We start from the raw sequence: 141728 nt of genomic DNA, 5'->3' as shown, positions 1-141728 counted from the left end.
TCCGGGAAACGTCTAAATGCCGAACAGTCTGATTAGGCAGCAAATTATCAAACTTCTTCTTCTGTCTATTAGACGTCATCAACATACGCTTCCCCATGGTATCATGCAGTAGTCTATCAATTTTATCCCAGTCACCGCTGCACAGTTTATTACTGATCGTAATATGGAGAGACATTAACTTACAGTTTGTGCTTGCCAAGTCCCGTCGGTCTGCTGATTGCGCTCTCGTAGTAAAAGGCCTCCTCAGTCCGTTTTAAAATGCGTTGTGCCTTTCCCGAATAGAACAGTCGCTTTATCTTCAGAAACTTCGGTATAACGCCGACGGCTCTGCAACGAGACAGGAATGTGAGGGAACACAAAAGCTGCACTCTCTCCTTCTGGAGTCCTTCCAGGCGTCGCACTTCTCTTGACATCTCCTCCCCGTAGAGGCGTCTGATACTAAAATGTAAACTTTCACGGCCGGAAATATCATGTCCATTATAATTATCCGGGCTGTTATGCCGTGGTCGGTTGATGAATTCTGTGGTGATTCCCAACGTTTCGTCTCCGACTGGGGGAGACATCTTCAAGGGGGTCCGTAGCTTGATGGAAGGTCAAACACACACACTGGCTCGCTACTGACTGCCGCTAAATTCCTTGTCCGCGCGCCCCCACGCCGCGGCGTGACGTCACGTATTTTGAAAACGTCAGTGCAATTGGCCGCTGTCCGTCGCCGTCGATCGCCGTTCCCATCACCCAGTAGTGGACGGGTGGTACACATCTGAGAACGTTGTTAGTGGGGTCCTTATTCAGCTTCCTATATGCTTGCGGATCCAGTAGATCCGTAATTTTTCTCTGATAGTCGGCCACATCCATAACCACCGTTGCGCTTCCTTTGTCAGCTGGGAGAACCAAAATACTATCGTCGTCATTCAGGAGTTTTAAAGCTCTTCTCTCACCCACAGTTATATTACTTTTCGGCGGTTTTGGATTGGCTGATACTAAGTGCCACATGTGGGCCGTTCGGGCTCGTATATAAAGAATTCGACACATTTCATCAGCAGATTGAATGGCATAGTGGTCCAGCCGGAGGACTGATTGGTCAGCTTCGATGTGGTATCGCTGTTTACCATGGTTCCACTTAATGATGTATTGGAACAGCTGGATCGAATTTTTCCTGCCGATATTTTTGAGCTGTTTAAGTGTTGTTTGACGACCACATACTTCAAGTGGAATCAACAGTTTTATGAGCAAACGGATGGCGTGGCTATGGGAAGCCCCCTAAGTCCCGCAATTGCTAACTTCTTTATGGAGAAATTCGAAGAACAGGCCTTAGGTACTGCCAGCAAGAAACCAAATATATGGTTCCGATACGTGGATGACACGTTTGTGTTGTGGAGACATGGTAGGGAGGAACTAAGCCGGTTCCACGAACATCTAAACAGTATAAACTCAAGAATTCAGTTTACAATGGAGGAGGAGGTAGACGGCAAACTACATTTCCTTGATGTGCTTGTGTTTAGAGACAAAAATGGTAGTTTGGGCCACTCAGTGTATCGCAACCCCACGCACACGGACCGTTATTTGCACCGGGATTCGAACCACCACCCACAACAGAAGCGGGGTGTTATCAAGACGTTAGCGGACAGAGCTAGAAATATTTGTGAACCTGAGTTGCTCGACGCTGAGATGGAACATCTTCACAATGCACTAACGAAGAACGGATATTCGTCCGCCGAAATAAAACGTGCGTTGAGGCAGCCACGCAGAAATCATACTGACGTACAGGCTACTGCAAAATCTAAGGTTTTCCTGCCGTTTGTTAAAAATGTAACGGAAAGAATAGGGAGGATCTTGACGAAGCAGAATATTACCGTAATTTACAAGCCCACCAGGAAGATACAGGAATACCTTAGGCCTGCCAAGGACGCTCGCAAACCATTGGAAAAATCTGGAGTGTATAGGATCCCATGCAGCTGTGGTGATGTTTATGTGGGTACCACCAAAAGAACTGTTTCTAAACGTTTGGAAGAGCACAAGGGAAATTGTAGAAGAGGAGAAACGGAACGATCAGCTGTTGCGGAGCATGCTTTCCAGCCAGGGAACCACAATATTCGTTTCGAGGAGACGCAAGTACTAGCGGCCACGAGCGGATACTACGAAAGGCTCTACAGGGAGGCAATCGAAATCGCTAAACACCCAAATAATTTCAACCGAAAAGAGGAGGGCGTCAAATTAAACGGTATATCGTCGCTATGCAATGAAAACCTCGTAACCCCATCTGACAATGAAATCCACGTAACTGCATTACCAAATGTAGAAAATTATGCCACATAGGCTGTTGAAACCTTCCATTTTCGAGTTGAACGGTGTTGCCATCTAGCGGCAATAATGAAAACCTCACATCTCCAGCGATATGTAGTTTGTGCTGTAAACCTCGTATCTCCGATAATCGCCATTGTTAGTGTGCAGGGCGAACACATACTCCGAGATTTAAACGTTTTTTGACGTGATAGTAACGTTTTTGACTGACAGACCCAACACTGCTTTATTGCTACAGGTACGTGTTAGTATTTCTAGGTATTTATGTATTGTATTTTAATATACAGAATTAATAATGACCTCGTTAAATACAATGTTGACTTACGAGTTTTTCATCGCGCTTAAAGCAGGATGCGCTCGGTACATAGGAGGTTCTAATTTTAGAACTGAACAGAATCCTATACATTCTACAGTAACTACTTTGTTTTCAGCTATGGGTAAAAAGAGTAAATTCACTCTTCACCTTGTGAAACAAGCCGACGGATTATATCGTATAAAATCACCGGAAGAAGATTCTAGTCGGGTTCCTCCTTGGCCTACACCAAAAGAAAGGGTAGACCTACAAAATGAAGGTAAACCGTAGTTTATATTGTTGTAACTGGAAGTAAGATCCTTGCTTGGAAGTTGGGGTGATGAAATTATTTAAATGTTATTGATGACGTTATGGTTTACACTACAGATAATGCGGAAAAAGAAGCCAATACCGAGGCGAATTCCACTTCTGAGTTTGAAAGTCTTTTCGAACACAGCAGCGAGGATGATATCTCCAGTGGCAGTAGTGATGCGTACGATCCAGATAAAAACGAAAATGACCATAGCAGTAACAAGAGCAAGGAAGACGATGATGACGAAGTTGATGTGGGAGTGAAGAGTACTAAGCAGCGCCGTAAAAGGAAAAGCAATCAATCACTTCAAAGTTTGCAGAAAGAAAAACGTATGAGGGGACAGGATTATTTAGGAATGCAAAAAGATGAGTTTGGCAAAAAGAGACCAACAATGAGCAGGAGCAGGAGGGAAATGAAACCACGATGTACTTGTAAACATTCTTCCTTGAATCGGAACAGGAATTGCAAGGATGTTACAGAAGAGCAGAGACAGCGAGTATTTAATCATTTCTGGCAGGATATGTCTTGGGGTGAAAGAAATTTTTTTATTAGAAACCATGTCTACTACGTTCCAGTTAAAAGACGCAGAAATAATTCAGAATCTAATAAATCTCACCGTTCTAACACACTATATTACAATTTTGTAGTAGAAGGACAGAGAAAAACTGTCTTCAAGACTATGTTTCTGAATACTTTGTGCTTAGGCGAATGGAGTGTCAGAACATGGGCATCTAGTGCATCAGGAAGAACGCTTGCAGAAGGGCCTCAAATGCAGGAGAGACCAACGAAAGTTTCAGGTGGACGACAATCAGCATCAGAATTTTTTGCAGAGTTGCCGAAACTGGAATCGCATTACTGCCGTCGTTCTTCCACAAAACTCTACTTGGAACCTAACTGGCAGAGTAAATCAGAACTACATAGGGAATATATACAATTTTGCAAGAAAAGAGGACAAATCCCAGCTGCTTACAACCAGTTCTGCGAGGTATTCGATGAAAATAATCTTAACTTATTTTCGCCTAAAAAGGACCAGTGCGATCTTTGTTGTTCTCACCAGACAGGCAATCTCTCAGACAATGAATACTCTTTGCATATGGCCCGAAAAACTGAGGCAAGGGAAGCGAAAAACAGTGATAAATTAGGATCAGCTAGAGTGTTTACAATGGACCTTCAAGCACTTCTCCTTTCTCCCAGACTAAAAGCATCTGCACTGTACTATAAAAGCAAACTGAAGGTCCACAACTTTACCACCTATGATTTAAAAAGTAACGATGGTTATTGTTACCTTTGGCACGAGAGTGAAGGTGGACTAGCAGCTTCGGAATTTGCTAGTATACTCGTGCATTTTATAGAAACGTACGTCCAAAATGATTCAGAAGCTATTTTCTATAGCGACAGATGCACGTACCAGAATCGAAACTCAGTCATGAGTAATGCACTGGCTTATCTCGCCAAACAGAAAGGCATTACAATAGTGCAAAAATTTCTGGAGAAAGGTCACACTCAAATGGAGTGTGATTCTATGCACTCCACCATAGAAAGGAAGTTAAAAGACAGACACATTTATACTCCTGCTGACTATGTAGAAGTTTATGCTACCGCAAGACAAAGTCCTAGACCTTATGTTGTCAATTATTTGGACCACACGTTTTTCAAGGCCTATGATAAACTCTCGTTGTATTCATATATTCAGCCAGGATCCAAAATTGGGGATCCAACAGTGACTGATATCCGGTGTCTCAAGTATGATCCCTCCGGAAAAATGGAATATAAATTGAAATTCAGCGATACATGGGAACCACTTCCAAGAAGGATGTCAAACATACCCAGCTCACTTACAGTGCCCCCTCTCTACAGTTCACCACTAAAGATCAGCGCAGAAAAGTTTACGCATTTGCAACAACTAAAGCTGGTCCTTCCTAAGGACGTGCATTCATTTTATGACACACTGCCTCACATTTGTAATGAGAGAACATGTCCGTGCATAAAAAAATGCAGCCGAAAATAAACTTGTTTACAGCCACCTATGACTGTCAGTGTAGCAGCAATAGTAACAATAATAAATTTTAATAAACTGCACAAATGTTTACAGTAAGAAAAGGTTAATTAAAGCTAACAACATTGTTTCTATGTTTTTTAAACACTGCAATTTATTAACATCCAGATTCCAATATTTTGATCAAAGTGAAATTATTCATTTCACTTTATATCTGTAACAATGTATCGTTACAGACGTTTCATAATACACAAATAATGTAAAATTTAAGAAAGTTTTTTTTAAAAAAAGGTCATTTCAATTCTTAACCGTGCACTCGTTACATGCCTCTTATCTCCATCACTACCAAAAAAATAACTGTGAAAACCTCGTAACTCCAAAAACCAGCAGACAATTTGAAGTGCATAATAAAGTCTTATGTACCAATGACTGGATCCATATGGTGTAGCAGAAACCACTACATTTAACTAATCAGGTCCTCATGTGATTTCTATAATTAGTTTTTTGTTTCTCCTGTAAAATTTGACCAATTTGAGTTACGAGGTTTTCATTGCCTAGCGACGATATGGTTGCCGGTGTTAAAAGAAGACGTGTACCACCCGTCCACTACTTGGTGATGGGAACGGCGATCGACGGCGACGGACAGCGGCCAATTGCACTGACGTTTTCAAAACACGTGACGTCACGCCGCGGCGCGGGGGCGCGCGGACACGGAATTTAGCGGCAGTCAGTAGCGAGCCAGTGTGTGTGTTGGACCTTCCATCAAGCTACGGACCCCCTTGAAGATGTCTCCCGCAGTCGGAGACGAAAAGTTGGGAATCACCACAGAATTCATCAACCGATCACGGCATAACAGCTCGGATAATTATAATGGACTCAAAACTAGAACACAGTGGCACATCGTTATTGTAAATAAGGAACAAAAAGGGACCAAGAACAGATTGCTGTAGGACTCCACAGCTCAAATGAAATCGATGTTTCGTTTGTAATATTTAACAAAACCTCCAGCTTTCAGTCATTCAGATATGATTTAGTCCACATTCTTCCTGGACCACTTAACTCGTTAATCTCTTCCTTTCTTAAAAGATCACAAAAAAGTAAAATATAGTAAAAAATAGTTGAAACTGAATGAAGACATATATGCTGTTGAAGGAAGAACATGAAACAGTTTTTGTAACATAGTTTATTTTCTGAAAATTGAAAGTACAGGGCTATTACAAATGATTGAAGCGATTTCATAAATTCACTGTAGCTCCATTCATTGACATATGGTCACGACACACTACAGATACGTAGAAAAACTCATAAAGTTTTGTTCGGCTGAAGCCGCACTTCAGGTTTCTGCCGCCAGAGCGCTCGATAGCGCAGTGAGACGAAATAGCGACAGGAGCCGAGAAAGCGTATGTCGTGCTTGAAATGCACTCACATCAGTCAGTCATAACAGTGCAACGACACTTCAGGACGAAGTTCAACAAAGATCCACCATCTGCTAACTTCATTCGGCGATGGTATGCGCAGTTTAAAGCTTCTGGATGCCTCTGTAAGCGGAAATCAACAGGTCGGCCTGCAGTGAGCGAAGAAACGGTTGAACGCGTGCGGGCAAGTTTCATGCGTAGCCGCAGAAGTCGACGAATAAAGCAAGCAGGGAGCCGACGGTTTGGAAAATCTTACGGAAAAGGCTAAAGCAGAAGCATTTCTTAAGCAGGAGATTGGAAAACCGATGGATCGGTCGTGGTGGAGATCATGATCAACAATTCTTGTCATGGCCTCCACACTCTCCCGACTTAACCCCATGCGATTTCTTTCTGTGGGGTTATGTGAAAGATTCTGTGCTTAAACCTCCTCTACCAAGAAACGTGTCAGAACTGCGAGCTCGCATCAACGATGCTTTCGAACTCATTGATGGGGACATGCTGCGCCGAGTGTGGGAGGAACTTGATTATCGGCTTGATGTCTGCCGAATCACTAAAGGGGCACATATCGAACACTTGTGAATGCCTAAAAAAACTTATTGAGTTTTTGTATGTGTGTGCAAAGCATTGTGAAAATATCTCAAATAATAAAGTTATTGTAGAGCTGTGAAATCGCTTCAATCATTTGTAATAGCCCTGTATATCTCTATGTTGGTGAAATTATATTAGATAAATTATTATGTACTCCTTTCCTACTCCCAGCGGAAAAGGAACCATTATCAATGAGGAATACATTTTACAAAAAGTGTTCTTGTGTGGTTGCAATTTACATTACTAGAATGTCAGAGGAATATTTCAAGTCCTTGTAGTAAAACACATTAATATCACAGAGAACATAAATATTTATACTTTAGGTAATGTAGCTTTCATAATTTTGTGAGCTCAGATAAAGGCATATTTTCACAAGTATTAAGTACAGTATTAAAGGGGATTTTGTTCTGTATTTATACATTCCATATAGTTAAATATTTACAGACTTATTTCATGATTTGTATTTTTTAAAATATAATTTGAATTCCATATTTTGTAAGCACATATCTAGATTTCCACAACAGAGAGAACGATAAATTTCCATACAGCTGCACTTCATTTCCATTTTATTTAATAACTTTTACCCCAACGTTCTATATAACTTAAGTACTGACCAGTTCCTTGGAGTCTTTCAAGGTTGCATGTTTGAATAAAATCTAACTGTAGTGTACAAGAATAGACTTAAATTAGTTGGTCCAGGTTGCTATACTGTTTGTAAACAAACATGAGTACAAAGTCATAGGAAATTTAGTTCTGAAACGTATTTCAACTGTTATGATAGATGACTTCATTTGGGAGGGGGTGATGTAAAGACATAGAAAATTGTATAAGCGAGACTCTTCAATTGTATTATAGTGTCTTTGCACGAAACATAATAAGAACTCGACAGGAGGGAAAAATAGTGGCCTTTAAAATGGAGCTAGAGGGTATTAGGAAAGAAGTAGAAAGGTTCACTTGGGAGCAGGGTAAATAGATGTCGGAAGGGACAGTAGGATAATTTTGTCATTAGCTGTCTATACCCTGCTACCTCACTCAGGAAGTGTTTCCAGTAGATGTACATGTAGCCAATAGGTTTTACTAGGAAGCCAACGGTTTTAAGAAAATAACAAAGAAGAAGAAATTTCTGATGCTGGGTAGTAGTCATGGAAGGTTAGTGGGTCAATTTTGTAGTTGAAAAAAAAATGGGACGCTTGGCTGTTAAAAATATATTCAGCAATAAACCACACGAAATTTGAGTTTGTTCATGTTCTTAGGTATTATGTTTGTCTATTGCTGAATAGCTATGTGAGCTAAGTGAACACTGCATCACATATTAGGGGAATAATATTAATGAGCTTCTGATTTGTTTAGATGAACTGCATTCAGCAATTCTCCAGCAAATCTCTAGCAGAGCTGATTGGAACTTCCATATGTGGTCTCCTTTGTAGATGAAACACACTTTGGCTGGCCATGGTGGCCGAGCGGTTATAGGCGTTTCAGTCTGGAACCATGCGACTGCTACAGTCGCAGGTTCGAATCCTGCCTCGGGCATGGATGTGTGTGATGTCCTTAGGTTAGTTAGGTTTAAGTAGTTCTCAGTTCTAGGGGACTGATGACCTCAGATGTTAAGTCCCATAGCGCTCAGAGCCATTTGAAACACACATGCTCGTCCATTTCAAATTGCTTTGCAACACTACGCACATATATTTAAATGACACAGCTGTGTCAAACAAGAAACGACTAATGCTGTAATCGTACATTATGGGTTTGTTTTTTCCTACTCATCTGCACTAACTTACATTTTTCCACATTAAGCGCTAGCTGCAATTCATCAAACAAACTAGAGCTTTTCTCTAAGCCTTCTTGCATCCTCCTACAGTCACTCAACTTCTACACGTTAATGCACACTACAGCATTATTAGCAAACAACTGCATATTGCTGCCCACCCTCTCTGCCAAATCATTTATGTATACATAGCATAATAATGGCCCTATCACTTCCCTAGTCTCTGATGAACAACTTCCGTCGAGGTGAAAATACTGGGTCACTGGGTCCTATAACTTAAGAAGATTTCAAGCTACTCATATATCTGGGAACCTATTCCATATGCTCATATCTTCTTTAACTGTCTGCAATGGAGCTCCGTGTCAAATGCTTTCTGGAAATCTAGAAATATGGAATCTGCCTGTTGCCCTCAGCCAGAGTTCGTAGTACATTATGTGAGAAAAGGAGATGCTGAATTTCGCACGAGAAATGCTTTCTAAAACCAAGCTGTTTCACGGACATAAGCTTCTTGGCCTCAAGAAAATTTAATATATTCGAACTGAGAATATGTTCAACAATGGTATAGCAAACCAATGATAGGGATTTTGGTCTGTAATTTTGTGGGTCCGTTCTTCTGCCCTTCTTATACACAGGGATCATCTGCGCTTTTTTGCAGTCGCTTGGTATTTTGAGTTGGGCGTGAGATTCGCGACAAATGGAAGCTAAGTAAGAGATCAGTACCGTAGAGTTCGAAAACCCAAATTCATATTCCATCTGGACCTAATGTCATTTGGTTTCAACTCCTTGTGCGCCAGGAATGCTTATTACCATGTCGTCCATATGGGAGTCTGTTCGGTCGTATGCTACAACCTCTCTATATTCTAAAACATTCAAAGAGAATTTATGGAATAATCATAAGGGATATTTGTATAACCTATAAAATGTACACTATATTTCAATATGACTTAAAATCTTTAATCTTTAAACTTCAATTTCTAACTTAATATATTTTAATATACTTTATTTTATATAATATTTTTGTACTTATTTTATATTTTTGTATACTATATGCTGTAAATATGACCAAATGCACTTCTGCAAGAAATAATTAAATAATAAATAAATGCATGTACTTGTACAGTAAAAGGCTGAAAAGGGCAATGCAAGCCCTCAAGCAGCCCGCCGACCCCCCCCCAGGGGTGGGAATCAAATGGAAAAAAAAGATGGTCAACCGACTATATGTTTGTACGATTCTCCTGCATGAAGATTTCTTGAATGTGAAATTTAAAACGTCGGCTTTTGTTTTGCTATCTTCAACTGCCACACCAGACTGGCGAACACGTGGCTGGATGGAAGCCTTATCTCCGGTTCACTGCCAGATCTTTTGCTAAGGTATGGAGGTTGTAGTAAGTGTATGTTTTGCGCATAGATCTTTTTACAGTCGCATGGATCTCTATTAACCTTGGCTTGTCGTCATTTCCGCGTTCTCTTTTGAACCGAGTGTGCAATAGGCTCTGCTCCCTCAGTAGTTTTCAAATCACGTTATTTATTGGGAAAATTCTAGGAAAAAGTTGTACGTCTCGAAAAGAAACCGCATATAGGACGTTAGTGTGACCTATTCTTGCCCACTGTTCGGGTGTTTGGGATCAGTACCAGGTCGAATTAATGGAAGACACCGAAGCAATTCAGAGGTGGGATGCTACGTTTGTTACTGGCAGGTTCAAACAACACACAAGTGCTTCAGGAATTCAAGTGGGAATCCCTGGAGGGAAGGCGACATTCTTTTCGAGAAACACTATTCAGAAAATTTAGAGAACCGGCATTTGAAGCTGACTGCAAAATGATTCTGTTGCCTCCAACATACATTGTGTGTACAGACTACGAAGATAAGATATGATAAATCAATTCTCATTTGGAGGCATACAAATAATCGTTTTTTCCTCGTTTTGTATGTGAGTGAGACAACAAAGGAATGACTATTAGTGGTATGGGGTAGCTTCTGCCACATGCCGTAAGGTGGGTTTACTCACACCCCTGTGGCCTGGGCTTTTTCCATTCCAGTATTTTGTTACCAGTCACGTTGCCACACTACCCTGACTAGATAAAGACAGTCGTTCCTGCTTCTTAGCGTCTCTGCTGATGTCAAGTTACACTTCCAGACACACACAGCAACACACACACATACACACACACACACATACACACACACACACACACTCACACACTGTGCAATGTTACAAGCCTTAATACCTCACAGTACTCATTCACGACAGCTGGACCACTGATTTAGAAATATTGAATATGGGTGGATGTAACTTAGCAATCAGTTACTGCAGATCTAGTATGGGCAAATATTTTTCCACTTACGTTTAGAAAGGATAATATTGAGCTGTCCACCGAACTACTTATTGTGTTCTACTCTACACTTTCATAGATACTTTAGAAGTCACTGCTTTATGTACATAGAAGAGCAGTTCGTGCCAATACTGCAGAATTTCTGGTCTAGTCTATTTGAGAATTGAGCAAGGGAGAATGATTGGCTATGTGCCTATGTACTCATCTTTACCTTTTTATTTTACTCCCATGATTTTTAACACAGGATGTATAAGAAGGTAGCATAACGGTCCCATAACCTTCTTCAAATACATGTTCTCTAAATACACCCAACAGGATTTGGGAGAACTCCTTTATCTTTCTTCCAAGGATTCCTATTTAAATTCTATGAACATTTTTGCTATTTTTGTATGGTCTGCACTAGCAGCACATCCCTTAATATTTCTATTTCTACTGCCATTGCTACTTGATGTCGACAACAAACTCTGGAACATCACTCCAGAATTGGTCACACAAATCTCTTGTACACACTGAGCAGCACTTTTCAATAATTGTCCCAACCCTATGTATGTTATTTGCCTTTTCTAAGGCTGATACATCATCATCCCATTTCATATTCTTAGTATTATGCTTAAATACTTTAACCATACAATGTGTTCCAGATATTCATTGCTCACCTTGTGTTGTAACTATCAGAGTCTCTCCCTATGATAACATTTACATGTTACCAGTTATCTCTGTACTGCCTGGAGGTAGGTCTCTGATCTTAGAACATGGACTCTCGGAGTGCCTGCAGATTCTTGTAATTTGCATAGTCCGCCATATTGTAATAAGGCAAAAAAATTCCATCCAGTCTCTAAGAGATAAAGAATTCTTTACTTATTTATGGCTTCGACTTTTTTATCAATATGCGATGTAATAGGCTGAGGTGTGTGCAGAACTGAAAAGTATTTCTGTTGTCCATTCTCATGATATTTCGTCGCAGCCATCTTTTAGTCAGGCAAAACTTCCAGAAAAGACTTAGATCTACACTCGATGTTTCTCTTCTTCAGAAACGCTTTTCTTACCATAGCCAATCTATAAATTATATATCCTCCCTACTTCGACCATCGTCAGTTATATTGCTGCCCAAATAGCAAAAATCATCTACTGCTTTAAGTGTCTCATTTTCTAATCTAATTCCCACAGCATCAGCTGATTTAATATGTCTACATTCCCATACCGTTGTTTTGCTTCTGTTGACATTCATATTATATCCTCCTTTCAAGACACTGTCCATTTCATTCAACTGCTCTTGTAAGTCGGTTGCTGTCTCTGACAGAATTACAATATCACTGACAAATCTGAAAGTTTTTATTTCTTCCCTATGGACTTTAATTTCATTTCCAATTTTTGCTGTGTTTCCTTTACTGCCTGATCAATATACACTCCTGGAAATTGAAATAAGAACACCGTGAATTCATTGTCCCAGGAAGGGGAAACTTTATTGACACATTCCTGGGGTCAGATACATCACATTATCACACTGACAGAACCACAGGCACATAGACACAGGCAACAGTGCATGCACAATGTCGGCACTAGTACAGTGTATATCCACCTTTCGCAGCAATGCAGGCTGCTATTCTCCCATGGAGACGATCGTAGAGATGCTGGATGTAGTCCTGTGGAACGGCTTGCCATGCCATTTCCACCTGGCGCCTCAGTTGGACCAGCGTTCGTGCTGGACGTGCAGACCGCGTGAGACGACGCTTCATCCAGTCCCAAACATGCTCAATGGGGGACAGATCCGGAGATCTTGCTGGCCAGGGTAGTTGACTTACACCTTCTAGAGCACATTGGGTGGCATGGGATACATGCGGACATGCATTGTCCTGTTGGAACAGCAAGTTCCCTTGCCGGTCTAGGAATGGTAGAACGATGGGTTCGATGACGGTTTGGATGTACCGTGCACTATTCAGTGTCCCCTCGTCGATCACCAGTGGTGTACGGCCAGTGTAGGAGATCGCTCCCCACACCATGATGCCGGTGTTGGCCCTGTGTGCCTCGGTCGTATGCAGTCCTGATTGTGGCGCTCACCTGCACGGCGCCAAACACGCATACGACCATCATTGGCACCAAGGCAGAAGCGACTCTCATCGCTGAAGACGACACGTCTCCATTCGTCCCTCCATTCACGCCTGTCGCGACACCACTGGAGGCGGGCTGCACGATGTTGGGGCGTGAGCGGAAGACGGCCTAACGGTGTGCAGGACCGTAGCCCAGCTTCATGGAGACGGTTGCGAATGGTCCTCGCCGATACCCCAGGAGCAACAGTGTCCCTAATTTGCTGGGAAGTGGCGGTGCGGTCCCCTACGGCACTGCGTAGGATCCTACGGTCTTGGCGTGCATCCGTGCGTCGCTGCGGTCCGGTCCCAGGTCGACGGGCACGTGCACCTTCCGCCGACCACTAGCGACAACATCTATGTACTGTGGAGACCTCACGCCCCACGTGTTGAGCAATTCGGCGGTACGTCCACCCGGCCTCCCGCATGCCCACTATACGCCCTCGCTCAAAGTCCGTCAACTGCACATACGGTTCACGTCCACGCTGTCGCGGCATGCTACCAGTGTCAAAGACTGCGATGGAGCTCCGTATGCCACGGCAAACTGGCTGACACTGACGGCGGCGGTGCACAAATGCTGCGCAGCTAGCGCCATTCGACGGCCAACACCGCGGTTCCTGGTGTGTCCGCTGTGCCGTGCGTGTGATCATTGCTTGTACAGCCCTCTCGCAGTGTCCGGAGCAAGTATGGTGGGTCGAACACACCGGTGTCAATGTGTTCTTTTTTCCATTTCCAGGAGTGTACATATTGAATAATATCAGGGATAGGCTACAACTCTGTCTCACTTCTTTCTCAACTAATGCTTCCCTTTCAGCTCCTAGGCTCTTTTAACTGCCATCTGGCTTCTGTACAAATTGCAACTAGCCCTTTGCTCTCTGTATTTTACCACTGCCACGGTGAGAATATGAAACGAATATTTCCGTCAACAGTGTCAAAAGTTTTCTCTAAGTCTACATATGTTATAAATGTAGGTTTGTGTGTCCTTAACCTATCCACTATGAAAATTCGTTGGCTCAGTATTGGCTTTCATGTTCTTACATTTCCCCAGAATCCAAACTCATCTTCCCTGAGGACAGTTTCTACCAGTTTTTCCATCATTGTGTAAATAATTCATGTTAGTATTTTGCAAGTGTGATTTATTAAACTGATTGTTTGGTAATTTTCACACATGTCAGCACCTGCTTTCTTTGAAACTGAAATTATTATATTCTTCTTGAAGTCTGTGGGTATTTCGCCTATCTGGTACATCTTGCTCACTAGATGGAATTGTTCTGTCATGGGTGGCTCTCCCAAAGCTAGCAGTAGTTCTAACTAAATATGGTATAGTCCCGCAGCCTTGTTTCAGCTTAGATCTTTCAGTACTCTGTCAAATTCTTCACGCAGTATCATACCTCCCATCTCACCTTCTTCAATGTTTTCTTCAATTTCCATAATATTGCTGTCAAGTACATCTCCCTTGTAGAGGCCCTCTATATACTCTTTCCATTTTTCTACTTTCCCTTCTTTCCGTATGACTGGTTTTCTGTCAGAGTTCTTGATGTACATACAGGTCGTTCTCTTTTCCACAAAGGTCTCTTTCATCTTCCTGTAGGCAGTATTTGTCTTTCCTCCAACTGAAATCTGCTTCTAAATCCTTACCTTTGTCCTCTGGTCCATCCCTGCTTCGTTATTTTGCATTTCCTGGCAATCTCATTTTTTAAACATTTCTATTCCCTTTTGCCCGCTTCATTTACTGAATTTTTTATATCTTCTATTTTCTTTGGCTAAATTCAATATCTCTTGTGCCACCAAAGGATTTCTACTAGCCCTCGTGTTTTTAACTACTTGATCCTTTGCTGCCTTCACTATTTCATCTCCCAAAGCTACCTGTTCTTCTTTTACCGTATTCCTTTCCCCTGTTCCTGTCAGTCGTTCCCTTATGCTCTCCGTGAAACTCTCTACAACCTCTGGTTCTGTCATTTTATTCAGGTTCCATCTCCTTAAATTCCTACCTTTTGCAGTTTCTCCAGCTTCAACCTACAGTTCATAGCTAATAAATTGTGGTCAGACTCCACATCTGCCCCTGGAAATGTCTTATAATTTAAAACCTGTCTTACCGTTATATAATCAACCCTAAACCTCTTGGAGTCTCCAGGTCGCTTCCATGTACACAACCTTCTTTCACGATTCTTAAATCAAGTGTTAGTTGTGATTAAATTATGCTCTGTGCGAATTCTACTGGGTGGTTTCCTCTTTCATTATTTCCTCCAGTTCATATGCTATTCCCTTCTCTTCGTTTTTCTACTATATAATTCCAGTCCCCCATAACGGTTACATCTTCGTCTCCCTTCACTATTGAATGATTTCTTTAATCCCACACATTTCTTCAATTGTGTCATCATCTACAGAGCTAGTTAGCAGATAAATTTCTACTACTGTGGTGGTGTGGGCTCTGTGTCTATATTGGCTACAATAAAGTGTTCACTATGCTGTTCATAGGAGCTTATCTTGTTCCTGTCTTTCTATTCATTACTAAGTCTACTGTTGCATTACTCCTATTTGATTTTGTATTTATAACCCTGTATTCACGTGATCAAAAGTCCTGTTCCTCCTGCCACCGAACTTCACTAATTCCCACTATATCTAAATTTAACCTAAACTTTAATCATCTCGCTTTTTAAATTTTCTAACCTACCTGCTCGATTAAGGGATCTGACAGTCCATACTCTGATCTGTAGAACGCGAGTTTTGTTTCTCCTAATAACGACGTCCTACTGAGTAGTCCTCGCCCAGAGATCCGAATGGGGGGACTATTTTACTTCTGGAATATTTCACCCAGGAAAACGCCATCATCATTTAATCTACAATGTATCCTTCTGCTATCAGTGGTATAGTTAATGTTCGACCTCTTAGGAAGATTACTCTCGCTTGTCATGTCCTACACTCCTGCAAGCTATTCTCTGTAGTAATGGTTTAACAGATTCATGTGGTCCCGCGAGTTACTGTTGGGGTATTACGAGGTGCATTCAAGTTCTAAGGCCTCCGATTTTTTTTCTCCGGAGTGGAAAGAGATAGAAACATGCGCATTGTTTTAAAATGAGGCCGCGTTCATTGTCAATACGTCCCAGAGATGGCAGCACCGTACGGCAGATGGAATTTTACCGCCAGCGGCGAGAATGTGAACTGTTTTAAATACTTAAAATGTCGACGTTTTCCTTACTTGAACAGCGTGCAATCATTCGTTTTCTGAATTTGCGTGGTGTGAAACCAATTGAAATTCATCGTCAGTTGAAGGAGACATGTGGTGATGGAGTTATGGATGTATCGAAAGTGCGTTCGTGGGTGCGACAGTTTAATGCAGGCAGAACATTGTGTGACAACAAACCGAAACAACCTCGGGCTCACACAAGCCGGTCAGATGACATAATCGAGAAAAGTGGAGAGAATTGTTTTGGGGGATCGCCGAATGACTGTTGAACAGATCGCCTCCAGAGTTGGCATTTCTGTGGGTTCTGTGCACACAGTCCTGCATGACGACCTGAAAATGCGAAAAGTGTCATCCAGGTGGGTGCCACGAATGCTGACGGACGACCACATGGCTGCCCGTGTGGCATGTTGCCAAGCAATGTTGACGCACAACGACAGCATGAATGGGACTTTCTTTTTATCGGTTGTGACAATGGATGAGACGTGGATGCCATTTTCAATCCAGAAACAAAGCGCCAGTCAGCTCAATGGAAGCACACAGATTCACTGCCTCCAAAAAAATTTCGGGTAACCGCCAGTGCTGAAAAAATGATGGTGTCCATGTTCTGGGACAGCGAGGGCGTAATCCTTACCCATTGCGTTCCAAAGGGCACTACGGTAACAGGTGCATCCTACAAAAATGTTTTGAAGAACAAATTCCTTCCTGCACTGCAACAAAAACGTCCGGGAAGGTCTGCGCTTGTGCTGTTTCACCAAGACAACGCACCCGCACATCGAGCTAACGTTACGCAACAGTTTCTTCGTGACAACAACTTTGAAGTGATTCCTCATGCTCCCTACTCACCTGACCTGGCTCCTAGTGACTTTTGGCTTTTTCCAACAATGAAAGACACTCTCCATGGCCGCACATTCACCAGCCGTGCTGCTATTGCCTCAGCGATTTTCCAGTGGTCAAAACAGACTCCTAAAGAAGCCTTCGCCGCTGCCATGGAATGATGGCGTCAGCGTTGTGAAAAATGTGTACGTCTGCAGGGCGATTACGTCGAGAAGTAACGCCAGTTTCATCGATTTCGGGTGAGTAGTTAATTAGAAAAAAAATCGGAGGCCTTGGAACTTGAATGCACCTCGTAATAATTTCTAGCAGGTGGGTTTAACCTACTGATAAAAATCTACGCAATGGATAACGCAATATTTTTAGAACCACTACAGAAGGGCTTAACAGGCAGCATTGAGCTTTTATTTACTTTCATGGCCCAGCATTCGACTGTGGTAGTGACTTTCACCTATTCTTTATGATGAAGGGAGGAAATAGGCAGTTGAGGGGATAGATTAAGTGATATTTATTCTCTAGCGATGGCATTTCAACAACTAGCCATGTATCTGTTGGAATATACATCATCACAACTGGTCTCTCTAGTTAACATGGTTTGCTTTCGCCACATAATTATGGAAAAGGAGAGGGGAACGCAGACCTGGCTTCAATGGAATTTTATGCAGGCACACAATTATAACTGAACCCATGATTATTACATTTAATTGTTATAGGTCAAGCAGGACAAGTTCAGCAGAGACACTACAAGTGAACTCGCTCAGGGCGGAAGAGTATCTGCCTAAATGTTTCAATTTTGATTAAAACGTAAGCTGAAGAGGGGGCAGCGAGTGGTGCACTTGACTGTGACTGCAAATTTTGGTTTAATGTTGCGTTCAGAAACAGCACCACATCACTGAGCTGTGGGGAAGAACATTTTGGCGGGAAAATTTTGCAAGTTTTTACTCCATCATTGGGCATTAAAATATGATCTTTCCTAGATACAAGAGCTTAACCGTATATTTTATGTAACGTGCTACATTGTCAGCAAATCAAATAGTTATGGGGGGAACAAGAAACATTAACTAATTACCACAATAATGCTATTCCGCACACGTGGCCAAGTTGCGGTAGGCAACACAAATGCAAAAAATACTGACATACAAGATTATTCTTTCCCTATTTTACGCTCACCCAGCACCGTATGGTTTTTCATTCGTCTACTACACATTTTCAGACCGAAACTGCACTTTAGCAATGTGGTGGTTGCTCCAACCAACCACGTGGTGGGAAATCAAGTACACAAAGAAAACATTCGAAAAATAAAAAAAGATCCCCCAAAATATTTCTGTAAAAGAAAGACCACATTAAAATACATTAAATGAGTTAACTTCCGTTAAGTACACAGCAATAACACGACTGTGAGCTTAAGGCCCATGGTGCTTGGTCTGACCAAGACACAAACGCAAAGTTCTTACCGAAATTTGACTAAAATACGACAATAAACACCCTTATGGAGGTTTAGTGATAATCTCACACCTGATTTCAACATCTGGACCTTTTTAACGAGCGGATTTGAAACATTGTAACACCTTTGTTAACATTACCAAAATCGAGAGCTGCGTCTCCACGACTGTCCAGCACCGCTACCCAGGAACAAGTGCCGGCCGTTGAGGCCGTGCAGTTCTAGGCGCTACAGTCTGGAACCGAGCGACCGCTACGGTCGCAGGTTCGAATCCTGCCTCGGGCATAGATGTGTGTGATGTCCTTAGGTTAGTTAGGTTTAATTAGTTCTAAGTTCTAGGCGACTGATGACCTCAGAAGTTACGTCGCATAGTGCTCAGAGCCTTTTGAACCAGGAACAAGGTGACCTGCGGCCGCATCGCCTAACTACTGCTCGTTAAAAAGGTGATGGAAGGTGTGTTTCGCCAACCTAACAGAGCCAATACTCGTGCATTCGCGACCTCTCTGGCTTGACTTGCTCACCTTCTTTGCCAAACTTGTTCGCGTTTAGGGGGTTGGTACTATCCTACCACAGAACCACTCTACTCTTGCAATGCTACGACCTCTGACCAAAGCTTTCAGCTACTTCAGAAAATTTCTCATTCATACCGTCCAGATCACATAAGGGGGAGGATGCAGGGGAACGTGGCACGCTCGAAATAAAATCAATCCATAAATGAATAAACATTGTTTGGTCCATTCTCTCCTGCTCGTTAACCACTGATTTATTTCTGCAAAGTAAAATTACTCTCGCTATAATTCTGCTGTACGGGAATTTATAGAGAAAAATATGGAACAAGTTCCGCTTCAAACGATACAGTAAAGCTGCATGCTCTCGGTAAAAGTAACAGCTGTAGTTTTCCCTTGCTTTCAGCCATTTGCAGTACCAGCACAGCAATGCTGATTTGGTTGATGTTACACAGCCAGTTTAGTCAATCATCCAGACTGTTGCCCCTGCAACTACTGAAAAGGCTGCTGCCCCTCTTCAGGAACCACACATTTGTCTGGACTTTCAATAGGTAACTCTTTGTTACTACTACTGTACGCTGAGGCATGCAAGCCTCCCCACCAATGGCAAGGTCCATGGCTCATCTACTAGCTGATGTATGTAATGATACCTTGTCTCCATGTGTTTTGACCATAAAATCCTGCTCTGTTAATAAATTTTATAGCATTTAGGCTATCTATTTGCAAAATAGGAGTAGACATCAACAGCTGCAATTTCTTTCAGAAGCTGATCTAACCACAGAAATGATTTACAAGCTTCACTTGCAGTCACATACGAGGTCAGTTCAAAAAATTTCGGAACTCTGTCCACGAAATTGTTCTACCCTTACCTTATTTATTGTGCATGGTCTCCTTCGAAATACTCTCTTGCTAGACCGCGCGAAACGCCGTCTGAGGGTTTTCTTTTATCTCGTCTATTGTTGAAAATCTTCGTCCTTTCAACGGGGTTTTCAACTTTGGAAATAAAAAAGTCAGCAGGAGCCAAGTCTGGGGAGTACGGAGGGTGAGGTAGTGCAGTGATATCGTTTTTAGTGCAACAGTCACGCACCAACAGGTATGAATGTGCGGGTGCATTATCGTAGTGCAAGAGCCATGAATTATCTCGCCACATTTCAGGCCGTTTCGTTCTGACATTTTCTCGCAGGCGTCGTAACATGTACCATAGATTAACAGTTTGTCCTTGAGCCACAATTTGTTAATGAGTTACTGCTTCAAAGTCAAAGAAAACTATCAGCATGGCTTTGAAATTTGACCTGACCTTTTTTTAGGTCTTGGAGAAGCTTACCCAATCCATTGTGAAGATTGAAACTTGGTCTCAACATCACAATCATAGATCTACGTCTCATCACCAGTTATGATTCTCTTTAGGAACATCTTGTTCTCATTGCGCAATCCAAAAGCTCTTCACAGATTGCGAGGCGAAGGTCTTTCTGGTCTTGAACCATGAGCCGTGGAACGAACCTGGCTACAACAAGATGCATTTCAAGATGCTGTGCCAGGATTTCGTGACATGATCCAACTGAAATGCTACATTCTTCTGCAATCTCTTGGAAAGTCAGTCTTCGATTGGCACGCATAATTTCGTTGACGTTCCTGACATGAGCGTCGTCAATAGACGCCAAATGGCGTCCTGAACGACGGTCATCTTCAACTGCCATCTGGCCATTTTTAAACCTTGTAAACCATACGTAAAACCGAGTATTACTTAAGCGCTCATCACCGTAGGCTTCCTGCAGCATTTTGCGTATCTATGTAAAGGTTTTCGTGAGTCTCACGCAATATGTAATGCAGACGCGATGCCCCTCTAAAGCTTCCATGTCGAAATTCGCACACTGTGCGATACAACGTTTACTCAATCCACCAGTGAACAATAACTAACAGACACACAACAATAAAACTTCCAGAAGTTACATATTGAATACAGGCCTGTGTAGGCATCCGAACTGCATTTCGCGCCAACACACAATTAGCGCGAAGTTACGAATGTTCCGGAAATTTTTGAACTGGTCTTGTATTCTGCCTCCACTGAAGAAAGAGCAATACACTAACTTACCACACTTTTCCACAAAATTCGCGTCCATGGAACTCGAGTAGGGTGCCACTTGTTGGTCGTCTTCTTCTTATGTCCTCACCATGATCAGCGTCACTATAAGCTTCAACATTACGATTTTCTTCTTCGCACCGTTAATCTCGTCTGTGGTTGTTGGGTTTAAAATACCTGAATATTCTTTGAGCAATGAAAAGTGTGCCTGTGTTCATTACGCTCAAACCTCAATTTAAACATCTTTTTTGTAATTTTTTTTCCATGCCTTTTGTTCAGTAGGTAAATCATGGAATGTAATCTAGTTGAAGTTGTAGTGCTCGAAATTTTAAAGCCGTTACGATATACATAAAATTGCCCTTCATTGTGGTATTTGTATATTAAGTAGTAATGAAGCAAATATCTTAAACTGTAACTGAGTGCGGCATTTGCATAGTAAGTAAAAAGATCGGTAATGCCAGTTGGGATTATTGAATATTTATTTCTTGAAGCAATACGCCAATGTGTCAAATAAAATTACAGATTACATTTATATACAAGAAAAGAGAATAATAATTCGCCCAACATCAATCACGAAAACATCAGAGTCGTTACCTGTGTGTTCAAAACGTGGTTGCTATGACACAAACAGAACTGACTGACAGACTTACACGGCAGATGAAGTGCATTTTTACAAGGCGGTGATCATGATGATACTGGCACAGACGAATATGCAGTACAGGCAGCTTGAGAAGGATTAATTGTGGCATGTAGCCGGCAGGTGGGAAAAAAGTGAGCGTGCGCAGAGCTGGGTATCTCATATTGGTGACGTGATGGAATGCATTCAGCAACCTAGCATCATATCTCGCTCAACGACTGGAGGTCTTCCCCTTTCTCTTTGCATAACAAGTATCTCAAAGACGACCCCTTGGCGTCCTCCAGAGCTGTGTCCCAGGGCATGTCCACACATCGGCAGGTGGTTCACATTCTTCTCCACTCAATTAAATCATTGTTCATCATCTTTGTGAAATGTTTTGTACACCCACAGTTCCCACGGCTCAACGACTACATTCACACTCCACTGTGTGTGGAATTCCTGTACTGGGCAAGCTCCATAGCGCTACTTAAGAACAGGTATCCCGTGTCCCTTCCATTTGTCACCATCTCTTCCTCCTTTGATATAATCTTACAATTTTGTACGCTTTTACCCATACTCCGCTGAGCAGGAGAGAAGTTGCACCTGCTAAAAGGCATTTGCAGCAAGCATTCTTTTCCTTAGCAAATTTCACAGAAATAAATTAAAACCATAGAAAGAATATACACATACTCAGTTGGACATCAAGAATCTGTCCTATTTCCGTGACCCTAAGTCGACGTGAGGTTTACATCTGAATCAAAATACGAGGGTACGTCAATTATTATCCGCAGTTTAGTTATATTTTAGTTTACTCTGGTAGTACTGTCGTTGGCAACGGTCTTGCTGCCGTGGTAATACTGGTCCCCGTCAGATCACCGAAGTTAAGCCTGTCGGGCTGGGCCAGCACTTGGATGGGTGACCAGGTGCACTCAGCCCTTCTGAGGCAAACTGAAGAGCTACTTGGTTGAGAAGTAGTGGCTCCAGTCTCGGAAACTTGCATACGGACTGGAGAGCGGTGTGCTGACCACATGCCCCTCCATATCTGCTTCCAGTGACACCTGTGGGCTGAGGATGAAACGGTACCTTTGGGCCTTCATGGCCTGTTCTGGAGGAATTTAGTTTTTAGTACTGTCGTTTTACGTTGATGACGCATGCTTTGTTTATTTGTTGTTATATCTTCGCAATTTTCAAGCTGCTAGGATAGTTTCGTTATCAAATGGCTCTGACCACTATGGGACTTAAATTCTAAGGTAATCAGTGCACTAGAACTAAGAACTATTTAAACCTAACTAACCTAAGGACATCACACACATCCATGCCCGAGGCAGGATTCCAACCTGCGACCATAGCGGTCGCGCGGTTCCAGGCTGTAGCGCCTAGAACCGCTCGGCCACAGCGGCCGGCAGTCTCGTTATCGCTGCCATGCTGTTAATCATGCCTGCTCCGGTGTCTATTTGCACCATAGAAGAGCAACGTCCAATGAGCTGTTTCTTGTGGTCGGAAGGCGTATCAGGGGCCGAAATTCATCGAAGACTTTCGGTACAGTATGGGAAAAGGGTTTTGTCACAACGGAGTGTCTATGAATGGATTGAAAAATTCCAAAATGATCGCACAAGTGTTACACATGATGAAGGAGCCGGACGACCGTTTACCGCCACAAATGAAGAAACCATTGAGCGTTCACGTGAAATCTTTCTCTTAGACAGACGATTAACAACTGACGAAGAGGCACATCATTAACTACTGGCGAAGTGGCACGTCGTCTACAAATTAGTCACGGTTCTGCCTACAAAATCATCCACAACAGGCTTGGGTTTCATAAAGTTTGAGCAAGATGGATCCCAAAACAACTCACACAGTTGCATAAACAAATGCGCTTGGGCATATGCAAAAAAACGTTTGGATCGATATGGTAACGAAGGGGACAACTTATTAGACAGAATCATTACTGGTGACGAAATATGGATTCATCATTACGAGGCAGAGAATAAACGGCAGAGTATGGAATGGAAACATCCAAACTCGCTGTGCAAGAAAAACTTCAAGACCCAATCGCCCGCTGGAAAACCGATGCTTACGGTTTTTTGGGATGCAAAAGGTCCAGTACTGGAACATTATGGGGAAAGGGGCACAACAATAAACAGTGTACATTACAGTGAGATGCTTACTGCCAGGCTAAAGCCTGCAATTCGAAGCAAACGCCGAGGATTGCTGTCAAAAGGCGTTGTGTTGCTGCACGACAATGCCTGTCCGCATACTGCTGCCCGCACTGCTGAAACGCTCCAGAAACTCAAATTTGAAGTACTGGATCATCCTCCAATAGTCCCGATCTTGCCCCATCTATCATTTGTTTGGTCCACTCAAACAGGCATTAAGGGGCCGTCGATTTGCCTTTGACGAAACAGCGAAAGAAGCGGTGTACGAGGTGCGACAATAAAGTAATGAGACTGATGTGAAAAAAAATGTTGCTTACCCTTTAGTCAAGTTCAGTGGTGTCTCCTTCAAAGTAGTTCCCTTCTGACTGCACACACTTTTTCCAGCACTTCTGCCATTGATGGTAGCATTTCTGGAACTCATCTTCTGTAATATCGTCCAAGACCCTTGTCACAGCTTTTTGGACATCTTGTGTTGTTTGAAAATGATGTCCCTTGACCGCCGTTTTGACTCTTGGAAACAGAAAAAAGTCGCATGGAGCGATATCCGGTGAATAAGGTGGCTGTGATAGTACTGAAATTTGTTTTGAGGTTAAAAATTGCTGTACTGACAGAGCAGTATGGGATGGCGCATTATCGTGATGCAGAATCCAATTATCAGCAATGTTGGCACGGACATGAAGAACTATTTTACGAAGTCTTTCTAAAATATCTTTGTAGTAATATTGGTTAGTTGTTTGTCCAGGAGCCACCCAATCTCTATGAACAATTCCCTTGGAATCAAAGAAGCACACAAGCATGCATTTCACTTTTGACTTTGACATACGAGCTTTTTTTTGGTCTGGGTGATCCCTTTGAGCACCATTGCGAACTTTGGCGTTTTGTCTCTGGATCGCACTGGTAAACCCAACTTTCATCACCAATGGTAACACGGCTCAACAATTCTGGATTGATTTCCGTTTGCTCTACCAGATCGGCTATCACATTTTTCTGTGTTTCTCGCTATTGTGGTGTGAGATTTTTAGGGACCACTTTTGCACAAAGCTTTCTCATACAAAGATCTTCAGTTAATATTAGACGAACCGTTTCTCAATTGATGTTCAGTTCTTCAGCAATCATTTTCACAGATAATCTTTGATCAGATCATACGAGTTCATGCACCCTGGCCAAGTTGACATCCGTCCATGATGTTGATGATCGTCTATTGAGGTTTTCACCTTCAACATTCGTTCTGCCTTCACTAAACACTTTATGCCAACAAAAAAATTGAGCTCTTGACATAACCTCCTCTCCAAAAGCCTTCTGAAGATTGCTGTAAGTTGTCGCGTTTTCACCCAATTTAACGCAAAAAGAAATTGTATACCGTTGTGCATTATTATGCGGTTCCATTTCCGTGACGAGAGACACAACTCATGACCGACAGTTGCATCAATGCGCTGCTTGGACTAGAAGCAGCTTATAGACTGAGGTCAAAGATATTGTGCCTACGTGAGCCTGCAGAGTTGCCACATCTTGCAAAGAAAATCAATCTCATTACTTTATTGTCGCAACTCGTATGCGCTTGCAGCTCAACCGAGAACCTTCTTCTATGAGAGTATCAGGAAGCTTGTACAATGATGAACCAAGTGCATTGAAATGCACAGAGACTATGTCAAAAAATGATGTTCGTGTAAGTTTTCTATTTGATTACAATAAAATTTTATAACTGCCTATAATAATTGACTTACCCTTGTATTATGCATGTGTCTCAGGTACTTATATATAGACAAGGAACCGAAACATATCGATTAGCACTGGAAATGAAGAAATTCATTCATGTAAAGACACTTTAAGGAAAATAAATACAATAATGCGCATGCCGCGTTAGATGATGGATATTCTGCTACTGGGAAGCTTCTCTAACCAGCATCTGATATGAGGAAACCTATTACAACTTTACCTGATTTTGCTCGCAGCTTAAGTAATTGGACTATGCACAGCTCCAACAAGAACAGTTTGGCACTTTCCAAGTGATGAGGCATACACGTCTGCTTTCATGCCTGAATGCTAACTTGCTTAAAATAACAACGTGATGATGTAACCCTGCAGCGGTAAGAACAGCAAATTAATAAAATAAACAGAAATATTATATCAAAGATAAATGAATAATTAAGAAGGTTCTATTCTAACATCTGTAACTGATGTGGATTTGTTGCATAATGCTCATTCAAGAATGTAAATCTTAAACAAATAGTAAGTGGTCCAGCAATAATCAGTTACTGTGCAGACAGCAAGTAACCTCAGAAAATGCAATGAAATTGCGTTAAGTGCTTTGTAAGAACGGTAGCAGAATCTAGAAACTAAATAGTCATTCAAATCACCTGAAAATCTAAGTCCAATTCATGAACAAATTACACGAATTATTCGCCAGCTCAAATAATCCACAGCTCAATATCACAATTTACTCAACAACACAGGAAGATAAAGAGTAGAAATACATAGTCTGTCTATTGTCAGGTCTGGAATGCAAGCAGAAAATTAAAGTCCTTCACATTCAGATTTTGCAAAAGTCTGAATCCCTTTAAAAGTTAAAATATTGCAACAGCTATTCACTGTCCACAGTCAATCAACGGCATGACTGAATAATACATGTTACCACAGAGAGGTCTGTTTTCCACCATCTCCAACGTAGAAGTATCCTGAATTGCTCCTTTGAGTGTGCAACTCAAAAAGTGTCTGTCTCCGCTTGATTCCAGTAGTGTTTAATCTCTTCTAACTTTCACTGGCAGAAGGCCATCCCCACCAAAGCATATTTTTCTTATGTTCTACAGACATGATTTGACCACAATGTGATCACTTTATACATTAAACAAATATATTACAACAATATTTAAATAAAGAATTGTTATAAACATTCAGCCACACTCAGATAATCCACAATAAATGTAAATAAAGGGTTGTTCATAAATAAATAAACTAGCATTCTTTCGCCTGTGCACTCACATTAAAAGACAACAAAATGGCGTTAAATATTATTTAAACAATTATTTATGTTTGCTTGGCAGAAGCAACACAGGGGATCGACCACTTCTTAAATTACCATGGTTTTTAGTATCGACTGTAATTATATTTGAATAAACTTATTGGTAAAAATAAAAACTTATTATTTAGCTACAGGAGTATGAGAAGATATGACGTATTCATGCTGCCTTCAGTTGCTGTGTTTCTGAGGAGGATACGCTGTTCTGACAAACATACGTGTAATGAAAAAGAAGCAACTGAGATATCATTTGCGGAAATTGCAGAAGCATTTTAAAATTGTTAATTCTAAGATTCATTATGAAAATGTTTAATTACTGTAAAATATTAACTTCTCTACTTTTTGAGTTATTGATATTATTGTTTCATTGGATGTGCCTCATTTTGCTGAGCTCGCTGATGCATTCAGATTTGCTTTATTATTGAACTGTGATTTATTACGGAATTTCTAAGAGTTGTAAGTAGTTGTGTTTCAGACTGTCTTACACTACGCCATTTCTGTGCTTTGCCTGTCCTTCTTCTAAATGAACAGCTGTCATCCACATGTTCTGGGGTTTAGCCATTTCTGACTATGCCAACACCTTTGCACTGGGCAGGGTAGTAGTGTTTGCCTCAGCTGGAATGACCACAGTGTGCTATTGACCAGCTGGTTAGTGTTCAGCCACACAGACAAATATTCCTTATCTCCTACGAATTCGAGGTGGCCAAATAATTCGCCTATATACTTCAATCGCTATACATAGAAATTCAGTCATTGTTAACACTTTTAGCTAAGCACAAGAACAGTCACCATGTGAAAGTATGTAAAAAAGCTCCTTTTGCATTCAATGACCTTTGCATTGTATTTTCACTTTTAAACTTTGTTGTTCATACTGTCTGTCACAATGACTTGGGCTATATACTAATAGCAAATGTCCTGCACTCTCCTTTTATGCAGCAGTCATCGAGCTATGAACCTCATTGGTCCACCACTTTCATACACAATCATACAGCACTCCCACCATGAACTTACAAATTATCTTCAACTACAACGCTGCCTCATTGCTACATGAAATTAAATTTCATTTCATAGATATGCTATCCCATTTCTTCAGTTGCATATTCAAACTTCTCTCACTCCCTCTAACCATAGCTAAAAATCTTTGAACTTATGAACCTTCTGCCTTGTACCATGTACCTTCATTAAATATTGACAATGATGATGCCCTTTGAAAGCTATATTCCTCTTACATTGCTTATTTCACCAACATTCCACGAAAAAAATTATAGTAATAGACCACTTCCATATTTACAGATAGATTATGTCAAATCTGGTACTATCTTTCCTGGTCTATCATTCCTACATTCTATCACATGTGCTCTAATGCTACACAACTCTTTCACATTTCTCACATTTGGACATAGACTATAGATATTATTATCTTAATAAATTATCATGCCATTTACTTATCAAACACCAACACTAAACGTCATCATACATAACTTAAATTAATTACAACAAACCTAGCTCAATTACATATATTTGCTGCTGTCCTGTCTGAATAAATATTTGCTCTTAAAGTTATTCCCGCCTTGTTGCTTGAATTGATCCTCAGTTTGAAGTCCAGTCAACAAACTCATGTCATAACTTTTTCTCTTGCATTTTTCACACTTCTCAAAAGCTTCAGTTAGCGCAAAACTACAAAAAAACTCTCCTACATCACACCCCCATCCGACTCCGTTTTCCAGTTCATTCTTAACAAATTTCATTATCCGGTGGTCAATGTCTTATTCATGCTCTCTATATCTGATTTTTTACTTGATGTCAAATCGCTCCTTCTTGTATTCAGAAATGAATCTACAGTTGTGTTTCCTGAAGTGAGTGCGTCCCTACCGTTAACATCTTTTCCCTGACCTCGTATTTCTCACGTCCCCTGCATCACTTAAAAATCTAAAATCTATGAGCAGTACTTCTCTGACACTGCATCAAAATAATGCTTTTGGTAATTGTATCGAAACCTGCGACACTACGACCTCACCCTCTCCCAATCGAGGTGTCTGACTTCTAAAAATTCCTGGCAAGCCAACACTGATGCGTATTGTAGCAGGGTTGCTTCTCTCTCTTTCTACAACTTCTTATTGCTGCACAACTGCTTCCTGCAATGACAGAGCAGTCTCCTGATGTAACGCAACATTAGCATAATTATAGGCCTCTTCAAATACAGCTACACTATAAGTGATAACTTCACATACGTCGCTCATTATGTGCTCATCTGCATCTTATCTCAATACTATTCACATGTTTTCTGATTGTTCAAATGGTTCAAATGGCTGTGAGCACTATGGGACTTAACATCTGTGGTCATCAGTCCCCTAGAACTTAGAACTTCTTAAACCTAACTAACCTAAGGACATCACACACATCCATGCCCGAGGCAGGATTCGAACCTGTGACCGTAGCAGTCGCGCGGTTCCGGACTGAGCGCCTAGAATCGCTAGACCACCGCGGCCGGCTTTCTGATTGTTGCTCATTCTTTGCATCACTAGTTACATGTGAGGAACGGTGGTGCACATCATCCATTGCATCTTCTGTGACAGCATTTTCTTCCACAAATTTGCGATTAGATTCTTTCGACATTGGTCTGAAGTCATTAGACAAAGCTTTCCAAACCTCTGCAAGTTCTGTATTTATGTGCTCTATTAGTTGTGCCTGTGTGCAGTGTACATTGTCCTTCAACACTGAATACAACAGCATTAACATTTCGTTTTCTAATAGATTTTTCGACTGCCTTGTTTCCTCGCTATCACCTCCCTTCTCTCACTATGATCTATTTCAGTTGTGTCAGAACTCTCCATAGTACGATTAGTTTCCAATCTTGCTCCTCTGAACTCTTCTTTGTTTACCACTGCCTTCATAAAATCAACTAAATTCATTCATCACTTTCACTGCTTTGTCGTATTAAACAACATACTTAACACTAATATCACCCAAAATAGGGCAACAATAAGATCAACACAATGTAGGTAGGAAATGCTGAGACAACATGAATGACACAGAGAATGGGACACAAACACTCACAATTTAAATAGTACTTGAAATGATAACCACATTCACATAACATACAGCACACACTAATCACTAATGCGTTCTGCTGGTATGTCTATTGCTAGCTGCTTGTGATGCCATTCTACAACTTTAAACGTAATACTAAACAAAGGTTTCTTTAATTTAGAAAAGCAGTGCCTCAAAGCAGCAAGATAATGAATAATGGGCAGTTAATGACAAAACTTTCCTCTTGTTGGAAGCCAGTTTATGTAGTGGTCGAAGTTTTAGTGCCATTACAATATACCTAAATTTACATTTTGTAACGTTATTTTTTAATTTTTTTAGTGTAAATCTCCAACTATGATTACATGATATAGTTCCATTCTGTCATCATGCTACATCAAAAAGTAAAAGCACCTACAATAGAAGATACTAAGAGGTTTAAGAACAATGATTTTCTATCTTGTAAGAAAGAAAGTACATCCTTGACTTTTTGGCAAAAATGTTTCCTGTCTTTTTTACTGTATCCAATTGATTCATTGGAAGTCCAAGATTAAACGTGAGCTGTATTTAACATTCTCTTAAATGAATTGTGTGGAATCCGCCAACACGATGCCACGGCATATAAGCTTTGTATGTGGCATCGCGGCTCAATGACAACGGGGTACCCACCAAGTGGGTGCCACACGTGCACTCAGTATTTTGCTATGTTAGTTATGTTTCCCACACAGTGGTCTTCTCACATGCGCATCAAAGGAACGAGGAACAACCTGATTGGTTGACAGTGGACGACGCTTGCTGACATAACAAGGCGTCGCTAGCTTTTGGCGGTATGTCTCTCAGTTTGAGTAGGATTTTTCATAATGTTCCTCAAGGGATTGTGTGCAGTGATTTGTACAGTTGTAATTGTCACTAAGACTCACAACCACCCAGTGTTGGCAACTGTGCGTCTTGGTGGGATTAGTGCATTCTAATGTTTTCGGAAACACAGAAAAACTTTTTTTTACAGCACCTCTATTGCAGACTGCCAGAGAGAGAAGACGTGAAGCAGAGACCAGAGATCAGTAGGCTTAAGCGTATTTACGGTCTTGCTGGCCAGCACAAAGTTTTTTTGTAAATGCTAGTCGGGATTGCTGGTCAGCTTAACTCGGGTTCGATATCATATCTTATCAGAATATTGCCCTCGGGACTAGTCAACATCTCTGACTGCAATCAGTAGCGCAGCCCATCGCTGACAGCTGACTCCGCATGAATCATCACGTTTGGTAAAATATTTAACAGCTCCAACAAAGTAGGGACTCAGTTAATTTGACACCCCTAGAGTCATGCCAGCCCCCATACTGCCCACAGCAGATTTGCATTTGAGATTTTACAGTTGAGTCCTGTTACTCGATCACTGTACCACAAGTTAGGGAATTAGCAACCTGTTAGGATAATCAGCCCACTCCCAGTAGAGGAAAGGGGACTGCAGTCATTTGTTGCCAACTAATTATTCATGGAAATATGCAGTAGTTGTAATCTATTGGAATAGTCATGTATTGTCATAATACTGAAGACTGGATTCATTTGTGTATTAAATCATCTTATTGTGATGCTTATCTCATTGCTATTTCAGTAATTTATAGAACCACATTAAGATATCCTGTACTTTACCGCATTTTGGGAGAGATTATACAATATAGCATATTGTAAATTAGTTAAAGGGGTCAGCCCATGAATTGTTATTAAAGACAGGGCCAAACAGATTCTTATGCATTCTGCCATGCTTGAATCTGATAGGAAGCGTGACAATTCCTGGGGGTGGTGTGTATATTCACAACACTGAGATACAGGTTTTATTCAAATCAGGGGAGTAGTTTCATTTTGCCATGAGCCAACCTTTCATAGTATGGCGACCATACCATTGATAACAACTCTTATAAAGACGCCAAGAAGCAGTAGTAATTAATTGAAATATCAATTTTTTTTCCTTTTTCTTAATTCTGCAATGGAATAGCCTGCAAGCGCGAATTTCTTAATAGATATGTTTCTTTCATTCTGATTTAGCTAATTCTTTTATCTATTTATTATTTTGTGTACTGTAGACGTAACTGTGTTGTGGTTTCTGCACCACATACCATCTTGTGGCTGATGGACTGATGGCTGTGGGTGGGTTTCAATTGTGCAGATATTGTGCTGTGTTAGTTTTGTGTGTGATATGAAACGTAGTTTTCGGATTATTTCTTTGGTGTCATGTGCAAATTTTATGTGAATGCTAACCAGTAAGGCTAAATTAGCAAAAATCGAGAGTTGGTTAATATACAATAAGACAGAGGAGAATGCACATGACAGGGACGAAAATTTATCTGTGGTTGAGATGACACACTAACCCACAGAGCAGAAAGCAGCGAGTGCAAACGAGAGCAGGACTGTAGGAAATGTGCATGAGGCTTTGAAGGAAATTAACGACCTGACTGGGGAAGAACAAGTGGTTGCGTTTAACAGACAAGTTGACGCTATCATGCATTTGCAGAATGAGAATCCCATGTTGCGTCACCTGTAGGATCAACAAGTAAAGGACGTGAGAACAAGGAGCGAAACAAGATTTAAAGAATTAGCACAGAACACGGTCAAGTTCCACGTTTGTGCAACAGAAGTAGGCAAGATTGACATAAAATCTAACCAGACTGCATGAAGGGTGAAGACGGAGAACGGATTTACCAGAATAGAAGCGACAGGAGCTAAGAAATTAGCTAACTAACAAATAATTGTGCCAGACTAGCTAGCCACACTGCAAATGCTAACTGTATGACGTTGTCATCACTTCCAATACAGGGTCTCAGTGCAGTTGCCAGATCCCAACAAAGGATCGAACAGCTGAAGGACCTCGTAGGCACACATTGGTCAGCAATTGTGAAGGGGTACACGAAATCACGTCTCTGGCGGCAACCTCGCCGCACGCGTCGCTAAAAGGGTGCACGACACAGGCCACTTACCATGGAACGGAGAGTAAAGTTCCACACAATAGCACACCGATGAGGAGATGCAATGCGGAGTGCGATTACCGCGAAAGTGTAGGACAGATTGGTATGAATATAAGATATGAACTTTCGGAACATGGGGAGCAGCCTAGAGTGTCTGAGTCCAGAACAACTACAAGCACGAATGCGGAATCGACATTCGATTACAAGCAGTTTCTGTCGGTGCTGAAAATTCAAAATTACAGAGACAGTTCCAGCCCTCTCCACCCAAAGATATGGCTGTCCCAATACAGTAATACATTGCTCATGCCATAACCATTAGAGGCAAAATTAGTACTCATCTGCAGTCACTTAGAAGGACCGGAAGCAGAGAAAATGCGCAGAATAGCGACCCTTGCCGTACATACCAAAGATTTAAGGACCCCTTTCTGGGAATCTATTGGTCCTGAGAAATTCGAGAGAGGGTGACGCGAGAAATCATTTTGTGGCGGGATTTTGAGTCGTGTGGTTATAAGATTCCAACGAAAAAGTTGTAGGGCTAGCTGAAGAAAACTCATTTTCTGTACACACCCTGGAGTGAGAGCGAAATAATTAAATTCTATTTTTCCAAACCGCCAGGGACGACTTGCAGGCTCTGGTGGGTGAAAGAAGAGACAGCATCTAAACATTTAATAGCTTCTTATCCCAACTTCAGCTAATATTTGAATCAAAGAACGTGATAGGAAGAGAAAGGAACCAGAAGAGCAACACAGAAATAATGAGAGGAGGAACGAGTGAGAAGCACTGTACAGAAGGCAAGAGAATAGAAGACCCAAAATGGCTCTGAGCACTATGGGACTTAACATCTGAGGTCATCAGTCCCCTAAAACGTAGAACTACTTAAACCTAACTAACCTAAGGACATCACACACATCCATGGCCGAGGCAGGATTCGAACCTGCGACCGTAGTAGAAGACCCAACTCTGACCGACAGGGAAATTGGAATCAACTCAGTGGCGGCAAAACGAACGGCAATAGGATCGCAACTGGCGCGAGAGCGACAGAAACTACCAAGGAGGCGAGAGAGTTAAGGTTCATGGGCCACATCTGACCCGTGAACAATACACTCAAAGTCCTTCAAGGGATTGATACCTAGCACGCACGGAAAGGCCTCAGACGAATTTCGCAACGATAATTGGAGTGAGGAGCTTTCAAATGTTGGATCATGAGCATGTGTTAGATTAGATTAGATTAGATTTACTTTCATTCCAATTGATCCGTAGTGAGGAGGTCCTCCAGGATGTGGAACATGTCAGAAAAACAACAATACATGACAAATATTTAAACTAAAACAAATAAGCTAATGTACCATTCCACAGGTCCCAAGTGGAATGATCGTCATTTTTTAATGAACACTAAGAGTCATTTTACAAATACTATTGCACTGAATTTAAAATAAAAAAGTTTTATATTTATTTATAAGGTAAGAAACATGTAATACAACTACTGTAATACTTATTTACAATGAACACATTACTGCACTGAAATGGTGCAGAAGTTAGATTATACTTACACACACACACACACACACACACACACACACACACACAAATTTTCAGTGAACACATTACTGCACTGAAATTGTGCAGAAGTTATGTTGTACTTATATACAAATCAGTTGGTTTTCCTCAGAAATTCATCAATGGAGTAGAAGGAGTTGGCCACCAATAAATCCTTTAGGCTTCTCTTAAACTGAATTTCATTGGTTGTTAAGCTTTTTATGGCTGCTGGCAAGTTATTGAAAATGTGTGTTCCTGAATAATGCACACCTTTTTGTACAAGACTAAGTGACTTTAAATCCTTGTGAAGATTATTCTTATTTCTAGTATTGATTCCATGAATTGAGCTGTTGGTTTGAAAAAGTGATATATTTTTAATGACAAATTTCATTAAGGAATAAATATACTGGGAAGCTGTAGTTAGTATCCCTAGTTCCCTAAACAGGCTTCTGCAGGATGTTCTTGATTTCACACCACATATAATTCTTACTGCACGTTTTTGTGCCCGGAAAACTTTAGCTTGGCTTGATGAATTACTCCAAAAAATAATCCCATATGACATTATGGAATGAAAGTAAGCATAGTATGCCAGCTTTTTCATTTTTATATCCCCTACGTCTGACAAAATTCGCATTGCAAACAGAGATTTGTTAAGACGCTTCAGCAGTTCTGTGGTGTGCTCCTCCCAATTGAATTTATTATCAAGCTGTAATCCCAAGAATTTAACACTGTCCACTTCTTCTATCTTCTTGTCATCATATGTTAGACATATACTCTTGGGACACCCCTTACAAGTTCTGAACTGCATGTAGTGTGTTTTTTCAAAGTTTAGTGACAAAGAATTGGCTAGGAACCAGTGATTAATGTCCACAAATATTTTATTGGCTGATCTTTCTAAGGCTACACTTGATTTGCTATTTATTGCAATGTTTGTATCATCGGCAAACAAAACAAACTTGGCATCTGGTAATGTTACTGATGAAAGGTCATTGATATACACAAGAAAAAGTAAGGGCCCCAAAATGGAACCTTGTGGGACCCCACATGTAATTAGTTCCCAGTTGGATGATGCCTGATAGACATGTATCAAGCTCTTTCCTAATAACACCCTTTGTTTCCTGCCAGAGATATAAGATTTGAACCATTTTGCAGCATTTCCTGTTACACTATAATATTCTAGTTTACTTAAAAGGATATTGTGATTTACACAGTCAAATGCCTTTGACAGATCACAAAATATACCAGTTGCCTGCAATTTTTTGTCTAATGAATTAAGTACATTTTCACTGTAAGTGTAGATAGCCTTCTCAATATCAGAACCTTTTAGAAATCCAAACTGTGACTTTGACAGTATGTTATTTGAGATAAGATGGTTATAAAGACGACTGTACATTACTTTTTCGAAAATTTTTGAGAATGCTGGCAACAGTGAAATTGGACGGAAATTTGATGCTATTTCTTTATCTCCCTTCTTAAACAGTGGCTTAACTTCAGCATATTTCAGCCATTCGGGAAATATTCCACTGATAAACGACTGGTTACACAGATAGCTTAATATGTTACTTAGCTCAGAACCACATTCTTTAATTAACTTTGTTGATATTTCATCATACCCACTAGATGTTTTTGATTTTAAAGATTTTATGATGGACATTATTTCTGTTGGGGTAGTGAGGGTCAAATTCATATTATGGAAGTTACTTGAAATGCCTGGTCTAAGGTAATCCATAGCAGCATCTACCGAACCTGACAACCCCATCTTTTCAGTAACAGTTATAAAATGTTTGTTAAAAAGTTCTGCAACACTATACACATCTGTCACCAATGCATCATTTACTCTTAATGCTATTTGTTCCTCTTCATGTCTGGTTCTACCGGTCTCCTCCTTCACTATATCCCATATTGTCTTTATTTTGTTATCTGATATGACTATCTTTTCCTTGTAATATATTTGCTTTGACATCCGTATTACAGTCTTTAATATTTTGCAGTATTTCTTATAATGTGCTATAGCATCAACATTGGAAATGTTTCGGATTGACAGATACAGTTTTCTTTTTGTTTTACAAGATACCCCTATTCCTCGAGTAATCCATGGCTTCTTTGTAGACTTTGCTCTAACCTTGGTAAGTTTTGGGGGAAAGCAGTGTTCAAATAAGGTAAGCACTTTATTAGCAAAAATGTTATATTTTTCATTCATGCCATGAGCACTGTAAACATCAGTCCAGTGAATGTCTCTGAGGAGTGTCCCAAAATAATCAATTTTTGGCTTACTGATTACCCTCTTGAGCTCAGATTTAACAGATTTTATATCCTGTTCAGTATTAACATTTAACAGAAGGAACTGCATGTCATGGTCTGAGAGGCCATTGACTATTGGTTTTGTAATATAATTTTGTTCATTTGACTTTTCTATAAAGATATTATCAATGGCTGTTTGTGAGCAAGTGGTTATCCTAGTGGGGAACTTTACTGTGGGAATTAAGTTGAATGATAGTGTTACTAACTCAAATAGGTTCTTATTGGGAGAGTCTTTAAGGAAATCTACATTGAAATCACCAGCAACCACTATTTCTTTGTTTTTGGTTGTTAAATGGGCCAGTACAGCTTCAAGGTGGTTTACAAACAGATTAAAGTTACCTGCAGGTGCTCGATATACACTTAATATTATGAAAGATTTTTTGTGAAAATCTAATTCTGTTGCACATGCTTCCATATGCTGTTCTAGGCAAAATTTATGAATGTCTATGTTCTTAAATTTATGACAGTTCCTGATGAATGTGGCAACTCCTCCTTTCTCCATTTCTGATCTACAATAGTGAGATGCTAACCTAAACCCTGTAACACTTAAAAGTTCTATACCAGTGGTCACATGATGTTCAGAGAGGCAGATTATGTCAGCTGGGTTTGAAGACTCTAATTCATCTATGCAGATAGTTAATTCATTAATTTTATTTCTCAGTCCTCGAATATTTTGATGCAATAAAGATAGCTGACATTTCACATTGACTGACTTAAAATTGGATGGAGTTAAAATATCTGCTGACAGTTGAAAATTCTTAACCAATGGCTGTTTATGTTGATGTAATAAGCTGGAATTATGTTTTTTGATTTCTTTCTCAAACTGAAGGTTTGTCTCAGTTCTAACCTCTCTTAAAATTTGTTTTCTTTCTGTCCTCCCTACCCTAAAAAAGGGTCTTTTCTGAATCCTATAACCACTGGTATTTTACCACTCATGACAGTGCCTCCCCCCTTTAACTTTCCTGCGATTTCCCCAGCCAATTTACCCTTCCCCTTCCTGTTGAGGTGAAGGCCATGCCTAGTATAATCCCACCTACTGACAGAATCAACATGAACCACACCAATGTGTGACCCCGCACCCGACATGAGCAGCCGTTCCAGCTCCAAATTAACTCTCTTGACAGAAGAGTTCAAATGAGGTCGGTCATGGCGCCCAAGAACAGATACAAACTCAACACTGGTATGCCTCGATGCTGATGCAATCTTCGCCAGGTCACACTCTATGCTGTACCCAGGATCTCTGTCAATACTGTTACCTGCCCCACCCACTATAACCACGGTGTCTTCCTTAGTGAAATCTTTGCAAAGTGATCCTAAATCCTCTGTCACCTGCTCCAGACCAGCACTAGGTTTAAAAAAATTGGTGACCTGGTATTCTGATCCTAGTTCATCCTGCAAGAGTTGGCCAACACCTCTTCCATGGGAACTACCTAACAACAACACTTTCTTTCTCTTTACTGATTTCCCTACATTCTTACTTTTCAATTTGCTGCTGAAAGTTTGTTGTGCCCTGTCTACACCTGTAACTGCTTGAGGCTCACCAGCTTCTAACTGAAGCAACAGGTCAAATCTATTTTCCACATTCACCATAAAGCTGTCAGACAAAGTTCTAGGCCTGTTCCTCCTGTTGCCTGTTGCCACTTCCCACCTCTCTTTACCCTTCTCCCTCCTTAACCTGTCAAGATCTCCCCTGGCCTTGTCTAACTCAGCCTGAAGGGCAGCAATTTTCCCCTCCTGTTCCAGTATCTTCCTATCTCTACTACAAATCCTACAAAACCACTGATGAGTCTCATTTACTTCCCCTATTCCCACGCCACTACAGTCACCCACATGGAAAAAACTACAGCACCCATCACACCAAAGCCCCGACCTAACAATTCTACGGCAAGTCAAGCACTTTTCACTCATGATAAACGTAATAATTTATTAAGAATAAGTCAGTTAAATTACAGATAAACACGAAAATATGGTTACACAAATTTGGCCTATACGCAACTGTGTGTAAACAAAAACAAAAGTGCAAAGTTTCTGAAACAACAAGTTAAACTTTACGCTACTTTCCGGAAATGCTAGTTAAATAATGAAGAGGTACGCTAAGTTAAATTGCTGGAGAGAGCAAGGAACAACTAAACGAAATTCTATAGATTTGCTGCAGCAGAACGTAAACGGAAAATACGACTGTACGGTCTTTTCGCGTTTTCTGCTATATTACGTAATGAGAAATGAAACCTTTAATGGTACACTTAAACGGCACACTAATACACTTATTTACCACGTAATAACAGTGTCACAAGTCTTAACCAGAAAAGACGGGAAAAGTCACAAAAAATGATGCACCCCAAGATCACTGCCACTATTGGACATGAGGCTGATAGCCACACGACTTGAGACCATGTGACTTGGATTGAATTGACACGACGTGACGGTCAGCATGAACTGGCGAATAGATCAATCTGCTGTGCTAACAGATGGGGACACCATCTCACTCAGCAGCGTCAACGGTAAAACCTTGACCTTGCTGTCCCATTCCATTCTGTTCCATTTCGTTTCATTGGTAGCTCGTGTGAATGCCGACATCTGAATATAATGTGGAAAGTTTTGATATTCCGTTTCGTTCCGCCGAATGTACTTTTTGCGTAATTTCCAGAAGACATTGCATATCGAAGTCGTGGCCTGCCTCTGACCAATGTACACCAAACGCCCGATTCTCGAGACAGCAAATATGGAAAACATTCCGCAAAGCATTTCAAATGACGGCATCCATACTCGCCATCACACAGTGTAACATCACGTCACAGCACCCTCAAGCTTCCCCGGGAAGAAAGTTTTTGCGGCTGACGTCATCGTCTGTTGATGACCTCATGACCCCCAAGCTCATTTCCCCTTGATACACAGCCGTGCGCTCATCCTCCATAGTTCATTTCTTATTCGTTATTTGTTATAAAGAATTTCGTTTCGTTATTCTTTTGGTAACATGGCGAAAGATTAATCGAAACAGTGACGCAGCAGCCTGAACTGAACAACATAAGCGATAGGATGTACTCAAACACTTGTCAGGGAAGAAGCATTGTGGAACAAATAAAGTGTATGTGAGGTCTGATTCCTTAACATCTTAAATCTTCATCAGGTTACCTTATATTAGAAAAGTGGGTGCACTCAGCGACTGTGATATGATTTATAAATTACAGATTGCATCAATCAGTTGTCCTTTTTTTGCAGGTTTTATTTGGCAAATCCAGATTTTAGCTAGTGCCTAGCAGTTATCAATGCACTATTTTCTAGTCTCGATGAATGTTCGGGCGTCAGTCACAGATATTTGAATAATTCTGTCAAGTAGTATTCAAAGAAATGTGACTAACGCCTGAACAACAGGGGACAGATATGCATCGTGGCTAGAAAATAGTGCATTGATAATGGCTAGGCATTATCCGAAATCTGAATTTGCCAAATAAAACCTGCAAAAGGGGGACGACTGATTGCTGCACTCTATAACTTATAAATCTTAAACCTTTTCACAAATGTGTTGTAATTATCACTTGTGAATATGGATTTTCAAAAGTACTTAGAAATTATTTGCTCTCAACTATATTGACAAAGTGGCTTTTTGTACATATCGGTTTAAATATTTTAAAATGAAATGGATTGCAATGTGGCTGCAGCCTGAAGTGAAAAAAGTGCTGTGGCTAGAATTAGACTGATTAGCAAGTGGAGTTTATTTGTATGTTGTCAGGCATTTGTAATTTCTGATAAAGAAATGGACTGAAAACGTCAGATACTGCAGGAGCTGCAAAATGCTTTTTTTGTGCAGTATACATCACACAACACATTAGACTTGTTTGTTTAAATATGTATTTGTGGCAGGCTTATTTATTATTTAGTAGTTCAGTGGACTGTATGTCAAACAGTTTTGCAGGCACCGGTTGTCAATATTTAAGTAATTTCAATAGCTAACCACAGTACAAATAAGGACTTGGAACTATTAAAAGGGAGATGCAAAATATAAAGGAAACCAATAAATCTTGAAGGTAAATGTATTGAGGGAGAAGTGACTGTCACACTAAAGTATGCACTGGATTTGGAGCTGAACTTAACACTAAACAAATCAATAGTTCATGAGGTGTGCTGGTAACACTGTGATCCTTTTAGTAATTCTAGGTGAAATTTCGCATAACAAATGAAAGAATTTGTTCTTTGACATTCCTAAATATTTATAAAACTCAGATTCCTCTTCGTCACGCTCTTTTGTAGTGTGTGTGAAGTTCCCCTTCTCTAAAATGTAGTGACATACTTTTTCATACCAATGCTGCTTTTTGTGTTGTTTCGCAATTCTGTCTTCCTCATCTGCTACAGAAGCTATCCCTTTAAGCTGCAAACCATATGACAAGAAAACAGTTGAAGACAACTATGAGAGTTGAGATCATATGAGCTGAATTGGTCTGACATGATGGACAGTGTGAATACAGCATGGTGTGTTAGTGTCATAACATGATGGTGCTGTGACAGGCTGTTAAATTGGCCTTGTTTACTGTAGGTTCATTCAGGCAGCTGCCACAGTTCTACTTTCAAGTGCTAAAAAACATGCATTACTGCTGTAATCAAAGCAAGGTGCTGGGCCCAAAGATAATTAACTGTGGAGTTGATTGATTGAGTATACAATATGAGGTCAAATTTATTAATCAAATTACACAGTTGTCACCCCAACCTTGAATAGCATAATTAGTATAATGTAGTGACTCCTAGTTAATATAAGAATGACTGACTGGATGAAGCTACTAAAAACGAAATTGCTGCAGCAAAATCTTATTAAAAAAAAAAAACAGTTTCCAACCCGTAACTTCCATAATATAGTTTTTGATAATGAAAGACTTAACAGGATGTTATTAAGACAAGAAGCTGTAAAAACAAAAAATAGAAAATCCGAAATTGTTACTTTTATAAAACCTTAACACAATCGTTTTGATTTATCCTCTTTGGGCCTCAGTAGATGAACACCTTTCACAGCCTTTTTACAGAAATACAGAAATCTATAATGAAATAAAAATAATGCTTCCCTTCTATTGCAGCATGCATCAACTGCTCCCACTATCCCATCGAATAATTCAGCATTATAGAACATGTACATGGCATGTTTTCCTTTTATAGAAGCAAAATTGCATGGAGTTCATTGGGCCTCATATACATAGTACCTCATCACTGGTTTCATTAACCTGTGATAGGCATATGTTACACACTGTAAACAACAATGTTTCACCAACTTAACAAATAATATGCAAGCACATGTAACAGTGTTGATAGTGTCAGACTGCTACAGAAACTATTAGAGAAACCATAGTCTGCAACTCTGGCGGCTTATAGGGATGCCTTCACTGTTCCTTTTAAAATACCACTGACACATTCTGAACTACTGACCCCCATTAAATTCAGCACTTTTTCTCTGTGTCACAGATAGTGCTCAGTATTTCACAAGATACAGACTGTAACAAACAGAGGCGAAGTGTTCCAAGAGGTTTCTTCAGTAAACTCTCAGCAGAGGCACAGTACAGTCATACCTTAATTCAAATGGTGGTTCTATACTGCTCACACCACCACAAATCCAGCTATCACATTTTCCAATCAAGAACTGATACTTCAGCAGTAACATTGCTTGATCAGGGCACCAAGCACACCACTTGTTCCCAGCCATTTCTCTTGGCCCACCGGTCGTGCCTCACCAGCCTCGCTTCTGGCTTGCCCCATTCCAGTCAGCAACTATTTCACTGCATCAGAGAACCTCCAGCGTTTCCCAGTCCAAAGAGAGGCCATTGCCTCTTGGTGTGACTTTCGCTAATTGCCCACATGGTGCACTGTGAATGTGCAGCTATATAGATTGACATAGAAACCTGTGTTTGGTGTTTGCTCTGCTTAAACTCTTGGCAAAGTGTTGACGGCTGAACACACTCTCATCATGAACAGAACCTATAAAACCGACAATTAAGTCCAGAATCCGTCGGTTGTGACCACAAGCTATTTATAACTGCATGGAAAAACAGTTTTTCGGATGAAGATATGACTGGGGATGTTTTGGAGAACCGTCTCTTCTAATTAGAGTCCTGTGGATTGCCCCAGTCACACCAGGCATACTATTTCCCCGGACATTGGTCTCAATTTGTGTCCTTTCCTCGGTAGAAGGCCATTTTATAGCGCCTGCTCCTCAACTTCTCTTTCTATGACATGGTGCAAAGAGCCAATAAAGATGTTAAATGTGCCTGTCACGTCTCAAAAGCTTACCACTTCATGACTGGAAAACCACAAAAATGAAGAGAATGTGCTGTAGTGGAAGGAGGTTCTCGTTTCCCCCTGCCAGATGATGTCTAAAGTTACTGAATTTTTCACTAAACTCCTCTGCCATATGCCCCCAAACACGAAAATATGCCATCACTCCAGTGCCCCCTATACTGCAGCACCTCATTCTCGAAATAATTTTCGTTTTTCATTTCTTTTTTTATCTTTTGGTACGATGTAACACTTCCAACTCCTTGTTACTCGACAGAAAATCCTATTCTGATTCGCTGGACATCTGGAATAAATGGCACTCATAAGTTTCAAGTTTCACCCAATTGCAGTTCTTTTGCACTTCTACAAGTAAAATGCTTACCTAACAATTAACGATGATGCGTAAATATGAAACAGTCAAACATGGGAACTGCAGAAGCTTCCAAAACACTAAAGTACTCACCACAAACAAAACATGGATCAGATGGAGTCTACCCCCACTCTAGCTGAGACAACTCAGGGCAAGTGTGGATGTGCCGTCTGGCAGCTTCGGTGCGCCAAAAAAATTTTTACGAGTAGAGGCTGGCTGCTTGATCTCACTGCGCATACAGCAAACAGCCACAGTCCCAAGTACCCAGAAGTGGGAGAAGGCGCTGCTTATGTGCGATTTCAGCTCTGCACATGCACAAGAGCTCCCTGGCAGCTGCTTGAACGTAGACAAATGAAGAATATTTTATAACAAAGTTATTTATAAAGGAAACTAGTAATTTCACATACTGTACTTGCCATCCAAACCTTCAGTGTGAACACTTTCACAAGTGGTGTAGGGAGCCAGAAGCAACTCTCTTTCTCCACAGTGGGGATACACTCTTGATAGTTACGTCTCTCAAAAATATTGGCACAGTCTCACACGCAACAATTTTGCCAGAAATGGTAAACTGTAAAATAGAGATACTGATGTGGGTAAATACATAGTTCGTCTCGATCTCTTGCTCTGCCCTCACTCTTATGATTTCAAAGGTTTGCTCTGTCCCTCATTATTCTATGTGTGCATCGATGGAGTGTTGGAAGAGACAAATTCTTTTTTCAGAGTTTTGTAAGAGTTCCAGCTGTCAGGTATATGTATGTATTAAACTGGGGACCTAGAAACGATGGAGAGGCTCCATCCCGCCATAGCCCTCAGTGGTTCACAACCCCACAACAGATCACAGCAGTCCACACACCTCACCGCCGCCCCACATCGAATCCAGGGTTAGTGTGCGGTTCGACCCCTTAGTGGAACACCCCCCCCCCCCCCCCCCCCGGGAACCTCTCATATCAGACGAATGTGGTAAAATAATTATGGTGTACGCTGTACGCATACATGGAAACAGCCCACATTCGCTGAGGTAGATAGAAAACCGCATTAAAAACCATCAACAGACTGGCTGGTATACCGGACCTCGACATGAATCCCCCTGGCGGATTGGTGCCGGGGACCGGCACGCCTTCCTGCTTGGGATGCAGTGTGTTAGATCGCGTGGCTAGCCAGACAGGCTGTCAGGAACAACTTTGCTTCCTAGAAAAATGAAGTGATTTATAAGGGGCACTGAAGTTTTGTTACCCGTAGGGTGTACTCGAAGTGTAAAGCAACACCTAGATTCCCCTTCAGTACCTCCGAAAACCCATACATGTTCTGTTTCCTCTCCCATACTTTCCATTGGCAATACGTGACTCATCAACTTCTACAACCTTGTTCTCACCACTGGTATACTTCCATTCGTGACAATAGCGTAGCTCATCTCACGACTAAAACCATAGTAGTCTCCGACAGTATTCACTGACACTTCAGTTTCTGACGCAATGGCTTGTAACGTGTTTTCTTTTATCTAGCACGGTACTATAATGATACTCTTCTTGGTGGTCAACTTGAAAATATCAAACGAAGTGTTTTCCTAATGAAAGTCCTTCATTTGCGTTTTGTGCAGTATAACTGAAAAAGGCAGTTTACATTGGTGGCCTTCTTAGAGGGTGTCACACACGTCTCCCCACAACATTTGTCGCAAAGCCTGAGAGCGTAGTTTGGCAACAACCCATACATCAATAAACGTCTAAACAAGTGTCTGTCCTACACAACCACTAATTTAACTCCACCACGTGGGGCTATTCGAACTCGGCACCTCATCGGACTCAGTCATCTACTATAAACAACTTTATATCACGTTCAGTTGTCAACGCACAAAACAATATCCAAATTTATCGGTTGGAGGGTAACGTCTGCTAGAAACACTCGTATACATACGGACTTCCAATTAATTGGCGCCGGTAATAAGTGAATGCGGCATTGAATTATTGGTGTTACCAACGTTTGAGTAATTCGACACAATACGAAAACATATTACCAACATTATGGACATCGTTTTAAGTATTTAGAGTAGTCCACAGTAAAATTGTATTTTAGAGATTAATCTCACAACTAATAGAACTAACACAGGATTTCACGCCTTACTACGAATATACTCGTGTGCAGTCAACGCAGTGAAACCGAAGGTGCACGTGTGTTGTTATCGGTCTTTGTGCACTTAAAAACTCGTGTTAATTGTGTGTATATGGTTGTGTGCGTGTTTTAAATATCTGGAAGGGTTCTGTTTTAACTGTTGGTCTGCCCAACGGTGTCACGTATCACGAGATTTTAAAGGTAAAATAGATTGCACTTCTGCATTAGAAATTTTTGCCGGTCCGAATTGCATAGTGCAACTGCTGGTACAGGAACGTGGATTCACACAGTCAATATGTACATGTGACAATAGTAAACAGCGGTTGTGTACAGTTGTCAGAGCACTCCGAAAGCAATTGATAGGGAAATGAAATGCGAATAAAACTGTGTGCTATTGGAATCAGCAATATGCAGCCGAGACCCAACACGGTTTCTTTTCTCCCCACAGTCTATCGTTAAGTAGGCACAAAAACAGCAAGTGTCACCCAGTCGTTGAGATGTAAATTTATACCCTAAACCCTGTAGGCCTACCCTCAACACCCACTATTCTGACACTCGTTTTCGACGAAAATTTTATGTGACGCTATAAATACTATAACCAATTTTCGAATTCTGTATTCATAACTCGTTCATTAAGTTGTCTGCACGCCTGCACACATTTCCTACTCGATGGTTCACTTCGATCTCCTGAGCTGGGAGGGAGCACTAATCTCCAGTTATTAATCTAAACCATGCCTTTTGTAGACTTTCAACATCCCCAGTTAATCCTATATGTTATGAGCGCCACACATGTGAGCAATATTCTAGGATAGTTCACATGAGTGTTTTGTAAATAATATTTTAGACTGCATTTCACAATATCCTACCAATTAACTGGACCCAGCCACCTGTGGCGTAACGGCTAGCCTAAATATTATTGGTCTGATAATCCTAATTATAAGAAGTCGAGGAACATAATACTTAATCCTGCATGTATCTTATAAGATGACTATGAAAAACTTTTAGCTAATACATTTGTTACTGGCAACTTCATTCTTTTTGTGTACAAATTGGAAATTGAGGAAGTTAGAGGTAGCACTACACAATGTACTGCTGGTGGCTGTTGTGTAGTAGGCCTATTAAGTAATTCATTCATTGCAATCCATTTACTCATTCATTCACCCACATACTGTTTTCCGTAAGTCTCATCATGAAGGAGAGCCTGCATGGGTGTGGAACAAGTCAGTTTATACATTAAGAGGAAGAAGCAACCACTGCCACCTACATCTGTAAAGCATTTTGAACAAAGTATGCTTCATACAGAGTGTGGTAATTTCTTCTAGATTACTTCATATACATATGTCAGGAGGAAAACAACTACTTTGAAGAAAGCCTCTTACTCAGCTGCTGTTTTTATGTAATGCCTCAAACAAAACATTTATGTACAGTTACACAGACTGTTGTCATTTGTTTATATACTGGAAAAGTTAGGGTCTGTCTAACAGAAATATCGGAGGATTTATAAAAATGGCACTTACTTAGCAATAGACCACAAGCATAAACATTAAAGCATCAATTATCTCCCAATTACATTACCCCTATCATGAGACTGTACAGTCTTAATTCATTTTGTGAGATGTCTGCCTACCACTTATTCCTTGGAGCTAATGTGGTGAACATCAGTATGTTCTTCATTGTAAAATTGTTGTATAAAGTTGTATTTAGTATCCACATGCTGATATTCTGCTTCTGTTGTAGATAATGCAGCACATGACAGCCTGTTTGTATCCCAAGAATTGTTTACTGGACACTTTTTTCTTGTTTTGGTGTAAGGAACCTGCCCTTAAAGTTTGTTAGGGTTATTTGGGACACCATGTGTAATAAGGGATTGTTCAGTTAATTGTATTGTAAAGTCTTATCTGTTGTGTCAGATGTCTGTTATTGTATTGTAAACATCACCTTGTTGTTTAAAGTTTTTATGTTGTTATTTTCAGGTAACTGCAAAAATGGACGAAATACTTCAAGACAGCCGATTTGCCCATATTGTGAAGGATCCTCGATTCAGGAGAATACCGAAACATGAGAGAAAAGTGAAAATTGACAAAAGATTTCAGTCCATGTTCAAAGACAAAAGGTTCAAAGTGAAGTACACAATTGATAAAAGAGGCCGCCCAACGAACACGTCGTCAGCAGAAGATCTGAAACGTTACTACGATATCTCGTCCAGTGATGAAGTGTCTGACTCGGAAAGTGATGAGCAAATTGTTAAGTCTAAAGAAAAATTAAAGAAAACCAAACAGAAGATAAAGAGGAGTGAAGAAAATGGTATTAAAGAAAAAGCTGCACTACGTAAATCTACGTACGATGAATCGGATAGCAGCCCAGAACTGCAAGGAGAAAATGAGGATGTTGGTAGTGTGGATGGGAATGACGAACTGAGTGCAGATGTAAATTTGTCAGATAAGATTAAAGATAAACTCCACGATATGACCGTTGACTACGCTCGTGGTGAAGGTGTTCTGCTTTCTGATAGCTCTTCGGATGATGATTCTGAAAGTGAAGGTATGAGTAAGGAACTTGCTTATTTTGTGGAAATGTTTTAAAAACTACAGTAAAACTTTGATTTGTAAGTTTTAGGGCAAATAAAAGAGAAAATGAATTGAGAGATTGGGATCATGCTGCATGTAGAGCAAGAACATTTGATGTAACTGCCTCTTTGTTTACATGTTTTTCCTATTGGTTTTACTTGTTAGATACCTTGCTTATAGAATTTTGTAATTTGGACTGAATGAATCCAAATTTCTCTTTGGAATTACATTGCTTTTGTTGGTAAAGAAGGTCCATAGAAAGAATGCTTCATTTCCAAAAAAAGTGAGGAAAAAGTCCCTCACGACCTAACAGGGAGCGAAGGTGGGCTGGAGGAAGGTGCTCAAGATTCTGTATGCTGCCAGCAGTACTTTTTACAAGCAGCGTTTCTTACCCCGTGCCTCGTAGTGTCACATGAACGACAGGAAGCTGGATTGCTGTGCTCGGTGAACTGAACTGCTGTTGATAGGTGCGCAGCTGACATTTGTGCCCACGGCAGTGCTGTATTTTTGGATCTGATGAAACAGTCATAGTCCTTTGTAGTCTCATCCACTGATCTTCAGAGTCTGAGACCTTGCGTGGATGTCATTGTTTTCGACCAGTTTGATTAGTATTTATCGATGGAGTATTTCTTCTCAAAATTATTAATTTGTAGTGCTCATAACAACTCGAGCATTTCATCGTAGTTTTCTGCTGTCGACTTGGTTGTCAGTGACATCAACGATGATCGTTGAAAATTTTCTGTTTTGAAATACCAAAGTCTTTTTAACTTTCTTGTAACATAACTCTACTTGTCCAAAATTTATCGATTTTTAGTGGCAATTTACTGTGGCTGTCACATTCATCAGAATGCAAAGTTCCCTGTAGAAATGTATATGTTTGTTCAGATTCAAAGTTGTTGTTACCTTCATAACTTTTGACTGTGACACCTTTAATTAAAATTTCGTTGTGAACTGTGTACTCTGTCTTCCTCTGCAGTTAATCTTGTACTGAAATCTATAAGTATTGAACTATTTCCAACTTTCTACGAAATAACAGAAACTATTTCTGCTTCTAAGCAGAGTATATTACATCTTCTGACATAATTACTTAATATGATGGAATACTGCATGTACATTCGTGGTTTGAACATTCAGCTTAGACAGTACAGAAAGAGGTCTAGTGTTTGACAAAAACAACTATTTGATAGTTCTAGAGATATTTCATGTTTTCCATGTCATCATACCCAATGTCAGGGGTACTTTGTATTTGGTGGCACACCTCGCTTCACCAAGCTGAAATGCTGGATCACGGAACAAATGCAAGACACCACATTCGCTACAACTCGTAGTAAACTCTAGTCAGACTTTCCCACATTGAAGATGTGTGAAATCTTCTCATATCAGTTCACATACTAAAGCAATCACAAAAACCTCCAATCGGTTGTTGATTCTGAACTATTTTATGAATAGATGGTTTCAACTATTGTGATCATCATTTGTTGGCTTTGAAGGAAGGAAGATTAGGGTTTAATGTCTTGTCGACATCAAGGTTACTGTTTCAAAGATGGAGAAGGAAAGACAGAGAAGGAAATTGTCTGTGTGCTTTAAAAGGAATCATTCTATCATTTGCCAGGATCAATTTAGAGAAATCACGAAAAATCTAAATATGGATGATGGGGTGCAGACTTGAATTGTTCTCCCAGATGGAAGTCCAGTGTGCTAACCACTGCGCCACCTTGCTTGGTCATTGGCTTTGTAGACATTGGGTAACACATCACTTTACCAAATTGATATATTACACCACACTCTTTAAGACACTCAGGTGGGCGAAGCGTCAGTTTCGCATAGCTGATGGGATGATAGTTTTAGGGTGAATTTATGCTGCAACCTTGCTTCCTGTAGCTTACTGGCGTGGCTTGGTGCTGATGAAGTAAGTCCACTGAGTTTTACTGCTACATATAACCTGCACCACCACTGCACACCCCACTGTTCACTCTGATTATTGCCAGGCAAGGACATTGAGCTGGTCTGGGTTTTTAGCTGCAACCATCACTGTCCATCCTGGAACTTGAGCTACGATTGCCTGCATCGAGGTCACTAGCAGCAGCGTTGTTTAGCGAACGGTTTTTTGTTTATGCAGTTTTCACCCATCATACATTTACATCTCCACCTACGTCCATGCTCTACAAACCACTGTCAAGTGCATGGCAGAGGGTACTTCTCATTAAGATTTGTTCCTGTTCCAATTGTGCACGGAGCACAGGCAAAATTACTGCTTTAATACCTCTCTGCAAGTTGTAATTAGTTTAATCTTGTCTTTGTGCTCCCTGCAAGAGCGGCATGTGGGGGGCTGTAGTATATTTCTCACTTCGTACTGCTACTTGAAACTTTGCAACTTGTCTGTTGTGATATACAGGGTGACCTAAAAGTCTATTAACATTTTAAAATGTACTAATTCATGGAACATTGTAGGTGGATTGGTAAAGATTGACACACATGACTAAAAGAAAATGGAAACCAGAAATGAGTGCAAAAACTGGCCAACAGATGGCACTGAATGACAACACGTCGATGACACTGCATGAGAACTGAGTATAAAATGATCTGTAGTGAGAGAGGGAGTCAGGATGGCGCTCCACACAGTATTGTTATATGTATGAAAGGTCTCTCACGCACATCATTTAGTGAGGATCGCGTGCTAAACCGCTACTTCCGTCACACTCGTCCTCCCAGGTCCCTCTGCATGGTTATTGGTTGTGGGGTTACTCGAAGTCCGAATCTTTCCCAGTTGTCGGACCCCATTAGGGATGCAGAAAGACGACTACCGATGGGAATTTCTCACTGTATCGATTGATATGCTGTACAATGCTATTCACAACATTGTCCCTCGAAGTGTTGAATATTTGTTGTAAAGAACAATGTCTTTGCTAACAATCAGTTGTTTTCTAATTGTTGCTCTCGTATCATATGAAACAGTGGAAAATTTGTTGCAGCATTCGTAACTATCTGAAAAAGAACTCTTATAATTTTCAAGCTGTTGTTAGTGTGTGTGAAAGAGTCTGATGTATGACCAGTTTACATTCAAATGGTGCATCCATACCTCCTCTTTTTTCTCATTGTCAATAAGCACATTTTTTGTCACAAACGTACCACTACTAGTGTCTTCGTACTATGCAAAGCATGTCGTTTTTGCTTTACACATCACAAGTAATCCACTCGACTAATGACGTGAACCAGAGCAGGGTAAAGGGTCCCGGCAGCCGACGAGATCCTTGTGTGACTAGTGATGTACCAGCAGTGAGGCTGCACCTGAACTGTAGCCTTAGGAAAGGTGGTGACGCAAAAGACATTGGCAGTAGTGCAGTAAAAACCCTTTTGCAGCTAATTTATTTTTTACCAAATCTCTTTGTGTGAATACCAGGATTTTTCTAAAATATGCTAGCAGATGTAAACCACGTGCTGGACCAGGACTCTAACCTGGAACCTTTGCCTTCCTCAGGCGGTGGTCTTACTGACTGAGATATCCATGCACGACTCGTGACCCTCCCTCGCAGCTTCAAATCTGCTAGTACCTCTTTCCTACTTTATGAACGTCACGGAAATTCCTACTTTATGGACTTCACAGAAATACCTTGTGGGACCAGTACTTCTAGCAGAAAGAATATTGCAGAGAAATGGCCAAGCCACAGCCTAGGGGATTGTTTCTGGAATGAATTTTCACTCTGCAGCGGAATGTGCAGCAATTTGACACTTCCTGTCAGATTAAAACTGTGTGCCAGACTGGGACATGAACCTCAGACTTTTGCAAGTGCTCTACCGACTGAACTATCCAAATATGACTCACGATCCATCCTTACAGATTTACTTCCAGCAGTATCTCATCTCCTACATTCTAAACTTCTCAGAAGTTCTCCTGCATGCCTTGTGGGACTAGTACTCCTGGAAGAAAGAATACTGCGGATAACTGGCAACACCTGTGATGGGCAAGGTTCTGGGTTTGAGTCCTGGGTGGGCGCACCATTTTATTCTGCCAGAAAATTTCACACTAGAACACAACACACACACACACACACACACACACACACACACACGCTGCTGCATGGGGAAAGATTCATTCTGAAAACAATTCTCTATGCTGTGGTTCAGTTATTTCCTAGCAAAATCCTTTTACTCCGAAGTGGTGAAAGGTATGCAGAGGAAATTCTACAGGTTTTGGAAACATTTGTCGGTGGCAGCACAATTGTCGCACATTCTTTAATTATTGGTTTTCTGAATTAAGCCAATTGGGCTTAACAAGATACACTCTGTCTTTCTTCCGAGGATCCCCATTTAAGTTCCCTGAACAGTTGTGTTACATTTTCATATGGACTATGCAAACTTGTTATAATACTAGCAGTGTACTAGAATTTGTTGGATGTCTGTTGTCAGTATTACTTGATTAATACACTGGAACAAGAAACCAGAATTAGTCACGCTAACATCTTGTTGCAATTTCCTTTACAGATGCACTGGCCCTTCACAAGAACCTTCCAACAAATCTAAGGCTTCAGTTTACCTTCACCAATTCTGATTTTTGTTATCATTCCACTTCACATAACTGCTTAGTCACTGTCATCAGTTTTCCACTCCAGTTGCCCAGGTGTGGTTTAGAAACACTCTCCACTTGTTTGTGTCCATGTAGCATTCTTCTGTCAGGACTGTATCCCATCTGACTGCTTTTGTTCCTACGTCCTCCTTCACTTTGTCCAGCCGTCTCTTCTTTGTCTTTTTGGTAGTCTTCTATCAATAACTTCTGTGCGGAGTCATTGTTCTGCTACCCTTCCTTTATCCATTTGTTTGATGCACCCAAACCATTTCTAACAGACCCTTGTTGCTATTTCTTTCAACAATGTGTGCACTCCAGCTTTTTTCCTTATTTTTTCAATTCTTACCCCATGCTTCCAAGTTTTCTTGGTCATTATTTGCAGTACCTTATTTCTTTGGCTCATAGTCTGTTGTCAACCTGTCTGATTGTTGTGCAATTTTCTAGGCTGTAAGTTGTTATGGGGATAAAGTATGACAGAAGGAGTGTCTATTCTGATCTTAAGGGGACTTGTTCATTCTGGAGTAGTTTCTAAACTTGATGGTAAAAATGAGATGACTTTTCAGTTCGGTTGTTGATCTTGTGTTCTATTTATCTTATGCTGTATCCTGTTACCGCGTGAAATGTTGCACCAGATATGTTTTTACTGATCTACAGTTTCCAGCTGTGTGTCTTCCGGCCTTATTTTTCATTTCTCTTTCTGCATATTGACTGTCAGTGCAACCACTTTTTAGTGTTAGCAGTAAATATTGTATAACATTGTGATCTGGTTGAGGCACTAGCAGGTGTGAAAATTGAGGGCAGATTACAATTCTTGCCCAGCTATCTCAGTCACTGGAGCGCTCCACTACAAGAGACAAAGGTCCCAACGTTTGATTCCTGGCCTAGCACATGGTTTTAATGTGCTGGGAAGTTTCCAAACAGAGAGCACACTCCACTACAGAGTGAAAGATTTGTTCTGGAGACCATGATCTTATGTTTGACATCAATGTCTACATCTACGTACATACTCCACAACCCACCATACGGTGCGCTGTGGAGGGTACCTCGTACCACAACTAGCATCTTCTCTCCCTGCTCCACTCCCAAACAGAACGAGGAAAAAATGACTGCCTATATGCCTCTGTACGAGCCTTAATCTCTCTCCTCTTATCTTTGTGGTCTTTCTGTGAAATATAAATTGGCGTCAGTAAAATTGTACTGCAGTCAGCCTCAAATGCTGGTTCTCTAAATTTCCTCAGTAGCGATTCACGAAAAGAAAGCCTCCTTTCCTCCAGAGACTCCCACCTGAGTTCCTGAAGCATTTCCGTAACACTCGCGTGATGATCAAACCTACCAGTAACAAATCTAGCAGCCCGCCTCTGAATTGTTTCTATGTCCTCCCTCAATCCGACCTGATAAGGATCCCAAACGCTCGAGCAGTACTCAAGAATAGGTGGTATTAGTGTTTTATAAGTGGTCTCCTTTACAGATGAAACACATCTTCCCAAAATGCTACCAATGAACTGAAGACGACTATCCGCCTTCTCCACAACTGCCATTACATGCTTGTCCCACTTCATATCGCTCTGCAATGTTACGCCCAAATATTTAATCGATGTGACTGTCAAGCGCTACACTGCTAATGGAGTATTCAGACATTACAGGATTCTTTTTCCTATTCATCTGCATTAATTTACATTTATCTATATTAAGAGTTTGCTGCAATTCTTTACACCAATCACCAATCCTGTCCAAGTCATCTTGTATCCTCCTACAGTCACTCAACAACGACACATTCCCGTACACCACAGCATCATCAGCAAACAGCCGCACATTGCTATCCACCCTATCCAAAAGATCATTTATGTAGATAGAAAACAACAGCGGACCTACCACACTTCCCTGGGGCACTACAGATGATACCCTCACCTCCGATGAACACTCACCATCGAGGACAACGTACTGGGTTGTATTACTTAAGAAGTCTTCGAGCCACTCACATATTTGGGAACCAATCCCATATGCTCGTACCTTAGTTAGGAGTCTGCAGTGGGGCACCGAGTCAGACGCTTTCCGGAAGTCAAGGAATGTCGTTGCTGATTGCTACCCCCATCCGTCTGCAGCTAAACAACTCTCTGTGCTTGATGAAATTAACGTTGACTAGATACTAAACACTAACCTTCTTTTCTTTGTCTTTTGTCAACCATAGTTTTAAGTATGGACTTTGTGAGCAGTTTGCAGCATCTAAACAGTTCATAAAGTGAAGGGAAACTTAGCCCATTGCTGTCAAGATTTATCCATAGACTTACTAAAAGTAATGAGACAGCTCACTGGCACTATTGCAGCTCTCCCATACTAAACAGGGAAAGAGCTGCCATTTCTCAGGCAGCACTGTGTTTGCACTTTGTGAATTATGCCAAATGTCTGATAAAACATTGCATACGCAATGTCTTAAGAGATGCATATTACGTTCTCTGTATCCCTGTTAGAAATGAGCATGACAGTGGAATGCCTGATTCAAGTTATATTGGAGATTTCAATTATTCAAATCCAAGCAGATTGATGGAAAAATACTGTAAAGTTGTGGAAATGTAGGTAGATAAAATTGTGCCATACAAAAATAAGTTTTAAACTGAAAGTAAACCCACAAGACGGACACAGGAAATCTGTAAGGAAATATTAAAGAGTCAAAAGTAAAAACTTAGCGATTGATAAAATAATCTCACTACTTGCTACTTCGTAAGTTTCATGTCACTACCTTGAATGGATAACATACCATATTTTTGTTCCTACTTGTCAGAACGCTACATTCTTGAATAGATATCTGAACATTCCCATTTTGTTGTGTAGATCTAAAACAGCAAACTAGGAAGCTGTAATCATTTAAGAACAAGTTTAAGCCAGACTTGATTAGTCTGATAATAATAATAATTTTACTATCAAAGGAATCCAAATTGGCATTAGAAAAGATAATAAATTCAATGTGAAGTGTTAAGCTTTTGAAGATGACCTTGCAATCCTCACAAATAATAGAAAAGAAGCCACAAACGCCGTAGAGAAGTGACACGAAATTGCACGAAGAACTGGCCTGCAAATCTCGTATGAGAAAACCCAGTACATAGAAAGAGTGCCACAAGACAAATTGCCTATTGTGACAACCCATGGGAAAATTGTACAAGTACCATATTTTAAGTACCTGGGAGAAATCATCCAGCCATCGGGTATCAACCTAAAGGCCAATGAGGAAAGAATAAAAAAACTACAGAAAGCATATAAACTCTCGTGGAACTATTATAACAAAAAGTCCATATCCATTAATGCAAAATTGAGGCACTACAACACTGTCATACTTCCAGAGGCAGTGTATGCATCTGAAACAACGCAAATAGGTGGGCAAACTAAAATCAAAGAAATAGAGAAACAAGAAAGGAAAATTCTCAGGAAAATTTTTGGCTCGATACAAGAGCAAGGAATCTGGAAGAAGAGACCAACATCAGAATTATATAAATACACAGACAAGATTATGGATATAATAAGGAAAAGAAGAAGCAGTTCTACAGAGATATCCACAGGATGAATGAAAACAGAATTTCAAAGCGAATTCTTAAAGTCAACTCAGGCAGGGGAAAAACAAAATGGATAAAAGAAGTTGAAGAGGACCTCAGACAAGCACACATAACAGTAAACGATGCAGAAAATAGAGCTGAATTCAGGAACATCACCAAAAAACATAAATTTGACACCATAACACAGATGAGACCAGGATGCAAATGGACAGAGGAGCAAAAGAAACAACACAGTGAACACATGAAGTAAATTTGGGCTCAGAAAAAACATAAACAATCATCATAAAGGAACTCAAGTTCAAAACGCTCTCTTTAAACGGGAATAATCGAAAATAATAATAATTTTGCTATCGATAATCATTCTTCAATAATAATCAGAGATTTGAAACAGATTGTAATGTATGTTATGTTACAAAGCAGAACTGCTTCTCTCTTCTTTTCTTTTGGTCTTAGTTTTAAAGGCGATTAACGACATACTTACGTTTAAGTGTAAACATTTACTAACTGTCAATGTTGGTAGTACTGTCCCATCTCTTATTTTAATTGTTAAACTATACATTCAAGCAGTAAAAAGTTGAAAAAGTACTGAAGTAATTTTTTTGTGATTGCTCAGATTTTGGGCATTTGAAACTGCTTTGGAAAAATTCTTGGACAAATGCCCATTTTTAAATGTCCTGTCCACCAGGCATTTGCCCGGCCCATGTCACTAGGTGTGTCCATCCTTCGCCTTTGACTGCTTGAACTCTACTGGAGACTCTTTCAACGAGGTGTTCTGTTCAGTTCAAGTTGGCACTCTGTGCAGACCAGTTAATTTGAGGAATGTTATTGTCCATGAACCATAGCCTCACAGATGCTGCTTTAGAGAGTGTGCAATGTCACACCAATACAATCAATCACTGTCTCCAAACTGTTCCTCTATTGTTCAAAGTATACAGTGCTGTAAAGTGTGTTTGTATCCTTCTGCATTTAGTGTTTTCTTAAGTGCATTAGGGAAACCACACCCTAACTGTGAGCAACATTCCTATAAGTTACACCACTTTCCCAATTCTTCACTGTTGGCAATGCACGTGTTGGCAGGTAACATTCTCCGGGCATTCACCAAACTCGAACCCCTCCATCGGACTGCCGCAGGGTATAGTGTGATTCGTCACTCAGATCAGTTTCCAGTCATCCACTGTCCAGAGGCATAACTCTCTTCACCACCTTAAGTGTTGTTTTGTTTCAACTACCAAACCATGTTGTTTATGAGGAGCTGCTCTATCTTTGTACTCCATTATTTTTAACTTCCTACTCACAGTCATTGTGCTAGCTGGACTCCTGGTAGCACATTGGAACTCACAAGTGATTCCTTCTGCTGATTTACTGTGTTTCTGTACGAACACCCTGTGGAATGGTAGACAGTCTCTGTCCGTCCATGCACAATGTCTGCCTCATTTCGGTTTAGCCGTGGTGATTCCTTTGCATTTTTACTTCACAGTCACATCACCAAAAGTTGTACGGGCAGGTTTAGAAGGGTTAAAATGTCCCTGATGGATTTGTTACTCAGGTGACGTGTAATGACTAGTTTGTGTTCAAAATCGCTTAGCCGCTTCTCTGCAGACAACAGTCTGCTCCCCACTTCCTTTTATACCAATAGATCCATTTCTCGTGATGTCTAGTGGTCCATTCAACATTTGATCAGACAGTGTAATTTATTTATACTTGAGATCATAATTCTGTACTCATTGGTTTGTATCAAATTTTTCCTTGTTGTCAGTCATTGCCAAACTCCTGAAGCTAGCTTCCTTCTGACAGGTGCTTCCGATGACTCGGACGATGTGGAACACGACTGGGGAGAGCTGGATAAGGATGCGGACACAACCCAAGAGGCAACTCGGAGGATAGCGATCTGCAACATGGACTGGGACAGGGTGCGTGCTCAGGACCTGCTGGTGCTCTTGTCATCGTTCCTCCCAAAAACTGGCGGCGCAGTCGAAAAAGTTATGGTGCGTACTCGTGTTTATTATCTGATGGAGCTACGGTGTGGCGCCACATTTTGGAGGTGTGCATCTAGTTTGCACATCAGTGAACTTGTGCACTACTTTAGGCCACTGCCAGATGTTTACTATTTTTTTTCTGGTATGTTTTTATATTTTACGTGACATAGTCACATGTGCATTTCACAATACCTTAAACAGTTTCAACCACCTGGTGGTCGTCTTCAGAATGTAAAGAGCAGACAAAGAATCATTACAGAATCAATCAAATCTGCCGAGTAAAAATATACATGAAGGTTTAAAAAGGTATATAATTTATTGTACTCTTCTCGAGCTTGCAGCAGGTCTTCAAGTCAAGTTGATTCAATATTTTGACAGTCCTTCTGTCTGTCATCTTCAGGAGGCTGCTGCTCTTGCTAAGTGCTGAGTCTCATTGAACTGGTGCTATGCTGGAGGTAGAGGTAGGTCCTAATGGGCATAGAAATATTGTCAGTCAGGGAGAAAAAATTACAGGCACTTAAACTTGGTACTGGAAATAGAATTACAGACAGAAATTTTATTAGCCAGGCTGAAGGCTGCCATAGGTTGATGGGAGGAATTCTCGATCGAAAGTGGCAGTCATTATGCTAATCATTTTGCAGGATTCAAACCCTAGGGTACATTTCACCCAATTATTTTTCTTAGAACATTTGAGGATGCATTGCCTGTCTCGTGGAATCATAAAAAAAGCATAAAGTTTGTAATATGAAACATAAAATATGAAGCAGCTAAGTGGGGTATTACATGTGAAAAGTTTTCTGAGTTGAGAGGACTTTCACAGACAGTTTGGAGAGAATTAATGCTCAGCATGAGCAGCAAAAATCGATCCTTGAACTGCTTGCCCTTATAGAAAATCCGGAGTGGGTACATGAAATATTTTGACAGCCACCTTACCCAAATGGAAGTTTTAGATGAACCTATTAGTGCAGAATGTCTCATGATGGTAGTATTAGCCAAATGCTCTCATATGCCAGGGAGAAAATGATCAGAAAAGAATGGAGTAAAGTAAATTCTGTCCTAAATTACTTGGAGCAATTAGACATATTAAACACTACAAAAGATGAACGTTCTACATCTAACAGAGAAATTATAAAAACATAATTGGTGAAATAGGAAAGGAAGCAGATCTAAGGAATAGTCATTACTATCGAGTAAAACATAAACATACTAACAATGATAAGAGCAGAAATAGTGAGAAACCGTGTAAAATATAGGGAAACCACTTTTCAGGAAACAATGGCTGTCCTGTAGGAATCATTGTAATTGAAAATGCGCGGTGCTCCTGACTAGAGGTCAACAGCCAGTACTTTTATAGTTCCTTTACTGACTGTTAATTTTAGGTAGGGAAGAGTTGTTTTATATTGTTGTAAATCTTTTACTGGTTAACTAATTTGGGGATAAAGTTGTGACTAATTTTGCTTGTGGAGAGAGGTGTAATAAATGTATAGGATTGGAATAGATGTTTGAGTTAGGAGGAGTATCTTGGTAGGTATCAAAGGACCAGATAGTAGCTGTGGATGAAACACTTTGAGAAGATAGCACTTCAGAACTGCTTCTGCTCTTGTCCAACACTGTGTTGCTTGTATAGTTCGATAATAAATCGTGGCAGTATATGATATTGTCACAGTCACTGAAAAATATGATGAGAACCATTGTTGTTTGATAATGAAAAGATTGATGTCATGAGGGAAGGGGACATTTACTGTTTACAATAGATAGATTATTACAGTTCATGGATTGCTCTGGGTGAATGACTTAAGTAAAGTATATATATTTTACTGTCCGCGAGTAGTGGTGTAAATTGTATAAGTAGTTAATGGGGTTACCGGATATAAAGACATATGCCGCACAGGTTGTAGTATGATTGTCCACTGCATCCACATGTACATCTTCACCTACACTCCGCAAACTGCTGTGGAGCGCAATCACAGAGGGTATATCTGATTGTACCAGTTATTAAGCTTTGATCTCATCGATGAATTAGCACTGGAATTTAGTTTGAGAGGAGCATTTATTTTATTCGCAAACCCTTTATTAAAGTTCATCACAGTAAAATGTTGATTACCATTTAATATTTGAAGAATGATATAATTAAAAAGTACATCAAAATATCTACAAGCCAGTATAGAAAGAATAATACTATACAATATTAGCAAGCAATGATGATACGGGCATGTTCTTAGAATAGATGTAACAACAGTGACAAAAGTCTGGTTTTAATTTGACAGTAAATGGTAGGTAGTTAGTAGGGTGACCTAGGGTAGGGGGAGGGGGCTGACATCCTGCACAAAAATCTCAAGATCTTTGGCTTGCACTTCATGTTCTGGGGAGACTAAAAATCAGGAATAGCTCTTCTCATTTCTAGCAATGGCCGTTCTGCTTTTTCTACTTGGCCAGATAATTTCCCACTTCGAGTGTGTAGATCTTTGTCTTGCATCAATGCAGAATTAGCATGGTTAGGAATGGATTTGGCATAGTTACTGTAATGGGTGGCCAGATGCCCACCTGCCACCAACCTGTTATTCTATAAATATGTGTAACCCAACTGTCTATGTGCATTGTTATTCATGCGAAAATGAGTGATAGTTTGCAAGTCATGGAACTGAGGCGGGACTTGAGTAGTAGTTTGTTAGTCACCTACTTGGATATGGGAAACTGCATAAAATCCACATTCAGACTGGGCGGCACACCGGCCCTCGTCATTAATCTGCCAGTTGGATTCAATCCAAATTCGGCACACCTCCCCATCGTGGAAGCTGCGCTTCTACATACACAGCTATCCGGGCTAGTCAAACTCCCTTTATTGCGTGTGGCAAAAAATCGCTAATCGTTTCTTTTTATTATTATTATTATTATTATTATTATTTTGTTATATAGCTCACCTCGCAGCTTAAGGGATTCAAGCACTTTTTCTTCTTACCTGTTTCATGTTTTAGGGTGGAAAGGATTCCTCCTGTTTATAGTTTAAGTATGACTTCTTCTATAGATTCAGTGATTTCTCCTAACTACATCTGTGTTAATGTAATTCTTGTCTTAGATTTTTACTTTTATCATAAATTTCTTCTGAAAGTTGGACTTTAAAATTAGATAAATCTCTGTTATTTTTTATCTCTCTTATAATTGGTCCTTTTCCTGTAGATACTCGTGAATCTGATTCTGAAGTTGGACACTTAATCCTGGTGTTTGCTAAGATTCCATTTTAGTATAGTTTTAGTTACTTTTATATACTGATCAATATTATTATTAATTTTCTGTTCATCTTACACTGGTCACTACAGTCAAAATTACTGTTCCCTCTGTTTACTTACACATCTCTGATAATAAATATCACTATTAAAAAATTATTTTTCAGTGCTTTTTCGAAAATGACCACTGGATTTTTCAACACGATGTCTGGCCTCAATGTTGGTAGCAGTAGCAGATGTGATCTCATTGCAGTTGCTCTAATCTGACTGTTATGAAGAAGTTTCATTGTGTGCTGCTGGTGAAGGTTGTTGTAGATTTGAATTTGCCTGTTCTTCATTCAGCTTCTTCAATGGTTGCATGGAAGACCCGCTTCTGTGTAGGCAAACTCTGCACCTGGGCAGTATGGAGGGTGGCCGTGAATGTGAAAAGTTCTCAGCATCCACAGAGAAAAATAGCATAACTCAGTCTTACTCCATTAAGTTACTATATTTCTTCCTTATTCTTCTTCTGTTCTCTTCTCTTTGGCGTCCTGCTATGTCTTGACACATTGCACTGTTCCCATACAAGATGTGACTAAGGTCTTTCATCACATTGTATTGGAGGTTCACACTTTATATCGTGTATGGCCATGGAGCAACACACAAAAATGACAGAAATTCTCATATTTCTCTCTTTTAAACAATTTAATTTGAGTTTAAGATTTTGGTTTATTTTTATTTTGTTGCAAGTTCTAACACTGTTTTAGTTGAGAAGAGAGAAAATTTTCATAAATTAAATTCTTCTAGCTTGTAATTTTTCATGTTGTTAAAAGCAAAATAGTGGAGAGATACGTCAGAGACAAAGTGTTTTAATGTTCATAGATAAAACTTTGTTACGCTGATTTTGAACATTTTATGCAATTAATTTTTTTTGTGAGTTATCAGTCTTCTTACTGGTTTGATGATGTGGCCCATCATGATTTTCTCTCTTTTGCTAACCTCTTCATCTCAGAGTAGCATTTGCAACATACATCCTCAATTATCTGCTGCATGTATTCCAATCTCTGTCTTTCTGTACAGTTTTTACCCTCTAACAGCTTCCATGGAAGTTATTCCGTGATGTCTTGACAGATGTCCTACAAGCTTGTCCCTTCTTTTTGTCAGTGTTTTCTATATATTCCTTTCCTTGTCGGTTCTGTGGAGAACCTCGTCATTCCCTACTTTATAAGTCCACTCAGTTTTCAACATTCTTCTGTAATACCACGTCTTATATGCTTTGATTCTCTTCTGTTCCAGTTTTCCCACAGTCCATGACTCACTACCACACAGTGCTGTGCTCCAAATATACATTCTCAGAAATTTCTTTTTCAAATTGAGGCCTGTGTTCGATAGTAGCATACTTGTCTTGGCCGGGAATGCCACTTTTTGCCATTGCTGGTCTGTTTTTTATGTCCTCCTCGCTCCATCTGTCATGTGTTATTTTGTTATCTAGGTAGCAGAATTTCATACCCTCATCTACTTCTTGAGCTCTTATCATGATATGAAGTTTGTCGCTGTTGTCATTTCCACTACTTCTCATTACTTTTGTTTTTCTTTGGTTTATTCTCAACCTGTTTTCTGTACTTATCAGACTGTTCATTCCATTCAGCAGATCCTGTGATCTTCTAATGACAGAAGAAAATAGAGGAAGCAAATCTTATGATTGATATACTTTGACTTCGAATATTAATCCCACCCTCGAACCTTTCTTTTATCTCCATTATTGCTTTTTTGATGTACAGATTGAACAATAGGGGCAAAAAGACTACATTCTTGTCTTTCAGCCTTTTTAATCTGAGCATTTCGTTCTTGGTCTTCCACTCTTATTGTTCCCTCTTGGCTCTTGTACGTATTGGTACATTTGGTACATACTGTATATTACTCGTCTTTCTCTATAACTTACCCATATTTCTCTCACAATTTTCAAACATCTTGCACCATTTGACATTTTTAAACACCTGTTCCAGGTTGACAAATCATTTGAACGTGTCTTGATTTTTCTTTAGCCTTGCTTCCGTTATCAACTGCAATGTCTGAACAGCCCCTCTGGTGGCTATACCTTTCCTATATCCAAACTGATGATTATCTAACACATTTTTTTTCTTTTCCATTGTTCTCGTACACTACTGTTTGGAAAAAGTGGAACACCAAGACTGAGATATATTATCACTGTGATATTTATTCCACAGATTAGGGACATGAAACTACACGAATGATTAACATACAGACTGGTACATGCAATGTGACTGTGGAAATCCAGTACGGAGTAGTGCCACCACATGCTGCAATCAGAGCTGCTAGATGTCGTGGCATGAAATGGCAGTAGCTGTTCAGATGCAGGAGACGAGATCGCGTGCTTCATTGCTAGAGAGTTCTGGTCAATGAAAGCCGACACATTACCAGTCCAACTTGCAGAGGATGGCGTTGAATCATCGACACAGATGTGTCCACATCTGTTGCAGTGATCCAGTGTTGCGTCAGCCCTGTGGATGATGGTGTTCTGTCCATTATGCCCAAGTGGACAAAATGGCAGTTGTCTCATGCTGTGGTCACATTGTGTTGTACAGTACCCAGTCGGCACTGTGTACAGTCCCCTTCTCTCCATTGGTTCTGCATACACCTCACTTTTGAAGCAGTGTGTCCCGTACAAACCACAGTGTCACGAAACGACAGAACACTAGAAGACCAATCACTCCACCCCATTCAAACGCACTCACATGCCTATATTCCACCCTGTGATGTTGGTGAGGAATAGTTGTACTTGTTCACACATTTCTGCTTCATATGTCGGCTCCACACGCATTGAGCATTGCTGTCCAGTCAAACAAAAGAGGGTGCTGTTGGGCATACCTGCACGCCACCTCTAAATCCCTTATTAGCGGCCTGCTCTTCTAATGTCCTGTTATTGTGGTGTGTTGCAGATCATTGCTTCTGAATGTTTTATTTTTCAGAATCAGTTGTGTACAATATAATTCTTCTTATATTTTCTGGAAGTTATTTTGATGCATTTTTTAATTATATAATTTTTCAAACATGGAATGATAATTGATCTTTTATCTTGACGCACTTTAGAAAAGGGTTTGTAGGTAACATAAATACTCCTCTCAATTTAAATTTTAATACTTCATCAACCCTGAGATTGTTTTTATTGCAATAGATAATAGTAGTAGCAATGCGCAATGTCATGTCATGTCTGCTACCTGTAGTCTCTGCAAGAACATAATATTGTGGAATTCAAACATGTAATGATGTTTCATTACATATATTCTTGACATATTCCTTATATTAATGTGCAAGAAGGTTCTTGACGATTTAGTCAGAATCTTGCCGTGGGCTGTGGCGGCTGGCAAAGATGTAATGACCTGTACTGCTGTATCAACAGAAATACAATGTCACATACTCGTACACCCAGGCTCTAACAGTAAACAACACAAAGTATTTTAATAGTTTCGTATATTCATATGCATTTAATAAGATGTGTGAAAATAAAGTTGTAAATGTTCACCAGATGTTGCTCAGGAGGGAAGACATCGATGTTACAGGGAATATTCTGTTACACTACTCTACCCCTGTTGATGGTCTGAAGATGTTTTGAACTGTGCAACAATTTTCCGATGAAATGATTCTACAGGATGCCCCAGGAGGAATGGTCAGTATTCAGAGATATCGCAGGAACGATCATTCGAGTCAGAAAAATGCAATGAACATGGGCTGTAAAACACATATGTTAAGAACTATGAGCACTTCTTTCTCTTCAATTCTATGAAAAAAAAAAATCTCTTCTGCTGCTTCCCTTATTCTCGGAGGAGGTAGTATGGACCAATCAAGAACAAATTGTCTGGTTATTGTAAGAGCTTTGAGCAATTCTTCTGTAGAAGAGATGTGTTTTTCACAGTAGCAAAGACAAATAAGTGCTCATTACTCTTAAGGTATACACCTTAGAGTCCATGTTTACTAGGCTTTTTTTCTTATTTTGGTCCTTACTGCCACCTCTCAGAATATGGAAAGTAAAGAGCTTGCAATATGAGAGATTTGTCTCATATTATCAGAGATGAAGAAGTGATATAGCTGTCTATGTATGCTTTTTAAGCCCATGTTTACTGGACTTTTTTGCTTCAAATGATCGTTCCTGTCATATCCCTAAACTTTGACCGTTCCTTCCTGAGACACCCATTGTATGTACCTCAATTGCATTATTTAAAATTCTGAAGGTGACTTGCATAAACTACAGAAAGTGAAGGACTGTGTACAACTTGTGCAGAAACCAGACTGCAGTTATAAAAGTCGAAGAATATGAATGGGAAGCAGTAGCTCAGAAGGGAATGAGACATGCGTGTTGGCTATCCCTGACATTGTTCAGTGTGTTCCTGATCAAGCAACAAAGGAAACCCAGGAGAAATTTAGGGAGGGAAAAGAAATAAAAACTTTATGAGTTGCCAGTGACCTTGTTATTCTCTCAGAGACAGTAGAGGAATTGGAAGATCAGTTGAATGGAATGGATTAGAAATAGCAGATGCATTTTGCTATTTGGACAGCAAAATAACTGATGATGGCTGAAGTAAAGAGGATATAAAGTACAGACTGGTAGCAGCAAGAAATGCATTTATGAAAAAGCGAAATTTATCTAAATTTAGATGTTAGGAAATCTTTTCTGTTGTGTAGCCCTGTAAGGATGTGAAACCTGGAGGATAAACAGTACGGAAAAGAGGACAATAGCAGCTTCTGAAATGTGATGCTACAGAAGAATGCTGAACATCAGACAGGTAGTCCAAATCACTGATAAAGAGGTACTGAATCGAATTGAGGGTAACACAAATTTAAGGGAAGGATAGAAAACATCCTGTTGATCAAGGAATTAGCAATTTGATAATGGGTGGAGAAAAGGGAGGTTAAATATTGCACAGAGGGACCTAACACTATAGCAGGCTCAAGTGGATGTAGGCTTCAGTAGTTATATAGGGATAAAGAACTCGCACAGTTTACTGTTGTGGAGAGCTGCTGCAAACCACTCATTGGACTGAAGACCACAACAACAAAAACATAAACAACTAGATTGCACCCAGTACTTATACTTACTTCACAGTGTTACAGTTTTCAGAGTCAGCTGTGTAAATTGTGTAATTCCTAATATAAACCGGTTTCTGTCTGCATTGACCTTACGTTACAGAGGTGTGCATATAAACACAGTTGTCTTTTGTTGTACTCCCATCAGTTACAGAACATTTGCATTGCATCTGCATGAAAATTATTAACAAAAAAAATTTTAATATATTTTTCTGTTAAATTGCAGATTTACCCTTCAGAATTTGGCCTACAGCGTATGAAGGAAGAAGAAGTGAAAGGACCTTTAGAACTCTGTGAAAACAAGAAAGCAAATAGTGATGAAGAAGAAAGCACACTTGAAGATAAGGATGAGGATGAAGTAAGTAAGACTTATAAGCTGATGCACATTAGTTCATGCCAGATTTTCTCATGTTGGTTGAAACACTTAACCATGCGAGGAAAAATTTTTAGTGAACTTCGATGTGGTAGCTATTAGCTGGTGTGTCCCACTGATCAAGTTATTAAACTAATTGAAGCTACAGGGTGTTTCAAAAATGACCGGTATATTTGAAACGGCAATAAAAACTAAACGAGCAGCGATAGAAATACACCGTTTGTTGCAATATGCTTGGGGCAACAGTACATTTTCAGGCAGACAAACTTTCGAAATTACAGTAGTTACAATTTTCAACAACAGATGGCGCTGCGGTCTGGGAAACTCTATAGAACGATATTTTCCACATATCCACCATGCGTAGCAATAATATGGCGTAGTCTCTGAATGAAATTACCCGAAACCTTTGACATCGTGTCTGGCGGAATGGCTTCACATGCAGATGAGATGTACTGCCTCAGCTGTTCATTTGTTTCTGGATTCTGGCGGTACACCTGGTCTTTCAAGTGTCCCCACAGAAAGAAGTCACAGGGGTTCATGTCTGGCGAATAGGGAGGCCAATCCACGCCGCCTGCTATATGTTTCGGATAGCCCAAAGCAATCACACGATCATCGAAATATTCATTCAGGAAATTAAAGACGTCGGCCGTGCGATGTGGCCAGGCACCATCTTGCATACACCACGAGGTGTTCGCAGTGTCGTCTAAGACAGTTTGTACCGCCACAAATTCACGAAAAATGTCCAGATAGCGTGATGCAGTAATCGTTTCGGATCTGAAAAATGGGCCAGTGATTCCTTTGGAAGAAATGGCGGCCCAGACCAGTACTTTTTGAGGATGCAGGGACGATGGGACTGCAACATGGGGCTTTTTGGTTCCCCATATGCGCCAGTTCTGTTTATTGACGAAGCCGTCCAGGTAAAAATAAGCTTCGTCAGTAAACCAAATGCTGCCCACATGCATATCGCCGTCATCAATCCTGTGGACTATATCGTTAGCGAATGTCTCTCGTGCAGCAATGGTAGTGGCGCTGAGGGGTTGCCGCGTTTGAATTTTGTACGGATAGAGGTGTAAACTCTGGCGCATGAGACGATACGTGGACGTTGGCGTCATTTGGACCGCAGCTGCAACACAGCGAACGGAAACCCGAGGCCGCTGTTGGATCACCTGCTGCACTAGCTGCGCGTTGCCCTCTGTGGTTGCCGTACGCGGTCGCCCTACCTTTCCAGCACGTTCATCCGTCACGTTCCCAGTCCGTTGAAATTGGTTGCCGTACGCGGTCGCCCTACCTTTCCAGCACGTTCATCCGTCACGTTCCCAGTCCGTTGAAATTTTTCAAACAGATCCTTTATTGTATCGCTTTTCGGTCCTTTGGTTACATTAAACCTCCGTTGAAAACTTCGTCTTGTTGCAACAACACTGTGTTCTAGGCGGTGGAATTCCAACACCAGAAAAATCCTCTGTTCTAAGGAATAAACCATGTTGTCTACAGCACACTTGCACGTTGTGAACAGCACACGCTTACAGCAGAAAGACGACGTACAGAATGGCGCACCCACAGACTGCGTTGTCTTCTATATCTTTCACATCACTTGCAACGCCATCTGTTGTTGAAAATTGTAACTACTGTAATTTCGAAAGTTTGTCCGCCTGAAAATGTACTGTTGTCCCAAGCATATTGCAACAAACGGTGTATTTCTATCGCTGCTCGTTTAGTTTTTATTGCCGTTTCAAATATACCGGTCATTTTTGAAACACCCTGTAAGTTCAGTGACTGAACTAAAGTTGTTCCTGCATGTTAACTACCACATACTTTTTATTTAATATCCAGTTTTATGAAGAGACTGATAATGTGTTCACAGGAAGTCAGTTGTCCCTTATTGTTGCTAATCTTTATATGGACAGGGTGGGGACATGTTTGGAAAATTGGGAATCCTCAGGGAATGAAATTTACTGGGAAAGTAAGGGGCTTGAAAGCTGGACTGTTTGTTCACGAAAAAAATTTACTTAACAACAATTATGAGAAAGCTAGATAGCTACTCACTGTAAAGACAATATGTTGGGTTGCAGACAGGCACAATGAAAATATTGTTACATACTAAGCTTTCGACAAAAGCCTTCTTCAAAGAAGAAAGAAAAACACACACACACACACACACACACACACACACACGCACACGCACGCGCGCAGAGCCCCCCGACCCCCTCTCTCTCCCTCTGCCCCCTCCCTCCCTCCCTCCCTCACACACACACACACACACACACACACACACACACACACACACACACACACGACTGTTATCTCCGTCCACTCTGGCCAGACTGCAACTGTCGTGCTGAACGAAAGCAGCATTCTGGTGTGAGGCAGGGAAGAGGAAGGGATATCAGAGTACGAGGGAGGGTTGTGTGGAAGAGTGCTATAAAGCGAAGTGAGCAGTGTCTGGAAGGTGTACAGACAAGGCTGCCAAACGTCACATCGGACGGCTGTGGAGGAGGGGGGAGTGGAGTGTGGGAGGGTGGAAAAGGAGAGGAGAAAAGACTGGTGAGCATGTTGGCAAAGAGCAGTACATAATGAGAGTGAAGGAATGTGAGTTGGGATGCGATTATAGGTCAGAGGTGGCAGGAACTCTTGTATGAGGACATTAGGTTATTGTATGTTGAGATGCATAATTTCAGGAGAGAAGCACATGTTATAAGGATAACTCCCATATGCATAATTCAGGAAAGTAGGTTGTGGAGGGGAGGATCCAGATGGCTCAGGTTGTGAAGCAGCTATTAAATCAAGCATGCTACATTCAGCTGCATGTTGTGTCATAGGGTGGTTCAGTTTGCTCTTGGTCACAGTTTGGTGGTGGCCATTCATCCTTTTAGAAAGCTGATTGACAGTCATACAAATAATAAAGAACTGTGTAATGATTGCAGCAGAGCTCATATATGACATGACTGCTTCCATAGGTGGCCTGGCCTCTGATGGGTAGGATAAACGTATGACAAGACAGGAATAGAAAGTACTGGGTGGGTGGATTTGGCAGATTTTCCACCTGGATCTTTCACAGGGATATGATCCTTTTGACAAGGGTTTGGAAGTGGCATAGGAATGGACTAGAACACGTTACAACACATTCTCCACTTTAGGAGGGTTGGGAGGGATTGTGGGAAGGATGTTCCCCATTTCAGAACGTGATGGTAGCCCTGACGAAGGTGTGGTTCAGTTGTTCCAATCCAGGATGGTACTGGATGATGGAGGAGTGCTGCTGTGTAGCTGCTGCTTGGTGGTGGTGGTGGTAGTGGTGGTGGTGGGAGGATTTGAGGGTGTGTGGAGCTATGACATAGGAAATCTATTTGCAGATGGTTGAAGGCTGTCTGTTAAGGCCTTGATGAGACCTTCAACATATTGGGCAAGAGAGTTCTTGTCACATAGCCAGCTTGTGTGGGAGGGACTTTTTGATGTGGAAGGGGTGGGAGCTGTCAAAATGCAGTACTGTTTGTGATTGGTTGTTTTTAATGTGGACAGTGGTGTGAATAGAGTCGACAGAGAGAGGATGTCAATGTCCAGGTAGGTGGCATACTTCATTGAGGAGGATGAGCTGAAGTGGATGAGAGAGAAAGTGTTCAGGTTGTGAAGGAATGAGGAGTACAAATCATGGAGATATCATCATACAACATGAACCAGGCCAGGTTTAGGATTTTGAGAGACTAGGAACATTTCCTCGAGGTGGCCCGTAAACAGGTTGGCATAGGAGGGTGCCATGTCAGTGCCCATGGCTGTGCCATGGAATTGTTTGTATACAAAACCCCAAGTCCCTGGTCTGGTTCATGGTCATTACTGATATCTTTGTGATCTGGACTCGGGGCGAAGACACCCTATCCTCATCTCTTCACAACCTCAACACCTCTCCCATCCGCTTCACCTGGTCCTCCTTCACCGAGCGTGCAACTTCCTGGATGTTGGCCGCCTCCTCCCCGTGGCTCCATCAACACTGCTATCCACATTAAACCCACCAATCACCAACAGTATCTGCATTTTGGCAGCTCCCATTCCTTCCGCACAAAAAAAAACCCTTCTGTACAACCTGGTCACCCAGTATGGTGTATCTGCAATGACAAGAACTCCCTTGCCTAGTATGCTTAAAGGCTCACCGAGGCCTCCACAGACAACTACTGTTTCGCAGACCTAGTCCACAAAAAGATTTCCTGTGCCATATGCTCCCACATCCCCAATCCTCCCACCTCCCAACACATTCTCCACTCCTGAAATTATCCCAACCGCATCATACAATAACCTAATGTTCCTACACTCCACCCAACAGTTTCCACCCCCTCTCCTATCACCAACTCCCTGATCACACCCCCTCATCCTCATTGTGCGCCACTCTTTGCCAGTGCATTGCCCAGTCTTTCCTCCTCTCTGCTCCTCTTTTTTTCTGCTCCTCTTTTTTTCTGCTCCTCTTTTTTTCTGCTCCTCTTTTTTTCTGCTCCTCTTTTTTTCTCCACCTCTTTTTTTCTCCACCTCTTTTTTTCTCCACCTCTTTTTTTCTCCACCTCTTTTTTTCTCCACCTCTTTTTTTCTCCACCTCTTTTTTTCTCCACCTCTTTTTTTCCTCCACCTCTTTTTTTCCTCCACCTCTTTTTTTCCTCCACCTCTTTTTTTCCTCCACCTCTTTTTTTTCTCCACCTCTTTTTTTTCTCCACCTCTTTTTTTTCTCCACCTCTTTTTTTTCTCCACCTCTTTTTTTTCTCCACCTCTTTTTTTTCTCCACCTCTTTTTTTTCTCCACCTCTTTTTTTTCTCCACCTCTTTTTTTTCTCCACCTCTTTTTCTCCTCTTCTTTTCTGCTCCTCTCTTTTTCTCTTTTTCTGCTCCTCACTTTTTCTCTTTTTCTGCTCCTCACTCCTGCTCCCCCCCTCCCCTCGCACGCCCCTCCTCCACTGCCTCTACGCTAAGCCTGGCACCCTTTTAGTGCCATCTTCTAATCCCTGAACACTCTGCCAGACAGCACTCTTCTCTCCCTTCAACCATACCATCCCTTGCGGGTTTGGGATTCAGAATAGGCCCGAGGTATTCCTGCCTAGGGTTTGACCTCCACACCTTCCAAGTTTTTCCGAAGTGTCCTGTATGGTGCCCTACATGGTGCATTGTATATCGTCATGTGTTTAAACCTTCTTCACCTCTTACTGCTATGGCTCTGCAACTCCACCTGCAATCCAGCTATTTGGGTGAGGACACCTTATGAGGTACATTATCCACTTCTGTTCTTTGCTGTCCTCTTTTTGCCCCCATGACAGTATTGGATATCTTTGCACCCACAGGGATCTCACTGCTGATGCCTGAACTGCAAACTCCCTACGTATACCAAGGAACAGGTGCCCATCTTCCTGGGGCATCAGGACTCCCAACAACTGTCATCGCACCAGGTGGCCTTTGCTGTGGCTGGTGGCATCCGTGGGGAGAACCCTTGATCTGAGTGGGTGGCATCAGGGCAGATGACCCACAGTGAAGTGCATGAAGTTATCTGATGTTCTTGGTTGACTGGTCCCAGCAGTCCCTTAAGTGTGGAAAAGGCCAATTTAATGCTGACAGATATAACCCCAAATCATTCCCTCCCTTGCTACCCCATGGGGGGAACACAGGGGTAAGGATCAAGGTGAGATGTATTCTCCCAAATATTTAGGTTGCGACAGGCCTGATCGGGAATCTTTTCTACTAACAAAGCCTCTGTTTTTTGTCAAGAACTTACGGGAAAAGTTCAGATAAGTGGCGGGAATATCGAAAATGAGAAATGGGTCGTATTGGTACAAACAGAATCCCCTGTCCAGTTGCATGCATTGCTGTGACAAGCTGGGTGATGTTCCGGTCTCCATCACCCCCCATAAGAGCTTAAATATAGTCCAGGGGATTATATTCCATGGAGATCCCTTCTTGCAGTCCAATGACGAGTTGTACGCTAACCTACAGCAACGAGGTGTCCATTTCATCAGGCATGTGTATAGGGGACCTGAGGACAACAGGTTTGCTACCGGTGCCTCTATCTTGGCCTTCAAGGGTGATATTTCACCTGAAAAGGTCAAGTTGATGGTCTACCAGAGTGACATTAAACCCTATTTTCCTCCCCCAATGTGGTGCTTCAAATTTTAGAATTTGGGCACATGTCCTCTCGGTGTAAAACAAACACCAAATGTAGGGAGTGTGGACGTCCATCACATACAAATGTCCTTTGTGCCCATCCTCCCATTTGTGTCAACTGTGGAGAGCATCATTCCCTCTCTTCACCAGACTGCACCATTTATCAGAAAGAGAGTAAGATAATGGAATATAAGACACTGGATAGGCTGATGTATACAGAAGCGGAAAGAAAAAAAATCCATTTTAATACTGTAGACATAACGTCATCCTGTGTTGCAGTTATGACAACATCACCCTTTACCAAAACAGCATCCCCATCAGTTCTGCCTCCTACTGTGGGCATTCAGGGCCACCAGACTATGTCTGTCCCCTTCATTGGGCTTCCTGATCATCATCAGTTCCTGAGACAAACTCAGAGACACCCTCCCAGCCCATGAAACCATAAGAAAAGTGAGAGGACTGAAAGAAGAAACCTATCAAGAAGTGAGAGATCCTGGTGGCCCACACATTGCTGCTTCTGGCAGGCTCCAATTCTGAGGATGAAGTGGAGATCCAAGTGTCCCACGAGGACCTAGATCTCCCTAGAGCCTCCAAACCAGTGGACACTGAAACCACTAGCGCTCAACAGGTGGCAGTAGTCTGGTCCATTTACTCTCCAACCAACCCACCCACCCACCCACCCTCCCACCCGCCCACCCACCCAGCTACGCCCTGCTATTCCTCTCTTTTTTTCTGCCCCACTCTGGATTTCTGCTTTCGTTCAGTGCAAGAGTTGCAGTCTGGCCAGATCGACCAGTGTGTGAATGTGTGTGTGTGTTTACCTTTTTTTGTGAAGAAGGCTTTGGTCAAAATGTTAGTGTGTAACAGTCTTTTTGTTGTGCTTGTCTGCAACTCAGTGTGTTATCTTTACAGTGAATAGAATCTATCCTTTTCATGGTTGTTAATATTCCAACCTGGACTTTCCATTGTTTAAAAATTTACTTTGTCTTTTTGTTACAAATACATTCAAGATTGTGCTTCACAAATGATCAGGTGTGGACTTGAGTAATGTAAGAAGAAGAAGTGCATTAAATTACAATGAAGGCTTTCATGACCAGTTGCCTTAATTGCTGGTGACATTTCTGGATTGTATGGTCATGGTCCATGAAACTTCATTGTTCCTAAACCAGAGCTGCATTGGACATCAGTTGGCAGAGTCAGTGGTCCCAGGACCACCTCTGAAGGGAGAGGTGATTACTGTGAAAAGGGGGCTTGGTAATTTATACATGATCTGCAGAGATAATTGGTGTCAAAGGTAAAAATTATTTATTGATTCTATAGAGACTCTGTCTCTATATCACCAACTGTCATGGCTTCTTCTTCTCTGTTAAAATTGTCCCCATGTTTATATATTTTGGTGGCTTTTCTATATAGCTGTGGATAGCAGTTTTTCACTGTAGATCAGATATTTATTTTTGGTGGACTTCTCTTCATGGTTTCATGACTGTGGAGCATGCTCTGCTTCAGCCGATTTGTCAGCTTTTCCTAACCAGGAAAGATTTTTGTGTTCCTTCAGGCTAGTATCACACTTTTAGTTTCATTATAAACATTACCACATGTACACAGAACCTTGTATACCTCAAATTCATATAGAGGAGGGCATTTATTCTGTACTGTCCTACACCTGTTACAAAGTGCACTGAATTCTTGTAATGTTTTTGCTTGACTATGTTTACAATAGCATGTTCATTGATCCCAGGAATCTTCATTATTGTCAGTGGGTTTTTGACTCAAGGTCAGTTTCCCAGTGCACGATTGTGAGAGTGACAGTGTGTGATGTGTGTGTGAGACCACTGAGTTCATCTTTCTCACAGAAGCATGTTTTAATTAAAAATATGTAAATAGGGATCCTTATTTGAAGACACATGTTTTGGTAAGTTAGTATTGAGTATTTGTACTTTGGTTCTGTTTTATAAATTTTAGTGGAAACCAGTATTTTTGCTGACTTTCTCACAGTGTTGGATGCTGTGACATGCCTACTCTTCTATTTTGACTTTAGACTGTATGAGTTTTCTCAGAGTAAATGAAGTTTTTAGAGTAAAATATATTAAATTTGTGTATTAGAAATTATTGCAATTAAACCTCACAATATATTCGACTAACAACAAAAATCATCAGCTTCCTATATATTTTATTTTCAGTCCTAGTTGAAAGTGGAATAATTACTAATAAATGACAGTGCAACTGAAAAAACTTCACATGCAGCCTTGAAAACTAGGGAAGTAAATCTTGCTCCAACACACAACATAAAACATTCAGAAAAATTGGGAATTTGAACCTGGAAATCTGAGGGAAATCATTTGAAGAGAGAAAGTCGCCAACCTGATGGAGGAGTTTGAGCAACGAGCTATTGAGTACACAGTTTTAAAATGTTGTAGCTTTATGTGGTCTAACTGCAGTGGAAATTAGCATGTCATTCTCAAACTCCTGTGCTCCACCCACCCAAATATTCACTTTGTGACAGAGGCAAATAAGGGTGACTGCCTCCCTTTCCTTGATGCAGTAATCAGAAAGAATATTGATGAGTCACCATGGTATGTGGTTTATAGGGAGCCTCAATTTAGACCACTGTGCTGATAAATGCACTACTGACCCGCTGTAAGTATTGTAAATGAGGAGAGTTTGAAAGCATCATGGAGATCAGTCATGAGTAAAGCAGGTGGTAGACTTCAGTTTATTGTTAGAATACTGGGGAAGTGCAATCAGTCTACAGAAGAGATTACTTACAAATCACTTGTGCGACCGGTTCTAGAATATGGCTCAAGTGTGTCGGACGTGTGCCAGAGAGGACTAACAAGGGATATTGAACATAAACAGAGAAGGGCAGCATGAATGGTCACAGGTTTGTTTAATCCACAGAGGCAGTGAAGGAACTGAAGTGATAGACTCTTTAAGACAGCACTGTTCATAAAGATGCATAAGTGTTGGAAATGACTTTACATGATACTGAAATTCTGTTTTGCAAATATGGTACAAAACAGTAGCACACTTTAGCAAGCATTGTACCACTGGTATGGCGTGAATGACACAGAAGGAATATAAAAAACATTTTGGCAACCACTGGGTTTTCATATAACTTAACACCTGTATGTTACGTCAGAAAAGTTAATTTTCAATTGTACTTTGGCATAACTTTAACTATTTATAAATAACATGTAGAGTACTTGCAAAACAAGGCTAACTGAAAAAGTATGAAATTTATTGCACAAAGTTTTTTAATGTAGTTAAAGAAAGCAATTTTTTTACTTCTATAAATTAGGATACTTGCAAATACTGTAGCACTTGGAAAAGGATCCTGCTTTCATAAATGACTTAGGATAAAATATGGGTGCTCAACACAAAGTTTAAAGAACACAAACTTATTATTGAATTAGAAACCATATAACTGGCCCATGTAATTATACAGTATGACTATGCAACTGATTGAGACATAGGTAGTGGCTGAGGCAGCTCAAAAAGCCAGCTAATTTTTGTAGTACATAGCTTTGTACCAATGTCTGACGTGAATAATGAGCCCAAATTCTTCCACGTTGGAGGCTATATTAAAAATTTTTGCCTCACTCGGCATAAAAGATGTTGTGAAAACTTTGCATGCTAGCGACCAACTATCTCTTGCCACAAAGGAGCTTTGCAGTTCAAATGCCAAATACACCTTTTTTTATTCCCACCATGCGAGTTTTGTAGCGGAGGGACTTCCCTCCATGTTTTGTACGATTATAATCCTAGTTACCATATGCACGAACAGGTGGTACATCTATAACTTTAACGTTTTAGTGCTTTTGCAGAATGTTGCTTTTAAAGTGACATACATATAGTAATTCTATTGACTTAAATTATTCACAAAACATTTACATAGATGTTAGATCAAAGAACATGGTTATACAGATATCTCATTAATTAAAAGCAGACAAAAAGTTATTGAGATACGTATAGGTGATATCAATTTTAGTGTTACAATCTTTGTCAGCAGTTCTAGGCAGTGGGATAATAACCCAAAACATAGATCATTAAAATATATGATTAATGAAATGAGTGGCAAAAAAAGGATATTTTTTCCCTCTTAGCTTTTAACATTTGCACACTATACATGGCGGATGTAATATTTTTGAAGAAGTAAATTATTTATATTGCTCATTCCTATTGTTACAGACAGAGGAGGGCAGACGTTACCACATGGAGAAGCTACGGCGTTATCAGTTGAACAGGCTGAAGTACTTCTATGCCATTGCCGAGTGCGACAGTGTAGCTACTGCTGAACATGTTTACAATGAGTGTGATGGCCTGGAGTACGAGAGCTCTGCTACTAAGCTCGATCTCCGGTTTGTACCTGATGACATGACATTTGACCAGGTATCTGTGTTCTTTTATACCATTTGTAATAGTCTCTACTTTTAGGACATCTCTCTCTCTCTCTTTTTCTCTCTCTCTCTCACTCACTCATTCATATGTACAAATATTAGAGACCACAACAAATAATTATAAGCCATTTTTGAAAGACTTATTGCAGCTCAAAAGCATTTCATTCTCTCGCCAGCGACATACTTTCTCTCCTCTGTTTAGCCACCGTTCTATTTCAGCTTACCATGGAAGTCTTTAAAGTTGTTATACTCCCTTGAACCATTTACTGGAGACCTTAGGTCTGTCGTCCAGTACTTTAAAAATCTACCTCATTGGTAGTGTCACATCCATCCTGAACCTATCTTCTAAGACAGGGCTTCACAACATACATGCTCGCAGAGCAAGCTGTGAGCAGCAAGGCGCGAGCACGGAGCAGCGCGAGCACGCTACCCCACTACCGGACCAGAGCAGAGAGTGGGGCACACAACAGCTGCCGCCAGTTGATGTAAATCCGCGGCCACCTGCAGGGATATCACTCACGAATTATTACTGCGACAAATGAAACAAATAAAGGAGAAGGTACACGTCCCACATAATTTTATTAGCTTAGTGTATGCCTCTACCATCTGTAGACACTGAAACTAAAGAATTCCACGAGAATCCTATATTTTCAACACTTTCTTCAACCTCCGGTTGTAGTGTTCTTCATGGCTACTACATCGAGGAGCTCCTCCCTCACCTGAAGATCTCTATTAACACCTCTAATAAATATGGCAAGCTGCGCTGTTCCAGTGATATCAACACTTTCGTCCATAGCTAGAGAATACGCCATAAAATCTTTACAGATATTTGCAAGCTGGCTCTGGACGTCATCTGCCATGTCCTGTATGCGACACATAATGGTCATGGTAGATAATGGCACAATCTGAAACTGTTCAACTTGAGATGGACACAAATGTTCTGCTGCAACTACCAAACATTCTTTTATTAAATCGCCATCAGTTAAGGGGCGCAGGGATTTTGCTAAAAGCAAAGCAATTTTGTAACCCACTCTGAGAGCTGCCTCAGTTGATTTTTCTTCGTCGTCCAGATCTTCTTCGGGTAGCTTCCTTTTAAGTTTAATAACTTCCTGTGCACGATCTGGTCCATCACATTTTCCACGTCCGTAGTCTTTCGCGTGGTACGACATATAATGTCGCTGCAAATTAAATTTCGTAAAAGAATTCAGCGTTTTGTGACATACTAAACATTTTGCAACACCATCTTTTTCTGTAAACAGGTACAATTCCTCCCAATGGGGGTTGAACTGCGAAAGCATGGTTGGGGTTACACAACGGCGACTTCTCATGATTCTTAACCAGCGAAGTGACTGTTAAGAGCTGTTCGTAGTACTTTAAACGTTACACAGTCGGCGGGAATTCAATAGGCACGCTGCGGCCCTGTTCAAACGTGCGCGTGCATTTCCCCTCCCTCCCTACTGCACGACCTTGCACCTGCTCGCGAGCACGTGCCTCAGCAGACGCGAGTACTTGCGCTCAAAACTGGCCAGTTGTTAAGCCCTGTTCTAAGATAGTTTGTAGCATCAGTATTGCCTCGCGTGTTCCTATATTTCTCCGGAACCCAAAATGATATCCCTTGAGGTAGGCTTTTACCAGTCTTTCCATTCTTCTGTAAATAATTTTGTCAGTGTTTTGGAAAATTTGAGTAGACCAATATAATGCAGATGTTTCATGGTGCTTATATTTACAGCAGAGTCCAGCAGATAATATGCTAAATGCAAAGACACATATTGTTTTTAGGACACTGTAGTTCCATCTCCATTACCACATATAGCTAGTACTAAAGGGCAGAAACTGTTTGAAGCTATGTGTTAGATGTGATAATGAAAAATTTAGAAGATTAACAGATTTTTCAGTGCATATTCATTTATTGTTTATTTAGACTTTGAAAAGATAAAGACAACTTGCAAAGGTACGTTTGAAGCTGTGTCTTATAATAGAAATGCAGAACGCTCGAGGGAATAGATCATGGTGTTGGACCTTGTGTTCAAGGTTACCTTACATTGAAAAATTTAAACATGATAAATGTCTGCATGAAAATTTCATTAATTTTCAGCAAATAATTTCTGTAGTAGGCAATTTATATATAAATCTGTGGCACATTTCTGTATCTGTTGGCACGTAGACTAGCAATAGTAGGGTAGGTGCGAGAATGGAAACTGCTGTAGTGAAGCCACGCAACAAAACACTGACCTCTTTCCTTGCTGAATTGTGGAAAATGTTAGGAAGGTTGATACATATGTCAAGTATTTGGTGTATTCATGTTACAAGAAATACCCCTGTTTAGTTTGTTTGTAATGTCCTGAACGAGAACTCTCTAGTTTCGAATTGGCTGAAGCCTGTGGAAGCAAGATGACTTCAGGCAATGTGTGTTTTGTGTCTAGCTGCTGCCAATGTTGGTGATCTAATGACACAGTAACTGTGTGTATTGTAGCTGTTAGGAAGTGATAGTTATGCTGTGCTGTGCCAAACCAGTAAGCACAGTAGTAACAGGATCACCACTCTTTCTGCGGTTGTCCACGTGTTGGGTTTTGGTAGGCAGAGATTGCTTTTTGCCTTTGCATATTTGATCTGGCTACACAATACAGTCACATTAATGTGACCACCACCAATGTTTAATGTCAACGTTCAGTAACCACTCGCAGACAGCAGGCAACAGCCCTAGCAGTGGAGGGTATATAAAGCGTGTCGGGACAGTCGTTGCGATGTGGAAATGGAGCGATTTATTTGATGTCCAAAAGGGTACGATCATTTGCTATCAGGCCAAGGGCAGAAGCATTTCCAAAGTGGCTAAAACCATCAGCACACGGACCGTGCATCCGAAACGTTGGGCGTTGAGCGTGCCAAGTTTCTGACGTCATAGCGTGGAATAGCACGTTCGGGAGTCTTCCGAACGTGCAGAGCAATAGCTGGCATGTCAGATATTCTGAGCATGCATCTGAGCGTTGACCAATGAGATGGCATAGCGCCACCTACGTCACACGCACCCCGTTTCCCTTCAGAACAGAGTTGTGAGGCACCATATTGGCATTCATTGCAAGCCTGTATGTATATATGCCGTTTCTGAGCACCTGCAAATTGAGAATCACTGAAAAACCTGTTGTTAACAGTTTGATTCATTCCAATATGAGAAACATCATATTCGTAGCAAAAGAATTATTGTAACTTGCATATTATGAGAGTAGGCTATTTGAAGACAGCAGCACACTGAATATACACCCAAAACACATTGTTCTTGGTACAATTTGTTATAATTAAATTTCAATTAGTAACATATCTACGATTAAGGTTTTCAGAAAGGGCTAACATAATATGATTAGGAGTGGAAGACATGTTGTTGGTAATGAGTAGCGTCAGTATTCTGCATGTAGTTGTTGGTTGGGGCGGTGGTTCGTGTCTTGTCAAAACCTATTTTTTTTTCCTAACATTCGCGCTTTTTTTATATTCTGATATGTTATCATTAGTTTAATATAAGTATATATTATAATATTTGATGTTATGTAAATATAAGTTCACCTTTTTTTGAGGGGTGACTTTGTTCGATTGGCTTAATCTACAGGACAGCTTGCGCTACTTGTATAAAAAAAAAAATTTGCTCCTTTTTCTTTTTCGATTCGTAATTCACATGTTGCAAAGATTCTGCTACTGGGTAGGAACAGTGATCTAGTAAGACTGACCTTCGGGTTTTACTAAAATGTGGGAGTGATGAAATAATGTTTATCTTATGCGGACAAGTATTGCAAATTTGTACCGCACTGTTTGTAATGCAACTTTTATAAGCCTGTGTCCTTATTGATTGGACATGGTACTTTCCTTTTCGTGGACGATGGAGGAAATGTGCGTTTAGTAGGGCTAACGTGGGAATTGTACGGTCACCCGTTGAGTAAACAGTTGCTTTACAAACTAGAAACATCCCTCAACTGCCTCTGGAGTGCTTTGTGATCGCTTATACCACGTTGGGCCCCTTGTACAATATGCACAAGTTGCATCGTTCCTGAGTGTTCAGCAGCACGTTGAGCTTGGCATGCTCAACGTTAACATTCGACAGCACGGTCCGTGTGCCAACGGCTTAAGTTTGAAAAATGTTCACGTGCCACCGTGATTAAAATATACCGTTCACGGCAAAATGGCACTATCCGAAACTGGCACCGAGGTAACTGTGGTACACATCAGGCCCTAGATGTCAGGGGTGATGTGTACAGGTGAATAGAAATGCAAATGTTGAGCAAGTGACCAGCCAGATGAATCAAGGGTCTAGCAACAGTGTTTCCTCAACTACCATTCACCGAACATTGTCGCGTCTGCAGAAGCCACCCGGTTCGTACGGCCGTGCTGACTGCTGTTCATTGGCAATAGAGGCTGGAATTTACACGCTGGTATGAACAGGACATCCACTGATTGGCAGTGTGTGACCTTTTCAGATGAATCTCGTTTTATGCTCCGTCAGACAGATGGCCACTGGCACAAATAGTGCGAAATGTGTGAAAGCAAACACCCTGCAACCGTCATGGGAAGCGTCCAAGCTGGAGGAGAGAGTGCTACGATCTAGGGAATATTTTTGTGGCATTCCCTGGGTGACTTAGTCATTCTGGCAGTGGATGAACACAAGTAAGCATCATCCTTGGAGACCGTGACCTCTCCTACTAGCAGTTTGTGTTTCGCCAACATGATGACATGTACCAGCAGAACAGTGCAACCTGTCACATAGCTTGCGGTGTACGTATGTGGTTGGAAAAGCACCGGGATGAGCTTACCGTACTTCCCTGGCCACCAAACTCCCCAAATTTATATCCAGCAGGGAATCTGTGGAGCAACCTCGATTGGGCTGTTGTTCTGTGGGTCATTAGCAGCCATGGCACTGGAATCGGCACAGCTCCATATCCCTGCTGGTACCTTCCATGACCTCACAGACTCTTTTTCCTGCACTTCTTGTTGTGGTCTGCATTGCAAAAGGTGGTTATTCAAGCTTTTGACAGCTGGCCCCGTTAATGTGATGGACAATGTATAAAATCATAATCTTTATTAGTGGACTTTGCAGTTGAAAATTGTGCTGTAATATTTGAATTTAGAAGCTATGTTTTCTTGTAATTAATGTTTGTACAGAGACTAATCCTATGGTGGTTTCTCAGGAGCCACGAGACAGCTGTGACAGCTTACCAGAACCTGGGAAGTATGCACCCAAGCTGTTTACTAACACAGCTTTGCAACAAGCCAAAGTTGAGCTCACATGGGATGAAACGGACCCTCAACGAGTCGATATCACACGGAAACTGCAGACGGTAAAAAATATAGATGAAATCGACGATGCTGACCTGCGTGCGTACCTTGCATCGTCAGGATCAGATGAGGAGGAACGAGATGACCAACATAATGCGGAAGAGGACGAATTGTGTGAGTAGTGCAGTTTTTATGTCTTCTGTATGGACGAAGTAAAATGAGGTGTAATATATTAATCAGTGATGAGGTCATTAATTAATTAATAATTATTTAATTAATATACATTCTCAAAAGACAAGGAACACACAGAAACCTAAAGTGTGGGTACACTGTATTAACGATAATCTATCACTTTACTGCTTAATGCTATTCACACTTCTGGTGTTTACATTTAATCAAGTAAATTATAATGAAAGTTAGTAGTTAGGAAAAGGACACTGCCTCTTCAGTTATAGTATATAGCTGCTATTAGTAGCTTAATTATATACTTTTTACATAGTTATTTTTCAAAGAAAATATTTTCATGTCTCTAAATAATGAATCCTATTTATAGAACATTACTATTTATCGCGTATACTATCTAATCAAAAGTATGTGGACACCCCCAAAAACATACATTTTTCATATTAGGTGCATTGTGCTGCCAGGTACTCCATATCAGCGATTTCAGTAGTCATTAGACATCATGAGAGAGCAGAATGAGGCACCCCGCAGAACTCATGGACTTTGAATGTGGTCAGGTGATTGGGTGTTACTTGTGTCACACATCTGTACATGAGATTTCCTCACTCCTAAACATCCCTAGGTCCACTGTTTCCAATGTGATAGTGAAGTGGAAATGTGAAGGTAAATGTGCAGCACAAAAGTGTATAGGACGACCTCGTCTCTTGACTGAAAGAGACTGCCAACAGTTGAAGAGGGTCATAATGTGTAATAGGCAGACATTTATCCAGACCATCACACAGGAATCCCAAACTGCATCAGGATCCAGGCAACACCATAATGAATTCCAGCATTACTGATGGAGGGTGCCACAAACTTGTAAGTCATTTTCAGCCAGGTGTCCAGATACTTTCGATCACATGGTGTGGCTTTATATCAAACACTGCTACTTGACATGCGGCTAACTGAAATTTTCAATCCCCGAATCTGAATATTCAGATAATTTGTACAAAAAGCAGCTAATGAAGTATATTTTTAATTTTCATTTAAATTAGTAGAGATTATCGATGTTGTGCTTTACATTAAACAGGAGGTTGTCAAATACTTTTGCTGCAGCATCACCTGATTTATTTCCTCTACAGTTGACTCTGTGTGGGACATAACCCTCTTACGCATGGATCCATATGTTTGTGATGCCTGTGGTGTACAGAATTCAGTACTTTATTTTTTTAGCAGAGTGGATTTCTTTTAACGATACTCACCTGTTAGATCTCCACGTGGTTACTCAAGACCCAGGTGTTGTGCACTCAACACCATATATTGCATTGGTGTGTAAGTTCATAGTGTTTTTCCATAAGTGTAATAAACACAATAGATACACATAACAGAGACTTTAGTCACAAACAATATGGTCTCCTTCATTATTTACTAAAGCCTGCCAATGCTGGGGTAACTTTTAAATTCAGTGACTAGAAATCACATGGTTTTGAGGTGAATAATTTGTCAAGCTATGTTTGGAATGCATTTTCATCTGATAAGGAAGTTCCTTAAAGATTGTTCAACAGAGAGATGCACCCGATACATAACATTATCGTTTGTGGATGCTCGCAGGTCTTTGTATGAAGAGTTGCTGCTTTGTTTGGGTTCAACCATTCCTTTCTTTTCTTTATGCTAGCATAGACACCATTTCTCGTCACCAGTAATGACACGGGATAGGAATGGTTGGTGTTGTTCATGAACCAATCCATGATGAGCAAGCGGGATGCACATCAGGCCACCTGCTGATTTTTGTGACTGTGGCTTACAGCATGTTATACATATACTCCTGATTTTTGAATCTCCGCTACTGCATGCAAATGGTGCATGTTAGTGGAATGAGGTCTCAGTTCATCACATTTGCCAGTTCTCAGGTACACTGATGTGGATCATTATGAATTAATGTGCTTAAATGGTGTTCATGAAACCTCTAAAACCTTCCTGAATGTGGAGAGTCACTAGTGTCAAAACGATCCTCCTCAAAGTGAGAAAGTCATTTTCTTGCCATGTGTCCAGTGGCATTTTGCCCATATAAAGCGGAAATGCCTCTGGCTGCTGTCATCCCTTTATTGAAGTCGAACAGAATAATATGTGAGAAATGTTCTGATTTCTCCACACGGCACTCCCATTTTTTAGTGTCCACGGACCACTCACTATCTCAAAGTGAGAAAATGATAACGTGTCAACTGAAACAGCTGTGGTGAAAGACGAATAAAAATATTACAGTTGGTAAGTAAACCCATAGCAACTGGAACACCAAAATGCAAAACAAAAATGCTACGAACGCATGCACCAAAGTAACATGATCATTGTCATTGTCATCTATTACCCATGTTTTGCTTTAGTTGACGTTCATCTTATTTCAGATTGCTTTCAAAGAATTGTTGTGTCCTTTTTAAAATGTTGAAGATGATTGATTGATTGACAGTTTATGAACTCTGGTCTTATTTTGCTTCTTAAATGCAACATACATGGAAGTAACCTACAGTTGTCGCCAATCGTGTGAGGCCTACGGAGATTGTGTAACCAGTGATTAAGTGGTCAGCAGATGTGTTATAAAACTTAATAAAAGGTGGGATGTAGTCTATGTTCACTAACAGAGTGGTTGGTTGTTGTCCTCGGGTGGGGGCCTGTCGAATGATACTGAAGTGAAAATTGGCGACAACAGGTGTGTGATGATTTTGTTAATTTCAGTGCCATTTCCACAGTATTACATTAAAATGTGAAAAATTTCTTGAGCTATACTAATTGATATTATGGTTGTGTAAATAAGAGTCCATCTGAAGCTGATTTTTATCATTAGCTACACATACTGTCACGGAATAAATCTGCTGGAATGAGAGAATAAGAGTTACAGAATATTTGAGGAAACCTGCACAAAATGTGTGATAATCTACATAACATAATATTCTTACTGCTCTGTTTTGCTAAATAAATAGTGTATTTTACTTAGATACCATATCCCACAAAACAGCTGTGTAAGTGAAAGGGGACTGTAAGTATATGTAAAATTAGGACAAATCCTGTGCTCACATATACTTGCAACTTCTGTCAAGGTTGAGATTTTCACTCTGCAGCGGAGTGTGCGCTGATATGAAACTTCCTGGCAGATTAAAACTGTGCGCCAGACTGAGACTCGAACTCGGGACCTTTGCCTTTCGCAGGCAAGCGCTCTACCAACTGAGCTACCCAAGCATGACTCACGCCCCGTCCTCACAGACAGTACCTCGTCTCCTACCTTCCAAACTTTACAGAAGCTCTCCTGCGAACCTTGCAGAACTACAGAACTGCAAGGTTCACAGGAGAGCTTCTGTAAAGTTTGGAAGGTAGGAGGCGAGGTACTGGCAGAAGTAAAGCTGTGAGGACGGGGCGTGAGTCATGCTTGGGTAGCTCAGTTGGTAGAGCGCTTGCTTGCGAAAGGCAAAGGTCCCGAGTTCGAGTCTCGGTCCGGCACACAGTTTTAATCTGCCAGGAAGTTTCTGTCAAGGTGATATACACTGTCGTCCAATAAATTGCAACACTATGAAGGCAGCATACAAGAAATATCAAACTGATGTGTTAGCGTATGCAAACAATTAATATTTTAATGCAGCCTCACAAAGTGGGTAAGAGTAGTGCCGTCCTCATTTTGAATGTGAAGGAGATCTCACAGTAAGTTACTCATTCAGAAATGGCATTTGATCATTAGTTGTTTTTGAGAAGATTGTGTTATGACTTGTGTAAGAAGGAGAAACATCTGACAGCATGTGCCGGGGCCTGACAGTGGGAGGATTGTGGTCTTTCGAGACTACAGTTCATCGTTCAGCGATATAGGTGCTTGTATCGGTCAGCTTATGACGGCACTTTCAAATATGTAGTAGCCGAGTTCGGGATGGCTGTACTCATTGTTGTGCGGAATTTCAGCGGTCCCACATGACTGGTGGCCGAGAGGAAGGACATAATATATACTCATCCGTGTATCTTACAGCAACATCGTGTACATTGTTTCAGGAAATAGGCTAATTTGGAGCAAGACAAGTATCGACGCAGTCTTTGTGATGGCATCAGGAGCACCATGGTGGTGATTCTTGCACCTTCCTGTGCTGCAGCAGTGGGGAGAGTTGGGCTGACGGTTGTGTGGAGGGATGACAACAGTTGACGCAGGAGTGGCACTGCATTGTCTTTTCCGAGTCCTGGTTCCATGTACGGTATGACTATGGACATATCTGTCTGTGGAGGCTCTGAAGAGAACAAATTTTGGCACACTGAACATGTCATCATACGGACCTAGTATCTGACCGATTGGTTAGACAACACACGTACCTATAGTTCTCACTGCTGGTAATTTGGGCAGCAGCTATTACATTTCTGATGTATTTAAGGTCTGGATGAGCCAAGTATAGAGATGGTGAGAGCAGCAGGAGAGGTGGGGATACAATGGCTATATAAAGTAATGAAAATTGTGTGGAGACAGAAGATGATCCCAGAATACTGGAAGAAGGGAATAATTGTCCCGATCTTTAAGAAGGGAAATAGAAAAGAGTGCAAGAACTATTGGGGGATAACATTGACGAGTCATTGTGCTAAGATTTTTGAGAATATTTTGGGAGCACAAATTTTGGCAAAATTAGAAGGAAGAATGAGAGAAGAGCAATATGGCTTCAGAACAGGAAGGTTCATGGTGGATCTAATTTTTGTTGTAAGACATCTGCAGGAACAGTACTATGAATGTGGAACAGATTTACTAATCACCTTCCTGGACATTAAAAAAGCGTATGATAGTGTACGTAGAAGCAAAGTGTGGAAGAGAGGAGTAGCAAAACAGATTATTTGGAGGATAAGGGAAATGTACCATGGAAGTGTGAGAGCTGTGTGGTAGTGGGAGGAGAGAGATCAGCTTGGATTGAACAGAAGAATGGCTTGAGGCAGGGAAGTACACTTTCACCATTACTCTTCATTGTAGTTATGGATGGTATAATGAGTACAAGTAATTGGTGAAAGGAAGATGAAAGGTATGGAGCTGGCCGAAGTGGCCGAGCGGTTCTAGGCGCTACAGTCTGGAACCGCACGACCGCTATGGTTGCAGGTTCGAATCCTGCCTCGGGCATGGATGTTGTGATGTTCTTAGGTTAGTTAGGTTTAAGTAGTTCTAAGTTCTAGGGGACTGATGACCTCAGAAGTTAAGTCCCATAGTGCTCAGAGCCATTTGAAAGCTGTGGTGTTTGCAGATGATCTGATGATTTGGGGGAATAAGGAGGTGGAAGTAAAAGAACAGTTGGACATGTGGGATGAAATTTAGTATAAGTAAGAGTGAGATGATTATCACAACAACCAAGAAAGAGAGAGGAACAACTGGAATAACAATTGGTGGGGAATGATTGAGGAGAGTGGAGAGTTTCAAGTACTTAGGAAGATGGAAAAAATGACAAGGAAAGGCAGAACCATTTCGGAAGAGTGTCAGAAGCCTGAGATGGAGCAAGGATGTACCCCAAATCAGTAAAAAGGTTATATACTAGTCATACTATGTCCCGATCCTGACATATGGATCCGAAACCTGGGTTGTGAAAGGAAGAGAGAAAAGCAAAGTACAATCTAGCAAGATGAAATTCTTGAGGAACAGTATTGGAGTGACAAAGATAGACAGGTTAAGAAATGAGAGGATCAGAGAGTTAATGAAGATGGAAACATTACAGGAGGAGATATAGAAATCGAGGCTGAGATGGTATGGACACGTTAAGAGAATGGAAGAGAAGAGGATACACAGGAGGATACATGAGATGAAAGTGGAAGGAAAGAGACCAAGAGGAAGATCGAGAGACAGATGGCCGAAAAGAGTAGAGGAATGCGTCCAGAAGAAAGGAGAAGACTGGACCAAGGTGAAGACGGAGAGATGTTGGCGAGACAGAAGATGGTGGAGAGGCCATGTTCCATACAGACCTGGCCAGAGGCTGGAAACTGTCCAAGATGATGATGGTGATGGTGATGATGATGATGATGATAATGATGATGATGGTGACTGTGCCCTATCTATGAGTTCTCTGTGACATCTTGTGACGAGATAATGCAAGGCCGTGTGTTGCCCATTCTATCCTGACCTCCTTCAATACAGAGGATGTTCAACAGTTACCCTGACCAGGATGTTCTCCAGATCTCTCAGACAGGGAAAACATCTGGTTGTGAGTTGCTGAGAGATTGTCATGCCACCACCGACTAGACACTATGACTGGCATGGTATGACATATTCATCTCATCCCAGCTCAGTTTGACTGTATGCCCAGCTGCGTTAGGGCCCTTTTTGCTGCCAGAGATGGCAGCTCTGTGTGTTAAATTTTACACCGTGTATATGCCCAAATATCCTAAAAATATCATGTGTTCCTTCTACTATATTATAAACATGTGCTATCAAGATTTCATTTGTAGTATTTCCAGGTGTTGCAGTTTTAATGACAAGAAATGTGGTTTTCCTTAAGTATTCATCTTTGGAACCACCGTAGTTCCTCTCATTTTAAATAATTTATCTCTCTTTTTCGTAGCATCAGAAGAAGAACAGTCGAAGAACGGTGACGTGTTGTCGCGGTACAAACTGCTAGTGGAGGAGGCTGAGCGTCAGGAACAGGCCAAGAAAAAGAGGGCAGAGGACGTCCAGATGGAAGTGACGTGGGGGCTGGGCCTGAAGGAGAAGACGGAGAAGCTGGTGAAAGAACGGCTCAAGTCGGGTGGCAGCCAGGCCACGCCTTTCGAGGAGATGCTCGCCAAGAAACGCGAGAAGAGGAGGCAGCGCAGGGAGGAGAGAAAGAAATTGAAGCAGCAGAGCCATCAGGTCTGGCCTCAGCTTGCGTCTGTGTTTATATTCGTCATGTTTTTGTCAGTCATTCATTACAGCTTTGAGCTAATTATGGTATAACAAGAGCACGTAAATAGAAGTAGATCCATACGAGGGTCGTTCAGTAAATAAAGAGACAAATTGGTCTGGAGAAAAAAAGTGTTTATTTTTACAAAACAATACTTTTTCTTCTTGTCAACATGATCCCCTTGAACATTTACGCACTTGTTCCGACGAGCTACGAGCCTTTTTATTCTGGCTGCAAAGAAATCTTTATCTTGATGTTTGAACCAGTTTCCCACAAACTTTTCACGTCTTCATTGTCCTGAAGCCTCATCCCATGTAATGCCTCCTTCAGTGCACCAGACAAATGGAAATCACTAGGTGCTAGATTAGGACTGTAAGGGGGATGGGGCAGTACTTCCCAGCTCATTTTGTTGTTGGTTTCACGGGTTAGTTGAGCAATATGACGACATACGTTGTCTTGTTGGAGAGTCACACCTCTCCTCTGAGATCCACGATGTCTCTCTCTCGTGGCTGGCTTCACCTTGTCTAAAAGCAAATCCGCCTAGTATTGGGTGTTCATTGTATGCTGCTTTTCGAGATAATCACAAAAAACGGGACCTTCAACACTCCAAAATACTGTCAACATGACTTTTCCTGCTGATGCTTGGGTTTTGAATTTTTTCTTGACAGTTGAGTTGGTGTGCTTCCACTGCATGCTTTGTCTTTTTGATTCTGGTTCATAATAGTGAACCCAAGTTTCATCACAAGTTAAAATTTTGTTGAGGAAGTGCTCACCTTCTCTTTCATAATGTTCCTTTAGCTCTGTGCTCACTCTCAACCTTGTTTCGTTGTGTAGCCGTATCAACTCCGGTGGGACCCATCTTGGATATGTTTTGTGGTACTTCAGTTTGTTACAGATAATGTTATGAACTGTACCAGTACTAAGTTGAACCTTATCAACTGTAATTTCCACTGTCATATGGCAGTCAGCACGAATAATGTCACCAATTTGACTTTAAAGTGAGGTAGTTGAAACTGCAACTGCTCAGCCAGAACAGTATTTGTCAGCCACTCAGGCGCAACAATTTCTGAACTGCTCTACCCACTTGTAAAAATTTGCACAATCCATGAACCTTCAAAATGAACTTTAGCCATTCTGCAGTACATATTCACGGATTGCCTTCGGCAAGTAAGAAACGAGTAACAGAACATTGTTCAAATAATGTGGACATTTCAAGCAGACTCGCCATTTTGAAATGTATTTTTGAGCTTGTAAACCAAACAATGCTGATACATCAGCTGCTCAGGGCTCATCCCAGCAATGCCAACTTAAAGCCATAAAAGTAGCGAACTTGGCATACTAACAGTTTTTTTGCCCAGACCAATTTGTCTCTTTAATTATTGAATGACCCTCTTATTATCCTTAGAAAATATGCAGACCGGAGAAGAAATTGGATGCCCCAGGGACATCATGCTAAAACTGTTTAACATTGCCTCCATCTTGATAATGGTCTCAGCTCAGATAGAAAGAGGGACTAGAAGTTCCTTCAGCTTTTCTGTGCACATGTGAAAACACATTATCAGCAACATTAACACCTAACTGAACTGTAGAATGAAAGACTTTTCTTGGAACACTTACATTTTTAAAATTATGAAAGATGAATGACATTTTGTGTGTGTGTGTGTGTGTGTGTGTGTGTGTGTGTGCACACACACTGCAGACCGATTTCAAATCAATGAAGTTAAAATGTGTGCACTATCCCTACTGTTCATAAATAACTTGATTGCTGCACTCCTTACTTCTGAACTGCCTGAAATTGGAAGACTGCAGTCTGTTAATGCTTTATGACTGGCTGCAGCCACTAGTGATAATAATAATAATAATAATAATAATACTGTATACAGTGCTATAGTTGCCTTTATGTAGTTACTACTGTTTCATGCTGTCAATTAATTCATTTATCTGTTTGAAATGAGTAATGAACTACTGCAGGTTCTGGTTCATGGTGTCAATTAATTCATTTACCTGTTTCAAAATGAGTAATGAACTACTGGTACTATCTACAACTCGGAGAAGACACTTTCTTGAGATATTTAGCGTTTGTTACGTAATGTGAGGAACACATAATTTCCACTGCATAATGCTACTAAATGAGAAAAAGTAATTATTGATAACTTATATAATCAGTATTAGAGTCTTTGAAAATTACGACAATAGTAATAATCTTTTGGAAATAATTTTGTTTCACGACTGAATTTTGCCCCTCTTAGGGGGGTAATTACTGCCAGGTTGGGAACCACATCTCTAGAGCTACAAAATTGCAAAGATACTGAGTTTTACATTCAACCCATACTTCCAAATAGCCTCAGACAATTTTGATAGGATTGCAACTGGGTGATTTAGCTAACCAGTCGAGATGCCATAAGGTCACTGGATGTTCGTCATCCGGGAATGTGTGCTGGCAGCTCTGTGAACACAGCTTTCGCCACCCGGGAAGATGGAAATGTTCACAACATATTTGTGGTGAAGATGTAGAGGCAAGATCAGCACTTGATCACTGCTAATATTGAATTAATCATCCTTGTTCATGTCCACACTAATCTAAATGAGTGGGCCCAAGTCGTGATACAAAAATTACTCCCAAGACAACACAGCACCCTCCTACAAATTATGGGGTAAAAGTTGATACACTCAGTGCTTTGCACTGTTTGAGAAGATAGAAAAGTTGTGACTCTATCAGACCACGATACACACTTCCAGTCTGGCTCACTGAAGACATGCAGCTTAATGCGTCACTCGTAGAAATCACCTTTTTCAAGGTACATGACTCCAAATGTCTGTTGCACGAAGTTCTCTTTGCAATGTTCATTCAGAAACAGCACAAGATGGATCTGCAATTGCTGTTGAGTTTGTAAGAGATTGTCATTGACAAGGCCTGATTCGTCTCTGTTTCCTGTCAGTTAGGCTCTTTTTATGGCCACTGTTCGTACTCCGTGTTTTGCAGCTGTGAGTGGTACACCATGCCTTGCAGGATATGTTGGATGATCCACACCAATGCACTAACAAATCAGGCAACTTCATTTGCCCATCTGTGATAGCTCCAGTCTGCCACATCACCACACCTTAGAGCAATGATTCCGTACTGCCAACTGTCAATAAGCACCACTTCACAGCTGACACACCACTATTGTAGGGCCATGTAACCAACTGGTACCAGTTCTACACCGATCCAAAGATACCAGTGTGCTCTTTTGAGCAGGTGACTAGTACTGTAGTATGTAAGTGAGCTTATCAGACATGAAAGATTTGATCAGGTACGTAGCCCGTACACCAGATGTGGTTTAAATTCAAAGAAATAGTATTGATGATGATGATGATGATGATGGCTGTTGAGAGGTATATACCAAATAAATTCATAAACGATGGTACTGATTCCTCCATGGTACACAAAACAGGTCATAACACTATTGTGGAAGCAAAAAAGAAAAGAAAGGAAATAGGAATAATCTGCTGAATTAAAGATCTATGTCACTAACGTCAATTTGCCATAGGATTTTGGAACATGTGCGGTGAATTGCCTCAGTGAAAGCAGTTTACTACAGATAGCTAACATGGAGTCACAAAATATTTTTTTTTATGAAACACAACTAGCTCTTTATTCAGCTGAAGTAATAAGTGCTATCAGCAGGCCTCACAAGTGGATTCCATATTTTTATATTTCCAGAAGGCTTAGCCACTTCTAATGGAAATACATTCATATGCAGTATCATCTCAGTTGCGTGACTGGATTTGCAATTTCCTGTCAAAAAGGTCACAATTCATAGTAATTGATGGAAAATTGAGTAAGACAGAAATTATATCTGGTGTTCCCCAAGGGAGTGTTATAGGCCCTATGCTGTTCCTGATCTATAAAAATGATTTGAGCAGCCCTCTTAGATTGTTTGGAGATGATGCTGTATTTACTATTTCATAAAGTCATCAGATGATCAAAACCAATTCAAAAATGATTTTGATGAGGTATCAGTGCATGCAAAAAATGGAAAATGACTCTAAATAATTAAAAGTGTGAAGACATCCACATGGGTACTAAAAAAAAAAAAAAATCTGCTAAATTTTGGTTACGTGATTAATCATACAAATTCAACTAAATAGTTAGCGAGTACAATTACGTATAATTTAAATTGGAATGATTACATAGATAATGTTATGTGGAAGGCAAACAAAAAACTATGATTGAGAGAACACTTAAAAAATGCAACAGGTCTACTAAAGAGACTGGCTACACTACACTTGTCCGCCCTCTTCTGGAGTATCGCTGTGTGAGGAGGCATCTGCATCAGATAGGATTGACAGAGGACATTGAAAAAGTTCAAAGAAGGGCAGCTTATTTTGTATTATTGAGAAATAGGGGAATGAGTGTCACGGATATGATAAGTGAATTTGGGTGGCAATCATTAAAAGAAATGACTTTTTTGTTGCAGCAGGAAGGAGTGCAAAAGTATTTTGTTGGTCCCCAAATACATTAGGAGAAATGATCACCGTGATAAAATAAATCAGAGCTCACATGCAAAGATTTAAGTGTTTGTTTCTCCTCACACCTATCGAGAGTGGGTCAATAGAGAAATAGCTTGAAGGTGATGAACCCTCTGCCAGGCACTTCATTGTCAGCTGCAGACTAGCCATGTAGGTGTAGATGTACATCTTTGTGTCCATCCAAAAAGTTAAGTTTAAATGATTTTAATAGTGATTTTACAGTTTCAAATACCAATATCCAAAATTAATATTTTTCTCTCCTTGATCATCATCTTCTCACTATTTCACTTGAGGACACTGAATTTTAGCTTAGGTACTAATGTAGTGACATCCCGAAATGCCTATCCTGAATTATCGTCTCCTCACTGCATGATATTCCAGTTTTGGTTTAAAATCTAACGCAGAAATTTTGGCAAATTAAAAGAAAATAATCAGTGAAGTTATCAAAAGCTAAAAAGAAACCACACCTCTAAAATGGCTGAGAGTGTTTTATACTGTTGAGGCAAAGGTAAAGCTCTCACCAATCAGCGGATTGGTTTAAACAGCACAGTGCACAATCCTGTTGGAAGTGGTACACTCTTGACTTCTAATCTTTGGATTAACGGTCCCAGTTATAGGGGGACCTTCACTTTAGCATTCGCTATATAATCTAAAACTGAATTCCTTGCCACTGTTGTCCAAGAACTGTCAGTGCAAGTAAAAAATATAAGTTCAGCCAAAAAGAATAGCGCATAAAGTATAAAAAAGTAACAATATTTTTGAATCTTATTGTAGTATGTTCCACTGTGTTTTGTTGTTTGACTGCTAAAGGGGATTCAACCATTCATTTGCTATTTCAGCCTTGGACTTGTCTTTCTGCTCACTGCAATCACCTTTGAGACTTGTGATACATTTTTCTTAAAATTATAAAGAAATTTGACGATATATTTACACATGCTTAGCAAAAGATGATACACATTCTATCTTTTAAGCCTGCATGTCTTCTAAGCATTTCACTTGGTGTCTATGGAATTATGGCCCTCTCTTTTGTGAAAACAACCCATTTGTATTACCAGTAGTCTAATGCAGATGGAGTAGTTTCTGTGCTTGAATAAGTAATATAGTAATGATATAAAGACAATGGGATGAATCGTAGTAATTGTAAATTAATGCTCTTTATGTTTTTTACATTTCAGGAGGAGAATGGAGAAGCTGTACCTTTCAGTGATGATGAAATTCCCTCAGATATAGACATGAGTGATCCGTATTTTAAGGAGGAACTGAAGGATACAGTGCCAAAGGAAAATAAGAAAAAGAAAAGGAAACGGCAAGACGGTGGTGATGATAATGATGACGATGATGAAGAAGAAAAACGAAGAAAGGTAATTATATCATATTCACACCTTGCATTACTTGTTAAATTTTTCGTTATTTAGTCCTTTCCCTGAGACATTGTCTGTATGGAGTCGAAGTAAGGAGGGAAAGCAGTGCTTTGAGAAAAATATTTTGAGTGAATGGGTTTCTGCCAGTGAATCATTGTCTTCTAGAACGTAGGGTGTTCCTTGACTCTTGATTTTATTAGTTTACTGCACTGGACTGCACAGTGGTTCGAGGAAACAAAAAAATTAGAATATACACTGCCAGAAAAAAAATTACCCCTTTTGGAAGTTTTCAATTCACTCTAAGATTTATTGTTGCAACGGTGCATATGGAGTATATCGAATAATTACATTTAAAGATCAGTAGCACAAGTGGTTCAGAGATGCCAGGTATCAGCCCATGCTGAAACACCCATATTAGTGCATGGTGTAGCCTCCACAGGCTCTGACTTTGGCATCCAGTCAATTGTACATATGGCATATACTGTCCTGGAATACATTATGCCATGACTGCTAGACCTGTTCATATAATTGTGTAAGAATTGTTGGTTGACGAGTCACACAAGTCATTTCTCATCCCATTGTATCCCGCACATGCTCGATTGGAGACAAGTCCAGAGATTGTGTTGGCCAAGGAAGTTGTTTCATGTATTGCACAGCACATTGAATTTCAGGGGTGGGTGTGGGATAGCATTGTCCTGTGAGAACAACACATGACCTTCTCGTCCCAAGAATGGCAAAAGAACAGGTCTACAACATTCTGCATGTACCGAGCATTGCTTAGCCTCCCCTCCAGAAACATAAAAGGTGAACGAGAGTTGTAGCTTTTTCAGTGTGTCTTGGACAAATCCACTCAATGAGACAGCACTTAACAGGTTTATGTCATATGCACAAATGACTATCACTTGCGTGCAGGCATAATCTGCTTTCTTTGTGGAAGACGGTGGTGTGCAATTGCATCTTCCAAGTTATCCTTTGACGGCACCAGTCAGACTGTGTATGTCGATACTGTAGCGTGAATGGAATACAGGCTAGAGTTGTGCCTACCTATAGTCCCACTGCTAATAACAAGTTCACCGCAGTTCTTGTTGACACGTCTGGGGTCACACGCCCCATTATCTGTGCAGTGATAGCTGCACGATCTGTCACTTGTGAGGTAACGGGCAAGTTGTGGCACCCTGAAAATGTTCTAAGGTCGGAGTTGGCGTGGCTGCATGGGCCGCTCGCCAAGCCGGGACTCCTCGGCAACCATGTGGTGCTGAGCATCAGCCGGAGCAAAAGGGGTAGCCCCAGCGCGTGTTCCAGGCCAACCGTGTGGCTGGGAATTCCATGTTGACACAGTGTCGAGGACTGTGCTTTGTGTCGATGAAGGAGCTGTGTATTCTGGGAGTGCCAAAGGTGGTGGACTTTGTGAAACCATAATAGCAGACATTTCACAGCTCATGTAGAAACTAATAATAGCTAGGGGAATTTTGATACCTTAAAAGGAAACATGTACATTACCATTATTTGCATGGTGATTCTGATGATGTAATCAGATTTTCAATATCTTTATTAGTTTAAAGTTTAGTATGTGACTGTAAATTTTACAAGTAACACCCAGTAACGAATTTCCAAAATCTAAATTGTTCATCTGATTTTGTTGATCAATGTGTCTTTAGAAAGCTGTTAGTGTAAACCTAAATTAGTATGAATTACAGGCATGTAACTTGAATAGTACACGAGTTATTGGAGGTCAAAGTGGACGATTACTATTGGTCACATCAGGCCACAAGTACTCCACAGTTACACAAAAAAATGGTAGCAGCATGCTTATAAATATATTTATTTGTCTATGTCTTTGTTTATATCCGATATATACTAGTCATGAAGAAATTGGTCAAATATTTACTGTGTTTCAGAAAGCACAGACACATTTGGCTACTGGCCTGCTTTTGTTTCTATTCCTTTGATATAATTTTATTTGATTTGTTTATGGGTTTAGTAATGGATGTTAGAACGTGTTTATGGTCCAGCTGAAGGAATATTTATTTAAATTTAAGTTATACAAATGTAAATCCAGTATTTTGAATGTGTTTCAATATGTTTGAGAGTGTGTGTTGGCTTGGAGAAATGGCAGGAGTGCTCTAGCCAATCACAGCGCTCGTTATTGGGGAGACTGTATGGAAGAGAGGGAGGAGCATCAGGTGGCCCGTGACACAGGAGGGTACTGAACAGGACGGCACGACGATCGGGTCGCACAGGACACGGGAGAGTGCTGGACGGGAAGCAGCGACGTACGGTCGCAGGAAAGACTTGGCGAGTGGAGCAGTTTGCACATGGTCGCAGGAGATAGAAATATTTCGTAGTGCTGACTTGTGCACTTGTGAGATTTCCGTGCAGTGAAGTAGTAGTATGTGTTTACAAGTGAATATCTTGTGAGCTATGTTGTTGTTCATAACTAATTATGTGAAGTAGGAATCTATTGTTTCCCTGTTATTCAACTTATATTTTATTTAATTGCTGGACCGTTGACACCAATAAGAGTTTTACAGTAATAAATGGCATTCTTAAACATACTTCTGCTATCATACTCATCATTTGAAGTTGTTAAAAATAGTACCTGCAGATTTTATTTAATTGCAATCTTTCATTTATAAATCTCTCTGTTGCATTCAAAATTCGCAATTACCGAGTGATAGGAACCTTCGACCATTCGATTCACGTGTATATTCATATTGTATATTGTAGACTCAGCAGTATTTGGCCTGTAATGCGGCAACTACATATCCCAGACCCTTGACAACGAAACTAGCCAAATCTTTTAATATTTCAACTCTCGAGTCTGAGGCGACGTAGTTGAGGGCCAGCACATCACCACTCCTCCTCTTTTTTGAGGTGCTGTGACTTACCAAACGAGAAAGCGCTGGTAGATAGACACAATAAAAAACACACAAACACACACACAAATTTCAAGCTTTATATTTTCCCCATGTGGAATGTTTCTTGTGTGCATGCGTGTTGGGATGTGGGTTAGTGATGCACATGCACAGTGCGTGTGAAAAATATGTAACGGCAAGTATAAGTTTCTCATTAATGCCCCCTAACCATAAGTATATTGTCTAGGCTGAATTGGAGCTTCTAATGCTGGAAGATGGTGGCCAGGAGAGTAAGAAGCATTTCAGTTTAAAATCTATTCAAGAAGCGGAATCTGGCAGCAAAAAGAAGAGAAAGAAGAAGAAACTAGGAAAGAAAGCCAAGAAAGAGGAACAACTTGCCAATACAGAGGATGATTTCCAGGTAAATTTGTATTAAACACAATTTTGCATGTAGCTCTTCAGCAAGATAATCGATTGACAAATGCCAATACTTGAATAGGTGGTGGAATAAGTATGTTGTTCTAATTGAGAAATTAAAGCTATTGGTTGAAAATTTGGAATTTAAGATTTCAGTGAACAATTAATTGACTTAATAAACCAATTATTGTAATTTACAAATAAAAATAATCAATTTTTAAAATTACACATAATTGAATAGATAAAAAAATCTACTCACCAAGCGGCGACAGAACACACATAGAAAAGGTATTACAGTTGCAAGCTTTTGGAGGCAGTGGCTCCCTCTTCTGGCAGAAGGGTTGAAGGGGCAGGTAGAGGAGTAGAGTTTTGAAAAGTCACCCAGAACCCTGAACCCTGGGTCAGGGGAGAATTACCGGGCACGACGAGGAGGGAAGACTGATTGTTGGGGACTGGACCAGATGAGATTTGAAAATCTGAGAGCTTAAAGGTAGAAGATTGGACAGTATGGGAGACAGATATTACTGCTAAATAGTTGATTTAATAAGGCCGTAAAACTAAGTGCTTTGTGTGTGATAGAGGTGGGAGGAGGACAGCGAAAAATAGACAGGTCAGAAAATGAAAGATGTAGATAACTAAAAGGGAGTGAGGAAATGAATAGTACTGTGAAGAAATGCCGAGACTGAAGAAATTAATGTAAATTAAGGCCAAATGGGTGGCAAGAACCAAGTATGTGTGGTGGTGTCATTTCCCACCTGCGGAGTTCTGACAAACTGGTGTCTGGGTGAAGAATCCGATGCCACATGTGGAGAAACAGGCACTGAGTCACGACTGTCATTTTGTTGAGCATGCTCTGAAACAGGATATTAGGTGTTACCAGTATGTAACCTCTGTCTATGCCTATTCATCCTAACTGATAACTTGGTGATAGTCACACCTATATAAAAGGCCAAACAACTTTTACACGACAGATGGTAATGACATTTGTCGTTTCACATGTGTCTCTCCCTCTGATAGCATACGTTTTGCCAGCTACAGCTCTTGTATAGGTTGTGGTAGGAAGGTGAATAGGGCAAGTCTTGCAGTGGGGATGGTCATAGGGGTAGGAGCCATAGTGTAGGGAGACAGGTACAGAAGAAGCATAGGATCTGAAAAGGATACTTGAGAGGGCGATTAGAAGCTATTCTAGGCATGGAGGGCAAAATCTTGGACAGAATGGACCTCACCTATATGAGAGGGAATGCCTGACATGGAAAAGGCAATATGTATCAAAATGTAAGCACTGTTGTTTGTTCATAGGTTTAATATGAAAGTTTGGTCAGGATGAGATTAATATCGAGGAAAGGCATTGGATTTGGTATAGGACCATGTGAAATTTATTTGTGGAAATATATGTAGAGATTCCAGGAATATCAACAGGTCAGCCTCACCAAGAGTCCATATGGCTAGGATGTCTTCAATGTATCTAAAGCAAACCAGGGGCCGAAGACTTGTGGATCGCAGGAAAGCCCCCTCCAAGTGGCCCATGGTAAGGTTGGCATAGGAGGAAGCCATCCTGGTTCCCATGGCTGTACCCCTGATCTGTTTGTATGTCTGCCCCTCGTAGCTGAAGTAGTTGTTGATAAGTATAAAGTTGATTAAGGTCAAGATGGATGTCATAGGTTTGGTGTCATATACCAGCTGTAATGTAAACATTGTTTGACCTTTTACATCAGCATGACTACCACCAAGTTACCAGGATGAATGGGCATAGGCAGAGGGTGTATATTGGCATCACCCAATATTCTGTTGCAGAGATCTCCATTGGTGTGAACTGGCACTACAACATGTCCTTGATTCTCACCACCCACGTGGCCTTAATTTACATTAATTTCTTCAGTCTCAGCATCTCATCACAGGAACTATTCCTTTCTTCATTCCCTTTCAGTTTTCTATATCCTTCATTTTCTGACCTGTCTATTTTTCGCTGTCCCTGTCCCAGCTCTATCACATACAATGCACTTAGCTTTTTGTTCTTATTAACTCGTGCATGAATTTTTAGCAGTAATCTCTGTCTTGCATATTATCATATCTTCCACCTTTAAGCTCTCAGGTTTACAGATCTTGTCTGATGCAGTCACCAGCAGTCAGTCTTTCCTTCTCATCCCGTCTGGTAAGTCTCCCCTGGCCCGTTGTTTTGGGAAACTTTTCGAACTCTACCCCTTTTCCTAAACCTCACCAGTCCTTTTTCCTTCACCCCTCTTCCTTCCTCTTCAGCACTTCTTCCAGAAGAAAAAGAGCCACTGGCTTTGAAAGCTTGCAAACTGTAATACTTTTTTATCTATTCAATTACAATTACTGTAACTGTATTTTTTAGGCTTTGTCAGGTTGTAGCACATTGAGTGTATTCCTTGCTGTCAGACTGTCAAATCCCAGTTAATGCTCTTAATAGCTTCCTCCCTGAAATATTTGAACAGTTACACTTGAGTTCTTAAGTTTCTGTTGACTGTATTCACAGTAAAGCGCTAAGCCACATTATGTAAGTTACTAGATCAGCACATTTTTCTCTGTTTTGGCTCCCTAGCTCAGAACTGATAGAAATCTGGAAACTGCACAGACTGCATAATAGCTTACCTCAGCTATTGTGCAGTGTTGTTTAAATTTCCACAAGCTAAAATTGTGTGGCGATCGAGATACAAACCCAGAACCTCGCTTTCCGACAGAGGTACGGTTACTGACCCTCACATCTTCATTTCTGCTGGTATCTCCTCTCCTACTTTCCGAGCTTCACAGAAGTCTTCCTGCACGCTTCACAGGACTAACCCTCCTGGATAAGGATACTGCAGAGAAATGTCAAAAGGCTGATGTACGGGCGGTCTCAAGCTGGCCTGTTGCGTGAATGACTGTACTCGACAGGCACTGCACTTCGGGTAGGGGCAGCCGAATGGCTCACACGTGTGCAGGACGTATGCAATATGGCCGTCTGGTGGGTAGCCTATACTACCTGCTCCTGCTCACGTGTGCAGTTAGGGGTGGGCAAGGGCACAGGTGCAGGTGCCCTCATTCCAGGGGCAACATTGGAATAGCCTCTTCTGAGGGGATTGTCTACAGAAGCACTAGTATTGCCAAATATGCCAGAGAGCTTCTGTTAAAGTTTGGAAAGTGACAGTGGCTACATGGCAGAACTTAAACTGTGAGGGTGGCTTTTGGGCCATACCTAGATTGCTCTGTCGGTGAGAGCTTCATTTGCAGAAGTGAGGTTCTGTGTTCGAGTTCCAGTTTGGCAAACAGTTTCAATCTGTTGGACAGATACTGAGTCTTTCTTTTATTTTTTTGTACTGTAAATGAATTGTACTAGAAGACACAGTTTCACATACAGTTACATGAAACACTTAAACATTTGAAGAGTGAAAATGGAAAACATTGTGTGTGGCAAATGAGATATTTGTCAGGAGAATGAAAAAAAAGAACTATATGTCTCTGTTTGAACATAATTGATTTGGGCCCAAAAAACTAAGAAGGTATTCTGATACTACAGAATTGTGCTGCTGACTGCATCACCACAAAAATAAATACTATATTAAAAACATTCTAAGTGCCATTCAGGAAACTGATGGTTCTACATGTCGATAAGAAATTTTTTACAAATTGATTCTTGTAAAGGAGAAAACAGCAACCAGCAACTGTTAATAATGCTATTTATTTACACGAACAGTGCTGTTACCAGTTATGAACTGATACGTGCACCTCCAGATGGCTGCTCACATCTATATGACAGTTGTTGTTGGTTATTGTCTACACTAGTTATTGGCTGCTCTTTTTTTCCTCGAAGAACTATTATAAACAACAACAAATGTAATATAAATGTGAACAGCCATCTAAACGTGAACCTGTTGGTTCATAACTGGTAAAGCTTTTTTGCAAGTAGCCACAGTCACAAAAATGTAAGTTTTTGACAAAATGGCAGGGAGAAAGTATTTGTTTCAAATGCCATTAATACTGAGGCACTATGTTATATTTATGATAATGGAAGTACAGGATTGTAATTAGTAAAACTGTAATCAACAAAAAACCTCTTCTCATATCGTTTAAATTTTGAGTCTCCAGAGGGGAGCACACGCTGGCACAGGGATGATGCACCATCTACTAATGCACATTTGAAATACTTTTTCCATGGTTTGGCACCGATATCAAATCTAGAGACATGCAACAGAGTAGTGGGAATACAGTGGCACTGAAAATGCCCTCTTTGAAGTAGTGGCACTTGGATCATTTTCCATTTCCTAATGTTCTGCAAGCCACCGTATGGTGCATGGTGAAGGGTACCCCATACCACTACTTGTCATTTTCTTTCCTATTCCACTCGCAAATAGAGCAAGGGAAAAATGACTGTCTGTATACCTCCGTATGAGTCTTAATTTCTCGTATCTTATCTTTGTAGTCCTTAATGCATAATGTATGTTGGTGGCAGTAGAATCGTTTGGCATTCAGCTTCAAATGCCTGTTCTGTAAATTTTCTCAGTAGTGTTTCTCGAAAAGAACATTGCCTTCGCTCTAGGGATTGCCATTTGAGTTCCCGAAGCATCTCTGTAACACTTTATGTGTTGTTTGAAACTACTGGTAACAAATCTAGCAGGCCGCCTCTGCATTGCTTCGATGTCTCTCTTCAATCTGACCTGGTACAGATCCCAAACACTCGAGCAGTAGTCAAGAATATCTCGCAATAGTATCCTATATGCGGTCTCTTTCCTAAAATTCTACCAGTAAACCAAAGTCGACCATTAGCCTTCCCCACCACAGTTCTCACATGCCTGTTCCACCTCATATCGCTTTGTAACATCATGCCCAGATATTTAAATGATTTAACTGTGTCAGGCAGGACCCTAATAATACTATATCTGAATATTACAGGTTTGATCTTCCTACTCATCCACATTAACTTACATTTTTCCATATTTAGAGCTAGCTGCCATTCATCACGCCATCTGGAAATTTTGTCTCGGTCGTCTTGTATCTTTCTGCGGTCACTCAACTTTGACACCTTAATGTACTCCATAGTATCATCAGGAAACAACTGCAGTTTGTTATGCCTGTCTGAAACTGTAATGTGAAAACTTCTCGGACAGAAATGTTTCCGTAACAACAAACATTATTTTAAAAAATATGAAACAAAATTCCTTTCATAAAGTTTTATATAGAATAGTTTGTTACTACAGATGTAGCTGCCTTAATTTTATTATTGCACGGGAAGCTCTAACAGTGATTAGGAACTGGAGATAAGCTCTCCCCCCTTCCCTCCTCCAAATATAATTTCTCAGTTGGTATGTCTATTTTCCAGGTGAATGTAAATGATGAGAGGTTTTCTGCTCTGTTCTCATCCCACCACTACAATATCGACCCAACAGATCCTCATTACAAACAAACGAAAGGCATGGAAGCTCTGCGAAAAGCAAAACTGGAAAGGAGGCATCAAGAGGATGATGAGGTAAGTAATTTGTTTTCTGATATCGTAGTACTAGCACATATATTGGCAAACAATATAGTGATATAAACAAAAGAAGAAGTACACCCCTCAGATTTGTCTCCAGATAATGTTGTGTAACAGTTACAGCAGAGCTTAATAAGGCTGAGAGAGCACAGAAACAATAATACGTATTGAAGTAAAATGTCATATGCAAGTAAAATGAACTTCAGATTATATGTTACCCTGCAAAGCAAACTGAAGGCAAGGCCATGGTGGCAGTATTGTCGTATTCATGCCAGAGAAACAGGGATAGCAAGTATTTAAAAGCATACACTTTTTTCAAGTGGATTCTGTTACATGCTGTGTATCTATACTTCAGTGCCATGCATAGCGTAACAATTAAACAGTGCCCACCACTTGTGTTTGACATTACTCCATGCACACTATCACAGTGGCAACATTTCTTCACAGTGTAGAGCCCGTGCAGCATACTGTGGCCGGTGGATGTGTAGTCGGCAGGGCACGTGTGTGGAGAGCGGTAGTGGTGGGGGTTACGGGCAGGTGCTGTATGGGAAATGCTAAGTGCTGGAGGGAAAGTGCCACTCTAAACTGAAGCCTACCCTCACATTTTTTTGTAAATATTAAGTGGAGCCACTACACACACACACACACACACACACACACACACACACACACACACACACACTTGCATGGGGACCATTCAAAAAGATCTGTCACCTGTGCTTTGATTAATATCTAAAAAGAATTTTGCCGAAATGGCAGCGATATAATTTCGCTTTGCATGTTAACCGTTTGTAACTTTCAGAGAAGCATCATGAGTGGTGAATTTAGAGCAAAATCTACCATTTCTCTTGTTGCCATTTTAAAACTTGCTTTTTTTTGCCAGAACACAGTGGAGTTTACACAGTGTTGCCTCTCTGATATGTTGTACAGATGCAATTGCGAGGGAATTTGAGACGGTGTTTTATTACATTTATTAAATGAGGAACTGAGGGAAAAAGCACATCCTCGGTACAAAATAAACCTGCAAGGTCTTCACTTAAGTGTTCCAAAACCCATAGCATTTCTCGTTTCACCAGCTATTAGTGGCCCCTAAAAATTACATTTTTTTGTCGAAAAAGTCTGTAGTTAGTGAACTAACATGGGAGATAGTGAAATTTTGCATAATAACCATATGGTAAAATACTCTCTTCTTTGTGTGCTATCATTTGCCATTTATACACTGCAACATATTATGTAATTTGCACCAAATGCAAAATCTTGGTGGCCCTTTTCATTGCAACCTTTTTTTAATTTTGCGCAGTGTGTTACTTCTGTGTAGTGTAGATGTCTCAATAACTATGACCATTAATGAAATGATGAGCAAATAGGCATGAACTTGACATATAAAGCTATAAGTAATGCAAAAATGAGTTTTTTTACTGAATAGTTTGTGTAAAATCATTTGAGAAAGATTGCATGGCGTGCACTTCGATTCTGTCATTGCCAACGGGCCAAAATGTGGCAAACACTGTCAGACTCCCCTTCCAAACGAACGAATGAACTCGCCCAGCGCTTTGGCCAAAAATTGGTCATTGCGCATTGGCTACCTTGTCCTGCACAAACTCTAATATGTGTGACCCCATGTTTCAGCTGAGCAAACCACTATCTGCTTTAAGTGTGAAGTTCAATTTTTTTATACAGTCTTTTTTTTTTTAAAGTGTCGTCTCATTCGCAGGTGATGACTCTTTTATTGACACTGTTTCTACAAAATCCCATTGACAGGATAGTTTTCCTCAGATTTTCTGTTACCCATAAAATCCAGCTTTGTGTGCAAAAAGTTGTGATGTTTTGTCAAGGCTGGTATTCCTTTGTATTGTTCATTCTTTTTGTTGTTGCAGTCTTCAGTCCGAAAACTGGTTCGATGCAGCTCTCCACACTAATGTATCCTGCACCAGCCTCTTCATCTTCCCCCCCCCTCCCCCCCCTCCTCCTTCATGGTTCCCTCAGTTACCAAATTGACGATTCCTTTCCTTTATTTTAGTAAAATTGTGCAATAAATTTCATTTTCCCCAGTTTGTTTCAGGACATCATCACCAGGTATTCAGTGTACCCATCTAATCTTCAGCATTCTTCTTTAACATCACATTTCAAATGCTTCTCATTTGAACTGATTAATGCCCACTTTTCTCTTCCACACAAGACTACACTCAAGGCAGACACCTTCAGAAAAAAATTTCAAACACATAAAGTATATTAAATCTTAATTAATTCCTTTTCTAATATCACATAAATTGATGCCTATCAACACATTTGTTCATATTGTTAATGGGGTATTTATAGTGTGCGCTTTGGGATAGATACTCAAATCCTATCCCACTTGGCACAGTACCCCTCCTTCCATAATATGCTCCTGTCGACTTAATAATCTTTAACATTTTGCTACTATGTTCTGTCACCACTGTCACTTCTTTCTCCTTCTTTCTGCCAGTAAACTTAATTACACCAATAACCTGACCAATGCTTTCCTCTCCCGCAACTATCCCGCAGACCTTGTCCACAAACAGATTTCCCGAGCAATACATTCCTCCCCATCCAACAACAATGTTCCTACCCCCAGACCACACAGAAGCATCCCCCTTGTCAGCCAATATTATCCTGGCCTCGAAAACATCAACAAATTACTCCGCCAGGGATATGACTTTCTCAAGTCAACCCCTGAAATCAGATCATCCCTTGACAAAATTCTCCCCACACCACCCAGAGTTGCCTTTCGTCGCCCCCCTAACCTCCGTAACATCCTTGTTAAACCCTACAATATTCCCAGACTACCTTCTCCACCCAGCGGTTCCTACCCCTGTAACCGACCCCGCTGCAAAACCTGCCCCATGCATCGCCCCACAACCACCTACTCCAGCCCCGCTACTGGTAAAACATACACAATTCAAGGCAGGGCTACGTGTGAAACTACACATGTCATTTATCAACTGACATGCCTGCACTGCACAGCCTTTTACATCGGCATGACAACAACTAAACTGGCTGAGCGCATGAACGGACACAGACGAACTGTCCGCCTATGAGATGCCCAATACCCAGTAGCGGAGCATGCCCTCCAGCATAATTCTAGGGACCTAGGAACCTGCTACACCGTATGTGCCATTTGGCTTCTCCCACCCAACACCAGTCCCTCTGAACTGCGAAGATGGGAACTTGCACTCCAACACATCCTTTCATCCCGCCATCCCCCTGGACTGAACCTACGTTAAACAACCTCAATCCCATTTACTCTTCAGTCTTCTCCTCTTTCCCTTTCCTCTTTAGCCATTCACGCATCTTTTCATCCTACATAGTTGTGTTTATCTTTATACTATATACCTCTCTACTTCTGTATGCATCCTCTTTGGTTTGAAGCTGGCACAGTACTTACAGTAGAATATCTTTGGCTTCCCTCTGACAACCATGCCTCCATCCTTGCTACCCTCCCTATTTTCCTTTCCCTGTTGCTTCATAACCTGGGTTCTGAGTAACTGAATCTCCTTTCCCTTCTTCCCTTTCTTTCCCCTCTCTCCTCCCCGATGAAGGAACATTTGTTCCAAAAGCTAGGAACGTAAATTTTCGGTTCTGTTTTATATGTATCTATCGGCTGTACTGAGCTGAGGTAAGTACTGGCCAGCCCCTCTATCTCTTTGTTAGTATTTGTTTCAAATCTCATATGAGATTTTCCATTAATCATTTAGTAAACTTAATTATGTTGACAATGAGCTGGCATGGCCACCTGTGTTGTCATTTCTCGCTCTCACTTTACTCGGTTGCACTGTGAGGTAAAAATGCCCGGCAGCATAGCTGTACCTAGTCATGTGGCCAGCTTAGGTCCTGTCATGCTTGGCTCTGTGGTTAACTTTGTCAAGTAATACACTACAGTGCACAAATAGTATATATTCTTCAATCTAGAAGTAACATTACAAGTGTGAGCATACGAACACTAGTTATAATTTGTTGTGACTGTTTCTTCCTATTAATGTATTGCTTGACTTGTTTCACAACCTTAAATGCTCTCTGTCACCGATGGGTTCATGGAATACAATGGGTGAACAAATGAGTTGTGTGGAAAAGCCCACACATTCTGCAGTGCTTGCATTGTGTGCCAACACTGTGGATGAAGCTTTGTAGCTCCTCACGGTATAAATGCTACACCACACTGTGGTCATATTGCCCGGTGAGTACCCATTCATCACCGGCTACAACCCTCTTCTTCCACTGGTTCCACCAACAAACATCACTGTTGTAACAGCAGGCATCGTACGAGCGAGAATGTCCTCGTGTGATAATTTGACCGCAGCAGGAGATGGGCATAGAAGTCAGCCCATCAAATATTGTGCTCTGTTTGAACTCGCTCACAATACTATTGTGCGCTTTGTTATTTAGGAGGCACACTGGCACTTGCTTTTTATATTTTCAATTTGTTTGACAGCTCCTCACTGAGATGGCATAACAAGAGCCTTTTACATAGCACGAGAAGGGGCACTGCAGACCCTATCTCAGTGATATGTCTCTACATTCTCAAAATCTCTGAAAATATTTCTTAACCTTAAACCTGTTGAGTGCATAGACATTGCTATTAACTAAACATTCCTTCAGCCGGTTCTGCTCCTGGAAATATGCTGTGTGCACAGCATCCCAATATAATCCTGCTGCACTGGGCCCTGTGCCTTACTTATGTTTATTTGCTTATTGTATGCTCACCTACAAGACTGTATATTGATGTGTTCTGTAGTTATGAGACTGTACTATTGTATACTAAATTTAGTGTTATTGTTGACCTCTTCGTGTGGAAGCAGAATAAAACTGGGTTGTTGTTACTTCTGGTATTGTCTCTGTACAGCATTGCAACAGTTAACATTGCTTCTGCTTTCGTGTGGTGATATTTCCATAGAAACTTTCATCCCCTAAGACACTCTTCTTTATATCTAACCAAGAAGCGAAATATCAATTTAGATAGTTTGCTTTAGAAAAATTTTTAACAGAAAGAAATATCTGTGTAAAAATTTTCATCCCCTATTTCACTCCCTTAGGGGATGAATTTCCGAAAGAAGTGAAACATGTATCTCTTTTATATCTAACAGAGAAGCCAAATGCAAATTTTCATAATGAATAATTTCATAAAACTTTTCATCCCCCTTTCATTCCTTTAGGGGGTTGAACTTGCATAAACACTAAAACAAGTATTTTTTATTTGTAACCAAATAGTCAGATACCAGTTTCCAGAGATTTATCTTAAAAAATGCTTTAGTAGACCTTTAATAATTTATATTCAAAAAACTTTTTGGCCACTATTTTACCTCCTTAGTAGTTGAATTTACAAAAATGCTGAAATATAAATATATATTTTATTTCTGACTTGGAAATCAAATACCAGTTTTGAAGCTCTAGCCTCAATAGCGACATATTTTCAAAAAGCGTTTCGTCCCCTATTTTACCCCTGTAAAAGTGAAATTGTTTCCCAGTACAAGATTAAACTATGTTAAATATACTACAAAAAAGATACTATTCATTTTTTCTCTAGGTATAATAGTTTCTGCAAAGCAAGGGATGAAAAAATTATAGATTGTTAAAAATGTTTTAACAGTGTGAAATTAATGCTTATCTTTAAACAAAGTGGTTTAAAAACAAATATTCAATGTGTGTACCATGTCTAAGTGTGGTAGATTTCATATTAAGGGATAAATTGTTTTCTCGGGATGAAACAGGATGGAGAGTAAAAGCACGAGGGAAGGTAGTTCACTGGATTGCGGTCGCACAATTCTGTCCTTCATAGGTCTGGAAACTGAAGACTGAGCAGGTGATTGCACACACTGTCTACCCCACTACAGGATGTTTCATCAAGTTTACTGCATCTTATGAACCAGGTGCAGTGAAGAGGCATGCCTGAGGGGTGTTTATTTTAAACGAAGTGCATTAACACTACATGGGATACAGATATGACTTACTAATAATGCTAATGGGAGAGATGCTTATGGGCAGAACCTGTAAAAATCTCTGCACACTGTTCTTACTAGTGGCGAAACTGATTCTTAGTCATCCTATTTGCCAGCTGTAGTGTTCTTCCAGTAAAGGTGACGTCCGCCATTGTAAACACTGCTCGCTTTTTATTTTGCATACTGACTATTCATCCTCAGCATTTTCTGTCTATTTGTCTTATGCGAGTGGGCAAAATAACATCGCAGGGCTAATGTACATACAGTGGAGCTATTTTAGTTTATTAAATGAGTACTTATTTGCAGTTGTTAAGTGAGCTATTGTGTAAAAACGCTCAACAACTTGAGCTGTCAACCACACTGAAAATCCTGTACCAAGTATAACACACTATCAGTATGTATTTGACAGTGTGTTTTATTGTCCCCACTATCACTGGCTGGAATACTTTTTACTGCGTGAGGAATACCAGATTCCTCACCCCAGCTTTATATCTCCTAACATCTGAAGAGGTTAAAAGTTTGCTTCTGCAACAGACTTTGGTCACCCAACTATTGTGGAACTTCATATATTTCAGCATAAATCAGGAAATGCATTATAGGTAGATTACTGTTCTACACTTGAACATGATCAGTCCCATTCCATCAGACATATTCACACCCATTCTGCAGATGTGTGCTTAGTGTCTCCACTCAGTGTAGCCCACTCTAAAAGTGCAAGCAGTTCCTGAATGGGACAGATGTATTCAGCCCATCATCAGTAACACAATTAATGGTGTGGAACGGCATTAACTTTCTGCTCACTCGTTAATTCACCACTGAGTGACAGCATAATTACAAAGCTTTGCAATATAATGTCAAAAACAGCTGCAAGCTACCACATTTGCCAGTCCATTCCCTTTTCCACAAACACTAGGAAGGTCATTGACAACATCACATATATTTAACACTTCACAGCCGTTGTTTACAAGAACATATTTTACTTAACAACTGCCACTACAGCAAATAAGTACTAGCTTAATAAAATGAAAATTACACCACTGTATAAACATGTACTCGGTGAAGTTCTAAGGTGGTATAGTTTGTCTGTAAACTGAAAACGGAGCAGCACTCATGGTATAAAAAGTTTCCTTTTCTGGAAAAACACTATGACTGTCCTACAGGATGACTAAGAATCAGTTTCCTCTTTCCCAAAGTAGAGCAGTGTGCAAGGATTTATGTAGATCCTGCTCATATGCATTGCTTGCATTAATATTTTAGCAGCTCATATCTGTTTCCATGTAATGTTAATGCACTTTATTTTCCACAAACAACCCCTGGACACGTCTTCATACAGCTTGCTGCAGAGGGTCGGTTTAACTTAGTGAACCACCCTGTTGTTGCTTTTTGTGGTGTAGTAGTGCAGACAGAATTTCCAGTCACCTGCTTGACCTTCAGATTGCAGACCTATAAAGGAGGGAATTACATGACCACAATCCGGGAACCTACACTTGCCTCACATTGCTACCATCCACTCCCGCCCATCTCCACCCTCTTACACCCCGAGAAAACAATTTATCACTCAACACGCCTCTACTGCGCTTAGACGTGGTACATACATTTAATGTCCATTCACAATCCACTTTTAACAGTAAACATTAATTTTGAACCATTAAAGTGCTGCTTTTAATAATCTTTGATTTTTCCATTCCTCGCAACGTGCAAACTATTGTTCCTATAGAAAATATGAATACCAGTCTCTTTTTTTTGTAGTAAATTCAGTGTATTTTAATTTTGTGCTGTGAAACATTGTTGCTAGAAGCTGTGGTTTTCAAGAATAACTTAAAAAATGATTTTAAATATGTTGTTTATTGCAGTGGACTCTGATGCTACATGTTGACCTGTTCAGTCTTTCAACGCTCTTAGCGGCTAACTAGTCTTCACACTCACTAGGTTATCTGGCTAAGGCCATAAATTTAAGAGAATTTTGTGAACTGTTCCACCCATACTGATCGGGTCATATCACGGTCGCCTCTTCAGAAGAAATACTTAATCCTAACAGGCTCTTGTTTAATATGACTAGTGGGCAGTAATTGCATAACTGTGATAGATAAATGTGCTCATAATCTCAAGCAGTAATGTATTTTTCACAGCTCGGCATATAGTTGTTGTTGTTGTCCACTGCTAAAACAACCAGTGATATTAGCATGCGCAACCAATCAGTGATGGGTGCAACTAGTAACTCAAATCTCTGAGCTAACATTACGTCAGTGTCAAAAAATTACAACTTTTCACTTTTGAAAATTCTAGATAACTTAAAGAGCATGTAATAGCCTTACAAGATTGATTGTTAATTTTAATACTGCCTCCAAAACCCAAAGTAACTTTTTTGTAAAGCACCCGTTGGCAAGTTTGTAAGCCTCCATCGTTACGCTGCGGAGGCCGAATTGCCACAGTTGCGGTAGGCAGAGTTTGAGAGGTCATGAAACGGCTTCTAGTGCAGGACACTGCGAAGACGATTTCTCCCTCCCACTATTAGACAGCTGTGCCCCAGGGTCAGGTAACAGGATAGGAGAACAAAGGTTGTATAATACTCCGACAAATTAGTAACAAAGTAACACAAATGAGTTAAAAAGGTTTACTTATCTTTGTGGTTTGTTGAATGATTAAGTCTGCAACACTGCATATAACATAATATATAAAAAAGGGCCACAATGGATGAGGGCAAATAATCGTATATAAACTTCACATTACCAAGGAAATGCAATTTACAACAAAGGTCTGTCCACTTCTAAGAGTTCACTGAGCAATGTTCCCCGTCCGAGTCACACCCGGACGACTGTCTGTGACCGAGTGGGTGAGAGCTGCTCTTCTATCTTCCGAGTAGGCTTCCTTCTGTTGTCGTGTGATCGTCGGCGAATTGTATTCGGCCGCAATTGGGCGAGGCGAAGTCGATATCTCCATCCGCCGTACTGCCCGCACATATACAGACACAAGCAGACATATGTAAAGGCCAAGTAGCAGTGGCCTTTACATATGTCTGCTTGTGTCTGTATATGTGCGGATGGATATGTGTGTGTGTGTGTGTGTGTGTGTGTGTGTGTGTGTGTGTGTGTGTGTGTGCAAGTTTATACCTGTCCCCTTTTCCCCCTAAGGTAAGTCTTTCCGCTCCCGGGATTGGAATGACTCCTTACCCTCTCCCTTAAGACCCACATCCTTTTGTCTTTCCCTCTCCTTCCCTCTTTCCTGATGAAGCAACCGTAGGTTGCTAAAGCTTGAATTTTGTGTGTGTGTTTGTGTTTGTTAGTGTCTCTATCAACATATCAACACTTTCGTTTGATAAGTTACATCACCTTTTCATATATATATATATCTCCAATACAGTATATTTTTAATGTTAATGCATAGTACTGCCCCCATTGGTGAGGATAGGTTTGCCGAGCCCAGCTGCTGCACATGTGGAGAGGTAGATCATCTAGTGACGTTACGTGTTCAACATTCATAATCCAAATTTGGGGTGTTTCCCAACATTTGCAGCCACACGTGTCTTCTGTTCAATTACTTGTTTCAATTTGTGATGTGATTGTACAGGTGAAAATAAACCAAAAAGGTCCTACGAATATGTGTCCAATTTTCAGTCATTACAGACTGGAGCTGGTTGAAGACTACACAATCCGTTTATGATTATGAAGACAAATGTGAATGTTAGTTACCAAAATGCTGCATTAGTGCTGTAGTGGATAGAATAATGGTGAGACAGACAATTGAGCCATTCTACATGACACCATCTCACAGCACTCGACAGTATATCGGAAGGTATGTCGTGTTCCGCATCGAATGTCGTCTCGGCAGGTTTTAATGTGGGCAACGGTGTCATTGGTGATGCGAGCGACAAGTGAACACGTGTATCCACCTGTTTAGCTTGCATGTCCCCCTTCGAGCAGCCCCAGGGTCGTGTTCCGGATTAACACAGTGTTCGAAAAACCCAATGAAGTACCCTGTCACAGGGGGTTCACCGATCAGGGAAGCATCTCTGGTATTCTGTCATAGCCACACGGGCACTGCCATTACAGTGCCAGTACACGAGGAACGTGTCTGGATATTCTATATGGGTGAACATAGCAGCATGTTGGTATTCGTGGATACAATGGGCTTATTCAATTAAACGAATGACACACACACGAGACCTCACAACAGTTCACTGTTCCGACCCATGATTGCGTTATTCTGCCCACCACAGTGCCTGTGTAGCATTTTGGAAAGTAATATTCACACTTGTCTTCATATTCATTAATGGATGTGTGTAGTCTTAAACATGCTCCAGTTCCTTAACAATAAAAAATTGAATGCATGTCCATAGGACTTTTTTGGTTTATTTTCACATGTAGAATCACCTTACAAATTATGTGACATTCCTCCTGAACACCGTGTGTGTGTGTGTGTGTGTGTGTGTGTGTGTGTGTGTGTGTGTTCACCTCCTTTTTTAGTCTGTTCTGCAGCTAATTTTTACTCTACATCTAGCAGATTTTAAAATTTTAAAACAAAGTTAGCCAAATTTTGGCATAGCACAGATGTGTTCACAATTAGGTGATGGCTTGCTGTACTCTCAGCTCACTTACTTTGACAGCACTAAGTTAGGTTACGAAATGGACATTTATGGATGTGTGCTGTGCGATATTTTAAAATTTTAATGTGTGCCACACTGTAAGATACTGTTGAAATTAACTGCAGAACAATAACTGTTTAGCAGCTTTGTGGTTAATTACATAAACAGCCTGACAAAAAGTGAAGCACCCAGTAGACACTTCACATGTCAGTGTAAGTTCATACATGTCAAGGGTGTGCAAATGATTTGCAGCTACAATTCTCTGGGACAGGTAGGAAAGTCATCACGGAGCATTAGTGTTGGTTGTGTTTAGTGTTGTTACCAGACTCAATACGGTATGTAAGGGGTGTAAACGGTGTCAGATATCGAGTGATATCTGCGAAAAATGAGGAGTAGTCGCGTACCCGTGTGAGGCAGTACATTGCCTCCTGACAGAGCCTGAAAGGGGTGTCGTAGTGGATCTCCTCTTTGCCGGCTGGCCCAATCTTGCAATATTCACATTTGTAGGACATTTGGATGTGACAGTGGCCCAATATTGGACTGCACGGGTAAGTTAGGGCAGGCAAGGTTCCGGTCGAGCGCATTGTCTGCCCCAGGGTAGGAGTGCCGCACTGTAGACTGAGCGCTATCTGATAATGAGTAGAGCACTCCGTGCAGTGAGCTGTGTCAACCTGCACCGCTGTTTGGAGTCTGGTAGCAGCCGGACTAGGGAGTTACTACCCCGCACGTAGGCTGCTGTTAACACCACAGCACGAATGGTCACGTTTGGGTGGTGCCGTAACCGGGAAGAGTTGATTGCCGACAAATGGCAGTGCACTGCATTCGGGGACGAATCACCATTCTAGGCTACACCTCACGACAATCGTTGCTGATCTGGGGAGAGATTCTGTTCTTCCAGTATTTTGGAAAGGCACAGTGATGCTGAACCTGGTGTCTTGCTGAGAGGAAGCCGTCAGGTACGATCTCAGGTCTGGGCTGGTAGTGACCGAGAGAACTCGTGACAGCACAACAGTACATTACAAGACATCGTCTGGCTTCATGTGCTACCTCCTGTCTGACAGTATTGTGCTGCCATTTTCCGCAGGACTGTCGTGCTGCCACTTTCCGCAGGACAGTTCTCGTCTGTGGGTGGCACGTGTCTCTACGAACTGTCTGTGTGACGTTAAGGTACTGCTGTGGCCAGTGAGAGCCACAGATATGTCCAAGATTGGTCGCATGTGGGACCAGCTTGGGTGCCAATTCTGTCCCAGCAATACTATCTGAGGTATTGTTGTGGGGCAGTTTACATCAGGAGAGGATACCGCAGCTTTAGGACACCTTTCGCAACTGAATCAGTGCGTGCATCTAGACCGGAATGGGTGCAAAATTTTATTAGTAAGAGGGCTCGTATTGCCAAGTTCTGGAGAGGACTCAATTATTTAATTACTGAAATAACATCACATACTATGTCAATCCTTGAAGTTCAGTATTGTTTCGTCTATCTCTTCTGGGGTACCCATTTTTTTTTTTTTTTTTTAATTGGGCGGTGTATAAAAATTCCCAGCATTATTCATTTTTATTAAAAATTGTTCTTCTGAAGTAATTTTTTTCGCAGTCTCTAAAATTAAAATTATAGCCTATGAGACTTGTGCATTATATATAATGATGAAAGTAGAAAATTGATATCAGTTTGAGAGTCCTCCCATGTACAGACTGAACACTTGGTGATGTTTGTACTGTATTATCAAGGTGGCCAGTATTACCTTCTTGGGAATATATTATTCTATTCTGAATGTCCAACTTAATTACTTTTTTGTACACTTAATTGTGTGCAATACGTAGCATGTTTTAATTGCTTGTGTTGAATTTCAGGAGGAGGTGAAGTTACGTCAAAGTAATACCAATCAGAAGGACACGACGTTATCACAGCTTGTCAAATCTGTCAAGATGAAGACACGTGGTCTTGTGAAATGACCCCGTCCAGAACTTATTAAGAATTGTATTTATTTATCACCGAATTCTCCTTGTAATAAAACTGGTTATATAATTTGTTTTTATTTATATTGTACTGATGTAATAATTTTTTGTGCTGCCCGTTATCCAGTGTCCTCATAAAGTATACATTCCACTGAGTGTAAGAATGTTAGGAGCATAATATAATCAGTTAAAAAGGATTATATGGTTTGAAATTCCTAACTTGTATCTTTATCAAGATTATTCAAAATTTTCTCAAGTTGATAAACATGCAGTTTATTTTTAAACTGGCCAGTAGTGGTTCTGAAGTGGTAAGGGGTAAAAGTTGCCATTGCCCTGAAGGTGAGTATGAACGCTACAGTGATTTCTGGGCGTGGTCCTGTTGGATGTGGTGTGCCATTGCCTCCCTCCCCTCCCCTTCATACGGACTGAGCGAGCCAGTTACGTGGGGACCTACAGGTTAACATCAGCCCTTAACCACAGTGCAATTCAGAGGTTTTCACATTGCCTGCAGGTGTAAGAAATGGTAAGTGACAGATAAAAATCCTAGGGCTGAATGATGGTTGACCCCATGACGTATAGCTCCATACTGTGGGACCTCACCACTGAGATTCTCCTTGACCTATGTTGAGCACTGAATAGCCTTCTTCAAATAATACAAACCTTTTGTATCACAAATTTTGTGAAACAATGGTATTGGGTATAGGACAGATTGCTGCTCACTGTAAAGATGATGAGTTGAGTTGCAGACAGACACAACAAACGACTGTTACAATTACAAATTCCCAGGTGGAGCTGCCAATGGTGGCTTTTATGAATGTGTGTGTGTTTCAATATTGTGAAAAGGAAATTTGCTATTCACCATATAGCCGACATGTGTCGCAGATAGGCACAACGAAAAGACTGTCACGATATAGCTTTTGGTCAGAAGTAAATACACACACACACACACACACACACACACACACACACACACACAGGGTGAGGCAGCTAAGTCATAACACCCCTTGTATCTCTCCAACCGTAATAGATACAAAGATGCCATTTGGACAGTGCATTGCAGGGACCGTGGCTACTTGAATACATCGCAGTTCAGGTTTGTGCTCTTCTTTATTACAGAAATATGAGGCCATCTTTGGTGTTTTTAAATGGAACCTATGTTAAATTTTTGCATAACATGCAGGGCTTAAAAAGACAGTTTCAAATATGTGTATATCACAATATTTAGGCGAATAGTTTTTGAGACGCAGTATTGTATTCGTCCTTCGAAGTGGCGTTGTCCAATACCACCTTTCCTTTTGACTACTGAGGAACTTAACAGGGAAGGTGTTGTTTTCCTGCTTCTCGATAATGCCGCAAGGCGATGCACAAGGTAGCTGGAGAGAAGGGTATAAATGTGCTGCTGGGGTAATGAGACATCGCATTTCTGTCACAGTTTCCTGGAGCAGACATGTACACCAATGAAGAAAAGATAGACATGCTTCTAATGTGTGGTGAAAGCAGAACAACTGCTGTTAGAGCAGTAAAGCGATATAGAGAGCTGTATCCTCATCATGAGCGTCCTACACGTATTTGCAAGAAACTGCTTGAATCAGGATCATGGAACGCCATACAGAGGACAAGGCAGACAACTGCAACTGGCGAGGTACATGAAGAGGGCGTTATACTGTTGGTGCATAACGACCCTACTATTTTGTTGCAACCTATCACCTCGGAATGTGTTCTACGCATATTGCACCGGCATAGATTTCACCCGTTTCACCTCTCATTACACCAAGCACTCTCCGGTGTGGATTTTGAATGGTTTTAGGCGTCAGTGCCTGTAAGATGATCCAATGTTTTTTAAACGGGTGCTTTTTACTGATGAAGCGACTTTCACCAACCACGGTAATGTGAATTTGTATAATATGCATTACTGGTCAATAGAGAACCCTCATTGGCTTCGAAGGTCCAGCAACTGTGGAGTGTTAACGTATGGTGCGACATAGTAAATGGCAATAACTATGCACAGTTCCTGCGAAACATTCTGCCCATTTTGCTGGAAGAGGTACCACTAACAACGCGTCAGTGCATGTGGTTCAACATTACAGCTGTCCTGTTCATTCTTCCCGTGTGGCTACAGAGCTGTTAAATGAAAAGTTCCCGGATTGTTGGATAGGATGACATGCTGAAGTGAAGTGGCCATCCCGGTCTCCTGATTTGACCCCTCTTTCTTTCTTTCTTTCTTTTTTTTTTTGGGGGGGGGGGGGGGGCAATCAAACATAAAGTGTATGATCAAACACCAGCTACGCCATATGATACGAAGCAACATATCATCAGAGTGTGTGGTGATATCTCACGTGACACCCTCCCAGCCATTCACAAATCATTCGAACGGCGACTACAAATTTGCATTGCAGCAGAGGGGAAGCGTTTGGAGCACGTGCTTCAGTAAAGTTTTGTATCATATCAGTATGTATTTTGCATCTTTGTGTGTATTTGCTTTGTATTGTGATCAATAGTAATTATTTTCAAATAAAAAAAGTATGAAATGATTGTGACCGATAAGGGCCTCCTCGTTTAAATTTGTATTTCTGTTACTTAAAATGAATTAACATCTTGTAATATTTTAATACTGTATGTTGTCTACTATTTTTGTATCATAGTTGTCAAATAACTGAATAATATTTGTGCGATGTCATCAGTTAATTTTTGCACAAAATATTGCAGTATGTATTACTATTGTTGGGCAAATGGGCGTGTTTGTGTAAGGACAGACTTGCGACATTTAGCACGTACTCTACACAACAGGAAAGGTCGCATTGGACAACGCCGCTTCGAAGGACGAACGTGATGTGAGAACATATCTGTGTCTCAAAAACTATTCGCCTAAATATTATGCTATACACGTATTTGAAATCATCTTTTTAAGCCCATCATGTTACACTAAAATTTAATATAAGGTTCCATTTAAAAAAACCAAAGATGGCCTCATATCTCTGTAATAATCCAGCTATACACTATTATGATTATTACCCTGTAGATCATCCAATAAAAATATATAAATCAAGATGTTGTACTAGAAAATGGTGTCAGCTTACAAAATGTAAAGCAGTGGCACATAGAGGATTGTATCATCCAGTGCAAATAAAAATTGATAAAATGAAGCCTGTTGTTTCCGTTATGTGTAAATTGGAGAAGAGGAAATAAATATATGTAATCACAATAGTAAAAGAAGTTTTATTGGAATCTGGCCAACTGATGAAGTAAATAAATCTATAGAAAAAGGACATAAAATTTAAGGCATGTACCAAGCGTTGAATTTTAGAAATAAAAGCAACATATTATTTAAAAATTATGTGAAAGGCTGTATGAAGACAAAAGAAAAGCCAGGTTAAATAGTTGTTGTTGTTGTGGTCTTCAGTCTTGAGACTGGTTTGATGCAGCTCTCCATGCTACTCTATCCTGTGCAAGCTTTTTCATCTCCCAGTACCTACTGCAACCTACATCCTTCTGAATCTGCTTAGTGTATTCATCTCTTGGTCTCCCTCTATGATTTTTACCCTCCACGCTGTCCTCCAATACTAAATTGGTGATCCCTTGATGCCTCAGAACATGTCCTTCCAACCGATCCCTTCTTCTGGTCAAGTTGTGCCACCAACTTCTCTTCTCCCCAATCCTATTCAATACTTCCTCATTCGTTATGTGATCTACCCATCTTATCTTCAGCATTCTTCTGTAGCACCACATTTCGAAGGCTTCTATTCTCTTCTTGTCCAAACTATTTATCGTCCATGTTTCACTTCCATACATGGCTACACTCCATACGAATACTTTCAGAAATGATTTCCTGACACTTAAATCAATACTGGATGTTAACAAATTTCTCTTCTTCAGAAACGCTTTCCTTGCCATTACCAGCCTACATTTTATATCCTCTCTACTTCGACCATCATCAGTTATTTTGCTCCCCAAATAGCAAAACTCCTTTACTACTTTAAGTGCCTCATTTCCTAATCTAATTCCCTCAGCATCACCCGACTTAATTAGACTACATTCCATTATCCTTGTTTTGCTTTTGTTGATGTTCATCTTATATCCTCCTTTCAAGACACTGTCCATTCCGTTCAAGTGCTCTTCCAAGTCCTTTGCTGTCTCTGACAGAATTACAATGTCATCGGCGAACCTCAAAGTTTTTATTTCTTCTCCATGAATTTTAACACCTACTCTGAATTTTTCTTTTGTTTCCTTTACTGCTTGCTCAATATACAGATTGAACAACATCGGGGAGAGGCTACAACCCTGTCTTACTCCCTTCCCAACCACTGCTTCCCTTTCATGTCCCTCGACTCTTATAACTGCCATCTGGTTTCTGTACAAATTGTAAATAGCCTTTCGCTCCCTGTATTTTACCCCTGCCACCTTTAGAATTTGAAAGAGAGTATTCCAGTCAACATTGTCAAAAGCTTTCTCTAAATCTACAAATGCTAGAAACGTAGGTTTGCCTTTCCTTAATCTTTCTTTTAAGATAAGTCGTAAGGTCAGTATTGCCTCACGTGTTCCAGTGTTTCTACGGAATCCAAACTGATCTTCCCCGAGGTTGGCTTCTACTAGTTTTTCCATTCGTCTGTAAAGAATTCGTGTTAGTATTTTGCAGCTGTGACTTATTAAACTGATAGTTCGGTAATTTTCACATCTGTCAACACCTGCTTTCTTTGGGATTGGAATTATTATATTCTTCTTGAAGTCTGAGGGTATTTCGCATGTTTCATACATCTTGCTCACCAGATGGTAGAGTTTTGTCAGGACTGGCTCTCCCAAGGCCGTCAGTAGTTCCAATAGAATGTTGTCTACTTCGGGGGCCTTGTTTCGACTCGGGTCTTTCAGTGCTCTGTCAAACTCTTCACGCAGTATCATATCTCCCATTTCATCTTCATCTACATCCTCTTCCATTTCCATAATATTGTCCTCAAGTACATCGCCCTTGTATAGACCCTCTATATACTCCTTCCACGTTTCTGCTTTCTCTTCTTTGCTTAGAACTGGGTTTCCATCTGAGCTCTTGATATTCATACAAGTCGTTCTCTTATCTCCAAAGGTCTCTCTAATTTTTCTGTAGGCAGTATCTATCTTACCCCTAGTGAGATAGGCCTCTACATCCTTACATTTGTCCTCTAGCCATCCCTGCTTAGCCATTTTGCACTTCCTGTCGATCTCATTTTTGAGACGTTTGTATTCCTTTTTGCCTGCTTCATTTACTGTGTTTTTGTATTTTCTCCTTAGATCAATTAATTTCAATATTTCTTCTGTTACCCAAGGATTTCTACTAGCCCTCGTCTTTTTACCTACTTGATCCTCTGCTGCCTTCGCTACTTCATCCCTCAAAGCTACCCATTCTTCTTCTACTGTATTTCTTTCCCCCATTCCTGTCAGTTGTTCCCTTATGCTCTCCCTGAAACTCTGTACAACCTCTGGTTCTTTCAGTTTATCCAGGTCCCATCTCCTTAAATTCCCACCTTTTTGCAGTTTCTTCAGTTTTAATCTACAGGTCATAACCAATAAATTGTGGTCAGAGTCCACATCTGCCCCTGGAAATGTCTTACAATTTAAAACCTGGTTCCTAAATCTCTGTCTTACCATTATATAATCTATCTGATACCTTTTAGTATCTCCAGGGTTCTTCCATGTATACAACCTTCTTTCATGATTCTTAAACCAAGTGTTAGTTATGATTATGCTGTGCTCTGTGCAGAATTCTACCAGGCGGCTTCCTCTTTCATTTCTTAGCCCCAATCCATATTCACCTACTATGTTTCCTTCTCTCCCTTTTCCTACACTCGAATTCCAGTCACCCATGACTATTAAATTTTCGTCTCCCTTCACAATCTTAATAATTTCTTTTATTTCATCATACATTTCTTCAATTTCTTCGTCATCTGCAGAGCTAGTTGGCATATAAACTTGTACTACTGTAGTAGGTGTGGGCTTCGTATCTATCTTGGCCACAATAATGCGTTCACTATGCTGTTTGTAGTAGCTTACCCGCATTCCTATTCATTATTAAACCTACTCCTGCATTACCCCTATTTGATTTTGTGTTTATAACCCTTTAGTCACCTGACCAGAAGTCTTGTTCCTCCTGCCACCGAACTTCACTAATTCCCACTATATCTAACTTCAACCTATCCATTTCCCTTTTTAAATTTTCTAACCTACCTGCCCGATTAAGGGATCTGACATTCCACGCTCCGATCCGTAGAACGCCAGTTTTCTTTCTCCTGATAACGACACCCTCTTGAGTAGTCCCCGCTCGGAGATCCGAATGGGGGACTATTTTACCTCCGGAATATTTTACCCAAGAGGACGCCATTATCATGTAATCATACAGTAAAGCTGCATGCCCTCGGGAAAAATTACGGCTGTAGTTTCCCCTTGCTTTCAGCCGTTCGCAGTACCAGCACAGCAAGGCCGTTTTGGTTATTGTTACAAGGCCAGATCAGTCAATCATCCAGACTGTTGCCCTTGCAACTACTGAAAAGGCTGCTGCCCCTCTTCAGGAACCACACGTTTGTCTGGCCTCTCAACAGATACCCCTCCGTTGTGGTTGCACCTACGGTACGGCTATCTGTATCGCTGAGGCACGCAAGCCTCCCCACCAACGGCAAGGTCCATGGTTCATGGGGGGTTAAATAGCTGCTGCTAAAATGGCTCTGAGCACTATGGGACTCAACTGCTGTGGTCATCAGTCCTCTAGAACTTAGAACTACTTAAACCTAAGTAATCTAAGGACATCACACACATCCATGCCCAAGGCAGGATTCAAACCTGCGACCGTAGCAGTCGCGCGGTTCCAGACTGTAGCGCCTAGAACCGCTCGGCCACTCCGGCCGGCTGCTGCTAAGATATGTCTAAATTCATTAGACAAGCTAGAAGAAGCTGTTATATATTTTGATACAGACATTGTAATATACACCGATGAGGCTATAAACACTGTAGACAAAGATGCACATTAGGTGAATGAACAGATGAATTAGGAGATAATAAATGGATAACAAACTGGGCTTCAACTGGATCTAGAACTTAGGCCTATTATTTTAGACAAATGATAAAAGCACTGTAATGAAGGTAAAAGGTTTCACTTTAAATTATGAGAACCTTCAAAAGTTGAATGGCAAATCCATGATAAGATTAACTGAGGATGAAGTGAAAGAAAAGATACAATTAGAATAAGGCCAAATAACTATACATGTAAATGGAAATGAAGTCCCATGCTGCTTGACAGAGCATAGGGGAATGATGCAGGAGAGCCACCCTGCAGGGTCCTAATGGAGGTGGTTTGCCGTTGCCTTCCTCCAACTGTAATGAGGATGAATGATAAAGATGGAGACGCCACAACAACACACAACGTTATCTCAGGGTAGGTGACAATCAATGACCCTGCCGGGAATCGAACTCAGGACCCCATGCTCAGGAAGTGAGAACACTACTGTGAGAGCTCGAGTGGCATATCTAGAATTTTTGCTCAGTAATTTAGTGCTGGATGACCATCAATCACTGAATTTGATACACCAAAATGAAATTTTTAAATTAATTCTATATTTATAACATAATATAATTAATTTGTACAAAGATTATGCATTAAAAACGTGCCAAGTGCACTCAGTGTACTCACTTACTACTCGTTTGGTTAGAGTTGTCAGTGCTAACAGGCAAGCAACACCATGTGAAGTAACTGCAGAAATCAATGTGGGACATACGACTAACATATCCATTAGGACAGTGTGGCAAAATGCGGTGTTAATGGGCTATGGCAGCAGACGACCGGCGCGAGTGCCTTTGCTAACAGCGCGACATCGCCTGCAGCACCTCTCCTGTGGTCGTGACCATGTCGATTGGATGCTAGACAACTGGGAAACTATGGCCATGTCAGCTGAATCCCGATTTCAGTTGATAAGAGCTGCATCAAACCAGTCTCAGGACTGAAGACCACAACAACGACGACAACAACAACAACAACAACAACAACAACAAGAGCTGATGGTAGGTTCCTAGAGTGGCACAGACCCCATGAAGCCGTGGACCCATGTTGTCAACAAGGCAGTATGCAAGTTGTTGGTGATTCCATAATGGTGTGAGCTGTGTTTAAATGGTATGGACTGGCTCCTTGAGTCCAACTAAACCAATCATTGACTGGAAATGGTTATGTTTGGCTACTGGGTGACCATTTGCAGCCATTCATGAACCATGTTTCCGAACAATGATGGAATTTTTATGGATGATAATGCACCATGTCAGATGGCCACAATCGCTCGCGATTGTTTCGAAGAACATTCTGGACAATTCGAGCCAATGATTTGGTCACCCAGATAGCCCAACATGTAGCCCATTGAACATTTATGGGACATAATTGAGAGTAGAGTTAAAGGACAGAACCATGCACTGTTTATGTTTTGGCAATTATGGATGGATATAGAGGCAGTATGACTCAAATTTCTGCAGTCCATGCCACGTCGAGCTGCTGGGAAAAATGAGGTCCGACACGATGTTTGGAGGTAACCTGTGGCTTTTGTCAACTCACTGTATGTGTGAATGACCTTCCACTTAATGCTCAGCAAGCAGAAATGGTACTTGTTGCTCATGATACTAGTGCTGTAATGAATCCCATTAGAGAGAAATCAACATAAAACACAGTAAATGATATTACTCAAAGAATTATTAAGCGATTCTTAGAAAATAGATTCTCCCTAAATTAAAAAAAAAAAAAATGCACTATATTAAGTTCTGTACAGCAAATGGTGTCATACCGACAATTGATGTAGCACATGAGCAGGGGTCAGTAAAAATGGTAGAATGCTCCCAATTTTTGGGTGTACATATTGACGAAAAAAACAACAACAAGAAAAAGCATAAAACTGAGTTTCTGAAACAATTACGTTCACCTACGTTAGCTCTTTGTATAACTGCTAATCTTGGAAACAAACAAATTGAACGCCAAGATTTATTTTGTATGTATCCACTCAATGATATCTTATGGAATAACTTTCTGGGGTAACCCAGCACATAGAAGGAAAGTATTTGCTGCACAAAAGCAAGCAGTAAGGGTAATATGTGGCGTTTGTCCACAGACGTCATTTAGATACCTCTTGAAGGAAGGCGTTTAAACTGCCCCGTGACAGTATATACATAATCACTAATGTAATTCGTCATAAATCATCCATCACAATTTAAAAAGAACAATGTGGTCCATACACACAACACTAGAGGGAAAAATCATCTTTATTACCAACTGCTAAATCGTCAATGGCTCAGAAAGGAACAAAGCACCAATATCTTTTAATCACTTGCCCAATAACATTGAATGTCTGACAGGTAGCAAAGCAAATTTTAAATCTAACCTAAAATCATTTCTCCTTGACAACTTTTTCTATTCTATGGATGAATTTAATTTTAAAATTGATAGCTAAACAAAAAAAAAAAAAACTACTGTTTTAAGTGCATTGCACGGGCACGATTTAGAAAACTAATGTATTCATTAATGTTTCCAGTAATCATGTACAGATGTTCTGTAAACTGACTCTTTCCACATAATTTCCATAGAAATAGTTAAAATGATCTATGAAACTGGCTGTTCACTAGCTAAAGTATCACTTGTTCTTGCTGAGAGCACTCAGAGGTGTGGAGATAACAGCCAGCCCAGTCTCCAGCAAATCTCGGAAAATAAATCGGACATTTACATCCAGCGGGACAAAGCAGTTTTTCTCAAATTTGCACACAGTCAGCAAGGTGTTCTACAGGTAACTGAAAGTGATAAACAGTATCAAATTTCGGTATCATGTTAATCAGAAGTATACTGTAAAATAATCCCTAGCATCTGTTAAGAAAGAGACAAATATGGTGAACATGCCCAGAAACAGTTCAGGGTCACATGTTTATCAGTGTTACAGTAACTTCCTCCTGGATAGTGCCCCGTTACTCATTATTGGGAAACGCAGCTCAACAGCCCAGAAGGTCTTCAGCTGTTTGTTATGTGAACAGGACCAGGTTCAGGTGCTGAACTATATCCTAAAGTAAACTTTAGCGCCTGTTGATGGAACACAAAAAGGGGAGAATTGTGCAGCATTTATTGCAAAAAGAAATGGGAATGATTCCCAGCAGGCCAAGGTCCATTATTCGGTACTAGATTACACAGTCAAGAATCTGTGGTATTTGTCAGCTGATTGATAATGTTGTATTGCACCAAATTTTCGTATCGTGTTTTGCTGAATTGTATTCTGAAGTACCCTCTAATGTTTGATGAAGGAACTCAGATGTGTTGGCATAAGAAAAGGCCCTTCTTGCAGCATTTCTTGCAAAGTCTGTGCAACACAATCTCCCACCACGACAGCGGCCTTCACTCTTGTTTGGTGGCATAGTCGGCAGCCCTGTGATTATATCTATTTGGAAGTGGTGGCAAGTACGAAACTTGGGTATCATGTTGTGCTGAAGTGTTATCTGAAACAACACCTGTGTGTTCCATCAACAGACACTCCAGGTTACACAAGTGTTGAGAATACAATCCTCCACGTTTGCAATGTTTCTTGGAAAACAGTGGGATGTAATCATCCAATAAGGCATCACCCCTATACTTATTACTTTGTCACAGTGTCCACAGTCCCAGATATTATCTACCTAACACATAGTAAACAACTTCAGGTATCACGATGTGCTACCTCTAACCGAAAGTAACTCCTACTGTTTGCTTAGTGAAGAAAGAACTTGGAGAATACAGCCAGGAATGTCTGCAGCATGTCTTGCAAAATCCGTGTGACACACATTCCAGTACGACAATTCTCCTTTTCTCATAACTGGATCACACAGGCCACAATATTACTCCTTCTTCAGCTGACCTGAATGATGTACACAACCAGATTTGGGTATCATGTTGTCTGGAACTGTAATGAAAAGGATCCCCCAGCTTTGTTGAGGGATCAAATAATTGTGGCCAATACAACTGGGAGACACTGCAACGTCTGTTCAAAATCAAAGGGCCATTATCTTCCAGCAGGATGATATCCCTATACTCAATATTGGGTTACACAACCCACAATCCCTGACTTTCTACAGCTGAATGGCAGTACTACATTTGGTTTTCATGTTATGCAGAACTGTTGTTGAGGGAGAATATCTTCCAGCAGAAAAACGATGTTTTTCTCAATCGTGGATCACGTAGTCCATAATCCCTGAAGTTCTTCAGGTATTTGGTAACTAGGAAGAGTACAAAATTTGGGTATCACTATGTGGTGAACGATAACCTGAAGTAACCCTCAGTGTACGTTGAGAAAAGAATAATGTGTGGTCTTACATGAAAATATTCTCGGAAATTTAGTGGGTCATAATATTAAAGCCAGCAACATCACCTTTGCTTATACTGTTTCTTAAGGTCCAAAATCCTAAGTGATCAGAAAATTGGTAAGAATGTACTGCACTCAAAGTGCTGAAATGCAACGTGAAGAAATTCGAAGCGTGTCATTAGGGAACACACTACTGTTGTGAATACTATTCTTGCTAAATGAAAGAGACGTTCTCTTCCAGAAAAACAACTCTTGTTCATTCTCTCTCTCTCTCTCTCTCTCTCTCTCTCTCTCTCTCTCTCTCTCTCTCTCTCACACACACACACACACACACACACACACACACACACACACACACACAACATTCCCAGACATTCTCCAGCCGATGAAGAACATCATATTTGGGTCTCATGTTGTGCTGAACTATAATCTAAAATAACTTCTTTTGTTTTGTGAGGTATGCTGCCGGCAATATCTTATTCATTTTTTGCAAAATTAATGGCACATAAAATTCTGATAGGACAATGTCTTTTTACTCATTAATCCTCACAATGTCCACAACTCCAGATGATATTTAGCTATCTGATAATGATGTACAGTAACAAATTTAGGAATCACGTTGAGTTGAACTGTAACTTACAGTAGCCCCTAGACTTTGTTCAGCGAACACGGAATTGTGGAGTATCAGCTGTCCTCTCCTACGCTGTGTCTTGCAAAATCAGAGGAACAAAATCTTCCAGCACAAAACAATACGAATTTACTCATTACAGACAAAACTAAGACGACAATCCCAGACAGTTTTCCACTTGACTGATAGGGAAGAAGGGTACAATTATCTCATAGTATTTATTAAGGGAAATGTGGACACTACAGCCGGCTCTGTTTTCAGAATTTCTTCTGGAATGAATGAGACATAACCTTCCAGCAAGACAATGTCCCTTCATTCATTGCCGAGTCACATGTCTCCATAAGTCTTGATGTTCAGCTACCTGTTGGTACCCAACCTTGAATATCATGCTTTGCTCAAGTGTTCCGCTTAAGTAACACTTAATGTTTCTTGTGGGAACACAGAACTGTGTAGATTACAGCTAGAACTAAATGAAGATTCTTGCTAAATCAATAGAACATCATCTTTCAGCATGAGTATGCCCTTTTACTCTTTACCCAGTCATACATTTCTCCACACCAGACGTTCTTCAGGTAACTGAAAGTGACGAAGAGTATCTAATTTGAGTGTCTTGTAGTGGTGAACTGTAACCTAAAGGAACGCAAAGCATGTCTAGAGCAGACACATAGTTGTGGCCAATGCAGAAAGTACATACTGCAGCTATTCTTGGTTAAGCTATAGGGCACCTTATTCCTGCAGGAAAATGCCCATTTACACGTTATTGTGTCACACAGTCCACTATACCAGGAATTCTCCACGTAACTGACAGTTATGAACACTACTCAGTTTGGGTCTCATGCTGAAGTGAACCACAATCTAGACTAACAGCTATAGTTTGTTGAGAGAAGAAGGAAGTGTGGAGAATAAAGCCAGCAATATCTCCACAGTTTCTTACAAAAGCAGTGGGACATAAATTTCGTGCGGGACACCATACCTTTACTCATTGCCACATCACATATCCGACAATACCAGACGGTCTTCAGGAACATATAGTGACGTACATTATCAAAGATGGACAGCACATTGAGGAAAAGCCTGCCAGGAAGAAAGAGCAGCGAACTGCACAGTAGTCACATAAACATAAATGGACTGTACTAAAAGGTAATACAAAACAAAGTGGAGAACACAACTGCCTCTACCTACTGTATATCTTTCAGAAGCAATGTCATTTAATTTGCAACTGGACAACACCACTTTACTCATTACTGGTACATGAAAGTAGTAGGACATAGTTTGTATGGCCCCACTCTGCATTCTTGCCAAATTTCTTCAAGATGGCGGATCCAAGATGGCAGCAATAGATACGGCAACGTCGTAATGGCGTCATGGCGGGAAGTTCAAATTTTGGCGAAAAAATAGGTCAACTGGGCTGCCATCACTAACCTACTCCCTCTCTTCCCTCTCCCCTCCCCCTCCCCTCCTCTCCCTCCACCAGAAAATAGCGGGAAAACATGATCAATTGGGCCACCTCCTCTTACCTAAGAAAATGGCGGGAAAATAGCTCTATTCAGCTCCTTCCGCTAATCAAAGTCATCTGACCACCCTCTCTTCCTTAGAAATTGGCAGGAAAAGGACTCAGCCTGTGGTGGGCTGCTTGATAGTATGGACATAAGTCTTTATTTTGCATGCAGTGTTTGTTTAAACAATTTGAATTGTCATAGTAGCTTAGTCCAGTGTGTTCACCATTAGGTCCAGAGTCCAACTGACCTAGTACACAATATTGCCACTAGAGGGCGCTATCGTCCCATGGTGGTCTGGGGAAAAATGGTGGGAGAAGGACTCACTCTGTGAACAATGGCTGGAGAGAGGAAGGACTTATTTTTGAACAATTTATTTAGGGACTGGCTTAATACCATGTTCCTTTGCCTAATCAGTTTCTAAATTCAGTGAGTTTATTGCGAGCTTAAACTTGTCGGGGACGTGTAACTGCACTGTTGGTCTGATAATATACTGATCCGGTAATCACCATCTATATTCAGTTTCACAATATTTGTCTGGAAAAACCACTTCATTTGGAGATAATGCCATACCTCGATTCATAAAGCCAGTATAGCTTTTAACATGGATACTTGCGTGCGCTGGTAGAACCAAGATCAATTGTGACAGTAACATCGTCCGTGCGATCATGATTTTAACACATGGCAGCTTGTAACACGATTACGGCAAAGTGGTACCACTCACACTAATCGCTAATTTTCGCTCAGTATTGTTTTGTATAACCAGCAATCAGCTATTGGTGAAGTATGATACTCAGTAATAGGGGATGCATGATAGGTTCACCTTGAGCGTCAAGCTTATAAAGAGAGTGTGTGTGTGTGTGTGTGTGTGTGTGTGTGTGTGTGTGTGTGTGTGTGTGCATGTGCATGTTCCGACATGTGCAAAGACAATGACTATGTCCAGTCATAAGGAAGGTATGGATTTGACATGGAAATTGCGATAGCAAAGGAAATGAAAGATTTTTATCTGGAAAAATAAGTCAAGTTACAAGAATGGTACAGATATTTCTATTTCCGGAGCTACAGCCGTCAGCAGGGATATTTCCAATATTTTGCTCATTGTTGAATGTCATCCAATTGAGACCATGATCGTAACATTTAATTGTAAGTACAGTTATCAGATATATATATGTCATCAGTGTCCTAGGACGATTCTGTCTCGGGTTGTGTGGTGCGCAGAGTCGGTGGCGTGTAGGGGGGAATGATTCGTGTTTCCCACTAATGGCGGGAGCCGTTCTAATTCCAAGACCAGTTGGGGCCCAGAAATGTTGCTGACCTAAGCGTGTCACCCTCTAGACGGTTGAATAGCGAACTAATACTCAGTATGTGTTGGACAGCCTTTGTGATCATCTGTGTACTCCATGGAAATTTGAGAAGATCCAATATGGACTTGTGTTTGCACTGGACCCTTATTCCCTCCCATGTAAATTGTCCAGTTGACTGCTTCTGCACAGTTCCCATCTTTATTTGGTTGAGAGAACAACGATTGTGGTGTGTGTTGTGTGCATCTAGCAGGTCAGAGACGGGTGGAAGACACGTTTGCTGTTTCTCTAGACATGATAACACCTTAGTTACTTTGTTAATTATAAGGATGATTTGGAATCTGTTGTATCACCGACATTGGTATTTGCGAGTGGAAATATCAGTTTCCTCTATTTTTTTCGAGTTTTCACGTAAAAGTCTTCGCAGACGAGGTAAGTTTCTAGTTATTCAGTGGTTCACAGCATGCTGCACCTCACTAAAGTTTCGGCTTCTAGAGAAATAATTTCCAGTCTATATCTTCAGAATTATACTGTGCAAGCAATTGGTAGCATTCTGCTACGTGCTTGATATCGAAAAGTATCGCGAAAATTGTATCATATTCTGGTAATCCATGTGAAAATACGTATGTTCTTGTAATCCCAGGGTCTGGAGATGGCTTTAGCGAGCAGGTAGGGGCTGTTGTGGCTGAGCGGTTCTAGGTCGCAGGTCGCAGGTTCGAATCCTGCCTCAGGCATGGATGTTTGTGCTGTCCTTAGGTTAGTTAGGTTTAAGTAGTTCTAAGTTCTAGGGGACTGATGACCTCAGATGTTAAGCCCCCTAGTGCTCAGAGCCATTTGAACCATTTTTGAATAACGCCTTTGTGTCGAGAGGAATCGACCCAGCCTTTGTACAAAATTCTACACGGTATATGTACGAGTGTCTGATGGTCGATAAGTATATGTAGGATGCAGAAGTGGTGATTTTTTATGGCGCAGGATACAAAATGTGTGTTTACTACATCGATATCGTACATGGAGATCGGTTTCACACTGAAATATGCAAGTTTCCGTCGTCAGTGGCAGAGCAGTGGAATCGAGGAAGTGTTTTTCTATATATGACGATCTGTAGGCCGCTTTCGCAGGGTTTAACTGTTAGCGCAGTATGGCAACCTGTACAAAATAGTTTTGCCACTGGAAGTCTGGCCTGCAGAAAGAAAAAGGCGGATAGTGCTTCCACACCAGCAACATCAGTAATTTGATGGGTAAATTCATTAAGAGCCAAGAATGCTCCATTCATTCACAAGACATCTTTTGTGCTGGGAATAAGAGCCTCTACACGGCGGTGAGAACGTTTGCCATATTGAAGATATTTGTTGAAGGTAGGAATTCATGTTTTCTAGGAAGGGTAACACATGATGGATGTACGAGGTGGTACTGGAGTTCCTAACGTATCAGGACTGGAAAGCTTTGTCGACCGTGACGTCATAGCCTACCGCACATACCATGTGCAAGACAGGCTATATATAAAACAATTGAAGACGTCGAAATGACAACATCTGCCGCTGACAAGAAGAAAAATACCATAAAATCTGTCGCTGCACACTCTCTACTAGATGGACCTGCAGTCTTTTGTGGATGTAGACTTAACTTCAGTATTGATCTGAACGATACATTTTCGCATGGCAACGGCTGGTTGACAGTCGCTATTGTACGAGGTGGTACTGGAGTTCCTAACGTATCAGGACTGGAAAGCTTTGTCGACCGTGACGTCATAGCCTACCGCACACTCTCAACTAGATGGACCTGCAGTCTTTTGTGGATGTAGACTTAACTTCAGTATTGATCTGAACGATACATTTTCGCATGGCAACGGCTGGTTGACAGTCGCTATTGTACGAGGTGGTACTGGAGTTCCTAACGTATCAGGACTGGAAAGCTTTGTCGACCGTGACGTCATAGCCTACCGCACATACCATGTTTGTGAAAATGCAAATAAAGACTTTGGCAAATCAACATATATGTCACCCTCACCCTTTTCCTTGTATACACGTAATAGACGTAAGTTATCTGTTAATGAAACTGTTTTTATATGGATTAAAGGTAAAGGTACTTGTGAATATGTTAAATTTGTGCCTCATTAGGACCATCAGGAAGAATGCATTCAGTGTTATTCTGGGCTATTTTTGTGAAGAGGTCCTGTTAGGATACAAATTTCCATGCAGAGAAGCTGAGACATCACCAAAGCTCCCACAGAAGTGGCCGCTAACTATTTCTGCGACACTTTATGAATTCTGAGAAGGGGCTGATATGTAATGGACAGGATCACTAGGAACAATCCATCCTGTGTCATTCTGGGAAGCATTGCAAAAGATTTCTATTGCGCAACCAGAGGGAGACTTGGCTGTTATTTACACATTTACATGTGATGTCAGTATACCACTGAGACTGATACTGTCTCCTTTTCCCACCAATTTTCCCCAGACCGCCATGGGACGACGGACCCTCTGGTGGCAGTACTGTGTACTAGGTCAGTTGGACTTTGGACCTCATGGTGAACACACTGGATTGTGCTAGTATGACAACTCAAATTGTTTAAATAAACACTGCATGCAAAATAGCAACATATGTCCATCCTATTGAGCAACCCACCACAGACTCAGTCCTTTTCCCACCAATTCAAAGGAAGAGGTGATGGCCAGCTAACTTAGGTTAGTGGAGGTAGCTGAAGTGATATATTTTCCCGCCATTTTCTTAGGTAAGAGAAGGTGGCCTAATTGACCTTTTTGCCCACCACTTTCAGGGGAGAGGGAGGGGCAAGGAGGGAAGAGCGGAGGGGAAAGGTTAGGTTGCTGGTGGTAACTCAATTGACCTATTTTCCCGCCAAAATTTGAACTTCCCACCATTACGTCACTGCGATGTTGCCATATCTATCGCTGCCATCTTGGATCCGCCATCTTGGATCCGCCATCTTGAGTAAATATGGCAAGAGTGCAGAGTGGGGCCATATGAACTTTGTCCTCCTACTCATGAAGTCTTCAATTCCACACTTTTTCAACTTACTGGTACCAATGAAGAATAAAAATAATGATTAGAGGTTCGTGCTGAAATATAACCTATGGTACCCGTTAGTGTTTGTAAAGGAAACACACAAGTTTGGAAAATACAGATGGCCAGTCGTGCAACACTTCCTGCAAAAACAGTGAGCCATAATATTCCAGCAGGACAATGCCCATTTATTCTTAATAGCTCACACAGCTCGAGAATCTCAGATGTTGTTCACTTAACTGGTAGTAACCGACTTTGAGTACCATATAACTGGTACATAATGCAATTCCTAGAGCTTGTTAAGGGAATATAGAAGTGTGGCGAGTGTGACGAATACAGCTAGCACTTAAAGCAGCCTTTCTTGCTAAATCAGTAGAACATAAACATTCAGCTTGACTACACCAGTTTACACACTACTGAATCACACAGTCCTCAACCTCAGACGTTCATCACCTAATTGTTGGTGATGTGCAAAACCAGCTTTGAATGTCAAGTGGTGCTGAGCTGTAACAGAAAGTATCTCCTAGCGTTCGTTGAGGGATCACACATGTGTGGAGAATGCAGCAGGCGCTTTCAGCAGCGTTTATTGCAGAGTCAAACAGACACAGTGCACTAGCAGGACAATGTCCTTTAACTCATTATTGGATCACAAAATTCTGAATTTCTGCTGCTAACTCGTAACGATGTATTGTACTAAGTGTATGTGTTTCTCACTGTACTGCACTGTAAGCTAAAGTAACCTCTAGTGTATGTGTAGGGAACACAAATATGTGTGTAATACAAATGACCCTTCCTGCAGCGTTTATTGCAAAATCATTGAGACACAATCTTTAAACAGGAGAACATCCTTTATTTGGATGCGTGTCACGCATGCCATAAAGCCACACATTCCTCACCTAAGTGGTTATTATAGAATGAAACTAATTGGGTATAATGGTTTCTTGAACTATAACCTAAGGTGCCCCCGAGTGCTAATTGAAAAAACATAGCCACGTGTGGAATACAGTTGGCACTGCAGGAAAGGAATGAAAGGGGAATTTGGCGAATTTTGTACAGAGCACACAGTCAGTTCCACAAGAAGGTGTAGACTGTTATCTGTATGAAGTAAAAGACACTATTATAAATATAGGTTTACATGATAACACGTGTTATTACAAACTGCGCACCGAGGCAGGTGGCGCATTGGTTAGCACAAAGGGCTCGCATTTGGGAGGCCATCCTGATTTAGGTTTTCCGTGATTTTCCTAAACCTATCCGGGCAAATGCCGGGATGGTTCCTTTGAAAGGGCACGGCCGACACCCTTCCCTGTCCTTCCCTAATTCGATGAGGCCGATGACCTAGCTGTTTGGTCTCTTCTCCCAAACAACCCAACCCAGCTAGTTGCGCAATGGCCTAACAGGTAATCAAATCGCCGCAGTTATCTATTATAGATTGGTATCTTTCTGGAATGCTTTTCACGAGATTTACTGCATATTCTTTCGGTAACGATCTCCATATCGTCCTGATTTTATATGACAGTTGCTTCAGAGTACATATAGGCTTTCCATTAGGCTTCATCTTAATATACGACCAAACGTTTTCGGTCGGATTTGAATGCAGAGACAATGCAGGCCAATCCAGCGTGGACACCCGATTGTCTCGCTTCCACTATATACAGAGACGGCTGCGATGTGTCGGATCATTATTCTCTTGAAGCACCCAGTTTGACTCGTTCGAATCAAATAACTTCTTAACGGACCTCATAAGGCATTTTTGATAAATATAGCACATTTCGCACTAATCTTAAACTGCAACCGATAAAACAAAACGTTCAACTCTCACACTGTTTATCTATACACTGTGCAAAAGCGCATTGATTACAGATTCGAATCACTACCAGAGATGTCGCTGCGGACGTTACATTTAAAATCATGGCGCACACTTTCTTGTGAAACTGACTGTAGTTGAAGAGTTGGCAACACTTGTTTTAAGGACCATGAAAGAAGGTTACATTCGTAGAAGAGACCCAGAGAGACCACAACGTTTCAGATACACTACGTTATAAGACAGAAACTTTGGAACCATATTCCATAAGCCAAAATATTTTCACTGGAACTTAAGGACTGTCACCATATTTTGTTGGGTATGAACTGCAATTTTCTCGTGTCATGATGGTTAGCCTCATGGTGTTCGGTTATCAGCTGGGTGACAGATTTTCATCACTAGGGGACTGGGTGTTAGTGTTGTCCCAATCACTTCTTGTCGTATTCATCACAAAGATGCAGAAGTCGCGGCATAGTTATCAAATAGGAAAAATTTCATCAGGTAGCTGCATACACCCAGACGTGGTCTCATCGCCCGTAATGCCATATATCGTTTTATTTCTCCAGATTAAAACTGAAGAAATTGCACAAAGTTACGGCTTTTTTTGTATAACACCTGGATAAATTAAAAGAAAAAACACTAATCGTGGAGATTTTGAGTGGCAGAATTAGGGAACGATGGACTGAAACAGAAGAAAGGAATTTTGTCGTAACATAAGAGTTGGAAAGGAATTGTCTGTGACACGGTTTGTAGTGGTGGGAATATCTTTCCTCTTGTTCTTGTTTCAGTTTTAGAGCTGTTCTTACGCTTTTTGCGATTAGAGTTTTCGTTAGCACAGCGTTAAGAATATGATATCATTTCTTGATGTTATATTATGTGCGGCTGATCGTAGCGGAGGTTCGAGTCCTCCCTCGGGCATGAGTGCGTGTGTTTGTCCTTAGGATAATTTAGGTTAAGTAGTGTGTAAGGGACTGATGACCTTAGCAGTTAAGTCCCATAAGATTTCACACACATTTGAACATTTTCTTGTTATGTTATGTTTCAAAACACGGCGTGAAGTCAAGGCGTGTTCAGATTCTCACAAGGGAAGCTCCCCATCGCATCCCCCTCACAGAGTTAGTGATAAAATGACCCAGTAAATAACCTGACAAAAACTGATCAAGCATGAAAACAGGAAGAAGGTGAACTGAACTGTGAAAGAAAAGGCGAAATCGGCATTGTGGTTAAGTGCTGGACTGCCAAGCGGGTATTCAAATTTGTGTGTGAGTCGTGGTGTAACGTCCGTTTGCAAAAGCGAGCTGTGGGGAAGGGACCTACAATGACAGTTGATTCGCACAACTACTCTATTAGCAGCCGAAAGGAAGTGGCTTTGCCGGCCTTTGTGGCCGAGCGGTTCTAGGCGCTTCGGTCCGGAACCGCGCTGCTGCGCTCGCAGATTCGAATCCTGCCACGGGCATGGATGTGTGTGATGTCCTTAGGTTAGTTAGGTTTAAGTAGTTCTAAGTCTAGAGGACTGATGACCTCACATGTTAAGTCCCGTAGTGCTCAGAGCCATTTTTGAAGTGGCTTTTCGAATGGAAACCGCAAACGTTTGATGACATGGCCACAAGTCAACCTGGCCATCCCGATTTAGGTTTTCCGTGATTTCCTAAATCGCTTCAGGCAAATGCCAGGATGGTTCCTTTGGAAGGATACGGCCGACTTCCTTGTCCATCCTTCTCTAATGCAATGGAGTCGATGACTTTACTGTTAGCTCCCCTCCCCCAAACCAATCAACCACAAGACAACCGAATTCTCCACCGGAAAACACGTCTGGTGTGTCATACACGGCATTAATGACAGTACGTGGCTCATACGAGATGAATCTCTTATGGACGCACCTACACTACTGGCCATTAAAATTGCTACACCAAGAAGAAATGTAGATGATAAACGGGTAATCATTGGACAAATATATTATACCAGAACTGACATGTGATTACATTCTCACGAAATTTGGGTGGATAGATCCTGAGAAATCAGTACCCAGAACAACCCCCTCGGGCAGTAATATCAGCCTTTATACGCCTGGGCATTGAGTCAAACAGAGCTTGGATGGCGTGTACAACTGCCCATGCAGCTTCAACGCGATACCACAGTCCATCAAGAGTAGTGACTGGTGTATTGTGACGAGCCAGTTGCTAGGCCACCAATGACCAGACGTTTTCAATTGGTGAGGGATCTGGAGAATGTGCTGGCCGGGGCAGCAGTCGAACATTTTCTGTATCCAGAAAGGCCCGTACAGGACCTGCAACATGTGGTCGTGCATTATCCTGCTGAAATGTAGGGTTTCGCAGGGATCGAATGAAGGGTAGAGCCACGGGTCGTAACACATCTGAAATGTAACGTCCACTGTTCAAAGTGCCGTCAATGAGAACAAGAGGTGACCGAGAGGTGTAACCAATGGCACCCCATACCATCACACCGGGTGATACGCCAGTATGGCAAAGACGAATACACGCTTCCAATGTGCGTCCACCGCGATGTCGCCAAACACGGATGCGACCATCATGATGCTGTAAATAGAACCTGGATTCATCCGAAAAAATTACTTTTTGCCATTCGTGCAACCAGGTTCGTCGTTGAGTACAGCATCGCAGGCGTTCCTGTCTGTATTGCAGCGTCAAGGGTAACCGCAGCCATGGTCTCCGAGCGGCTGCCGGCACGGTAGCTCAGCGTGTTCGGTCAGAGGGCCGATTGTCCTCTGTAATAAAAAATACTGAGTAAAGGAATCAACGATCAACTTGAACGGACGCCATGTGACGTCCGCACAGACCAAACGCAACGAACTACACTGAACAAAATGAAAAGAAAAAAAAAAAAAGCTGATAGTCCATGCTGCTGCAAACGTCGTCGAACTGTTCGTGCAGATGGTTATTGTCTTGCAAACGTCCCCCATCTGTTGACTCAGAGATCGAGACGTGGTTGCACGATCCGTTACAGCCATGCGGATAAGATGCCTGTCATCTCGACTGCTAGTGATACGAGGCCGTTGGGATCCAGCGCGGTGTTCCGTATTACCCTCCTGAACCCACTGATTCCATGTTCTGCTAACAGTCATTGGATCTCGACCAACGCGATCAGCAATGTCGTGATACGATAAACCACAATTGCGATATGCTACAATCCGACCTTTATCAATGTCGAAAACGTGATGGTACGCATTTCAATTCCTTACACGAGGCATCACAACAACGTTTCACCAGGCAACGCCGGTCAGCTGCTGTTTGTGTATGAGAAATCGGTTGGAAACTTTGCTCATGTCAGCACGTTGTAGGTGTCGCCACCGGCGCCAGCCTTGTGTGAATTCTCCGAAAAGGTAATCATTTGAATATCACAGAATCTTCTTCATGTCGGTTAAATTTCACGTCTGTAGCACGTCATCTTCGTGGCGTAGCAATTTTAATGGCCAATGGTGTAATTTGTACGACTGGTAAGTGAGTGAAATATGTCTCCTTGTCCGATGTAGGTGCTCGCATGAATGTGAATGTGATCACTCCCAACGAAATGATGAAAACATAGACGGGCACACAGTTTTAATCTGCCAGGAAGTTTCATATCAGCGCACACTCCGCTGCAGAGTGAAAATCTCATTCTGAAAACATAGACGTTTGTCACATAAGCTGCAACAAATGAACGGAGCAGTTTCACAATCACACAGCTTCTCTGGCTTCTCTGTGATCTGTCAAAACATATGTTTTTAACGTCTTTGAAGTTGCGTTCCGTTTTGGTAGTTTTGACTCTTGAATTCCTTCGTTGTAACTTAGTCGACTCCAGTTTATTTGCTGCTCTCGTTTCTGTTAGATGTCTATGTGGTATCTCGCTGTTTTCACTACTCATCACGTTTACTTGCGACGGTACCGTATTCTTACCACATGAGTCATACTCTATAACCAATGTATAGTATGACAACTGCCGAGACTACAGAAAGAGAACTAACATTTCAATCACCGGACGGACAGTACATAATGTTGAAAAAAAATGGAAATAAATACGGCTCGTCCGGTTGACAGTCCAACACCGTGTGTACTTTACCACGATGCCATGGTTATTCAGTGTCTCTCGGTGTTGCACTTGTAAAATTTCGACCATTCACTACTTCTATTTTGCTTCTTTTTTCACAGTTTAGTACACCTTCTTCCTGTTTTCACGCTTGATCCGAGTTCAGTTTTTAACGGTCTATCCAGTGGGCCATCTTGCCATCAAATCTGAGGGGGGTGCGATGGGGAAGTTTCCCTTGCAGAACCGCGGCGGACGCGTCCGCTTTGTCCGCCTGACGTCAGACGTCGCTGCTTTGGAGAGAGAGCGGCTCGCCTTATCGCCGCCTAGCCAAAGTCCTAGACCTGCGACCCGGCAAATCAATGCATTCGTGACAGATAATGACTCACTCGTGCAGCTGGTCAATGAATTGCAAACAAGTTACGAAACCGAGGATAAATGATTCTTTTGCCGTTCTTCTACGAGAGGAACTCCGCAAGGAGGGGAGAGGGGAATCGTAAGAACGCCATATTTATTACACAAACATTCAGTAATTTCACGTCACTGTATTTCATCGCTTTCACTATATGAAGTTCGTTCATTTATGAAAATTTAATTTATTTGGTTCAAAACATTTTACCAGGAAAAGTATCCTGATTTTTGAAATTTCGGTACGTCTTACTAAATATACTTTTACAGCAAAATAATAAAAACCGTAATTTTTTCAAGTATAATTTCACAGAAATAAGGTTTCCAGTCACAACAGATTCAATTAAGCTACAAGTTAAGCATAATTAGAAAATGACGTTTACTTGCATATAACAGCGAGATAAAAATTTTGGAAATGACACATTATTTAACAGACGAAATGACAAATTATTTAACAGACTAACTTAGGCAAAGAGTAGAAGACGTAGCATGAATGAATATGGCAAAAGAAAACAAAATCTACAACATAACAAGGCAATTATTAATTAAGAGTAAAGAATATTAAGCACAGGATAACAGGAACGTAAGACGATGCGCTAACGTAAATAAACAGTCTTCGAAAGGACATAAAATGATTATAATGACATTCTGGAAGTAACGCCACGTTGTGTGAATTAAGACATCGTGGCGTGGAGAAAGAAAAGACGCCAGGAAATGATAATGTTTCAATAGAAATCGCAAAAAATTAATGCTGGAAAAGGTATTTGCAGAATGCCCTTGAGGCAAATATTTCCCACACTCTGCAACAGTGCTGTGATTGTCTTTCGTTACAGAAAAGGATACAGTGATACATAAGCAATTACTCACGTGTCAGCATCATTTCCACTATATCTACACTACGACATCAAAAGTATCTGGGCAACCCCAAAAACATACGTTTTTTTATGTTAGGTGCATTGTGCTGCTACCTGCTGTCAGGTACTCCATATCACCGACCTCAGTAGACATTAGA

General features: G+C 40.9%; 1 protein-coding gene across 1 annotated transcript; it reads left to right on the top strand.

Moving 5' to 3' along the window:
* Positions 1–45336: 45336 nt before the first annotated feature.
* LOC124550950 (ESF1 homolog) lies at positions 45337–116784 on the top strand. The gene is made up of 11 exons (XM_047125761.1): positions 45337–45674; positions 47447–48014; positions 57944–58134; positions 66658–66789; positions 77115–77315; positions 82492–82753; positions 89290–89576; positions 95295–95480; positions 98583–98756; positions 104070–104216; positions 116607–116784. The coding sequence occupies exons 2-11, from the start codon at positions 47459–47461 to the stop codon at positions 116706–116708; spliced, it is 2238 nt and encodes a 745-aa protein (XP_046981717.1). The 5' UTR covers positions 45337–45674; positions 47447–47458; the 3' UTR covers positions 116709–116784.
* Positions 116785–141728: the final 24944 nt, after the last annotated feature.

Source organism: Schistocerca americana, chromosome 9 (assembly GCF_021461395.2).
Source record: "Schistocerca americana isolate TAMUIC-IGC-003095 chromosome 9, iqSchAmer2.1, whole genome shotgun sequence".
NCBI classification, from domain to species: domain Eukaryota; kingdom Metazoa; phylum Arthropoda; class Insecta; order Orthoptera; family Acrididae; genus Schistocerca; species Schistocerca americana.
The sequence above is the reverse complement of the archived record's forward strand: the minus strand, read 5'-3'. Positions and strand labels throughout refer to the sequence as shown.

Excerpts from the sequence above, each read along its gene's own strand:
- LOC124550950 (XM_047125761.1), top strand. The coding sequence starts at position 47,459 with ATGGACGAAATACTTCAAGACAGCCGATTTGCCCATATTGTGAAGGAT. Across the intron at positions 58,135-66,657 it reads GCGCAGTCGAAAAAGTTATG|ATTTACCCTTCAGAATTTGG; the intron begins GTGCGTACTCGT and ends GTTAAATTGCAG. Across the intron at positions 77,316-82,491 it reads ATGACATGACATTTGACCAG|GAGCCACGAGACAGCTGTGA; the intron begins GTATCTGTGTTC and ends GTGGTTTCTCAG.